Source organism: Plectropomus leopardus, chromosome 14, assembly GCF_026936395.1.
Source record: "Plectropomus leopardus strain MGB_pleo_1.0 chromosome 14, ASM2693639v1, whole genome shotgun sequence".
Lineage (NCBI taxonomy): Eukaryota > Metazoa > Chordata > Actinopteri > Perciformes > Serranidae > Plectropomus > Plectropomus leopardus.
In genome coordinates this window covers 11,953,839-12,072,426 of record NC_142189.1, presented here as the reverse complement: position 1 = coordinate 12,072,426, position 118,588 = coordinate 11,953,839, and the positions used below count along the sequence as shown (strand labels likewise).

Here is a 118,588-nt window from a genome sequence, read left to right as displayed (position 1 = left end):
TATATAAAGTATATATTTTGATTTATGTATTTTAATACCATGATTTTATACTGTGTTTGTGTATGTATTTACTGTATGGGATGTTTTGTCTTTTTCGTACTTTTTATATTTTATATTTTATATTTGTATCTTCTATTTTATCTGTTTTTTTTCTATATTTATGTTGCACCAACCCACCAGAACAAATTCCTCGTATTGTGTTAACTATACCTGGCAATAAATCTTTTTCTGATTCTGATTCTGATTCCGATTCTGATATGGACCCTGAGTCTGGAGTAAATGATTGAATTAAACTAGATAGATAGATATTTTTTTTTCTTAGCATTTTCTTCTGTACTTTTTTTTTTTAAATGCCCCATAGTTTTTTAGATAGGCTGTTCATCGTAATGGTCATTGAGAAAGAAAAATAAATCACAATTACAAATCATTTACTGTTATTATGCTTGTAATATGTTAGTATACCAACATATATCAATTGTGACCATGGCATTTGTAGTATTACAAGTACTAATATTATTTTACTATTAAAGTACTTTGAAAATGTCTCAGAAATCCTGAAAAAATCATATTGACGCAATTTCTTTTACAAATATATAATTATTAAATATATGACATTCACAACAGTGGTTATTCGTCCTTTCTTTTATCTCACAAAAATTGTAATTTTAAGCAGGACGTTAAAGGGTTACAAATATAATGAGTAATGTAACTATTTCAATACCTCATCTCAAAGTAAGGTAACTTATTAGATTACTTTTTGAGTACCTTTTTAACATTTTTTAAACTGGGGAATAAAGCTGAAGAATATCCAGAAAAGGGTTATTCGAAAAGAAGGCATTCCAGCCAAAAGATGCACATGCATGCATGAATGTTAAATTCTACATATAAACTGTTTACCAAGAGGAGTATATGCAGATGTAACCTCTTTGAAATCACCAACTTTTTGATTAGTGACTTTAATTTAATTACACATCTTTTAGTAACTATAACAGATTAGGATTACAGTTACAGTCAGTTACTCATTCACACTGAACTTTTAATAGATATCTTTAAACCTACTTGAATCTGAGTTTTCTTAATTCATTCATTCGTTTTAGACAAAAACAAACATTTCAGTGGTCTTAAGGCTGCTGCCATGAAGTCAACATTGGGGGATCTTATACTCACCAAGAAAAAAAAATCTAAATTAGAAAAACCATTTCCTATTAGCCTTTATTCTATAGTCATTATAGTATAGTATATACTATAGTCATTACTCATTAGAAGCATGTACCGCTTTACAGAGTAGCATATGTATAGATATGCAATAAATGAAAGCTCAATATAAATGATTGACATTTGCACTCTAGAGTTTTCCATTTTTATGTATTTGAGATTAATGAAATAGAGACAGTAATTTGTTTTACAGTGTTTTCTTTAGGTTGTTTATGATTTTGATTGGGAATTTTCATATTATGCTACTTTAAACATATGGAAATATAACACTTTCTATTCCATCACATTCAATTAACGGCTTTAGTTGCTAATTACACCACAAACTAAGTTAGAGGCTATCCAAAACCTATGATAATCTTATTAAAGACAATGCATTGCTAAAGGCAAGGCTGGATTACCCTGCAGCTGCAGATCCTTTGTGGTGCCGAAGGTTTGAAGGCTTGATTAGTATTCATAAATTAATATCCAACACTAAAGCACAACAAAAACTCAAAGGGTAGGGCTTAAAAGTTGCTCCTGTATTTTTTATCTAATGCCTTATATTACAAAGGGTCCATGTTTCAAAAGAGATTAATACAGAGATATATAACAAATCAGCGCTTTTAAGAAAATTCAGATTTTTGTTTGGCTTTTGGTATTTATAATGACAACCTGAGGGTCAGATCAGAAAAAAATTAACTCTGAATCGCAACACAAACCTCTACATCACAATAAGAACTATGCAGTTAAAATCAGTCCTAGTTTAAGCTACAAAAATGCATTTTTTATATAAAAACCCAATGCATTTATCTGCCTGCTGTAAGGTGATTTATGTTGCATCTTGAATTTTTTAATGTATCTCACAAAACATGCAACCATGTAGAAAAAATTACCATCTAAAATTTATTTATCTCAATTTTTATAATAAAAGTTATAATAAAACTGTGTAGACTTTTAGTGGGGAGAAAAAACACATTACAATACAAGATATATTACTGTATTTGACAATAATAGGCTTTTTTGTACAAGCCATATTCACCATTGATTCTTCCCTATACAATCCACCGTTTCTCTTTCTATAAAACAAGCATGGAAGACTATACAAATAACTTCAATAAGATCACAAAGAACTTCTCAAGGAAATTTTTTTTTCTCAGAGTACAAAAATGCTCATTGTACAGAAATACGGACAGTATATAAAAAAGTCAAAACAGCCTGAATTGCAAGAGAATAAAGGGAAAATAAACAACAACGATAAAAGCAAACATACCTCCCCTAGTTAAATTCCTTTTACTTTTACAATATATTTATTGAATTCTCTTATTTTCCACAAAAACACTAAGATAAACATAGAAAAACTAGTCACAAAAGCAAAATAAAACAAACAAAAAAACATCCCAGATTGACAAACATTAGGAGGTTACAGAAAGATTTAGTATTTTTAATGCAAATAATGAGCAACTAAAAGCAGTTTGTGTAGTTTGTTGGATTTCTAGAGAAAGCAAGAGTAGTAAGAAAAAGTAATAAAAGCTTATTTTCAGTTATTGGGAAATCAATTAATTATTTTCGTTTAATGGAGCATCCTTATTCATTTGTGAAGAAATGGCGAAGAAAAAAAATTAAGCAACATAAACAAACTGACACAAAGCTTCAAACTGACTCCTCACAAGACAGCTCAAATGTCCGACAACCATGAGATCAACACACTCCTGTTGGTTCACGCTGCCTCTCTTCTTGCTGCCGCTGGTGGTCAGCACTGAGTCCTGCTGCTGCTTCTTTAATACAGCCGAGCAACTTGTCAGAGATATTTATGTGATTCCCAGGGGCGATTACTGTCGACTCCAACATGTTTTGACTAATCACATCTACGACTGGACGACAGAGACATGTTTCTACTGCTGGGTGTTGTTCAGATGAGACTGGTTCCACCAAAGCTGACTGTTTTTTTTTTATTCCCACCACCAGTGCCCCTGAGGTTTAGCTGCAATTTCTCAGGCATTTGTTATTGCAGATGTTTATTGTGGTAATAGGGCAGAGTGAGATGACTGGCTGTGTGTAATCTTGGAAAGCTACCAGGCCTGATTCCCACATGTTTCTTAAATGAAGCTCAATCAGTAAGATCAGCCCAATCAGCAGGCCCGGGGGTGTGAAAGCAGCAGTTGGTTGTGGCTGATGGCAAATGAGGTTGGTAAGAGATGAGGGTATATTTTCACTTTGAGTGGTTTGGGTTGATGATGTGATGTGTGTTCAGTCAGGCTGTAATTGCCCGTGTGCTTATCCACAGTTTCAGCTTCCATGATTTCCCAGTTGGATGTGGATCTCCGAAGGCCCGAGCTCAACCTCTCCTCGAAAAACCTGTCATAACTTATAATTTATCTCAGGTAGTTTTTTTTAGTTTTTTAAGGAGGGCCAGGTGTTCGCAATTTCAGATACACAGATACTTCAGCCACACTTTAAAAACTGTTTCAGTATTTAGAAATGGCTCCTGATTTTTTTCTTATCATTTTAAAGACAAAAGTATTCGACTGTGATGTACAGACAACAATTTTGAGTCCCACTTTCTGATAATTTGCCCTTACGGGGCTTTAATGATGATTATACGTGTACTAAGGCATTATTGAGCAGTGCTTATTGTTTCAAATTGGTAATAATGTTATAAATGTTGGTAATCTATTAACAAAAGTTTGCTGGTTTAACATTTTCACATGACCGATACAAGTAAAAAAGTAAAAGTAAAACATGTTAACAGTGTTTTAAAAAAGGGATTTTACTCCAGATTTTTGTTCGAGGGTCTTACTAATTAATTAAAGAGCTTAAATATTAAGGTTAGGTGTTGGTTGAAGGTTAATTAAAGGAATTATTCAAAACATGGCAACCCAAAGTTGGTCTTATCAATGACTTGTTGATCTGTAAAGCATTAGTAAATTATGTTCAAAGCACTAATAAAGCTGCCCAGTTGCAAGAGGAACATGTTGGCATTGTATATTTCTTCAAATTATTACATTTTCATATTTCATATGTACCATGTCAATGTTTCTAAGGTGACATAATACATGTGCTGACTTTGTCACTGGGAGGAAGAGGGGATGATGGATGGTGTGACACCTAGCCGAGACGTTTGCCAAACTGCAGACGACTGTTTAAGACCAGCAAACAACAAAACTGGTTGCTTTAAGTAAAATATTGCTGTGTTTCCAGTGGCTTATTAAGTGCCAAATGCTGTTTTTCCAGCGGTTTTTTAGTTCCCAAACATGGGTGTTTTAGGGATCTGTCACTGTTTTTCCCGCTGCTTTTTAGCCCTCAAATATGGGTGTTTTTGAGTGACCAGACCCTATTTTTTCCAGCAGCTTTTAAGCCTCCAAAAAAGGGTGACTCATCATTGTATTTCCAGCAAATTTGCAGCCCCTAACATCAGTGCTTTTGGCTGTTTTTCCATCAGCTTTTTGGCTGCCAAATGAGGGAGTTTAAATGAATCTGTTGCTGTTTTACCAGCAGCTCTTAGCCCTCAAACATCGCTGTTTTTATAACCGCTGGCTGTTTTTCCAACAGCTTTTAAGTCTCCAAACAAGGGTATTTTTTAGGAACTGGTTGCTGTTTCTGCAGTGGCTTTCAGCCCTCAAACATGCCAACATTTTTTGTGGTGACAGTTAAAAAAAAGCCATTTGTTTCAACTTACAAACCCTTTATAAACAGTGACTCATTAGAAAGTGTTACCTAATAAGCAAAGTCAGAAATTTGCTGACACCAGCTTCCTCAAAAAACAGTACAGATTTCAAGACAGAGATTTTTTCAAACAGACGTTTAAGAAAAGATCCTCTTTTTGATGAGTGGGAGATCTGACTAAGATCTAAAGGTTCTCTATTTGAATTCCTCTTTTCATGGTATTTTCCATTATCCTTTCACTTGCATGTGACGTGTGTATGCCGCTCTCTGCCTTACACCCTCTATTCCTGCCACTAAAATCTGAGGATTCACTGTATTGTTGGGTTTGTTTGCCAGACAAAACAAATAATTTTAAGATGCAAAATTAGACAATATTAGTAGAAGTAAAGCATTGAGCCTTTTCATGGACAGTTTTAGTTAACGCTGGATTGCCATCTAAATAAGACCCAGTCTTACAGTGAGTCAGCTGGTTTGTGCTGAGAATATGTACTACTAAAACTCAACATTAACTGATATGGTAAAGACCTCAAGGTGGTTCTTGAAGAAGATCCATCTGTTAAAAGTGTTTTTAGATTACATGTTGCATATTCCTAAATTAATTTGTTTAATCAAAAGCATAGATATCAAATCTGGGACCAGGTAGTTGGCAAGCTCTCAGGGACCCAGCAGCCAACTTTTGCAGTCGCCAAAAGAAAATGCTGGCATTACACTTTCAGCAAACGACATATTCATTACATTTGTACATTTCATACAAATCACATCAGAACATAAGTAGTGAACTGAGTGAAAATGGATTGTACTCTGCTGCCCCCTCTCTCTGTCTCTACACGTAGGCACAAACACACTTGCACATCCATATACACACACACACACACACACTGACTTTTTCTTCTTGTGCTCAAACACTCACACTAACGGATAAATACACACCTACACTGTAAAGACCACATTTGAAAAAAGCTCTTGGGCTTTATTTTGTTTCATCCTTTTAACATAATTGTATGAAGATGTGATGCCGCCTAAAGAGGCTGTGTGTGCTATATATATATATATATATATATATATATATATATATAGATATATATATGTATTACAATAACAAAATCAATTCAAAATGTCATTACAATTAATGTTACAAAAGTGGTGTAGTTTAGATCACATGTATATGAGCTGAGTGTCTCATGGGGGGCTGGTGGATGGCGTGAGAACTAAAGGGAAATATGACGGGAGAGAGAGACTGGGGCTATTTGCTCTAACAAAAGCGGAAACGGTGACTAATACTACTCATGCAATTTCCCAGAGCTCAGGGTGAAGTCCTCAGATTATTAGTTTTTCGTTCAACCAACAGTTTAAAACCTAAAGATGTATTGTTAACTGTGATGTACGATGGAGAAAAGCAGTTATTACATTTGAAAGGCTGGGACCGAGAATTTGGCATTACTCAATAATCGAAATTCTGGTGAACTGCCTCTTGCCTTTCTTGCCTCACCTCTCCTCTCCATCACATCCAATAAACTCTTTTTTTGTCCTTTCTTTTCTTGTCCTCCCACCACCTCATCTCCTCAGAGCTTCCCACAGCCGCCGCATGTGCATCACCATGACTTCCCCAAAGCCTGAATTTACAATCACGAGTTAACTACTTTTGTCGAATAACAAAAACTCCTGCTTGGCTCGGCCTTGTGTCTGGACTGTTTTGCACCTTGACGGCAGAAGACATTATTTTTTTCCCCCTCTGTCCTTTCCCTTCCTGAGATTATCCCAGCACGACTGGAGCTGAGCGGGTGAGGGCAACCAGCATGTGTGAGCCGGTCTCAGTCTTGAATAATTCAGCCCTGCTTATTTACATGTTCTTTACTTACACTGAAGCAGCATCCGCCTGTCACACTGCTGTTAAACACACTCATGATTACGGCTTCTGCCTCGCCCCTGGCATTACCCGGTTGTATTAAATACTGGGAGATTTTTGGTAGGAGTGTGTGTGAGCGCGTCTTGCTGTGTTTGCAAGACAGAGAGAAAGCGACTAAGAATATTAATACTGTGTGTTTGCGAGTGTTAACTTGTGTGTGTTTATGACGAGACGTCGGCGTGTGTGTTTTGCTCTCACCATGCGCAGTATCATTATGAGCGGCGTTACTTAAAGAAGATGGATGTCACAGAGTGTGTTGCCCTCTGGCTCGGGTATAGAGATATGACAGTCTGTTTATCATCAGAACCAGTTTATTGTTGCTTTTGCATAATGATCCTGTTTAGATGGATATTTTCACACTGTTTCCAGAGGCTTTGAGCTGTGTATTATGTCCTGCCGCAGTGTCTCGCAAGCACACATCGTGTCTCTTTGTTTCTTTATGCTTGTAATGTATTTCAGGGCACATTTTTATCAATGAGGCTTGTCTTATGATAACGAAATAAGAGTCACATATGTTTATGGGAAGAAACAAAGACTAAACAAGTGGACACACACAAATATTTACATATGTATGAGGCCCGTGAAATGCCCCCAATTAAAATGTTCTGAGTATTAATAAATAAACAGGTGGTCAGTGGATTATAGCCGACTCTCATGTTGACACAAGCTAAACAGGGCTCATCCACGGTGCCTATATCTTGATTTTTAGGAATCTGCCTTCTAAACACACACACACACACACACACACACACACACACACACACACACACACACACCATACTCAAACATACCCCGTCTGTTTGTGCTTTATTTTTCATTCAGCCAGCGGCCGGGACCGAATTCCACTGAGGGAAAAAGTACAAAAACAAAAGGCAAAAGGGTATTTAAACTGAAACACACACACACAAAACATTTTCCCAACTTAATCTTTTTTTTTTTTTGTAAACGCTGCAGCAAATTTGTTTGTTCTTTTTAAATAAACAGGCAAAAATTAAGTCTAAAGAACCCGTTTTCACCACGGAGCCCTGTAATGAAATATTCCCTGGACCTTCAGAGTGTTTCAGACACAAATATTTTCTTTGGATGTGCCTTAGGGGGATGTGCACACTGTAGAAAGAAAACAAAACTGGGCGCCATCTATTTCCTACATTCCAGAGTCTGTTAGTGTTTGAGAGTGTGTGTGTTTGAGGAAGAGGGTACACCGAGGAAGTCTGGTTATATGTGTGTGTGTATAAAGATGACGCCAACATTAAAGTGCCAAAAACTGTAGTTCTTTGAACGGCCACTTGAGGCTGGCTCCAAAAACCAGTCAATCCTCACAGACCCATGTGTTAATTTTTATAGAGGTTTAGACTGAATGTATTTTGCAGTGTATGCTCCAACTGCAAAATACAATCTCTTGTTCCATATTGCACTCAAGTCCAAAACACTGCAGACAAGCCAGCCACAGCCAACTGCACCACCTTAAAGTTAGTTTTAAGTTTGATATTTGACAGCCAATCACTCTGGATCCAGCACTGTCTTCTTAGTTTCACTTTCACCCGATGTTAGCCGTAGAAGGATGGTAAGCTCACCTTCCAACCCGACCGTTTACTACCGGAGTCGGACCCTAATTTGTACAATGAATGGAACCATGTGTGCGTGACCTTAACGGTTTGCCGGCGTTCAATACAAGCCTTTAGGCAACACAAGCACTTTGGTTATGTTCAGCAATAGATCATTGTTTTGGTCGGATGTAGATAAAATGTGAACTTTATCAACTGACTATTTCAGTATTTAAACCTCATCATGATTTTTCTCGAACCTTTTTCAAGCACTTATAAGTGCTTTAACATATCCATTGAAAGCAAAAAACAAAAAAACAAAAAATAGTTATCATGTGGATATTGTGTTGCAAGTGTATGTTGCGGGAAACTAAATGAAATATAATTATTTCTGCAAACACAGTTAGTATCTTGTCACAGCTGATAGAATGATTTGTTAGGTTTAGGAAACTGAATTATAACCAGGCCTTATAACCAGCAAATAAAATAGACGACAATATACTTTGAATGCCTTCAGTAGCCAACAGCAAGACAGGAAACAGACTTTACTTGAACTTTTCATATAAACAGAGACCTTTCTCAAATCACCGAAAGCATCAGCAAGCTTCCAATTGCCTGTCTGAAACCTCGCCCCCTTGCACCTCTCCGACTTTGGATGGAGGTGAATGTGTCTAGCAAATTTTTGTAACTTTTGGACACAAACAGTCTGACAAGCATGGCCGCTTCATATCACAACTGTTCGGGTGAGTGGAGGAAAGACAGTAGCTCTTTTCAGCCTTTAGACAACTTCTTCCATCACTTTTGTGGTGTACAACTGAGTGCAACACTGTGAATGCTTGTGTGGCGTTATCTTAATTTATACAGATCATCTCATCGTGCCCTTCTTTATTCAAGCAGTCACCCCAACCTCAAGCGTGACCAATCAGAACATGTACTGTAGCTTTTTGGGGGATGCTGTAACCAATGCCATGATCGTGACAAAAACACATGGTTAGGTTTAAGCAACAAAAGCATGTGGTTAGGTTAAGAAAAAACTTTATGGTAAGGTTCTATATTAATACAGGAAGCGAATACTGGGCTCCTGGTTGAAAGTCCGGGGTTTATTGGACCCTTGTGTTCCTGATATTATGTTGGTACAAGAAGTGTTTCAACCTGACGTTGGCGTATCATACAGCCTCGACAGGTGCTGCCCGTCAGCATACCACCAGGTGCCATCTGGCCGACCGGCCAACTGTTGGTTTATCATAACAAGGCGAAAGGTTTTCTCTGGCCGCGTTACAACTGGATGCTGCTCGGCGGCACATCATACTGCTGAGTAACCTGGCTTTTGGCATCGTTATCATAGACCAAAATCACTGACAAAGCAGTGGTATTTGATGACTTTGGAATGAGAACGAGCTGGATAAATGTGTGTAAAAGTAATCCCTTTGAGGAAAAACCTCAGGCTTCAGAACTTTCTGAATACTTTTCTATCAGTTTTTTTTCTATTTTTGAGACAAGCTTTCTTTGTATGGTCATCCACTCCAGTACATGTATCTACATGCCTACGGCAGGGAAACATGTAATCTTGGTTGCTTGTGTTGTTAATTTCTCTGCAGTTTCAGACCATATTCCTGCTAGAGCAACAGCAACCAGTTTTGAAGATTTTGTCTGTGAATTTTTTATTGTAGAAAGTGCCGTTATACTGTAATGGCAGGACAGAGACACCTAGATACGGAGGACCTGGAAATGCTGACAATTAGAGCAGAGTGGGGGGCTTAAAGAGACAAGTGCTTAAAAGGAGTGTCTCAACAGAGGGTGAATACACAGACAGTATGAGGAAAATTAAGTGTCTTTTGAACATTAAAGCATTTACACTTCTATTAGATACACAAAATGCAAATATAAATCTGAAAACGAGCATCATAGGTCCCCTTTAAACTGTCATCTGTCTGACTCTGCATTCCTTTGTGTATGTTTGTGCACATTTTTGAGCACTCGTGCATGCGTGTTTTCTCTGCAGGGTTGTTATTTTCCAGTGACAAGTTGACCCTTGAACATTTTGCCAGAGGACATATGTTTTCAGTGGGTGTGTCACGTTTAACACTTAATTTTCTCTCACAGACATGAGGGATTAAAGTCCATAGGCTTGTGTGTCTATAGGGAATTGGATTATCTCATGTTTCAAGGCAGTTGTTAATGATTAAGGGTGTGTTTAAAATGCTGTGCAGAACAGCTGTCTACTGTTTACTGGCCACTGAGTGTGTATTGATTTGTGGAGATCACTTGGGCTTAAGAGCTGATGGCTCACTAACAAGACTGAATTCAAATATTTCATAAAAACGTAGGTATGTATCAAGTCAACACGATCACCAAAGCTACAAATTCTTCATTAATCATGTTACTGCAATGCAGATAGAAGATCTATGTAGCAAAGTAAGTTTGATTTCAAAGTTTTAATCTTTATGCAAGTTCAATTTTGTAAAAATGGGTGTCGAAATTTCAAAATAAACTCTATTTATAAACACTCCTAGTTGTGGATGGAAGATTTACTGAAGCACTGTACTTCAGTACAATTTTAAGGTACTCAACTTTAATAGACTATTTAAATTTTGAGTTAATTTATGCTTCTGATCAACCAAATTTCACAGGGAAATGTTTTTTTTTACTCTGCATTTATCTGACAGCTGAAGTTACTAATGTCTTCACGAAATGAGATTTTACAAACAAATAATATATATACATATATATATATATGTATATATATATATATATATATATATATATATATATATATATATATATTTTTAATGATATTGTGCTATAGATTAAACAAGTAGTTTCCAACCTTTTTCCTTAAGGAACCCTTTTTCTACCATTTAGTAAGCTGGTGATCCCGGACTAAGTGACATATTTTTATGGATAGTTCATATTATATTCAGTGCAGAACAAGTGATAAACTGTAAAATTAACCTGAATAGTGAACACAATAACTCCAGGAAGCTTGTGTAAAATGAGCGATTTGGATGAGTTTCGAGCAGATAATTTTTTGTGAAAATTACATTAGAGATGAGATTTCCCGATATTTTTAGTACTTTTTTTTTTTTTAAATAATTCTTAATAGTTTTTGTTTTTTCTGTAACAATCATATGTACTCCAGAGGCTTCATTTTTTACAAATTCAATGTTTCTTCTACCTGACACTTGGCCTCTGTTCTGTTAGCTTTTTGGTGGTTTTAACTGTTTCCTTTTGTTATGCAGGAACTCTGTGAATATAACTTGTATTTAGGCTTTCACTGTGCTCTTATCTTGTGAGATTTTATCTTTTAAATTTAAAATTCAAATAATTATCTCAACTTTAAAAAAACAACAACGATTTCTTCATGAAATGAATTAAATGTGATATAGACCTTGTGTTTATTTATAAAAAAGTTTTCTTTAATCTCTTAAAATAAAGAAGGCTTTGCGACCCCCTGTGAAGATTTGGCAACCTCTGAGTAGGTCTCGACCCCCAGGTTGGAAACCAGTGGATTAAATTATCTATAAGTATAAAGTAGCTAAAATGTGCTCCACTTCCACCAGCTGCAACATTAAAATGCTCCTTACACGTTAAATCATCAATAACAATAGTAATATAACTCTCTGATGTAAGTACTATATTAAGTAAAAGATATGAGTACTTCTTCCTCTACCGCACCAGACAGAGGCTTAATGTAAATGTAGATGAACGCAGCACAGACATGATAGATCCAGCTATGGTGAAGGAAATGCCTTGTGATCTGTGAAGAATAATATTGCACTCAATATCAATTTTCTCTGTCAACATTTGCCTTGGGAAATTTAGCTGGTACAATGGAAGAAGACTCAAATAACCAAAGCTCTTTGTTTGAGTGGAGTGCAATCTGATCTAGCTGCTGCTCCAGTTCTTGGAAGACAACAGGACGGCTAATGGAAGCCGCGTAACCTCACACTGTCTCACTCTCTTTCCTCATTGCTCCCCCCTTTCTCTTTCTCCCTCGCACTTTCTCTCTCCTCTCTCCACGTCCTTCCTTTCATTGTAAGCCACACAAGGTTCTCACAGAGTGAAATCCACACGATCCTCTGTCACACCGCTCATCTCCTTTCAAATAAATGGACAATAATTACTTGAGCTGTTGGTGGTTTTCACCTCAGACTCTATTTCAGCGGAGCCTCAACTGCCCTCTGCCCTCTGACTCAACTTCCACTTCATGTCACTTGCACATTATTGGCATGACGGATTGGCAAACACATCATTGTTCCAAAGATAGCTGCAGAGTCTGGCTTCAGTATAGTCTCTCATACTGAAACCAAAGCTCTGTTTCCATCGTGCAGTGGACCTGCCAAGGTATCTTCTGTGGACGTGAAACAAATATCAGCCTCTCAGTGTGGTTCCAGTTGATTGGGGTCAGCTGTAATTACTGCCAAGAAGCACCACCCTAAAGGGAACATATAATGTTTTGGGGGTTCTGCTTTAACTTCTGATTTGATTTTGATTTAATTTGATTTAACATGTAAAAAAGAAAATAGAGGAATGCTTATATAAACAAGCAGACAGACAAAAAAAACTTGATATTTACAGAAAATGAAAAACACAAAGCAGAAGAACACGTGATGGCTTGGTTTACATATTCGAAAAAGAGTGAGAAATACAAACTTATTTAATCCCACCCATTCGCCATAAATCACTGAATTTTAATTAATTAACCAGCTTTCTTATTAATTTAAACCCATACTCTAATTAACTTTACATATATGTATACACCCACGTTCTCAAAACTAAATATCTACAATATTTCATTATTATTTACATAAAAATGTTTATTTTCATGTTTTATGCTTCCACAAACGGATTGATGCATGTCTGTCCAGACTCATATGTAGCCATGACAGCAAATAATGCTTCAAATATGAACATTTCTACAATGAAGCTACATATTCTACAAGCTTCGCAAACATCTACAACACAGCAGCACAGAAGCTATTTAACCCTTTAAAACCTGAGCAAATTGGCTTGGTTTCTTTCAAAAGCATGAGGGGAAGAAGGCAAGGCGCACGTTAGCAAAAAAAACTGCGATAAATAAAATAAAAAATAAATGAAAAATAGCAGGACATTTTCAAAAATGAACAAGAAAATTACCTGAAATTAGGAAACAAAAAAGAAAAGTACAAAACAAAAACAAACATGAAAATGAGCATAAAAGGTTTTATTTAGTAGAATATTTCTAATATGGACAATTCAGTATCTGACCAAATGTGTACCCTTCTGTACTGGTCAGAGGAGTGTTTTTGCCAAACATTATGATCCGTGAAGTCGACCTTTTGGATATAAATTGTCATGGTATCATCATTGTATCCTATTTTGTCATAATAAGCAGATGTATTCATGAGTTATAGCCAATAATATGTTTTTTGAGGTCCAAGTGACCTTTGACCACTAAATTCTAATCATTTTATTGTTGAGTTCAAGTGGACGTTTGTGCCAAATTTTAGGAAATTTCCTCTTGGTATTCTTGAGATATAACGTTCATGAGAATAAGACGGACACAAGTTCACAATGACCTCTGAACACAAATTATAATAAGTTCATTCTTGGGTCTAAGTGGATGTTTACGCCAAATTTTAAGAATTTCCCTCAAAGCGTTTTTGAAATTTAGCGTCTTAAGTGTTTTGAATGACAGTCACGCTGCTTCTTTTACATTTTACTTTTTAGATTTTGTGTACCACTGTGCTTTACAATTTATAACCAACTCTGCTTCCTGCAATCATGAATGTACGCTCTATGATTCGGTAGATTGGTCATCACAGAGTTTATGTCGGCAACTTCATTTGTATATTCTTGTATATAAAGCCATGTTGGCTAAACTTCCCTCATGTATATGTAATCTCCTGACGCAGACCTCCAGCTGTTTTCAGCTTCGTTTCACCAGGTGGCTTTCTCACCAGGTTCCAAGAGTTTGCACTGAGCTGGGAAAAAGGCCTTTTTCTATTTCGCTCCCGAGAGTCTGTAGAGCATACTGCATCTCAATCATCTACAGTCCCCTTGGAAAAAATGTTTAAAATCTGTAACTAAGAAATAAAACTGCTTTATTTGAGTCTCTTCCTTACGTGTTTAATTTGTATTTTCTGTCTCATATGTTTTATTTCTGTTTAAACTGTAACTGTCATGCTGTCGTGTCCAGGTCTCCCTTTCCATTTCAAGGAATTTCCTGGTCATCCCAGGATGACCATCTCTCATCTCAGGATGTTATCAGCTCATTAAATGGCTGTTATCTGTGGTTATAAGCCTCATAGTTATCGATCAGTAGGGGCCGGCTACATTCACTTGGCGGTCAGAAGGCTGTTATCGGCCCGTTTAATGACCATTACCAGATTTTTTTAGGTTTCACTTTCAGTTTTGTAAGGTTTAGCCACAAAAACATGGTTGAGTGTAAATACTGGTTTAAAGTGGGACTTGAACCCTTTTTTTTCCTGGGAGAAAGTGCTGTTGTAAAAAGTCCTTTCTGTCTGAAGTTGAGGTTAATTTTGTTGCCCAACTATTGCCTTCTCGACCTAAACTTACAACACATTTTCAATCCGAACTCACTCCTCAACCTGTGACGTTTAAGGTATCCTTGTGTCTCCGCTGTTTACGCTCCGGGTGGCCGTTACACTGCTGTCAACAAATGCACGTGGTGAGATGACGCCATGGTGGGACAGTTAGGTTAACGCAGAAAAGGCACATGGTAAGGAAAAACACAAACACACACACACACATCCACACGGGAAGCGAACCTCCTCACCCTCCCACCCTTTGATGACCCTTTTGATGTTACCGACAGCATTATTACTTGATGCTGTCCGAGAGCTTCAGACACACGTGACCAGTTGCATCCAGTTTCATCCAACCACGTTGTCAAGTGATGCTGTCTGTGCACGTTGTACTTGGACATGTCTGATAGCGCATGATAATAACACCACCAGTTCTGTCCAACCGCGTTATCATCTGACGCATCCGTGCACGTTGCACGTGAATGCGGAAGGTGGCTTTTGGCGTCACACTCGTACGCCAAAAGCACTGACAGAGCGGCACTTTTGACGAGTTTGGAATGACAACAGGTTGAACCTTACTGTTTCACACTGGATGTGGAAGCACAGCGAAGCACGACGATTTTCCGTGGAGCGCTGCCTGCTTCCTTTAAGTGCCCACGTTACCAGTTTGGCCGTTCACACAGGACGTGTTATGGCCCTGAGCTCTGCAGTTGACTATCTGCAGCGATAGTTTTGAGGTCTGGTCTGGTTTGCTGAATGCACCGATTATCTCATCGTAATTATATAAATGATGTATTAGATATGATATAAATGATCTGATTAAGATCATTTGTCAGCTGTATCTGAACAGAGAGCAAAAGAAAGAGACGAGGGGACACACACAAGAAGACAGAGCTCTACATGTGATTAGAAAAGGCCAGAGAAGCAGAAGCACTTCCTGACTGCTGTGAGAAATGTGCCTCTGGTGTGAATGGCCAAACATCTGCCGAGGGGAAACTTTGCAGTGACATACTGGGGTGCTGTTCCAGTTTGAACATGGCGTAATAGTAGATGTGGCCGACCCTACTAACCCATAACTATGATGGTTATCACTGACAGTGGCAATCTAAAGGCCTGGTTAGATAAAGGTTAATGAAATTTAAAAAATAAAACAACTTTGGCAACTGGAGCTACATTGATGGAGGAATAAACTGAAATGATGAGTAAACATGGACATTTGACAGAGAAATACTTCAGCATTTTGCAATATTACTTGGTCTCTAGCCAAGAGTGTGATGAGAGGATTGATACCACTCTCATGTCTGTGCATTAAACATGAATCTGCAGTCAGGAGACTATAAAGACTTTAAACTGGGGGAAACAGCTGGCCGAGCTCTGTCCAAATGCAACAAAATCCACCTACCAGCAGCTCTACAGCTAACTAATTAACACATTATAACTTGTTTGTTTAATCCGTTCAAAAACCACAGTGTACAACTTCATGTTGTGGTTTCATGAGGACGTAGATAAGCTCACTATCTAGTGGCTGGAGCTTCATATTTAATCGACAGACATTAGAGCACTATTGATTTTTTGAAAATGTCAAAATATTCCCTAAAGTCTCAGATGTTTGAGCTTCCCATCAGCACAAGAGCACAGCAAATATGATTTTAAAAGAATATATGCCTTTTCGATTGAATTATCAAGAGGTAATTTTGACTAAATGTTCCCTGCAGTGTTTACCTATAAGCAGTTCTCAAACATCTGCATACTGATTTCCATAAATTTCAAGATTTTAAATGAAAAGAGATGTGATACAGTGTGAAATGAAGTAAACATACATTCATGAGGACAGGAGTGGTGGTGAAATAACATATACACCTGTGAAACTAAACTTATGGCCTGATGGCCAAATCTGGCCCCTGATAGGTGGCCCCCCAACATTTTTTTTAATTCACAATAAAAATAAAGTGATTCACACTGGTAATTGTTTTTGTACTTTAAGGATAAGGTAAGGTGCCAGAGTGCATATAACAGCATTAAAATAGCTTGTTTATTTTAAAAAACGCTGGTAGATGATCCCTCACACCCCGATAGAAGTCCCACCTAAGCCCCTAAAAATCCTAAAGTCCTAGAAAAATCCCCAAATCCTAGACACATCCTAAAATTCTGGAAACATCTTAAAATCTGAGAAATGCCCTAAAATCCTAGAAATGCTCTACAACCCCAGAAACATCCTAAAATCCTAGAAACATGTGCAGGGCTGCTGCGACTGGCCCCTGGCCTCCTGTCATTTTGTAAAAGTGGGCAGGCAAAGCAAGCTGTGCATCGCTGGTTTACAGATTTTTTGGGTAAATGGGCCAAAACACATGCAGTTTGTCCCTTTAAGAGAATGACGATGGCTTTAGTCAGCTCTTTTGTTCTTGAAAGTTGGCTGAGGTGATGTCATCTGGATCACACAGGAAACGCTGCAGCAGATGGACAGCAAAGCATACAGTACATTTCCCCTTGTGACAATTGATTTGTTTCTTTTTCTGCATTTTATCAGATGGACGCAGGAGTGTAAAACCCATGATGAGATATCGAAAGATGGAAGCCAGAGCGCTCAGCTCCTCCCCCTATCCTCCCTCTCCCTCCGCCTCCTCTGCCTCCTAAGTATAAGCAGATTAAAGTTAATGATCTAAAGTGAATTAGATATTTAATCATCTTATCATCTTAGCGTAGTCAGGTCATAACTCTGCACTGATCTGAAATCCCGTCTGTTTGACAGCACTCAGCAGAGGCACAATAAGCCAAACTCCGAGGTCGGCCTATAGCCTCCAGTAGGTTCCACTAAATCAATTTGGAGAATGAGAAATTAAATTCACCCCCATGATTTTCCTTTTCTCTGCTCCTTTGGTAGCTATGATGCAAAACCTGTGTGATTGAGGACAAATAGTAACGTAATAGAACTGACCCCGCAAAATAAAAAAAAATAATCCACAAGACGCCTCCACTGATTCACCTAATTTCCTTTCCTCCTTTCTAAAGCGCTCTCTTCATCCTCCCCTTTGCTACTCTCTCTGTCACCCTCTATCTGAACTCTCACTGATTGAGGTGCGAACGCTTTGATTTTACACACTTGCCCCTCGCACACTCAACGCACGCACGCGCTTCTCCTCTCAATTTTCCCTCATCGAGTCTCTCCCTCTTCCTGCTCGGGTTAAGGTGCCCTCTTTAGTTGTCTCTTGATCCTAATTTCATTGCATCGTTTCTTTCCGCTGTCGATATACCTGAATTAATTTCCATCTGCTCAGCGTCTGCCCACTTTACATCCTCTCAGCCTGGAAAATTTAAACACTTCATTGTGGTTGCGTTCACGAGTATCTGTGTGTGAGGATCTCTGCTCAGTCTAACATTCAACCTTTTGAAAACTGGATCGACATCACCTTTCCTGTGCTGCACCTGAACGCAACCTTTCACAAGTATTTAATACATTTAACCCTGTGCAAATTGGTTTGATTTCTTTCAAAAATATGGGGGAAAAGGAAATGAGCAACTTGACAAGAAATGTCCAACAAATTGTAAGAAATTGGTAGATTTGGAAAATTATTTTCAAAAAAGCTACGGAAGAATCTCAAGAGAGCTAAACTTATAATAATAATGATAAATATATATATATATATTTAAAATTATTATAACTTTTTTCAATATATTTTCAATATATTTATAATAATCATAATAATATATTCAAAATTACTTTTACAAATTATTATAATTTTTAAGCAGTTTATTTAGGTAATTTACTATTTGTTTTTTCTACATCTTTATTATTTATTTTGCTAATTATCAGGCAATCTACCTGCATTTTTTACATTTTGTTTCTTTTTTTTACCTTCTTTTTTGACCTTTATTGCCCTCTTTTCATGTTTTTAAAAGAAATCAAGCCAATTTGCCTAAGTTTCAAAGGGTACAAAAAAATAAAATAAATAAAAAATAACTAATGTAAAAGTTCTTGAAAGCTCTGTGAGGAAAAAACGGAGGCTGTCGTGTCTCCAATACTCAGCTCTGACTCATATTACCAATTTGCCATGACCGTCTGTCTGGGGCTGCACAGGGTTCACAGCCAGACAGATCTGATGATGGAGTGTGTTGGTGACAGCGAGAAGTGAGGGGGGTGTGAAACGTGGACATAAGATGGAGGAAAGAGCAGGAAAAAGAGGAGTGATATTACAGCATAGAGATAATGGCTGGTCATGTAAGTTTTCAAAGAGAAACACTCTGTTTCAGCAGCATCTGAGGCCTCCCGCGCTGCCTCATGACTGTGGAAGATCACCGAGAACACAAACATCAAAAGGACTGCAGCTTGTCTGCCAGACGCAGAAACAGTGTGTGTGTGCGTGTGTGTGTGTGTGTGTGTGTGTGCGTGTGTGTGTGTGCACCTAAAGCACAGCACGCACCCCTCACAGTTAGGCAGATTGTCAACCCAATTTTTAAGCACACACATACAAAAAGCTCACACTCTCACAGAGGCGTATTTGCACACATTCGTGTACAGTGGAGGCAGCATCCCGCCGGAACGCCTGGTGAATTTGTCTAAATGTCACATTACTGAGGCAACCACATGCGCCTCTCCTCAACAGTCAGTCAGATAAAAGCCGCCGGGAGTAAAAAAAAAGATGAGGAAAAAGTTGTTTTGGAGAAAAGGAGCGTAGAAACAGGAGGTAGGTATTTATATAAAAAATTTGGGGAAATTCTGGTGCATGGTTGCGTCTCGGCAGTTTGGTTTACCTTTGTGATTTTCTTTTGCTGCAGTCTTCACCTTATCTCTCTTCCTATCCCACAGGAGATAAATGTTTCAGAGGAAATTAAGGATGCTTCTCTTGTTTATTTAGAACTGGGTGGCAAGGGAAGGTGCCCAAATGATGCACAAATCTTGTGTTTTTTGCAACGGTTTTCTGTCTTAAGTCATTATTAAAAACTAATGTGTCCTGGCGTATAAAACAGCATGTAGCTACTCTTTTTCATTATGAAAGCAATAAGGAAATAATCAAAACTGTGGTTCCCCTGTAGATAAAGTAAATGAACCTCTTTATTGCCAAGGGTTAGACTTCATTTCGACGAGATTAGGCTGTTGTTTACTCTGGTACAGGATGAAATACATGGTCAAAGGCCAGGCCTGATTCATTCAACAGTTGTTTGTTTCCATGCACATCTTTTCATGGATTCATTCATATTTCCAAACTTTAAAGTAGTCTTTGGTGGGGACACAATCTATTTGCAGTTAGTTCAGTATTATTCACAAATTTGCAACACTTTATTTCACTTGAAGTGATGTCAACATTTTCAAGACATGCTGTCAAAACACTTTCCCAAACAACTCATCACATACTGATGCTTGGTCAGCGGCCCCACACATCAAAAACGGACTTTTTAGTACCCCTCCTGTGCAGTTTTGTGTCTTTTCAAAATAAAATTTAATTATCACAGAAAATGTCTAGTTCCTGCTTGTTAAAAACATAAAGTCTCTTTTTAGAAAGAACTTCGAATCCATACAAAACACTTTTTGTTTTTCGGTTTACTCACTTACCTCATGTTCACATGATGTGAAATTGCTGTGAAGCATGCTGATATTCTATGGAGCGCTGCCTGCTTCCTTTCAGGGCCCATGTTGAGTGGCGGGGCTGTTCACACTGGTTGTGCCGTGACCCGAGCTCTGGGTTTGGTTTTGATCTGAGGCGATAGTTCAGGTGTCAAGTCTATGTTTCCTGCAAGCTGAATGCAAATCTGGTAAGAAAACACAATGGCAGTTTATTATAGATTATATAGAAGCTATACTAGATATGATGTAAATTATCAAAATGTGATCACTGATTAAACATGTATCCTGTGCTTCCACATATTTGTCAGTTGTGTCTAAACAGAGAGCAAGAAAGACAAGCAGACACACACACACACAAGCAAGCAGACAGAGAAAGAGCTACACATGTAAAAAAAAGTGTATTGCTGGTAAGATCTTATCTAAATGCAGAGAGTAACACCACCTCAGTGTAGCGGACAGCAATGTGGAAAATGTGATGTCATATGGTGAGGTCATAGGTCAGTAGCAATTTGGATAAGAGCAACATAGTTGCAAACGACAAACGTACGAGTAACAATATTCTTCACGTGATCCTTAAGGCACACACGGTAACTGTTCCTTATTTTGTTTCTTTTTATTTATAATGTTGTTAATGTGCATTACTTAGACATTTTTTGGTCATTTTGTTTTATCTTAGCACATTTCTGTTGTGCTAATTAGACTACTTAGCAATGGACACTAGACTGAGAGTGAGTAGAAAATGTATGTTTTTTAAACTGGGGTGTATAATGATGTCGAGGAAAACAAAGAGGAGAGCAAATAAATCATCAGAAACATCAGTACGAAGCATGGCCATTCATTCTTTGGACCCGTGTAGCTACAGCTGTCTACCGGTGCCATTGTCGGTATTCCCTGCCAAAAATTTTACCATCCTGTTTTCGTCCACTAACATTATATCCTGTTTGCCATCTTTTGTCTCCCTGATTCCATTTAAATGCAGCGTGAGACTGTGTTGTTGCTGTATATCTGAAAAAAAAAAAACCCCAACAACAGTTCAATTCAGGCCAAACTGTGGGTAATTTTCTAGGTAATCTGAAGGTGCATGATGTAAGATAAGTCATCTTTTTTGTCCACTACTCGACTCCACAGCAAACACCAGAAACAATTTAGATTGCTACAACACACCAGACCCAATCCGCTCATCCATTTCACTTGTTTGGGAACATCCTGTCCCCCTACTGTGGGCAGGATGCTACACCTGGCAGCCGACAGATGTTTTTTGGTCCCTGGTTTTTAAATCAAACCTCATCCTTTATCTTCTTCACACATGTGCAGTTTTAGCTGCAATAACTGCACCAGTGACATCCTGGGTCCTGCAGTCCACTGCCCGAAATTATAACCGTGTCCTTCTCACATTTCTTGTACAATATACCGGGAGTTCATATTTTTCTCTCATTTGTTCTTTACAAATTAAAGAAAGACAATATTTAATAGCAAAGGAAAAATCTATAACCAGTGCCACCAAGGTTCATGGGCAAAATCGGTCATTCCCTCCTTAAGTTTAGGTTCATCCTTCCTTCAATTAAGTTCAGCCAGAGAGTTAATTAGCATTGATGGATGTCCCTTTGTCAATATGAAGCATGGTAGCAATCAAATGACAGTTAAACACTGATCGACCAGACAAAGAACAAGCAGCTCTGTTCAGTCACTGAGCCAGATGTATAAATGTTACACTTTTTGAACCAGTATTGGCATATTGTAGGCGTCTGAAGAATATCCGTTGTGTGTGATGAGGCTGCTGCTTTAAGAGATTTATTCGGACTGATGGTGCAGTGAGACGATGAGAGGACAGGCTCTGCAGTGGGAGACTTTTTTCATTACTGTGCACATGTGTTTGAGTTTTATAAAGCCTTCCGTTCGGCTGTGGAAATGGACTCATTTAGTGGTTCAACCTGACAGTTTCTAACAGTAAATTCAACACAAGTTTCGTCTGGTCGCAGCTGGCATTTAGAATGAATTATTTTGGATGCAACAGTGCACAGCTACAACTCCTTTTCCCTTTCATCCCACCAAGTTGAGGCTGCAGTGATACTGTGGCAAACACTTGCAATCTCTTTAAAAAGCATTTGTTTATGTGTATGCAATGGACCAATTATCAGGCTTCTCCAGGAGAAATTTACATTGGGTAACAATATTTTGCTAAATCCATCAACCTGTCAAAGGAAATCAAAGGATAATAAACAACCCAATCACCAGAATGAATGTTTGCGCAGTTTGTTTCTGGAGACCACAGATATGTCACATTTGTATGTTCCATATGAAGCGGATATGTTTAAACATTACGTTCAACAATGCTTTGATTAACATGTGGTTATGTTTAGGCACAAAACCCACCTGGTTAGAAAAGACCATGCTTTGGCTTTTAATACCTATTTTTGTTGCTATAACCACTGCTGGAAATGCTGTGATGTCTTGCTAAAAACACCTGCTTTTGGTGCCACAATTCTGGGTGGAAATGTTACAATGTCACACTAAAAACAAACAAAAAACAAACAAAAAAATGGGTTTTGTAGCCACAGTCATGGCTGGAAGCGTTGCAATGTCTCACTAACAAAAACCAGAAATGCCACGATATCTTGCCATAAACCACCCAGGGCTAGATGCATAAATGATGTGTACGCACAAAAAAATCATGGGTACGCCTTTTCCCGCATATAAACTGGCATTTATAAAGGAGGAATGTGCGCACCTCACGCATTCTTCAGAGCAGGTGTGTACGAGGTTTTAGCGAATACAGCTGCGGTTTATATGACAGAAATCATTCACTTTTATCATGCGGAGCATTTTGTTAAGTCAGTTTCTACATGAGCCTTATGAATAAATCATTGATTGTCCTTCTGACATTTAACAATAATGATGATCAAGATTTCACCACGACAATGATTTGCAGAAACGTGATGAATTAGTGGTATGGACATTGCAAATATCCACAGCCGTGCGTAATGACGGCTTCTCTGGCACCGTTGGAGAACCTCGGTGAAATTGCACTACTGTATTTCTTGCTGACAGCTGTGATACATGGTGGAGGGGCACATGTGTCAATATGCAAATGTATGTGTAAGGGCATTTTTATCTCCATTTATGGTGAACTGTGGGTGTGGAAATGAGACTTGTGCCTGTGCGCCCAGCGCCATAATATTTGAAATTTATAAAACAAAATCAGGCGTTCACACAACTTTATAAATCTGCCTCTGTGCATGCACACAGTTTTTGTCATAAATCACAGAGATTTATGCGCCTGCCCCTGGGTTTATGTGCTTCAATTGGGGCTGGAAAAAAAAAAAAAAACCCTCAGCTTTTGTCCCACAAGTGCAGCTCAAAATGCCCTGATGTCTTGATATAATACACCTAGTTTTGGTACCAAAATTACAGCTGGAAATAGACTGATGTCTCACTACCAAACACTCAGTTTGGTACCACAATGTCTCACTAAAAAACACATCTGTGGTTATTAGATACATGCAGTATTTGCCAACATTTTCTTCTGAATGGGCTGATAATAAGCCAAGTAAGTTGATACCCTGGTTATTGTGAGCTCTCTGTAGTAACATGATTTCTTAGATGTCAAAAAAAGTAATTCCTTAACTGGGTAACCCACAGCTACATTTCTGTAGAGAAAATCAAATTTTATGCTAATGCATACGGTATGCTTGACTGGGTCTCTATCAGGGTTTTTACATGCGCACACGTGTGAGGAAAATACCTCATACAGGGAACAGTTGCAGCGGTGCAGAGGGATGACAGGGCAGATCATTACTTGTAGCTGCATCCAGAATAATTTAATCTAAAGTTGGACTGAAACTGAATTAGTGCAAATATATCTACAGTAAGCGGAAGAGGAGGTTATTTGTCATATTCAAAGACATCAAACAGAGAAGTCAAACTGCTCTGCAGAGCCTGTTCGCTTATTGTGCCAGCCCTCCTATAATGAGCAAATGCTTTGTACATGATGGGAGGAGAAATATGATTACTGACCAGCTGCATGTAAACACAGGTTTTACTGCAACCAGGTTATCACAGCGCATGAAAATACATCCTCTGGTTCACAGCTCTAACCTGGTTTCTCAAGGATTTTTCATCCAAACAAGTCTATCCGCACTAAATATCCACTAATGTAATGCTGGAATATATTTGCAATGATTTAAAAGTGGATGTTACCATTATATTGCATCAATGTTTTGCTGCTTCCTGTTGCTCTGCCTGTCTTCTATCTTGAGAATATTGACTTTCTTGCTATCATCATTTCTGCATCTTACTGTCCTGCAGTTTGTTTGTTTCTCTTAACCTGTCACTTTACTGGTTTTAGAGTAAAAAGGAGTTAGAAGCAGTTAGAAGTCAGCCGGCTGGCTAAGACTGGCACTTTTTTTGCAAAAATGCTAAAAAAAAAGTGTAGTCCTTATTGATAAAGAAAATGAATATGAAATTGTTTTACACAATTTGGTGTCCATCTAATTAGGCTGAATTATGATTACTTGTTAAGTGCCAGTTGCTGAACATAACGATGACACAGAATGATCACGAAAAAGGCAACAGCTGAAACATGTTCGCCTGTAAATAATGATGAACAGAATTTGGCTCTTGTTGGCAGGTCAGTCAATCGCTTTGTTCCACACTAATACAATCTAATAACATTAACAATTGTTGGATATATTTTTATGTAATTTTGAACAGACATTCATAGTCTTGAGAGGATGAAACTGTCTGACTGTGGTGATTTTCACACCATCAGGTCAGAATTTCTACTTGGTCAATACTTGTTCATGACCAAATACCTGCAAAACTAATGACATTCCCATCCGCCTTTGCTGTACTTTGTGTTTTGAGCTAATTAGCAACTGTTAGCATGCTCACAGGCTAAACCAAGATGGTGAAAATGCTCAGCATTACACCTGCTAGACATAAACATTCTGAGGATAGGCCTGATTTTGTGGTCAAGCGGACACTGATCCGGGCCATTGGTCCTGATACGAAAGCTGAACGGGGATGCAGTCCATTCAGACACTGTATGAAGCATCATCATACCTCATATGAAAAAAAATACTGTTACTTATAAGCTGCTACATAAAGTAGTTGAAGCACCAAAATAAGTTTAACAAATTACTGGGTACCATTTGTCATTTTAGGGGCAGAGCTGAGTTTTATTGTGAATATCACTGCTATAGCACTGCATGATGGATGGATAACAAACGACCCGCATGAGAGTCAAGACCTCCGTCACTGATTGCTCTGTGAGCAGCTGTGACGGCTGCACTACTTTGATTTTATGTTTCCACTTTTATTAATCATATGAATCAGTTATGGCATATTATTTGTTGCAGTTTAAATTTCCTTGAAAGAGAAGCAAGTCTGTGATTACAGTGAAATAATGACAACGTCTGAACTTGAAAGATAAAATACCTTTCAACTTCAGCTGAACACCTTCAGTATTTGACTTTGATAACTGTGTTTATGTGGCGATCTCTAGTTCCTCGTGTCTGTGACTTGTTTGGATAAGTGGTCAATTTATGACCTCAGTGTCTCTATGAATAAATGTTCTTCTTTTTCTTTCTTTCTATCACCTTCTTGCTCTCTCCCTCCTTCCCTCCGTCTGCTCTTCCTCCCGCTGTCTGTGCTGTATGGATGAGTAGTTACATCATTAGTATGCCATTAGCTCTGATCATTGATTCCTCCTGCAGATCTCCCCCCTCCTCCCCGTTCGCTGACACAGAATTCTGAGGAGATCCGTGAACTTTATCACCTTCAGCGTTCCGGTTTCCTCCTCAGAATTCCCACTGGATCAGCACTTTCCTCCCCTCCAGACCTTTTCTAATTATCCTGTTCCTGCCTTTCAATAAATAATTACAATAAAGGTCATCAATCAAAAGCGAAACATTGATAACTGAAGAGAAAGTCCAATATCCCCTTGGCACAGCGGTCCTGCTGTCATAAATACGATGACGGACTGTGTGTGTTAGTGTGTGTGCATCCTGGTGAGTGTGTGTTTGCAGTGGCAAATAATTTTCACATAAATCATGTGCTATGAGATAGATGAGAAGGAGCCGGGAATGCAGTGCACACATGCGGAGCTGTGATTAAGCTTTGTCTGTTTGTGTGCGTAGGCATGTTTGTGTGTAGTTTTCAGATGATAAAGGTGACAAAAGTAAACAGAATATGATCAAACACTACGGTTTGACCGGGAATTAAGCTCAGGCTAAGCCCACAAACATTGCACACTAAGCAGCCGTACTGAATTTTGATTAGCACATAAACACACACCTGCATATGCTAATGTGAGTCTGCAGCGAGAGCCGTGGGGTAGTCTCTTTGGTGCCAGTGATTGGTTGCTATCTGTCTTGCCTGGAGGAACGGCGAGGCAGCCAGTCCTCCCGCCAGGCTCAGCCCGGAGAGGAGCTCTGATAACGAGGTAAAAATGTGAGCCATCCGCGGCGTCAGCCTGAAGGAACCGCTGCCTCGGGCCTCTCCTGAACTGAAGCTGCAGTCTAAATGAGTTTCTGTGCCTGGCAGCTCAGTAGAACTCGACACCGTTACACGCTGCTGAACTGCACACACACACACACACACACACACACACACACACACACACTTCCACACATGCTATAATCTGCAACTGCTCTCACATCTCTTGTACACCTGGTCAGCCACTTACAGAAGGAAATTAAAAAATCAGAGAGCAACATTGTTTGTTAAAAGAGTAAACAGACGTGCTAGTTGCTAAGGAGTATATAGGAGCCCAAATGTATTCAAGAAACACCTGGTTTTGGTGCCACAGTCGTGGCTGGAAATGTCTCAATATCTTGCTAAAAAAAAGCCAGTTTTGCCGCTTGCTTAATACTAGAAATGTTCTGATGCCTCACTAAAAAACACCTGGTTTTAGTGCCAAAATCGCTGCTGGAATTTTTCAGATGTCTTGCTGGAAAAAATTTTTTTAGTGTCACAGTTGTGGCTAGAAATGTCCTGATGACTTCCTGAAAAAAATCTGCGCCGAAATTGCCTCCAGTGATGTTTCAATGTCTTCCCAGGAAAAAGTAAATGTATTGGTGCCACAATTACAGCTGTGAATACTGTGATGTCTCACAAAACACACATGTTTTTAGTGCCAAAATTGCAGCCAGAATTGCCCTGATGTCTTGCTAAAAACCATCAAGGTTTGGTGCCATAATTGCAGCTGGAAATGCTGTGATGTCTCACTAAAAAAACACCGAGTTGTGGTGCCAACAATGCATCTGGAAATGGTAGTTGGCAGCAGTCTCACCATTCAAATTCCCCTCCACATTTGGATGGAAAAGTAAGCTCATATATTTCACCATAGAAATGTTGACATGCTACATAGGAAACATGCAAACGTTACACATCTGTGTAACACGCACACACTCTATAATCTGCACCTGCTCCCACACGAGCATCCACCTGGTCAGCCACTTACGAAAGGAAATTAGAAAATCAGAGAGCAACATTGTCTGTTAAAAGAGTAAACAGCCTCACTAGTTGTGTTTGAACGTGGGAGCCCAAATGCATTCATTATCCTGTTGCTTATGGAGGCATTGTGCTCTGCATGTCAACACTCTGCCACCCCCATACACTCATCATCATGCAAAGCCAATCACACACACGCGCGCACGCACACACACACACACGAAAAAACAAACACACACACTCACACTCTCACACACACTCACAGCTTCAATGACTCCAAAATGAGGAAATGACTTCCATTGGACTTTAAAATATTCTTATCCTTTTCTTTTGCCTCCCCTCACATCACTTCCCCCCTCTCTCTATCCGTCTCCTTCGTTCCCGTCTAATTGGTCCAAATACATGCCGGCGGTGCCACAAACAGCACTAAATTAGTTTTCATCAAAACACAATTCCACCTGAATATGACCTGCAAATGTGCTGAACACACAAAGATGAAGTGGTTATGCTTTTAGAGGTGTCGGAGCCCAGAGATGGTAATGGTTTGGAAGACACAGATTTGCTGAAATGGAGATTTTGGTGGAAAAACAGGTTTCTGTTAGGGAAAGGTGGCGGGGAGAGCCAAGCATGTCTGTCTACAGCGGAGCGAGAGGGTTTCGTTGAAGAGACAGAGCGTGAAACAGTTTGCTAGGCATGTCTAAAGATAGAGAGAAGAGCTGAGAGGGACGGGAGGAGAAGGTTGTCAGTGGGTGGTTAACCAGCCGATAACACTGCATTCTAAACAGGTGAATAATGCGTCACGGAGCAGATCCCCGTCCAAGCTGATGATGACTTCTCATCATCAGCTGCTGATGTCGATATTATTCATTGTGAGGCTCCATGTCTCACCTGATGACATTCTTAATGATGGCTTAATACTGTGGTGCTTTTTATTTATGTCTCTCAGGGTCTGGAGTTATTTTTTGTCTTGTGCCACTTGACGTATAAGACACCACAGCTGGACTGCAGTATATTTTAAAATAATAACAAAACACAGATGATGGACGCAGATGAAAAATGTTTAAAACATTTTCTACTTCCTGCCTTGATATACGGCTAAGTGACAATGTTTCCACGCGTCTGCTTTCACTAAATTAAATGAAGGTTAATTATCTCTATTTCGAGGCACCTGTGGAGTCTTTGATGTAAACAGTTATGGGTTTGTTTACATTTAACGTCTCTCACCAGAAAACATCATGTTCAATGCTTAAAGCTTAACAAACAAACCAATTGCATTCCCTGCTTTATAAGACATTTGTGAATTTTCTTAAACGTTTTGCATACTGCCTTGTTTACATCATCTTCTCCTTCACCTCCATTATAGGAACATTGTGGTGGTTGTGGCCTACATTTGAGTCCTAAGGCAGAACATGAGGCATAAACAACATGGGAACCTGTTCAGTTAGCATTTAGCTTTAACTTAATGCAAAATTAAAATTCTGTTCACCAGATCATCATTTCTTTGTATTTTATGAATATGCTAAACAGATCTCATGGACAAGTGATTTGCAGTTTGGTGACTTTGGTGAAACTTACAACACTTGGGGAAAAAGGATTCACTGTATGAATACAAAATGTTCTTGGATGAGGATCTTACATTTTTTATTGTTAATAATAATTGCATAACTTGGACTCTAGGTAAAAAAAAAAAGAAATGAAAAGTTTTGTGACATTTTATTAAATTACTTATTAATTTGAGCTTGATGATTCATTCTTTAACCTTTGAAATAGCAAAAAAGGAAATTACCAAAAAAAAAAAAAAAATCTTTTGCATATCAGAATGTCCACTTACTTGATATGTAAGACACGGGGTACAAATCACTTAACAATCTCCATGACAAGTTATTAAAGTTCATCCACTGATGAAGGCCAGGAGACGTTGCTGAGAGTTTATAAGAAACAGTAGTAGCTTACAAATAATGCCCTCCATACACTAGAAGACTTTTGAAAGTAAGATTAAAAGTCTGGCACTTTCTCACATCTAAAGAAAATGTGTGGTCACTATTTCCAAGACTATATAAAGATTCCTTTTGAGATTATTACGCAAATTAAACGCTGACTCTTGTTCAATTCACAACTCCACCAGTTCTTCCATCTCTTCCACAGTCCAAGAGAAGGGAGACTTTTTTAAAGTTGTTGTTAAAGTTTTTGTTGACTCAGTTTGCTGGCATCTATTTGGTGCAGGAGAGAGCGTGCCATTTAACTTCTTACAAAAACTTAAAATAATATTATTACTTACAATTGTAAAACAATATTACTGCCAAAAATGTTATTAAAAAACAATATTAAACATGTTTGAATTTATTTGTTGTCATTTAAAAAAACATTTTTTATTCCTTGTCAATATTTTATTTAAAATTTGTCAGCGACAGTGAAATTGCTTGAAAAATCATTTGGTTTAAGGACTCTGTAATATGATTTTTTTCATCAAATTACTAATTTATTTTTTAGAAATATATTTGTCAGTTTGCTCGATAATGAAAACAATCTTCACCTGACACCAGTGGGTTCGCCAATATACCGTGCTGTTCATCCATACTTGCTTATAATCCATAACAGAGCTGAAACAAGGTCTCATTTACATAGCAAGTCATTGTAACGCCACACACATGGCACCTTTAAATCCTTAAAAAAATTAATTATGGCAAAAACTCTGCAGAGAGAAGCACCTTTTCATTTAAAACAGGCTATTTAACTTTTCGAATGAAGCTGTAGGTGTGTTTACATCACACATCACCGATACTTTCGGGACTTATTAGGAGCGCTTTTCTCCAATCTGCGCTGACTTCCCCTTTACTCAGAGGGAAGAGAGGTGGCAATGCTGCTAACTGCCATCACACAATATTAATGACTACTGTGTGTGTGTGTGTGTGTGTGTGTGTGTGTGTGTGGCAGTCTCATTAAACAAGGTCTAGGCGCACTTAGTGTTTACAGACGATTATACTCAGACATCAACACTGATTGGACTAGAGAGATAATTACTCCAAACACGATGGAGGGTCTTTCTCCCTCTCTCTTGCAGACACACACACACACACACACACACACACACACACACACACACACACACACACACACACACACACACACACACACACACACACACACACACACACTTCTGTCACATGATATTCTTGAGACTTGGTCATGTTCATCCCTGTCTCTCACACACCTCTGCAGCCCTCCCCCCTTTCCTGCCTTCCTCCCACATTCCTAATCCCAGGGAAATGACTAACACCTGTCACGATCTATCCAAGCTGTATGAGATAATTAATCACACGTTGCAGCAAATGTCACTACATCTACATGTGTGTGCACACGGAGCAGGTGTTCTAGTGCTTCCTGGAAATAACTCAATAGCTGTGATGTAAAAAACATCCCTTAAATATGACTGAGCCACTCTCAGCCTGCAGACCGCACTGAGTGTGTAAATGCACTCTATTGTAAACTCGTGAATTACTTTCCCATAATGCACTCTGTCAGCCTGACCTTGGCAAAGAGACTCTGTCCGCCGCCCTATAAAACAGGCTGTAATGTCGGCCCTGTCGAAAATGCAACACAACACACACACATTTACACACTCACTCACACACTTACCCGCAAGTGTGGGGAGTGTGTACGGGAGCGAAAAGAGCAGGTAAAGTACGAAGAGCGGGAGGAGCATAGGTGTATATTTAAGGGGGCATTGGGCCCCCTCAGTATTTTGAACATGTGCATTTGTCTGTGCCAATAAAAACATGAAAATAGCAAATGAATTTTTTTTTCTTTCAACCAACTGCTGAAACACGACTCATAGATGCAACAGCGTCTCTAGAAGTGATGGCAGTGTACAACCTCTGGCCTCTGTCTTACGCTCGGCGCAAGGCGGCACACGGCAAGTGTTATGGCTAGTGTTGAGGCAACAAAAAGCTATTGTCAGGCAACAGAAAGCGAATGCGCCATTAACCAAATAAAAGTTGGTCTGAAGTCAAAGGTGCAGTCTGTTTCCAGCTATTTAAAGTGCGGATAATTCTTAAAGCAAGATGCGCCTGCATGCGGTTCAGATGTTTGGATAAGTCAGGTGGATCATCACAACAACAACACTGGACAACATTGATATGCGTCATGGATGTCTATTGGACATATGTGAGGGCACATTACAGGACGTAGGAAGGCATGAGGCTGAACTGTGTGTGCCGATGCCAGTTAACCCAAATATGCCAGCAGCAGCACGTGCACCTGATTTTAACACTGAGCACTGAGCTTTGTTTAAATAATACTTTGCATTGTAAGGCCGTTCCAGAGGTTCCTAAAAATGATGGAACCTGCCCCGTCACGTCCTCTCATGTCTGCTTTACCTCTGCTGCTTTTGGTGAATATCTGCTGCTTTCGTAAATGATCTGCTTGTGCGCCCTCACCTCGCGCACAAGCAGATTTGTTTCCTCAGCAGAGCACCTCTCACATCTGTAATTCACCAAATCCATCATTTAGATCGCAATCCGCCAATTCCTGGTGCAACTGGCTTTTAAAGGGAATTGGAGCTGATGCACGGATTGGTTAATTCATGTTTTGGCCAAAACACACCCATGACTAATTCAGAGTCTAAATACAACCCCTCTGCGCCACATGCCGCACCTGGCACCCACATTATCTGCTGTTTAACTCGGAAATTGGACTTTGGCACGCCCTAAACACATTTGCGCCATGTGCTTTAGACCATGTGCTATAGATCGTCTAAATAGGGCCCTCTAAATCAATGATTGCAATCTGCCATAAAGTGGAAATGAAGAAGAAGAAGCAGCTATGCACAATTGAAATAGGACGTACAGCAACATTTTCACCATAAATTGATACAGAAAAGGTACAAACTGATTCAGTAAAAAATCAACAGAATGCAGAAAATGACCAAAATTTCTTTGTGGAGGACAAGCAATGACAACACCACCTGCTCTGCCATCGAGCTGGAACACAGTTGGATGGCGTTACGGTTGGCTTTTGGCGTCACCTTCATACGCTGAAAGCAGTGACACAGCGGTGCTATTTGACAAGTTTGGAGTGAGAACAGGCTACATTATCTCCAGCAGGTAGCCAAAAACCCGGTTTTATACAGCTGAAGAACTTCTATTACAATGAACTGCATGGAGACCAGACCAGGGGTTGCAATTAATACAGGCCTTTATTTATCAAAATGTGCAGCCACACCCTGCTAGTAAAAGGAGTGAGCGTTAAACTGGGACAGGCTAGTAAGTAGAGTTTTACAGTATTTGCCCTAATTTGGTTGGAAAAAGGGTGAAAATGGACAATAAGTGCAGTGCACAGTTTATTCAAAAGGCACATTAGTCTCCAAACTGCCTGCAAACCATTTCTCCTTTGTGAAGCACTTTATCCTCCAGCAGAGGAGTTTAATAAAGTGGAGGGTGCAACATTTCTAATAATCTACAACAGCTTCCTCTATGTGAGACTCTGTTCCTCTTAAGGTCAGCACTGTTGAGACTCTTTGCTGTTGGTCAACAGTGCAAGTTTGTATATCAAAGTTCATAAAAGTAGCAAATTGATTTTGCTGCTAAATTTCTCCGTTTAAACACCACAACTCCACTCCAATCAGATAGTATCTGCAGCAGAAGACAAAACAGACCTGTCAGGCCATTTTTCTTTAATTCTTCTTTTCCGTTTTGTAATGCTTTTGTCTCTTTCTCCTTTTCTGTCATCTTTTCCTTTATCTGTGCCTTGCATCTCTCCTTCCCTCTCACTTTCACTCCAACTTTCTCTCTCTCTTTTTCTTTGCATTTTTTATGCGTTGCTCCCTCAGTTGTGTTTTTGATTAATATTGATTTAGCTGTAATAGTTGGGCTACAGGGACCCCACATTTCAATAACTTCTAATTACACGCACACACTCACACAAACACACAAGCTTCGATAAATCTAATTGCAAGTTCCAGTCATAACGCCCCTGAGTCCCGGCCCACAAATTACAACAGCAATCTGACATTGTCAATAAATACGGGTGCCAGTCTGCCCGGCTGAGTTCTTGTGAAATGAAAGATGCAAATAAATACTGTGAGACTTTTCTTTTTTCTTTTTTTTATTTCTCTTAGTTCTGCCCTTCCTTCCTTCCTCTTCACATCACCCCGTCCCCCTCTCTCCCACAACCAAACCTTCTGTCTCAACTTTGTTTCAGCTGTTGATTCAGCATCAATCACTGCGAAATCTAATTTGTCAAACCTCAATCTAGCAGGGCCCTCAACCCCATGCGGCTGTCTGTTTGTCTGGAGCCCCACAAATGAGATGTGTGATAAGGCAACAGAGGGAGTTCTGCCGGGAATAAAAACAGACTTTTGCACTTTGAAGTCAGAGCAGATCAAAAACAACAGAGGGCTCTTTGTGGTACAAAGGGAGCGTTTCTCCCCTTCATCCATCTTCCCTCGTTCCTGCACCTTTTCTCCGCAACCAGTCTGTCACTCTGTGAACTGTCACACATTGCGTGCAGGCCCCCAACCTGCCTCACCCACCTGCATTATCCCCATCCACCTACCGCCGGGAAGACATCTGACTCTGTGTGTGTGTGTGTGTGTGTGTGTGTGTGTGTGTGTGTGTGTATATATATACACTTCCCTTGAGGGTTATGTGGCAGGCAGTGCAATTTGCGCAGTCTCTACGTTGGTACACAGCTGATAAAGACATGCAGTATATTCTGTTTGTCTAGGTCGCCTGCTTTTAGTTGCGTCTCGGAGGCAATCTTCTTTCCCATTATTTTAGCACACACAGCTCTTTCCCGTCACTTTGATTTTTGCAGATGCACTCGCGGCGCCAAGTCTGGGAAGACGTCGTCACTGTCAGCGCTGATGTTAGGAACGTACAGTACATCTCGTGTCCCATCAGCCCTCAACTGCCCTTCATCACACCCTCCCCCTCCCCCCACCGGTCCCATGTTCCCGACATGGGAGTCATTTGTCTTCTCTGTGTCCGCTGCGATGATGTGGGATAACGTCGGGGGCCAGTGGAGCAGACAGGGGAGTATTGGAATATCGATCCTCCTCCGCTCTCCCTGTCCTCCTGCTGGAGTTTTTTTCCCCTGCCTGTGTGATAAAGCGACTGGTGCTGATGGGATTTGGCTCCATACATTGTTTCTTATACCTTTTGTGCACGCTTATGTGTGTGGTTATGTGTGTGTGTGTGTGTGTGTGTGTGTGTGTGTGTGTGTATGAGAGAGAGAGCAATTTATTTGTAGCAGGAGTTGTTTGTGGTTGTATAGGAGTGTTCGTATTCCAGTTAACTCTGCTCTCTCACCATTCACATCCAGTTCTTTCCCTGCAGAGTGTGTTTACACTCTACACTAATGGCTGTGCAAGTTGGTAAGATGAATACTACTGTATAACATGCACTAACGAACATGCATGCACTAACACTAACATGCAGATAATGCAGTCATAGTTAGACTTATTACTACAGATGATGAGGACAACTACTGAACTGGACAGCCTGGTCTCACACAAATATGTGAAATAACCATGACCTCTTAACTCTGCATAAAGTGGTGGTGGCATGTTATGTGTTAAAAACCACAGAAACAAGGCCAATGGAAAGTCAATCAGGATACTTTGTTGTAGTGGAAACACAAATTTCCTGGTTTAACGTCACGCAGTGGGTGGTTGTTAAGGTTGCAGCGTCATAGGTAAGAGGAAGTGAGTCCATGTAGAAGACTTTCACCCAGGAGGCTGCATTTCCTGTCCCACATGAGACCAAAAGACAACATTGACTTATCTCAACTTATGTACGTACGCCACACTGAGTCTTTACGCCACATTCTGTCCTTACGCCTCATTATGTTCTCATGCCTCATTACGCAATTTTGGCCACATTACTTTCCCCAAATTCCATATCTAAGCCACATTTCATACCTGTGCTACACTTGGTCCTTACGCCACATTGCATTCTCACACCACAATATGCACTTTTCACCACATCACAAATTGAAAGGATGATTTTGGTTTACTGCAACTCCACACAATTTTTACTGTAAAAATAACAATGTACTCACCAGGTTAATTGCTGGGATCGGGAAAAGCAGTGATGTTGCTAAAAAAGAAAAAGAAAAAGAAAAGCACAAACAATCAAATGATTTTACACGCATTTTTACACATTTTAAACAAACTCCCATATTAGAGAAAAATCATACAGACAATAAATTTACCTCAACTACCCACTCCAAACATTCATCACAGTTTACAGACCAACCTCCTGGTTCAAATTTTCAACTACAGCTGTGTGGGTAAACTATTTTTGTGCAATGAGGGATTACTTCGGCATTTCAGGTGCACTCTCTTTTAGTTTGACTTGTTAACTTGTTTACAGATGATCACTCCTAGATCTTGCAATTACTGCAATAACTATATCATGTCATCACAACTGATAGGGATTATGACCGAATCAAAGGAAAACAAGTTGGAGTAAACCCAAATTTTCCTTAAATGCCATACTGTGTTCCACTACCCATTACTCTGAAAAAGAGATTTTGACATTTTTGAGTTCATAATATATTAAACTGGTTTCCTGCACAAAAATGATATACAGATAAAATTCACTTCATTTTAACTTTTTTATGGATCCAATGGCTTAAAATGTGATATTTTTTTGAACTTGTCTGAAATTTTCTTCATTGCCTCATAGACTTGTCTTTTTTAATGTTTGTGCATGCATAAAGGTGTCAGACCCTTGAGCAAACAAAAACATTATATTGTAACTATTGTTCATCAGTAAAAAAAGGGAAGTAATGGAAAAATTGTCATCAGACTCTTGTACAAATCAATGTCGTTACCATAGAAATAACTCAACTGGAGCTCAAATATACAGACAATATTCAAAGACTTTTCTGAAAATTGAGGTAATACAGCGAAAATATTGCAACTGTTTTCCCAAAACCCACACTGGAAGTATCTTCTGTATTCTTGGCCTGTACAGTCTGTATCTTACTCTTGTATGCCTTCCTCCGCAGAAAAAAACAAATTATACATGAAGTGTCCTGCCCACTGAACATGAACTGTTACCCTCTGGTCAAAAGTTTAAACTCCCCTCTTTGCAACTATCTGAGCGAGCAGATCTCAACCATCTCTGCTCAAAACAAGAACATTTGAATTTATTTAATTACACTGGCATTGCTGTGTATGTCACTGCCTGTACTATTACAAGGGAAATGTTCCTCTGGTATAATCACATAGAAGTGTTCTTCTTCTTTGTCTGGGGGATTTATTGGTGGAAAATTTCTTATCTAACTTCCATTATAAAGAGCATGACTGACTGGGTGATAAAAGCCAGTTGTTGTGTGTCATCACAGAGCCCTTATTATCCTTTTGGCCCGGCCTCTGTTGTTCTGTTCCTATCTGGTCAGCACTGCTTACTTTGGCACTGAAGAGAGCCAGTTTCTGCTAAGTGAGTCCTGGTTGTTATGGAGCTCAACACACCACCCGTATGGAAAGAGACATCTGCAAAACAAAAACACACCCGCCGTCGTCAGGAAAGATCAACACATGTCGGGTGAGAAGGGGTGATAAACATCTGCGTGAAAACCAAAACAAACAGGATCAACTGTGCACATAGAAGTACATGCATATTCAATAAATACACATAGTCACACAGAGAGTAAATCTTTGTTGTCCCAAGTAAAACATGTATCTCCAAAATGTAAACTTTTAGTCTGGCTTTGTGACAACACCTTTTGGAGATTATTCAGTTGGGTTTTAATGGTTTAACCCTTCGACACTTGAAACAACAACGTCTTTCTTGTGCTGCGTTCAGAAACCTGAAAACCTTTGATTTGTTTTCTTTTAGAAATAATGGCTAAAAAAGCACTGAGCAACTTGGTATATCAGACGTGTTTATCATATAATATAAAAAATAGGGAAAATTGTCAAAAAAAATGTATTGCTATTTATTATTATTATTACTATTGCAATTGTTTTTTCTATATCTTAATTTATTTATTTTGTTGCCTATGTTTTTCTAACCTCAAGGATAAGTCTTGACATTGCACGTTTCTGCAAACCACGAACATGTTACATTTGTACATTATTATGTCATAAATACATGGGAACTTTACATTTTGTTAGGTTTCAAATCCGCTGAGGTTAAAGTGGTTAGGTTTGGGCATAAAAAACATTTGGTTATGATTCGGAAAAGATCTTATTTTTGCTAAAAAAAAATACATGCTTTTGGCACAATTCTGTCTGGAAATGCACCAATGTGTCGGTTAAAAACCAACCACTTCTCATGTCACTATCTCTGATGGAAAAACAGTGACAAGTTGCTAAAAACATACCCATGTTTGGTGACCAAAAAGCTGCTGGAAACGCAGCAATAACTTACTAAAAACAAATTTTGTTGTTTGTTGGTCTCAAACAGTGGTCTGCAGCAGTCTGCAGCTTGGCAGGCATTGGATATGGTATGTTTGAAACGTACAAACGAAAGATATTTTCTTATGGCGACTGAGCTACACTTAATGTTGTGTTTATGGCTCTCTGAGAATCACCTTCCATCGGCTCCCCCAGTTATAAGTTGTTGCCAAGACTTTGTTCTATAGCTTGTGACTTTGTGGTGACTCACAATTTCCCCGCTGGGCGTAATGTAGCAGAGACGGTGACAGGTTCACCTGCACTTCCCCCACCTGTGTGCAGTTTGACTGACATCAAACACAGCCCCATGATGACAGTCGGCTTTCTTCACAGTCATTGGATAAAAGCCAGATTTTAGCATCTGTCTGCAGTGGTTTGACTTTTGAAAACTACAGCCGATCAAAATGCAGGACATCGTCTCAATATGTGAAACGTGGCATGAAAAAAAAAAAGTGCAGTCCCCAATAAAGTGAGACACATGGTCACCCAAGCTGCATGAGTTTTTATACAGTACTTATAAAACCGTCCATTGTGAGTCTGACAGTTACAAGAGTGCAGGGCTACATTGTTTAGAAGAACGGGATTTTTCTCAGCCCAAGAAGGATCATGTTATCCCTCATTTTCTTTAAAAATCAAGTCAATAAATTTGGAGATGTGTGGTTTTCATTGCATGAAAACAAAATGTGTAATGCAAAAACAATGCATTATACAACATACATACAGGCAAGTACAGCAAACACACATAACATGCAAAACACTTGAAATACTGACCCAGTTGGCATCAGATTCTGATGCTCAGAGGAACCCTTTAGCAGCGGTATGAGACGCACCAGGTGGCGTCATTTTTTCGGCTCCGAACTATTGCTGTCATGTAAATAGCAAGAAAGTCTACTGCTGCTGCATTTTTGGAGCAATCTAGCACAACAATTTCCTTCGGGATTAAAAGTTCTATCTGACCTGACCTGACCTGACCTGACCTGATCTTATCTTATCTTATCTGATCTGATCTGATCTGATCTGATCTGATCTTATCTGATCTTATCTGATCTTATCTGATCTTATCTTATCTTATCTTATCCTATCCTATCTTATCTTATCTCTTTTATGGGTTGACCTCTTTTGATTGGCGGATTTGCTGACTGACTAATTGAAAGATTGATTGATTGATTGATTGACTGATTGATTTATATTTATTTCAAATATGTAAAACAAACAAAACGAACAAAAAACTTGATAAAAACAAAACAAAACAAATAAACAATAATTGAAATGGATGAGAACCTATACAATAAAAACACAATGAGTGGATTTTATTAAACAGCAAAAAATAAATCTTACATATTCATAAAGGAGTAGGAGGAAGTATGAATATATTCACTCCGAAGAACACTGGTCATCAGTTTTTTTTAACAGCGTAGTGTGCTACTATGTGTAGCATACAACTAAAAACATAGATTTTTAAAGACAAACCAATATTATTTTTTCTAAAGCTAACCACACACTTTTGTCGTCTAGAGCTAAGGAAGTAAACCTAAAATCATTTTTACCTGCATACACATAACATGTTAAGTGTACATTTCTTGTGAAACGGAAGATTATTTTCAAAAGACACAATTCATGTACCAAATCTAAATTGACACATCGTCCTTGAGCATCCAAAACTGATGCTGGAGGGGTACCCAAAGCATCATAGATTGATGTTTAGGGCCACTGACCAAGCAATGCTTTTTGATGACTGTGTTGCTTAAACACAAATAGACAAAAATTACAAAAATACACACACACACGAACACAAACACAGGTATTTGTACAGTATAGGGGTGACTATGATCTGCAGCTGCACTCGGCCGGTGTGGTTCTTAACACACCAGCACATCAAGAACAAAGCAGTATTTCAAATCTGTTCCCACCTTCCACCTTGCAGAGCCAAGATGCTGCATATCATTTTATAGGACCTGTGCCACTTTACACACACACACACACACACACACACACACACACACACACACACAGACACACAGACACACACACACACACACACACACACACACACACACACACACACACACACACACACACACCTTTGGCCGACCAATCCACTCCTCAACACTACCAAAAGTAATTTGTCATGTTCATGATAAATTATACCCTCTCCAGTTCATAGCCTACAGAGGTTAGAGAGAGAGAGAGATGGAGAGAGAGAGAGAGAGATGGAGAGAGAGAGAGATGGAGAGAGAGAGAGATGGAGAGAGAGAGTTGTTTACAGCTGTCATTTGTGTTTTATGCTAAGAGCAAACAAATGAAACATGACAAAATATGGTAACACGAGGTGGTGTTGGTGCGTCCTGTGGTTACATCTGCACCCTGTTTGATGCTGTGGGTGGTAAACCGTGGGTCATTTACAGGGTGGGTAGACTCGACAATCGAATTAGTCCTTGCAGCTTTCCAGTGAATCTAGCCTTTAATAAAAAAGGCCAGCAATCACAGTCTAGTTAAAAGGTCGGCTCACTTAAATTACATAAAAACACACTCTCACTCTTACTTCTAGAGGTGTTTCGTTTCTGTATCATTCTGAGGTTTGGATTTCTGTCTCCATCCAAATACTAGTCAAAGTTGTGGTTACAGTATTGATAAAATACATCTAAAACAAAAATCAGTAAAATCTTGGCCTGTTTCCCGACCTCTAAACCACCGCCCACGCCTTTTTCAGAGATTCAAACTGGTCTGATGCTGTGCTCATTGACGGTTGTTTTCTACTGTTGGCTTCATATTATGCCAGAGATATACAAGATTCCCCTGTGACTGACAAAACTGCAAATTTGACCACACAATACATATAATGTAGTAATATTGTACAGATAGCCATATGACAGATACACATACTGTGCGTTGAAAATGTGAAGCTATTTCCATGATTCTTGGGTTTAATTATCTTGAAGGCGTCCATGGTTTCTTGGTTTCAGTTTATAATTTATTTATTTTTCACATTTTAATGGTACTTAAGTTAGGTGACATGTTCTTTTTTAGGTTTTGTTTTTGTTTTTTTGGGGGGGGGGTTTACGCACTGTGTTTAACATTTGTAGCAAAAGGCTAATTTAAAAAAGACACCTGACTACTGGAGGATTTTCAAAGGTTAAAATAGTAAAATGAAAATACATCAACTAAATACAATTGCAAACATCACAAATATATCTGCAAAAATAAAAATAAAAAAATCCATACACAGAAATACATCCACACAAAATACTGGTGTTTCTGTTTCTATGGTATTAAGTGTGAGAACAAGGTTGTTTCTCTTCTAGATGTGATTTTATACCAATATTAAAAATATTAAAATTGTGCTGCATTTTCAGTTCGGTTGATACAGTTCCACAGTTCTGCTCCTTTAAGAGAATGATTGTCCAAAAGCGACAGATTGTCCATTAATCCACACCGTGATTTTTTTTTCTAAAGCTAAACAAGAAGTTGTACATCCTAAACCCAAAGTAGCTTTTATGATAACACCTGAATGTCTTGTGAACATGGAAGTTATTTTGAAAAAACAATATGCATGTAATGAGCGGAAATTGACGCCATCACTAAGTGTCCAAAATTGACGCTAGAGGGGTACCTGTTGCATCATACTTTGAAGTGTAGGACCACTGACAGAGCTGATGTAACTGAGGAGTTTGGAGTGAGAAAATGTTAACCTAAAATCATGTTTTCATCAATCTTTGTATGAATCATCTCCACTGAAACCATCTTTTGTTTTTTTGCAGCATTCTTTTTTTTGGTTTGTTTTAGTTCTCTTGGAGATCCTAGTATCTGACAATCTCAGAGGATTTTATCTCAGAACAAACACCAACCATCTGCATGGCCAATAGGTATGTAAGAAATATGTTTATTTGTCTTAAATTGAAAAAAAAACCTCATTCAAAAACGTGCAGTGTGTATGGCACCACTGGACTGAAACACGAGGAAAACACTCACATGGCCATTCTCTAGTTAAAAAAACACACATGTTCGACCGAGCCACAGAATTTATTAAACAGCATTAGTCTTGGAGGTGCAGGGTGGAAGAATAGGGCAAATCTCAGAATAGCCTCATACAGTATGTGTGTGTTTATGGAGGCTGAATGCCCACAGGAGCAGCGTGAAGCATGGATCGAGACACAGCCAGGGGAGAACTCATCTGTTCCTTGGCTCTTAGCTGTTCCAACACTCATAATGCCTCCATCCCCTGGGTGGTATTGCTTCTATAATAGCCTGCAACTATGCAGTACTGAAAAACAACCTCGCTAATTCTCACACACACCGTGAGGGAGAGACCCGTGGAGAGAAACAGGGGGGGTGAGTGAATGAGAAGGAGGGAGAGCAGAGGGGGGGAAGGGGAGAAATCCTGAGCTTGTATTCCCAAGTCCAACAGACCTCTTTTGTATTCAGGTAAGTTGGCTTAACTGGGGAAACGCTGATAACTCCTTGACACAAGGTCACACATTATATGCCATTAAAAAAGAAATACAGGTATGTGTTGTCCATGCACAAACATGCGCATTCAACCACACACAAGTTGACAGGTCAACAGAATTATGTAAACCACTTTGTTTCATCTTCATAATCGCCTGAGGGTTTTGAGCAGTCAGGGTCACTGACACGATTATCCTATTATATTAGATAAAATAAAGGCGATGGCAGAGAGAGAAGAGACGGGCAGGAAAGAGAATATTAAAAAGGCTCAGGCATGCGGGAGCGTCTCCAGGTACAGTAAGAAGGATGTGCAGGAAATACAATGGATTCCTCTGTGGCTCCTCAGAAATTCTACCTCAGGAACAGGTGTGTGCGCGTGTGTGTGCACATGTTGTGTGTGTCTTTGAAGGTGTGTCTGAGAAAAAGAGAGATATGGGATGAGTCATGTGGAGTGACAGTAAGAGAGGGGGATTTCTGTATGAACTTTGAGCGAACATCTCATATATTTTCATCTGGCCTCAGGGAGACTGGCTCTCTACTTCACTGTCAGCCACGACACACTCCACTGATTGGCTGTATTCACCGTTTTGTGTAAGCGCCTCCATGCACAGGTTCACAGGTGATGCATGTGCTGATGTATGTGTGTAAATCCTGCACTGATGTATTGTGTCTTCATCTGTAGCGCTTGTTTTAAGGACAGAAAAGCAATCTCGTCCATTAGAAATGTCTTGTCTTAATTGATAAAATAACTTATTACTGTGTGGGCTTTAAAGGAGATATTGGAATTTATTTTATTTTATGGGCGAGCTCTTTCCCCCTGTTTCCAGTCTTTATGCAAAGCTAAGTTTAGGCAAATTTATTTATAAAGCATGGTTTTTTACCCAAAGGCAACCCAAAGTGCTTCACAGATTAATGAAGACAAACTTCATTGTATCCCAATCACAAAGCATGCCCCAAAGGGCTGTACAAATAGTCATTTCAATTCAATATCAATTTGATCTTTAAAGTCCAGTGTCACAAATAATAATAAGCCTCAGAGGTCTACGGGAAAAACTCCCCCTCCAAAACCCTTTAACGTTGAGGAAAAAATGGTATAAACTTCAGAAAGAGCAACTGAGGAGGGGTCCTTCTTCCAGGAGAGACAGACGTGCAATAGATGTGTGTCCACAACAGACCAACAGAATAAAATTACATGGCTGTATCCAGACTTCCTATAATACATCCATGAAATGAAAAAACATGGATGCTATGCAATCTCACGTTAGCTTGAATGTAGCTGCGGTTATGTTGAGGATGGCTCCATGCCTCGGCCTGCCCCCCCCAACATTTCGGACACAAAAATGGTGACACAGTTTAACAGTCTAACACCACAGTGCAGTTCTGTATAGTTCTCAGTCTTTTCACATGTTTTCAACAATCATTTTCTAATATGTATGATGTATTTAGAAAGGCTTCTCTGATTTCATTTTACTTAAACTTTCACAAATATGAGAGCTCTATCAATTCTGTCATCCAACTCTCGATTGGAGAACTAATATGCATATTTCCCAAAAATGTTAAACCATTACTTTAATGAAAAGAAAAAAAAAGATTAGTGCAGCTTCAGTATTTCACCAAAAGATGATCTTTCCCTAAACTCAATTAAGATTTTAATGTAATATGCCCAACTAATCTCCTCCCTGTGATTTCTCTGCAGTGTAACAATGTCGCAGTTCCAGGACTGGAAAAAAAATGTTGCCAGTATTCGTAATCTAAGCAGGACTTTGGTTTCTCCCAGATGTATTTGGCAAAGCAAATTATTAGTACATGAACGTATTTTATAGTAGACCGGGTTGCTCTACAGAGTGTAAATTCCAGCAATAATGTGTAAGGAGTGTCTAACGGTTGTGCACAGTGTATGAAATGAGCTCAAATCTCCCAGGAAGCAATTGGAGGCGAATAAAACCAACAAAAGAGAATGAGAAGAGGCGAGGAAGAGGTCTGGTGAAGGTCTAGATTACATTAAATTTTAAGCAATAAATCTGATTTATGGAGGGAGGTTTGTGCCAAGTTCTTACAAGCTGACCTTAAAGTGGAAATAGACAAGGTTTTTGCTTTACTTATCATTATGAAGTCAATGTTGATTACACATCGTAATGGCTATAGAATAGTGATACCATCAGTGTTTAAACTGGTTCCCTATAAGCCTCGCTTTCACTATGCAATTCTGTCTGCCCTGGGTACGACTTTGTGGGAAAATAAAGGCATTAATTTTAGGCACAAAGGAGGCGCGCCAACCATTGTGCAACCAAGATGGGAAAAGGATAATACTTTTGTTTTCCTTGGTAGCTACTGTTAGCTATTCCCAGTTACCAAAGAGTAAGTTCTCTGCAGTCTTTGCAGAATGGTGGATGGTGGAACAACTTAAGTATCTGCGTAAAACAAAATGCAGTATATCCATGCTGCAAGGCTCTGAGAAACAGAGAGACAGGCTGTCCTACATGTCAGTTACTGTTCAAAGCTTAGAAAGAAGAACATAAGTCTGAGACATCAGTTTTTGAGATATCAGTTTTGAGTCGATGCATGGAAAATAACGGGATGGTTAGCTACTTTGTTAGCATGCAGGTTGCAGCAACATGAGCCATAATTGTTGGGGAAAAAAGAATACTTTGCAAGATGGCTACACTGTTACATATAGGTTTGAGGTTATTTGCCAAGTTCCCTGTAGATTTGTTATATGCCAAAAGTCCTTTTATTTGGAAAATCTGGCACTCGACTTTTTGGGAGTCGTCTTTGCAAATTTTGTTCTTGTTTGAGAATAACTAATACAAATTTGGTTGATGCATATTTGACAATGTTAGATTACTATATCTGTTTCTCTCTCTCTTTTTAAGGCCCATATATTTTCAGGTTGTCTGTCCCTCCATCCCATTCTTGTGAGTGCAATTTCTGAAGACGTCCACCTAAATTAATTGATGATCTGTTTAGATGTTGGTGGTCATAAGTTTAAGTTTAAGGTCACTATGACCATGTGTCCATTTCATTCTGTAGAATATGATATCTTAAGAAGGCCTCCAGGGAATATCCTCAAATTTGGCACAAACTTTCACTTTGACGCAAGAATTGACTGATCACAATTTGGTGGCCAAAGGTCAAAGGTCAAGGTCACTCAAGAAATTACACGCTAACTATGACAGAATTGCACACAGTTGTCTGGAAGGAAATATCGATGAAGTGATGACATTTTATTTTGGGATTAAATGTGACATCATAATGTTTTGCAAAGACATTTTTCTGGCTAATATATCATAACTCAGGAACTGAAGTGGAAACATTTGGTCAGCAAATATTTCTTAGTTGCCACTTACAGTATTGCAGTAAAAAAAAATCCCCTGTGGTCAGGTATGAATCTCTCTATTCTGATTTTTTGAGCCGTGATGGTTTTATATTTGTAAAACTTTCTCAAGCTTAGAAAAGCGATTTAAAAATCAGTGATGTCATTACAATGTAAAGCAGGCATGTCAAACTGGTCCACAGGGGGGCCGGTGTGGCTGCAGGTTTTGTTTCCAACCAAGTAGCAGCACACCAGACTTGACTCATTTAATCAACTGATCTCCGTCTTCAGACAGTTGATTGGTCAAACTGTGTGCTCTTGGTTGGTTGGCACAAAAACCTGCAGCCACACCGGCCCCCCTGTGGACCAGTTTGACATGCCTGATGTAAAGTCTATGAGATAAGGGGGAACTTGCAGGTGGGTCAGTAGGAGAAACACTACTGCACATATTCAGTGGGCCGTGTACTGTGGAAGTAAACCTGGCAACTAGAAGACTTTGTCGGCAAATGCGCCAGGCGAGCAACTCCATTGAAATGAATAGGTGCCATCTTTGGTCCTCTGTCCCAACGTTTCCCCAACGTTAGATTTTCTCTGCTGCCGAGGGGGAAGATGTGTGAAGTATCCATGTTTTTACAGACATGGATGTAAACTGTAAAAGAAACTTGACTGGTGCGTGGAGTCATACACCCACTGGGCGTAATTCTAGTTTTTGGTGTATGTTCATTTAAAGGAGGAAAATTTAAAAACTGAGGAGAAATGACAAAGTAAAGGCAATGAGGAACAGGTGACAGGGATAACATCTCTAGGCTCTGACGAGCATTCAGTATTTAGGAGAAAAAAATGCATCTAACTTTGAGTGACAGTCAAGATTGAAGCTCTTTATGAGAAATATGAAATCTGCAGACATTTTACATCTGATTTTCTTCCTTTTACATTTTAGGTGTTTTGCCGGTGGAAACAAAAAACACTGGAATAAATCAGCAGTTATGCTTTTGGTGGTAGCTCATAAGAATAAATTTGGCGGGGATATGGGGGAAAGAAGCACACATTCAAAACTTAACATGACAGCAGCACATTTATTTTGGAAACCTCCTGAGTTACATAAAAAAGAAAGCACACTGGAGTCTCCTTTTTCTAACTTTTCTTTTTTTTTTTTTTTTACAGTTTAATGTCACAAAAACACATTTTGGAGTCATAATGCTGAGGCACAGAGATGAGAAACAACAAAAGAGGCAAACCTGGGTTTATCACCTGCCATGCTGTGCTCTGTAATGGAATGCGATTCAAATCCCAAGCTCCCCTGAATACTCTGCTGCATGGCTGCGATCCAAAACAAAAACCTCCTTCACTGTACCCTTGACGCTACAACCCTAATGGTGCTTTTCGATGACTAGGCGGGGAACAGAAAACACCTTGACAGTCAATTCTCCTGACTGGCTCTCTGATTATGAGCTCTGACGTGGGTGTTTGCTCAAGGGCAGTAGGTAAAGTTGACATGGGGGGGCGCACAGCAGTGAGAGTGAACTTAAGGCCCACAGGCCAAATTTGACCCCTACAGAGTGCCAAGTGGCCCTCCAACCATTTTCTAATACAAAATCTAAATAAAGTAATGCACATAGGGAATTATTTTTGAATACATAAGGTGGCAGAGTGCATAAAACAGCATCAAAATAGAGCTTGTTTATCAAAAAGTGCAGGTGGAAGAGCCTCCACAACCCCTAACAGAGGTCCCTAGCCCCCAAAAGTCCTAAAAGCCACTGCCTAAAATCCTAGAAACATCCAAAAATCCTAAAAAATGTTCTAAAGTCCTGGAAATGCCCTAACATCTGTCTTAAAATTCTAGAAATGTCCTAAAATCCTAGAAATGTCCTAAAATCCCTTAAAACATTCTAAAATCATTGAAACATCCTAAAACCCTTGAAACATTCTGTAATCCTAGAAATGTTCCAAAGTCCTGGAAATGTCCTAAAATTTGAAATATCCTAAAATCCTGGAAACATGTATGGGGTGGCTGTGACTGGCCCCTGGCCCCTTGTAATTTTGTAAAGTGGCCCCTCAGCAGAGCAGGTTGAGTATCCCTGGCGTACAGTATCCTTGGGTTTGGAATGCTGCCCAGTGTGTCAGTGGCATGTTTGACACATGCTGCAGTGCATCATAATCAGCTCGGCCGTCACTCAGCCGGGCCCTGCGCTATGAGCCCGCAGCATCAATTGAATCAAATGAGCTTTTGTGATGGTCATGCCTCTGGAGGAAAGCCCCGAGCATAGGAAACATGTCAGCCTAATGTCTGACACACACTCTATCTGACTGATAAAACAGCCGCAGAGATAGCGACTGAGCGGTGGCTTCAGTTTCTGTGTGTGTGAGTGAACGGATCAGCACTGCAGAATACTTGACTGGAGCCAGAGTTGCTGTGTAAGAACTTCAGCCATTGATTGATGATAATGAGTCCTGCTTAAGATCACATGATGGGGGAAGAGAGAGAGAGAGAGACAGAGGGGAGGGGGGTGAGGGGGCTGAAAAATGAGCACAGAAGAAGAACGACATAGAGGAAGGAAAACGAGAGGTGAAGCCACAGATGTAATATACGAGGAAAATCGAGTCGGTAGGTGAAAAAAAAGGATGTGAAGGATGAAGCAGAAGAGAGAAAAAGAACAAGAGGTGCAGGAGGAGGAGGAATGAGGGAGAGGGTGAGCAGAGATGGGGGAAGAGTTAAAAAAAAAAACTGTGTTTTTGCAAAAACCCAGGCCATCTGGTGAGATGGAATTACATTAGCGATGCACATACAGCCCTCATGCTCCTGTCTCATCAACACACAGCACAGGCTGAGATGTGCATGTGTGTGTGGGTGATTGCTGTGAGCATTCAAAGTGAGGTTTTGACCTTGAAATTTTCACCAAAATCCAAAACCCCTTACACATATTGCACCAAATCTCTCATCTGGTCAAGCATTTGCCGCACAGTGGAGCTCATGAGGTATCCATGCCTGTAAACACTTGTTCAAACTGCCCAAAAAAGGACAGAAAAAAGCCATTAAGAGGCCTGATGTTTGCAACTATTACCTCACATAAGAGCTCTCCCACATTCCCATTTACTCAATGTTTCATGCATGAATAATCCAATACAAGCAAAAGTGCAATATTTCCACTAGGGCCCTGGCTAGATTAGCAGAGGGGTTTTGGCACTGTCCCCCTGAGGACTCCCAGGCTTCTCCCAGGAACACAGAGCAAAAGTAATCAGACACAAGACACATCTTTCTTATCTCCGGCTCACTCCTAACAAGCACATAATTGCTAATATCTTTGCTGAGCTGGAGAACGAATACCCCGGAGACTGGCTATGTATATACACCGTGATAGAGAGATGAGGATGGGTTGCTATAGGAACAAGGAAGCCTTAATGTGGTAATGCAAGGGGGGGGAGTGAGGGAGGGAGTGAGGGAGGGAGGAAGCAGAAAGGTTGAGAGTCCTGAAGAATTGTGAGTGCTGGTGTGTGTCCCCCTTTGAACTTTTTTATGGTTCATTCTTCTGCAGCAGTGAATCACAGCAGATGTAATTAGTCTTCTTTGAAAGTGAGCAACAGGCGGACTCATTTTAAAGTGAAAACAAATCTTTGCAATTTATACTAAATTAAGTACGAATATAAACCAGGAAATGAATGACTGAATAAGTTTTTACTGCCTTTTCTGTGGCAAACTTTAATAATTGCTGCTGCAGCAGCCTGTTGTTTTCAGAGGCTGTGTATCAGGGACCTTTAGAGGGACAGGTGCTTAAACTTAAAAATAGGCATCTGGAACAATGTTTTAAAGGTCTATTTGTATAGAATTTAGGGGACATATATTGGCTGAAATGGAATATTATATAATAAGTATGTTTTCTCATTGGCGGCAGTTGCCATAGGCGTTGTAGGTGGCCGCCTAGGGTGCCTTCCCGAGGGGTGGGGCTAAAATTACGGCCAGAAAAAAGCAAAACGTTAAAGTGAGTCATCACAGCCTAAATAATGTGCAAAGCAATCTTTGGTGGGTAATGTCGAAGTTATAGTGGAGTCAAAAACAAAAACAAAAAAACCCCCCAATAAATCCATATTTAACACAGCAGGAGAAGAGCTGCCATGGATATTTCTTTAAGCCGCACTGAGACAAAGGGAGGATCTGCACTTTTCCCTAATTTTGTAATGCATTTATTACCAGCAATCATGGGCAGTTTAAAGAACCGCACCTTGTTTCTTTTGGCAAGAGGGATGTCAGATATGTTGCCTTTAAAAGCCTATTGTGAACAAGGCACCAAAACCCAATAACAACTAAATTATTGCAGAAATACAGGTCTTTCTTTGTGCTTTTTGGCCACTCTAAGCACCCATACCACAACAGAGAAGTATCAAAATCCAAGTGGTGGCTGGCTTCGCCAAGTGACCACAAACGACAGCTCAATTGACTGCAGTAATAACCTGCTGCTACGACCACTATTAAAGTTATGTTGCAGAACTAATGTATGATTTCAAGGTGACACTGTGGAACGCTAATACTATAGCCTAAATATTCAAGTTCCAGTTTTTTTATTGTCATTGCATAAAACAATGAAACATAGGAGCATCTCTCAAGACAGCATAAACATACAACATACAAATATATACAAACAAATAAAATGAAATTTTAATGTGCAGAGTGTGCAGATGTGCGCTGTAGCGCAAGTGTTATAATCAATCAAACAAACAAAAGTTACCATCTAAACATCGCTGCTGAGTGACTGATGGCAGCCAGGTCTTTTATTATTAATGGCTAAATTATTATGAATTGCTGAATGTTCTACTTGATAAAAGCCACAGGCAGGCGCAACCTCAGCTTCCCCCTCTGCACGTGTCTGCTGTATAACAAGATAAATGAAGATCAGCTGTGTGTAATAAAACTCTAACAGCTTAGTTTAAGCTAAGTACCCCTGTGTCAGTGGGGTCCAACACACAGTAAGTTTCCTGCCAAAAACTGGATCATAAGAGTGAAAGAACATCCCGAAAAGATCCAAGACACTGTTAAGTGAAGTGAGTCAGATGACGGATACAAGAAAAATTCCAAGGCAATGACTATCCCTTATAGGTCAATAGTTATCGTGGCTAATGTAGTGCAGAAAGCATGCCAGAGACTCAGAAACACCCCAGCCATTACACTTAATGCTACTTCAGTCAGAGACACTTATGTTAAGGACCTGAACATTTTTAGCAAATTATGTAAATTTGGATTCGGTGGAAAAGGCTCTGCTCTTCGAGGGAGTCCTCTGAGCAACAATGGCTATTCTGCAGATCCCTCACATAAACTGTGTTGAGTTTATCAGCAGAGTAATTGTGAACGGTGTCAGGTCATAATGCCCACACGGAGCACCTGTATCAGTATGAAATTCAATATGAAATATGCTCTGAACTTTTATTGTGTTTTCAAACGTTTGCATACAATTTTGCATCCAACCCACTCCATCTCCTGGAGGACTGGCACAAACAAAGGTTCCTCTCACACATGCAACCCTGAACTTATCTAGAATTTAGGAGTATGTGAGAATGGAAAATGTTCAAATCAGTTGGACTGGACATAAACAGACTTTACTCTCCCAAGTACAAAGTTATCAAAATGTTGTTTCTTTTATGTGACTGGGGCAAAACTGGAAGAATACCAACATCTGAGGCCTTAAAAAGCATTATTTACACAAAGACACCAATGAAAATGTCTAACTGAAGAGACATCAATATTCTGAAACTATTGTCCGAATCAGTGGATTGGACAGTTTCCTAGTAAAAAGTCAGTATAATGTCCGATTAAGTTCATGTATGAATATAGCAGGTCACTGTCCTGAGGATTCACCACAAGCAAGTGGGCGTGGTGTTGAAGTTTCTATAATGTGACTGATGCAAAACCGAACAAATACAAACATTCAAGAGTGAAAAAGAAAGGTACGGTTCATGAAATTCAGTTGATAAGAGCCAATGTTAAAATCATCAAATTCAAAGAACAGCATAGAGACTAAAATATCGAGTGGCTGCTTCTGCAGTGTACTTTTAGCACCATGCTTTGCCTCCTGCCCGGCCTTCCCAAGCACAGCTCCTTGCCTGAACCAAAGGGAGCATTTCCAGTATTTCAAAAACACATCTGACACAGTTTGTTCTACAAGCATAAGTCTGGACAATATCTGGACCTGTTTCTCTGCACATAAACAGGATTTTTTATGAGCAAAAGGCTATACACTCGCAATCAGAATGAAATAAACCCAATGTCAACACAGAGGAAAAAAAAGTTTAAAATAAAATTTCTTCTTTGTCCAGCCTTTGTATCCTAGACATAACTGAGCTTAATATAACATCAACATGAGATTTGGACCATTTTCTTAGATTTATTAAATGCTCTTTTTCCTTTCTCACTGCACTGGTCTTTATTTGTCTGAAATAAGGCGCTCTTGAAATAACAGTAAGATACAAAAGAAAACTTGAAAAAGTCTCAACTCTGTGTTTTTTTTAAATCTGTTCTCAGAGTTGAGAAACCTATGAGCACAGCAAAAGAACTCTTTGTAATTTATTATTTTGCTCCTCAGTCCCCCTAATCTCCAAATAAAAAGCTGATTTATTTCTCAGAAACAAAGAAAAGACTATTGTATAGACATCTTCATGGTAGGAATGGCCACTGTACTTTGAGTAGTGTGGAAAAACAAGTGTTTCCAACATCAAGTTAACCATTAACTTATACACCCAGGGGCAGATTTACGGCCATAGAGAATAAATTTCATGTTAAAGGCAGTGAGAAGGCCACAGCTTCAGACTTCAATGGGTCGAATAAGAATACTGCCAAATTCTGCATTAATATGATGCATGTAACTAGTCATGTGGTAGCCAAACAACTGATGAATAATCCAATTATTATGCATGAATAGAGCAGAGTATGCCAATCAGCTAATGCGAGCACAGCTTCAGTGCTCCGACTTTACTAAACAGCCAAACACAGAGAATCAAGAACTTCCAAAGAAGCAAAAAAAAAAAAAAGTCCATGTAGGGAGGAGGTCAGGGTGAAAGGAGGGTCACAAAAACTTTGTTGTTTGGTTTTAAAGCATGAACTTAATTGTTTAATTCACTTCAACCATGTGCTTATTATTGTAACAATGATGAAGAAGGCTGCCTAACCTTAATGAAGTAATCCGAACCATCATGTTTCACAACGACAAAGACAAACAACGTGGTGGTCTTTTCTGAAACCCTAAAAGACTGCACAAGGAAAATAAAGAGAAAACCTTTTGTTGTCTGCAAGAGAACTGTGGTATCATTTTCCAGCAAGACAAACATTTCTTCATTGACATTTAATCATTTGGCAGACGCTTTTCACTCGCAGTTGAGCTACAATCCAAGCCCCAGTGGATCAAGGAGAACACACCATGTCTCCTAGAAATTACATTTGTATATTACTAAATTGCTTTCATATTTATGTTGTGGTGACAGTGTAATAGCTGTCTGGATTATATTCACAGGCAACATTTTTTTCAGTTAATGAAACACTGTATTTATGTACCGTAAGGTGGGCGGTGGACATACAAAGTGCAGGACTGTGACACCAGAATCCAGGGGATGCATCCAAACTGCTTTGTAAAATTGCCTATTTTAGCAGAAAACACATGAAATATGATGTCTGTGAACATCCTGCTGATGAGTTCAGTATTGGCATTTTTGCAAATTAGTAAAGATCAGGACAGCACTCCAATTCTAATTTATTTATTGCCATACAGGTGTGGTAATAAAAAAGTTATAATCGGAGTGCTGTCCTGATTTTTACTGCATTGATATCCACTTGGAGGACTCAGCACCCACTCTTAAAAAGTTAAATTGCGAGTGAGCATGTTGTGTGCTATATTTATTCTTAGTTTTACATTTTATACATTAATGAAGAACATTTCCTCCTTGTGTTTTCCTCAGCATTATTTCTCCCTCAAAAATGTATTTGCTATTTGAAAATAGTTGTCAATAATAAACATAATCTAGGAGACAGAGGAACCACCAAGAATAACCATCACAATGCTAAAAAACAACTATAAAGTCAAAACTATCACGTTGACAGGTCGAAGGAATTGTATCGAGTATCGAGGAATTGAGTACCGACATGCAAACGGGTGTTTAAGTGCATTTCTACATCCATTTATGCAAATGTGGGTTCAGAAATGAGACTGGTGAATCAGGCGTACGCACGGCTTTATAAATCTGACGCAGGGATTGTGTTTGTATATTTCTGCCATTGTGCGCACATACAGTTTTAGCCATAATTTTAGAGTTTCATGCATTTGGCCATGGCCCCAGTCTGATCCAGAATTTACAGTCAGAAAATCCCTCACAGCGTCACTGTAACAACTAAACAGACACCAACGGTGTGAATTTTCATTATTTTGTGTTTTACATTTACACTTAACTTAAAGCAAATTGCGGATATTTATTTCTAGACCTCTTTGTTGTAAAACAGTGAAACAAGAAAAAAGTCCACGGGGGAGTGTAAGTCGCAGTTCAACACAACACAGGTGGGAAAGAGTGATAGACAGCCAGTAATTAGGGGGCAGAAATAGACTCACAAAGTGAGCGGGATGAAAGCAGCGAGAAGTAGCGACAAAGACAGACACCTCAACTGTGCGAAAAAGGAAGCTCTGAAAATACATATTCCTATTATTGTTCATATTAAACTCACTATTTCTTCCACTGCGACAGAGTGCGCTGCACATGTACAAGCTATTTCTCATAAAAGTCATTTGTTACAAGTCATCAAAATGCATCAGTGAGGCTTTTATTGAATTGAAAGACTGTATCGTTCTTACAGTGCATTACTGGATTACCAGCCAGCTATCTGTAATGTCAGCTTTTGTACTGCGACATGGGGAAAACCGAGGCCATAACTTATGTGTGTGAGAGATCACATTATGTTGGCCGAGCTCTAATCATTCTTTGATGCCAGAGGCGCTTCATTCAGCCTCCCCCTCTGTGTCTTTATCTGTCTCTCTCTCCGTCTGTCTCTTCCTCTCTTTGCCTCCGCATGTTTGTCTCTATCTTCCGCTCTTTATCTCTCGTTTTCCTCCTCTCCGTCTCTCTGTAATGGTATTTCAATAGGACAGATAGCCACAGGAATCCAATACGCAGGCCGTCTAATTGAGTCTTTAATAGGTTGTCTGATGTCTGCTTGCTGCTAGCTCACACTGAGCGAGACAGAGAGACAGAGTCACACTTCAAACAACACACCACCGCCAGCTGGACTCGTCTTAAAAGGTCACTCCACGTGGCTGGATCAACAGCATTAACATGTTGTTTGGTAATTAAACGCACTAGAAAGGATTTGGTTTCTTTTATCTTCTAGGGAAAACGTTGTGGTAAACTTTCCACTTTGCTAAATAAAAGACTGACATTACTTTTTCTTCAGAGATGCTCAGTCAGAATAACTGAGGGTGGATCAGAGAACCTGCTCATTAAAGCTGCGTTTATGCCTTTCATTTTTGGTGTATTGATTTAAAGTTTACACCCATATGATAGTCTTGAAAAACACTAAGTTAGAAAAAAAGAAGTTATAAATGCTGTGCTTTCATTATAACAGTTTTATCTATAAATGAAACTTTAGTTTTACATTAAAACTGACAACTACTCTGAGAAAACTATTGCTAACTTTTGAGAAAATAGTTCTAAAGTGAATATTTAAACTTTTAAGTGAACTTGAGCTCCTGGCAAATGGGTCACATTTTGTCTTTGTCTAAAATCACTCCTTTGTTAAATAATTCACTACACTCTAATTGACAATAGTTTTGCACAATAGTGAATTTCTGAACTTTTGACATTTTAGGTCTCAAGGCCCAAGTTACTTTACTGAGAATCAAGCAAGGAGTCCAGTAAAATCATCAGTCATCTTTAGTCATATGAAATTGTGATGATAAGTTAATAGCTAAAAGGAAAGTTGCTCCAGGATTTTGAGATGTTGCTATTCCAACAATGATGTGATAATTAGAATTCTGCACGGCCTTGCATCTTTGTCCACTTGCTGCAACCTTACCTCAAATCCCATGGATGGGTTTAACATTGGAGTTAGCTGAAAGTTGGTGCCTTCTGTCGTTGGTATCATGCATTGAGGGGGTGTGCAAAGTGTTGGCATATGATGGCCTGAGATTGAAAACTAGCTACATGATCCTTGTATCCAAATGTTATTATTTTTTAAAGTAGCCTCTTCCATGAAAGCTGCCTCATGCATTACTGGTTTGTGGTGTACTAGTAGTGTTGCCAGGTGCATTGCCAAAAAAAATCCCAATGATGTTTCAAAAACAAAACAGAACTTCAGAAAAATGCAAATATTTAATGAACAACAGTCAAGTCCCTTTGAGCCATCTGCCTTAAGCAGAGTCTCAAGTCATGGAGGCAAAGTCAGGTTGAGTCTTTTATCAGTTTTAGTCAAGTAAGTCTCAAGCCCTCGAATATGTGAGTCAAATCTGACTCGACTCAAGTGATGTGACTTCAGTTCACCACTTCTGACAACATATTGCATCATGGGATGTTGGGTAATGGATGATCCAAAATCATTGGTGCACTCCAATTCCCATGCTACCAAACTATATAGTACTGTAACCAGGTAATAATTTCTGGAAAGAGACATCTAGAGTACCATCTAGCTCTATCATATTTGAGAGAAGGCAGACATTTCTACAGCCGATATCTCCATCAGTCAACAGCTCACACCAAAACAATCTAGACTGATAAATAGAACTACAGGTAAGAGGAAGTTTTTCATTTGGGTGAACTGTCCCTTTATGCATAAAAGCTCATTAATGTCCTTGGAAACAGAAGTTTGATAAAATAACTCAGGGTCCTTTATTTGTTATTTTTTTGCAGAGGTTTATCTTCAGCACTGGATGAAGTTTGCTCTGTTGTCACTTTTGTGCATGTGTCTTGGTTGGCAAATATATCTTAGAAATTGAATTTGAGAGACTAAACAAACACAACAAATACAAGCAAAATAAAAGACGAAAAACAGCACACTAATGAAATCACTCTTTTCCTTGAAAGAATTACAAGGCCATCTACAGGCTCCATATTTTCCATTTAGCCCAACAACCCAGACGGATATATCTTATGGTTGTTATATAATGAGGATGACTGTGAGTGGATGATTCAGGTTTCTAGTCTGTTATAAAAGAACGCTTGTATGCCTGTTTGTGTCTTTGGACGGCTCAGATACTGCACTCTATAGCGAGTGTTTGGATCATTACTGATATTGTTTAAGTCAGAGCAGTGTCGCATCTATTTGCCTAATGATATCAGATTGCTTCTGGTGAGGATTTAAGGACTGTTTTTTTTTTGTTTGTCTCACATCACACCGTCTTTCATATGTTGATTTTTGTGCTAGCGCGAGTAGATGTATGCCAACCTCTGAGTATGTGTTATGGGTACCTACGTGCTAACCAGCACTGCAGGGCCGTGACTTTATTCTATCTGCATAACGGTGGGATAATTAACATCTTCACCTGGCTCCTAGTTTGTTCGTTTAAAAAGCCTAATTAATCACAGGGACAACGTTGGGACTGGAGTCAGAGCCGCCAAGCGTGAAATTACCTTTCTCAGAGACTGGGCTCAAACGTCCATAAACAGTGATCCTGCCAGCCTACCCTCTGTACCCGACTCTTTATCTCACACTATACACTGCCTTGGAAGGAGGGAGCGAGAAGAGCAAGAGCAAAAAAGGCCAGCAGAGGCGGGGAACAATGTAGATGAATAGTAACTGAAGTAGGAGATCCAAGGGGGAAGTTTCTTTGTGATATCCCACCACGCGGGCAGAGTGATGGTCCTGCTTTGCTGCGTAAAAATAAAATTAGCCAGGTATCTGGAACACCTACTCTGAGTGAGCTCTCTGACCAAATCAATAACTTTGAACTTTCCAACATGGGAGCACAGAGAAACTCTTGAAACTCTTCACATCAATAGACGCTATCATATCCCGCTGCCGGTGTTGAGTACAGCAGCAGCAGTTCTGGGAGTAGCTCGTATGAATCATTCAGGACACCCACTCTCCTAACCTCTCCCTCTCTACCTACCTGCAGCCCCCCCACCCCGCCCACCGAGAGCCGCCGTCAGCATCAACTGTCTTTGTACTTAACCTCACACATCACAGCTAACTCGTATATCAATGTTGTGTTGAGACAGCGGAGAAGGGATATGTGTCTATTTCTGTCTCAGTAGGAGGGCATGATGGCCGCTTTGCGTGTGTGTGTGTGTTTGAGATATTGTTGAACTTGATGGAGGTGTATGCTTTATGAGCTCCGTGGAAGTGCCGTCTGTATTTTCAGGTCTCTGACACTGAGTCACATGACAGCACGTGTATGGAAACAGATATGTAAATGCTCATTTGACAATTATAGTATTAATAAAGAATGGTTTAAGTTATGACATTAGTCCCCTGCTGCACACTGCATGTGATACTATCAGTGTTGGGCAGTGATGAGTTTCTAGTGTTACAGTCATAATATAACTTTTTCCAGTAACAAATAGTGTAACTAAATACTTCTAAAAAATGTCAGTAATAACACTACAATGACCCCCAAACCAAATAAACTGTTGCGTTATCAGCTCACTACTAACTTGAAATACAGCATCACATCAGCTGATTCATTTTCATCATCGTCTGTGGGGACTGACTTGCTTTTGGAGTCAGCCTCAAGGGACCATTCAAGGAATTGCAGTTTTTGGCACTTGTACATTTCCAGCTGGCACCTGTTGTCAAAATGCTCTGCTCTCTGCTCTGAAAGAATACGGCTGGATGGGATTATTAGCGTGCGCATGAAACCCTAAATCGCAGCATCAGGAAATAACGCTGCCGGTAAAGATGTAATATAAGCAGCGCGAGTGTGCTTATTAGGTGGACATGTGGTTGGGAGGGTGGATGGGTCCCACAAACAACTGACTTTTTTGCAGGAGTTTGGAGTTCACTTCCCGTGTGGTTGTGTGTGTGTTTTTGTTCCTACACCTTATACCATGGGCCTTATTTTGCCTAAACCTAACGATCTGTGACTTTGTTGCCAAATCCCAACCTTTGTGACAGTCTGCATTGGTTGCCATTTGATGTTATGTAAACATAATGACGTGCTGCTGCATCCCACCATGGTCATTTGTTGACATCATGGTAATGGCATCCCAGAGTGTACACAGCTGACACAGAAGGATACCTAAAACGTCATAAGTAGACGTGGAAGGTCGCTAACAGAGTGGCACCATGTGACGAGTTACATCAAAATGACACTGGCATGAGACTTCTGGAAAACATTGGATTTTGGTAGCTTGATAACACAACTTAAAAGCAACAAAATATTAACATCATCTGTTGTCAGTATTTGATATCAAATTGACCTAACATTGGATTGGATTTTGGTCACCCAACATTACAACCTAAATTTAAACATACATCAACATCCTACAGAGTTGGTGGCCAGCTAGATTTTCTTCATTTTTTTCAGCCCTGGAGGTTGCTGTTTGACGCAGCTGCTTTTAGAATTTGAATGCCAAACGAACAAGAGGACAGAAAAGCAGAAATGATGTGGTGGGTTGAGTTGATTTCAGGGACTTCCCTTTCTATAAGCGCTGTTGTTGAAGAAAATTTCAGTCATTTAGAGATGTCATTATGCTTCAAATAAAGCATCTGAACCAAAAAATATGACACTGAAGCCTACGTCCTGCAGTGATTGGTTGTGCAGACATGCTCTCTCACACTTTTATTCCTTCCAAAATGACATTCACCAGTTTTTCCATTAGTACAACTCAGTGCAACACCATGAATGCCTTTGAGGAGTGTGCGAGACAAAGTGTGCGCCATTATCCCCATTCATACAGTTCATTGTGCCCTGCCTCACTCTATGACCGCAGGCTTTTTACAATGCCTTTAGACTTGTGCCTTCAGATGGTTAAAAGGCACTTTGTATGAGCTAGGTTGTTTGAAGCATACAGTATGGTATCATTTAGATCCTCAGTTTTATTAACAGAGGTCGAAAGGGGGATTGTAACCCCGCTGTTTTGAAAGTAACTCCAACCCCTCAATGACAGCTGGAGCCAAATGCATCAAATTTGAAACTATTAAGACTGAGATCAATCTTAATTTATAAGGTGGGCTCCAACAAACCTCTGTCAAAACTCTACAATCATGTATCCTCTACTGACTCATCCAATGAACAAGTGGGGAAAAGATCTTAATATTAGCACCAGTAATGAGTTTTGGATTCAAATACACAAAAACGTCTTCAACATGAAAAAAATAACACTGGATTAATTCAATACAAAGTCATGCACAGAATACATATTACATATACATCATATTACATATGATGTACCTCATGGGACTTATCACAACTCAATACAACTAACAACTACTTCCATGTACTTTGTGTCTGCAGAGCAGTGCAACACAGACATAACTAGTAAACTATCACTATTCTTTGGTTGCAGCATCCTCTCCCGTCACTGTGCATACTAGGAAACCTGAGCATACGTGACACATCACAAAAACAAATCTCAGCACCCTTACTTAAAGCCCTATCTATCATAAAATACTAAACTGGTACGACAAAAAACTATCAACATCTCACAGTGATTCAATCTTTTAACAGAACAGGCAACACTGGAACTACACTCAGCTCGACAAAAAAGTTATAACAACAGAAAATGTTAAAAATTGAACAATTTCTCGAAAAATGAAGAGTTAACTTCTTAAGTCTCTTGATTTGCTGGTTATCTATCTAAAATAGGTCCAACAGTAGAGAGCTGACAGGATATGAGAGTTAGAGGGATTGAGAATGACGTGATACAATGGTCCGCAGCTGGAACCGAACGGAGGATGTTAATGCTCATCATTAAACCTCTGGGACTCCAGGGCCACCCATCTTTTTAAACCTTTGTTTAACGAAATTTTCAACACTGACTCACTTTGTTTCTGCAAGTATGATTGCACATGTCATGTTGATTTAGCTGGAGGGTCGACAGTGCCGGTCAGGTCATGTCCAGTGCAACGGTTCAACTTTCATTCATGGAACTGTTTCACAATAACCGGATGTTTTGAGAGGACATTGGGACAATGGCTGGTTATTAATGGCAAAGCTTAGTAAGTAGATACTCAAGAATCCTTTTGGCATCAACGTGTGTGAGGACAGTCAAAAACATTTGAAACACACACAGAGTGCCTCCATGCAACATTCGTTCCAAGAAAAGACACACTAACATAGTTGCAAACACACAATGTTAGGTCAGAGGGGACGAACATTTCAATCTTCTGTACAAATTTGTGATGAGCAGTGTGTTTTGCTGGTCCTGTGGGAACTGGCACAGATAATTAATTTGGTTTCATAAACTTCTGTTGCCACATACTGGGGGACTGGGAGCTCAGAGTAAACAAATATTTAAATTAATACATCCAGACGTCGTCCTTTCCCAGGTAATCACCACGGAATAATCATGCGCCTGTGTGTGCATAAATACACGTAGTCATGTGTGCTGAAGTGAGTGCGCCTGTTTGTTTTTTTCAGGCATACGTCTGCTGTTGCTGCTGCTGCTGCGTGCTGCCGAGTTCCCAGGGAAATCAGAACACATACAGAGAGAGAAAGAGGGAGGGTGGGGGGTGGGTGGGGGGTACAAATAAATAAATTTGTTGAGAAAAGGGAGGGGAGCGGGAAAAAGAATTAGGAGAGAGGAGGGAGAGGCAGCGAGAAGGAAAAGGGAAAGGGAAAAGGAAGGCAGAGTTTCAGGGAGTAAATTGTTGACGCCAGGCTGCTCGCTGGCAGCTGACAGACGGAGAATGTGGGCTGGTTTCTGGGTTGCAATCAAATCCCTATAAACAGAGTGATCATTCACTCTGCCTAAACTCTACTGCATTACTGCCAACCAGACACACACTTTCTCACACACTCATGCAGTTGTGACAGCAGAAGTGTGGCGTTTACAGCAGAGTTTGTAGTCTGTGCACATCGGGGATCTTTGCATCGTATATGCATGGATAAATCGTGCGTGCATTAATGCGTTCACACAGATCGGAGAGCAGAAAGTGACAAGTGGAGGACGGAAATGACAAGAATTGTGAGACAGAGACAGAAAGGTGTTGGAAATGAAAGAGATTACTTTAATCCCTGAATTCCCCTAGGGGTCGAGAGTGCTCCAGCGTGTCTTTTAGGTTTCACTGTATAGAACGGCGTGATACTTCAGAGGTGATGTAGGAGTTGTGACTCTGTTGTTGTTAATGTCTGATAAGCTCCTTAGCAATATAATATTCAGAGAAATATTCAAAACTTTGCAGGCAGGTGGTTTAGAATAACAGGATAAGTGGAGAACTTTTGCACCCCAAGGATGGAATTTACCTTTTGATCTCAGTAAGAGGCGACAAACACCTGAGTGTGTGTCTGCACGTGTGTTCAAAAAGCAACCATGTTTGCTGCTGTTTGCACAGTCACAAAAAAAAAAAAAATCATTGGGCTGCATGTCAGAGCTGATCAAGAATTTCTTCCATCTCAGTCTGGACCAATAAGCTGGACGCTTACCTGTGCACTTACTCCACTCAGAGGGAGAATCAGCGAGCATAGAAACACCAAGTCAGGGAAAAGAAAAACTCTCATTGACTTCACATGCTTCTTAATGTGTCTGCCTCAAGGTCCTGCTGTTCTCAACCAGCTGCTTGCTGTATGCCCCCGCTGCCATCAGAAGCCGATACAGCGGCTGTGCTGTGAAGTAATGGGTTTTGTTTTCTTGGCGTGTGCCACAGGTCGCTGCTCATGTGAATGCTTGCTTCAGGACTTGTGTTGTTCTCAAAAAAAGGTCTGAATAAAAAGGCCTGCAAGAGCTCGCTGACTGATGGATTGTCTGACTGATGCCAGCAGACTGCTTGTCTCAAAGACTAAGCTAATTCTTACACAGCACATGGACAGTTTACAGTGATAGCTGCAGCAGATTTTACCAGGAAAAACCTCACAAATTTTGAAAACAATGAGTCAAGGCTTTCTCAGCATTTCTGCAATATAAAGGTTTTTTTTTTTCATCATTAGATAGAGGGTGTTATACTACCGTACAAACTGTAAAGCCTCTGAAGCCAAATTTGTGATATAAGTTATATTAATAAACTTAACTTGGCTTAATGTCTAATCAATGAGTCATTTAAATTGTAATGTTGTATGTGTATTTTATTACATATTTTAATGTATTCTATTTTAAGATCTTTTTTTTCTTCTGTAAAGTGTCTATTTTGTGCTGAAAAGAAAACTTGCTAGCAGACTTGATCAGCTATGGTAAACATTAACTATTTAAAGTTAATATTAGCTAATTAAGCTTATATATTTTCATGAGCAAACAGGCAATCTCTGGAAAAAGTTTTCCAGCTGACTTGTTTTATAACAATAATTCTGTAAAAGGGGTATTGAATATGCACTTCACATCGCAATAATTAAACCCTGAGCTGCATGTGCAGGCAAAATGTCAGCATCCTCACCAGTTGGTGATCTATATGGCAGACATGGAAATTAAAAAAAAAAAAAACAGCAGGGCTGTGCTATCAGACAAATGTTAAAATTATGTGGCGGCACCATGGAACCACTGCACCACAGTTTTAAACAAGTGGTTAACGTTGTAAAACAGTCACAGTTTAAGTAGGTTTAGAGGAAAAAATACTTGGTTAGGTTTAGGAAAAGATTAGTTGTTCCTGTTAAAATAAGTACGTTTGCTATTTACGGGACGTTAACACCTCGTAACATGACATGTATGTCAAGGCCATGCTCTGAAGCCCCAGTTTTCTAAAAAAGTCCCATTGGACTGGAAGGCCATTTATGCAGCCCAGTATCTTAAAAAAAAACATACGCATTGCTCTGAAGGGGTCTTTCTCTAAAAATAGGTTACACCTTTCTCCCAAACAGAAGCACATGGATAATTATTATGCAGAATTACATCATCGGACAATTCTACTGAAAGGCATGACCTGTCCTACTTTAACTCTGATTGGCTTACTATGACATTTTTTCCTGAACCAATCTCTCTCCTCATGCGTAAACCAAACCCACCCACTTTTGGTTTTGGTTCACACGGACACAAACAGCAATCTCTTGGCTGAAAGACTTGAGCATCATTATAATAATGCAAGGGGAAGCCATTTGAATTGTAATTTGACTCTGAAGGGGTCAGTGGTTAAGTTTAGGCACAAAACTACTTGTTTAGGATAAGGAAAAGGTTGTGGTCGATGTTAGTCAAGGGTCAACCCCTGTGACCAATAACTAATGTGACAAAATAACTCAACATTAACTTTTAGTTGAACACCAGACATGAACGCCATTGTCCTGGGTCAAAGTCCTGTGCGTACTGGACCCATCAACCTCATTCCCCACAAACCCTAAGCAAACATTTGCACTCTTTATACTATATAAATGCACTGGATATCTAAAAATGGCATGTAAAAGTCTACATTAAAGTTGCTTAAAAGCCTCTCATACAGATGCTAAAGGGGCGCTGACCAATCTGGGTATTTTGACGCCCTGAAAAAGTGTACAGAAATGGTCCATAAATGATAACAAGTGTTTTCTGGCACCAGCTTTTTGGCTCTATTTCACATTCAGACATTATGCTTTTACAGAGAATTTCCATAGTATTTACAACAAAAGTTATAGGTGTAAAAGGGGTTATTGTATGGCTGTCTAATTTCCAATCCAGTATAAACAGAAAGGTGCCCTCTGTTTTAGATTGTCCAATCAGTATCACCATCTCATTTTCTGGTTTTCCATTTCCCAAGATTCCCAGACCCTGATGGAGGCTGAAGCAACTTAATCAGCAGTTTAAGGAAAACCCGTTTGCTCTGGCTGAAAACGGTGTCATGGTGCTGTCTTATCATTTCAACACATTAAGTGCCACGCTACTGTAATGTGAGTAACAAGAAAAGTGCTTGTCTTAGAATCATGGTGGAGTAGAAATATGAAGAAGCTGAAAAACTTGAGTACAAAGTACCTAAAAATAATACCACAAGTGTGGTACTTCACAAAATGTACTTTGTTACTTTCCACCGCTGCCTGTACACTCCCAGGCAAGTTATTTTGGAAATCCTTTCTGGATGATAATGTTGCCTGTTGCAAGAAAGTGTCCTCGCTGTGAGCTTCAGACAATGACTTTTTCAACACACCTGCCCCTCAACGTTTTTTTCTCAAGGACATCTTGTCGGTACAGATTGATTGACAGACCTTAGCTTGATCCCCACGTCAACAGTGACACCTCCACCACGAATGTCAGTCCAACATCTGCTCCTGTGCAGCGAGAGCCACAGTCAGAGTACAGAAACATATCATTTTTACAAAACCGCAGCACTTGCAGAAAGAAATCCCCCCTCTCTCCACTGTGAGTGTTTCAGTTTAAAGATAAAAAATTCTGGGTTGTGGATTCGGGCAGGTCCATCCGTCTCGCTGTCTTTGGGCGCCGCAATGACAACGCCTCCATTGTCACAGCTGAGAAATGGTTTCCCACTATTTGCATTTTTATTGATGCTCCAAATTGCAAATAGCTCTCTCCTCCTTCTGTCTTTGTCTTTGCGTTGAGGAGGGAAAAAAACCCTCATTTGTTCAAGCAGGCCCTATATAAATCACTATAGCAGAGTGAAGTGAACTGAACTCATCTCTGAATAAAACATCAGGTTGCAGACAGAGCACACTGGAAGCAGTTCTCTCTCTTAGGGGTTTTTTCTTTGAAATTTGCTGTACCCCTTGCCTCTGTACTCTGGAGAGCTGGAACTAATACTGAAGAGGAAGAAACACAGTGCTCACACAGATTGCCTTCACAGCTCGTGCTTTGGAGTCTTTCTGTTAACTCGGTGTCAAGAGCATGTAACATACACTACATGCAATAAGGGGCTACACAGTAATTGGTCAGACGCATTGATTGCCTTGCTGTTTGCTGCACAAGTACAATATGGATCAGGCCATTACCACCACAGTCACAACACTGCAGTAACAAACAACAGTATCTGCACTCTATATGAGAGTGCAATTACTTATCAGTCGGTGAATTACCGTGAAATCCGAGTCACACACCTCTCTTTTTTTCCTTGTCTCACTTTCTTTCAAAATGAGCGACTGCGAGCAGATGAAATTTCATTGTTTATGTATTTATTCATTGTGAAGCAGGGATTACTGACGTTACAAGGTCATTCAAACAGATGAGTGAATACTCTATTGACTGAAATGTAAATACGGGCTCATACTGGGCTCCAGTCACACACAGCTGAAGGTACAGCAGCTGTCTTCATTGTCCTTCATTGTCAACCAGAGGAGCAAAAGTGTTTTCCTTAAACTGCTGATTAAGTCGCTCCAGCCTCCATCAGGGTCTGGGGATCTTGGGAAATGGAAAACCAGAAAATGAGATGTTGATATTGATTCGACAATCTAAAACAGAGGGCACCTTTCAGTTTATATTGGATTAAGTGACAGCCATACAATAACCCATTTTACACCTGTAACCTTTGTTGTAAATATTATGGAAATTGTTTGTAAAAGCATCATGACTGAATGTGAAAAAAAAACAAAAAGCTGGTGCCAGAAAATGCTTGTTATCATTTATGGACCATTTCCATATCCTTTTTTCTTTCCACAACACTCTTTTTTTTTCTTTTTTAAATGTATTTGTTAGATTGGAGTTCTTTTCCACAGCCAACGGGTATAGAGTGGGCACTGGCTTTTCTTATTGCAATTTCTTTATAGTAGAAAAGGTGTTCTGTATCTAATTTTGACAAGATTGTGTTCAGGTGTGTATTCAATTTTCTGCGTTATGTTCATGCTCCCCTTCCAAACTGGAAGGAAAAATGAAGTTAAAGTATTGATTATAATGTGACGAAAATGTCCTTATACCTAAACATCAGTAAACACCAAGAAAAAGATGGAAAGGACTGGCACCAACTACAGATCTATAGATCACCAGCTAGATCTGGCACAGCAGAGGACTCTGCGACTCTAGTGAGAAAGGGTATGGAAGACAGCACTTGCTTTATGGTAACTAAGAACTGGTTTGATGGTGGGAATGTGAGGTGCTGTCCAGCTCCTGCCTGCCCTGCATAAGACAACCCGTTTTCACTGCCAAAAACCATCTTCCACGTCCACCAGAACGCTGCTGACAGACAACAGACTTTCATGCGCGAGTGCAGAGTTTACTTCTTGTGTGTGTGTGTGTGTGTGTGCGTGCGCGCGCACGTGTGTGTTTTAAACCTAAGCCCTGTGCCTCTTTTGCCTTAACCTAACCGTCTGTGACTTTGTTGCCTAATCCCAACCATTGTGAAAGTCCATGCTGTTGTGCAAACATAAGGAGCATGCTGCTTTGTGCATGATGTGATATCACAGTAACCTGATGCATCATCCCACCATGTGCATTTGTTGACATCACCATAATGGCATCCTGGAGCATAAACAGCTGACGCAGCAGGATACCTAAAACGTCATAGGTAGACATGGAAGGTCCTGACAGGAAGGCACCATGTGACAAGTTCGGAGTAAGAACGCGTTGTACCACAGGGGGAGTAAACAAGCTCCCAAGGAAAGCGGCATAGACTTGCAGCTATTTTTTCACAATGGCAGTATTGCAGTGTAAAATCCTGTGTCCCAAAAAGCATTTTCAAGACACATCTGTAAATCTGTTGACAGGACACCTCCAACTGCAAACAAGGTCATTGTTTCTCTCTTTGGTATACATTTTTGAACCAAAGAGTTTGTAAAACCTTCCTTAAGATGAAAAAGGTGGTTTACAAAGTTAAGTTATGGTTAGGAATTCCATTGGAATGAACAGGCGCCATCTTGGCATCTGTTATCAAGATATTATTATAAATCTATGTAGTAAACACCCAGGATCACTGCTATATCCCACTCAGAGGCAGCTGAAGAACGGACTTGCTGCACACAACCAGGAGGAGTGACCATGCAGCCATCTAGTTGAGGTTGTAATATGTAAACAAACAATGAATAATGGCCTCAATGACGCAGGAAACAAGGCCATTCAAGGTCTGAAGCACGTCCCATGCCACTACTGCTGATCACCAATGACATTAATGCATTCACTGAGTCTGTGGTGGATTTAATTTGTAAAACAACAGAAGCAACTGAACTAATTATTACAGTTAAATCATTCAAGAACCTGAAACCACAGAATACCAGAATCATGCGGAAACATGGACAATTATAGAGCAGCAACCAACAATGGAAAAAGACGAATAAAAGGAAATATTGCAATGCGCTATTTAAAAGAGCTGACGGGATTATATTTCATTGGAGTTGTATTTTGTATTACAACAATGCAGCTCTATGACACAGAGGAATAAGTTACATCAAGATTTAGTTATAGCCTATAGGCAACACTTGTTTGTCCTATCAATTCATCTTTAGTTTTTTCTCATTGGTGAATGCATGAATTGAAAAACATCTGAGTTTTTAAGCTGAAAAACCTTGATTTAAAGTTTTAAATAATAAGTTCACCACGCCATGTTTTCAGCTCCATCAGACCAGCTGCAGGTGTCAGAGGTGAGAACGAGCAATAAGTTAATCTGGCAAAGGTTGTTTTTCCTGTGTGTGAAAAGGGCTATTGAGAGCGGTTCAGAGTGACAAACAAACACTGCTATCCTTCCTGTCTACTTTTTGCTGATCCATCCATCCTCTCTGCTTCCGCCACCCTCCAACACTGTTCTGTCAAATCCTGCTAAGCTCCTCATCTCTTCATCACATCCTTCTTTCTTCTCTTTTATCATCCCTTTGACACACGCACAGAGGGGGTAAAATGGAGTCATCTGTCTGTCTGTCAGAGTGAAAGGTCATTAGCTGGTGAGGGGGAGAGGGCACGACGGGAGGAAGGACACCTCAAGGTAATTATGAAGTAACCGGGCACACGTCAGCATTTAAAGTTATTTTATTGCTTTGATCAATATAAAACAACTCCTGTATTACCTTCAGTCTCTCCAAAGATTAATTTATATTTTAGATAATAAAGGATTTCTGCAGAATAAAAGTTGTAAAGTTAATTGAGTTTGAGGCTCAAGTTATAAAATTTTAGATTAAAAAAAATTTGGACAATGTCTGCATGGCAATACTTTGCGGGAGCTCGAGTGCAGTTAATAAATGGACCATGCTCGTGCATTCAGTTCAGCAGAGTGCTTTACATATAACTGTTGTATTATGAAAAATGTACGTATTTTGAAACTACTGAGGTTATAACTGGATAAATGAGACCTGGATTTTAATGCATGAGTTGTTAAATAGTTTGTAAAATGATGTTTATATGTGGTTTTGCTGTTGTTAACCCTTTGTAACCTGGTCAGATTTCTTTCAAAAACATGGGAAGAAAACAATTAGCAATTTAGGAAGGAATGGCCAGGAAATTAGACAGAAATTAGCAAAAAGGTACAAGAAAATTGCTAGTATATTACGAAAACAAACAAACAAACAAACAAACAAACAAACGAAAATAAACAACAACAACAACAAAAAAAACAATAACAAACAAGTGGAAAAGATAAAAAAAAACACAACAGGGAGATGACCTGGGGAAAAAACTTTAAAAATCATAATTATTCTTCAAAATAAGTTTAAATGTTTAAACGTTTAATTATATATATATATATAAAATTAGAAATATAGCTCTCTGAGATTCTTTTCTTAGTGTTTTTAAAAATGATTTCCCAAATCTACCCAAATTTTTGCAATTTGCATGACAGTTATTTGCCAAGATACTCATTGCTTTTTTCCCATGTTTTCAAAATGAATAAAATCAATTTTCTCAGGGTTCAAAGGTATAAATATTTGTGAAAGGGGCCTGAGTGCAGTGGAAGAAAAGTGATGTCGATCTAGGTTTCAAAGGGTTAAATGAGGACCTTGACTTAATTCATCCATAATTGACTCCGTTTTCGATGCTTCCTTCACCGTGGAGGCATGCAAGAAAAACAGTTTACTTTAGAAATTCAACAAAACGCGGTGTGAGTGGTAAATAGACAAATGGTTATTTTTCCATTATTTGCTGTGAAGCTGTAAATCTAACTCATAATAGATTATTGTGACCAACATAATATGAGGAAAATAGTTTTAAAAAAATAAATTGTTTCTGTAAGGTTGTCTGAGCAATTACTCCTGTCAAATTGATCTGACTATAGCGAAAATTTTAACTGGATTTCCAGAAAATTGGCAGAAAAAAAACAATTTATGTGCGTTTCTATCCACCACTGTGGACCGCTGAATTCAAGACCCGCCTCCAAACTGAAACCATGACATGCTATACCACGATCACCCCACCTCCTGCAATATTGACCAATAAGTCCCTTAACACAAAACGTCCACAAAATATTTGCGACCTGACCAAAAACAACAAATCCTAAGATAACCATGTGCTGTTCAAATAAATTGGTTAGGCACGCTGTTTAAAGTGATCATTCTGGGCCATTTCAAACATGTGAAACTAAATTGTGTATTTTAAAACAAAGCAAATACCATACAAATGAATATTATTATCATAATATTGAGCAGCGTCATGCAACATTTATACATTTCAGACTAAGATAATACATATAAAAACAGTATAGTAGTAGTAAGTAGTTCAGGAAATATATTTTATCTTGGTATCTTTTTTTCTCAAAAATTTTGAACAGCACATCTCCACAGTTAATGTGCCTGTTAGAAACGCACCTGACTGAAATGACTCTTGACACTGTCACGCTAAATTACATCATTCTTCCTCTCATCTTATTTATGTCTATATGTCTATTTTGATATATATCTATCATCCAACCCCAAGGATTCGACCTGCATGCTCTCAAAACATGCCCTCACTATCACCTTTTTTGTGGGTCACCTGCTGGGTACAAGACCCGGTGCAGGACTCTGCCCTACGGTGGCCTTCAGGTAATGAAAAACATGAAAGGCTCTGTCTAGAGCCAGTATTCGGTTTGTACTTTCTAGGCTACTGTAGAACGTGGTGGTGCAACTTGGCGCTCCGTGGTAGAGGACCCGCTCCCTATGTAGTTATAAGGGGCTCATTCTGAGATTCTTACATTTTAGGTTTATTATATCTATTCTCTACTATTTACTTTTGGATTTTTACTCTGTTTGTTCTTTTATGTGAAATCCTTCATGCTGCTGTCTTAGCCAAGACTCCCTTGAAAAAGAGATTTTGAATCCCAATGGGGCTATTCCTGGTTAAATAACGGTTAAGTAAATAAATCTACTAACAGAAACATAAATATATTATTTTCAATTTCAGATGCCCCTAAATCCTACACACTGGACCTTTAAGTGCATCGAGATAAATAGCTGTTTGTGTGAATTCTTCAGCTGTGTAACATTAAAACCCTTGCACTGCAAGACTTGCTTAGACACATTTTGTGTTCACCACCTTCTCCCCCTCAGTAAAATCTTTTTTATACATATTCTTGGAGTTTCCACTCAGGTTTTGTCAGCACAAAATGAAATGTGCATTAAAAACAGGTGTCTAGAAATGCTTATACCGTCTAGGAGAAGTGCAAGGACGCTTTTAATCATCGTTTATGGCGTAAAAATGTGTGTAAGTGACACTTTTGGTTAATTTGTATTCACCCTGTCCTCAGCATTCGCAGAGACAGTTAAGTGTGGGTGATATCACATATTTGTTCTGTGTCATCCTTCAAATAAAAAAAAAGCCTTGTTGCAAATGGAATGAAATGCCCGTGGCTCGTTGGAACGTCGACAGATTCTGCTCGCAGATAAAACTTTTACATCGCCTCCTCCACAAAGAGGATCAGTGTGATTCCCTTGAGAGAGGGAATGTTGAATTCAGCCCCAACATGTGCAGAGCACTTCTGACATATTCACGCTTACATGGATAAATGCGTTGCGTAACCAGTAAACCATCTGTTTGAGAAAACGCCAGATAAATACAAGGTAAACAGAGGACGCAACGATGAAAAATAAACTGAATTCAGTAAAGGTCTGTGGGAGCAAAGCGGACGCCGAGTTAGCTGAATAATTGGTCTGTGAGGTAGAAAAAAGGGAGATGGTGTTGAATAAGAGAACAAAGGTGGAGAGACAGAGAGGTGCAGAGCTGAGAGGAAAGAACGGGGTGAAGTGAAGAGATGAGTTCATGGACAGCTGGCTGATGAAGTGTGAGGGGGAGCTCGGGCAAAGAGCGGGAGGGGGGTGATTCCTAATCTTGTTGTTTTTCCGTCTATGATGTCTCCTGTCCAACCCGGTTTGCCCCACGCTTGTCTGAGTCCACAAACACAGCACGCCACTCTCTTTTCCCATGCAACTCAGCACTATGTCAACCTGCGCCGTCCCAGCCCCCATCAACAGCCCTGTTCACACAAAGGATAACACTCACTGAGAGGCTCGACACACACTGACAGACAAACACACACATGTGCCCACACAAACACACCAAACCTGCAACACCAGCAACTTTTCCCCAAATAAACACACTTTTTATGCAGCAACAAAACCTGATGGAGCCAGGAGTTGTGATTGCTTACGCCGCGTGTTTGTGATCCAGGAGGAGAGAGAAGGAACAACAATTGAATTAAGATTTACCGGACAGATAACATGAGGGAATTTGAGTATGTGGATTCCTTGGAAAGGGCTTATCAGCATTCACTATCCTCTATTACATGCAGCAGCAGGGGAGAGGACACTCAGATATCCAAGGTGCATTTCATTATAATCACAACAACAGCCCCTCCTACTGGTGGGCAACAAAACAGCAGGTGAGATTGGGTCTTTGATACAGGTATAAGACTTCGAACAAATCCACAGGTGTAGGGGTGTGATGCTGTGCTATGATAAGGCAGAGAACAGGAACAGAAATTGTTAATTTAACTATCATTGTGTGAGAAACCTACAGTATCTCATGAATCCCTAAATTTACTCCTTTCTCTCAAAATTTTGTTAATATATACCGTTTAAAACTTGGCATTATGAACATTATAAATGAGTCCCTTTGTTTTTTCTGTTGGAGCAATTGATAATGCAGAAGCTAGGATCCCTACACATTTATTTCAATGATTTTTTTTTATAATCTTTTCAAAATATTTTACCCCATTTCCAGGATTTTATTTGTCGTTGGACGAGGAAATACATTATTAAACAGGCATTTGTGGAATAAAACTGCTCGCTCTTGCTAACTTTATTTGCATATTAGACATTATCAATGCCAGCTAGGTGTATACGCCAATGTGTATCCACCACGCAGTGCAGCACTAGATTTTAAATTAGTAAGACATGTTTTGGATTTTTGAGAAATGTATTTTAAACAATAGCAAACACAATGTATGTTCAAAACTTTTCCTAAACATTTTGTTAATTCCAAACCATTTCCATTTTTTAACTGTAGCTAACAGGAAGTAAACAGGGACATGCAACTGTTGTCCTACCAAAAGAGTAGCAATTAAACAGTCTATATATATTAATAATGATGTAATCAAGGTATTCTTAATGGGTTTTTTAGGGGGCACTTGATGAATACTGTACATTTATTGATTATAATGTTATTTTAGTATATTACATGCCAGATTTGAGGGGTAAAAAATACTTAAACTGGATTAAAAAATCAAGCAGCAAGAAAAAACCAAATCAAGACAAAACATGAAAACAATCCCAGAATCCAAATTAAAAAGTAAAAGTGAATTGATTAAACTGATAAACCTTATGGTGAATGAGTCAATTTTATACTCCTCAAAAATCCCTAAACTGTGCATATAATCCATTAAAAATACTTTCACTACTTACTTTTTGATTAAATATTAATCTATCTAGTAGCTATTCCCATGTCCCCCCTGAATTAACACCCGAATTGAAAAATGATGCCCCTCCTAAATAGGATACATGCAGTGTTATTTTGTAAATATAACCTTTCCACTCCTCCCCTATAGACCAATTTTTGTCTTTTTCTTACAGGTGGGGGCAGGGGATCTTTATGGAGATAGTCAACAGTATAAGCCACAAAGAAGTGGTAAACATCCTCTGAAAGCCCAGGGTGTCTAGTTTGTGGTTGTAAAGTTTCATGTGGCTGTGATTACTTTAGAGGTCATGAAAGGTCATTTTATACAGTGATGTCCATATTAAAAAATGGCCTCACTATTTCTATGAAATCCACAAATCTCAGCTGTCCAGTTATAGCCAATTCATGCAATTCCAATGCTGTTTAGGGACCCCAGTATACAGAACAATCTAATACAGTAAGCAAATATAACAAAACTTAAGTGTGCATGTCTGTAAAGAGAAGACTCTTCATTACCAATGGAAATCATTTTCATTCAAATGAGATGAGAAGTTTGGCATCCACTCGTAGGGGAAGATATTAATAACCTGATAGAAAGCTTACATGACAATTAGAGTATAAACAACAACATCATCAACCTCATTAAAAGAGTCCGTATGAAATCAACTTAAAATCTTACCAGACATCTCAGTTCAGGTTGAGGTAGTGTAAAGAAAATAAAAAAACAGCCGCTGAAGAAAAAAGAATGGCTTTAAATGACTTCACTAATTAAAAGTAAAGACACACACCAGTCTGACAAGCTGCCACCAATGTCAGTGTGACCTCAGCATCGGTGGAAACATCTAACAAATAAAAACAAGCCTGACGGGAAAAGCAGAAGCAGTCAAATGACATCACCAATCAATAGGACACTCACACCTGAGTCCAGCGAACCATCGTGGAAAACTGTGAGGGAGGAGAAGGTATCTTTTCACTCATGCTACAACTGGCAACATGTTTCTCTCCCCTGCTTTCACCATTATTGATTTGTTGTGCAGCACAACTCAGGAACGAGCAAAGTTTCAATCTATCCAGTTAAGCAGATGCTCCTGTTAATGCAGCTTGGAGGCAAAACAGGAAGTAATTCAAGAGATGGGAAAAGCACGCTCACTTGCACTCCATAAGCATTATCACATCAAGAGGAGTTTGCATTAAAAGTAGCTTGTCTGTGTTGCACCAGCAGTACCCTGCAAAGGGTTTATTAGTCGTAACTAACAGGCCTTTTTCACAGCCGACATTTTGACTTGTCATAGTGGGAAAAGCACAGGTGTTACATTAACGATCCATTGTATTCAAGTGTCCCACTAAGCCATAACAGCGTGACAGTGAGCCAGCATGCACGACTCAAACCAGAAATTCAGTCACCATTAATTTCATCATTTACCACCTGTGCTTCTCATATTGTGGCATTTAAAATGTCTTCTGTGAAAAATGCCTATTAATGCAAACTAATTTATGGTCCTTAGCCACTAATAAGAGCAATATTTAAGTTGCCATGTTGTGGAAAAAAAAAATCGCTTTACAGCTCTTGAGTTTCTCGCTTTTTAATTCAGGTTGATTAATCATCATGACGTGAGAAACCCAAACAACCTCTAATTAATGACTTACTTGTAACTGCAGACCTGATGGCTTCTTGGGAAGTAACTAAGCTATTTCTAAATGGTCATGACGTCCTCTCCTCAAGTATTATTCTCCTCAGGCTCGCAATTATACACAAGTGGATCGAGGTCCAGATGCTCTGCAGCTCAGTAAGTGGTCGAACTGTCTGCAGGGGTCTTTCTGCAGATGAATAAAATAATTTGATGATGAGAAGGAGTTCAAGTATCTCAAGGGCTTGTTCACTAGTGAGGGTAAAATGGAGTGTGGGATTGATTGACGGCTTGGTGCAGCTTCAGCCATGGCCCCATTCAAAAGCTGCACAGTGGCGCATGATGCCATAAACGTTCAAATGAAGCCTGTGAAACCTGGTCGATGGATGCATCACCTGGTCGATGGGTGCAACATCATTGGGCCCACAGAGCAAGTGCAATAGCTACTTCCAGTTGTGCAACAGTGTAGGTTTCATTTTAACATTGGGGGTCGACAGGCTAACGCATATGAAATGGGGGGGGGCATCAAACACTTAATTTCCTGCATTCTGGTGAATTAAAGCACCAGTTTGTGCCTTTCCTGCATCATTTTATGGTATAAATGTCTTTACTTTTGTTAAAATAAAAGCCCTCTGTTACTTTGATGGTTTTATTGATAGGGACAAATGCACATGTACTAGTACTGAAGGGGGCATGTCCCCTGCATTCCTCCTGAAATTTACGCCCATGATCAGCAGCATTTAAAGACATTTGTGGAACCATAACAGAGTATGTTTTGTATTTGAACATACTGATGACACATAAAGAAAAACATATCACTACATAATATAAATATTTCATATCTCTGGTTTGGAGAAGGGTACAATGCCAACATTTATTCTGCATATTGGGTTTAAAAGTTTTCGCTTCAATTTTCTGCACAAATTCAGTTTGTCCTGTGGCAGAGTTTTGTGGTCAAAAGACTGGAACTAGAGACCTGAAGTGTCTGTGTGGTCTTTAAATAAGCATTCAACAAATCAGTGGTTTGTTTCTGACTCCTTTGATGTCTCCAGAGCCCAAGGCCGCCGCTCTCTTAAAGGAATAATCAGTGACGTTTAACTGTCTTGTTGTACAAAATGAACATAATAGCAGGCTGGGATTTGCAAGTGCAGAATAATGCTGCTTGCTCTGCTCATCAGTCCTTTCTAAACAAGCACTCTGGACCATCCTCCTCTATAGAAAAAAAGTGTTTACTCTGAACACTTTCACCTTGGAAAAAGGAGACTCTATCATGGCTTAGGCCTGCTGAAATATCTTTCATTAAAGAGGTAGACAGTCATACCTATTCACCACATCGTCTTGCAGTGATCTCAAGGGAGCATTATCTGCTGAAAAGAAAAGGATCAATTGCGCTGAACAGGATTTCAGCTGACAAGAGACGACAATAAAATGGTCTCTCCATCAAAAGATGCCACCCTGATGAAAATCATGGAACAAGGCCTCACGAGGAACACAGTAACTGCAGGAACTTTGAATCAAACCGTCACTGTACAATAAGTAGCTCCGACTGTTTCAGTTCCATTTAGCCAAATCACCGTCTCCCTGGCAACTAAAAACAGGTTCTGAACTCACTTCTCTCAGATGCAAACTAGAGAGGAGACGTATTATCATCACACAGAAATTAGGAAATGTCTGTGTGGAAGTAAATCTTCCTCTTATAAAAGGTGATACTTGCTAACTTCTGCTGTGAATTAGACAAAGGAGGTGGCAATGTTTGACAACACAATGGCAGATCATGAGAGCATTCTTCTGGAAGCACTTTTTCACATCTACAAGCTGTCACTGTAACATCACTGTAACATCAGATATGAAAACAGATGTTCCACTACTGAAGAACTGAATCACCTCGAGACCCAACAAGTCATTTGAGTCTCATCCATGGACGCCCATAGCACACACTAGATGCGTCAAACAGACAAAAGGAGGTATGAAAGCCAGATGCGTTTAAATAACTTCAACGTGCATGAACTCTGTTGAGGGGTTAAGTTGTCAATAGGCTCTGTAATAGTAGAGTTTTAGTACCAACACCTTATTTTTTTAAAGATAATAGTTGTATCTTCTGTTGTATACTCTCAAAATCTGTGAAGGATTGAAAAGATAAGGTGTCCGACCACATGTGAGCATCACATAATGTCACCTCTTGTGACATTCTCGTGACGCAAAAAAAGTTTTAGAAATTCTACAGAAGCCTTAGTCAGATGTAACACGTATTTGTTTTCTCATGGTGTGTTTTCACAGCAAAGGGTATTGCCTACAGTACCTTGGTGACTGGTTTTATGTTTTAGGCTTGTTTGACCTCTCAAAGCCAAACTATTGCCATTACCATTTAACTAGTTGACTTGACATCTTTTTCTTTACACTTTACTTCATTATTCCTCCATCCCTGTTGGTGTGCAATGCAAATGGCAACCTCCAGAGCTGAAAAATGAAGTCAACATAGAAGCCCCAAAAAACTGCAATTCCTGTAACGGACACTTGGGGCTGGCTCCGGGTGAGAGTCAATCCTTTTCGACACCCATATTAAAATTTACAACTTCACAGCAGAAATGAATATGTTTACAGTCTTGTACAAAAAATGGATTTGGTCTTTGTAACTTATTTCAACAACCATAACAACTGTAAAGAGGGTGGATTTTTTTTATAACTCATCCATTTAAATTTTGTTAAGGCTGAAAGTTATGTATAATTAGGGGTGGTTGTTTTAAGGTCCAATGGTGTTCCACTGGAAGGGGAGGGACTTTGCCTCTTTATATAGTTGCTTGGATATCAATCTAATTGCCTTAATGAAAATGTATAAAGGTGAGTACTCTCATAGACAGGGATTACAATCAGCCCCACATAATCATACACCTGTTATGATCTGATTAAGATCTACACTTAGAGGCCAAAAGTTCAAGCAGAAAACTCGGGAAAATTGTGAAATTCAGAGCTTTTTATCAAAGTACTATATCAAAGGTCAATAATGAACTTTCAAGCTCAACTATTCAGGTGGTGTTTCACAGTGCATTTGAACTCAGAAATTAGTATTTAGGCATCGTGCTGCATGTCTTAAGAGAATTAATGTTATCTAATTTGTCTAACTAAAACTGCCCTTTGAACTGTTAAAGATAAATCGTGCCTATCTCCCTCAATTAACCCATAAGCTCAACTTAAAATATGACATATTTCACCACACCCATTACAGTGATACTTTGTGAAGATCCCTTTTGTTTAGTCTAAGTTTAAGCCATATCAGGACACATCTAGGTGTTTCTATCTGTCACACTGACTCCTTTTATGGAGAGAAAGTGTGAGCTGCAGGGCGAGGATGGTTAGAGGATTGTAGATAAAGACAGGGAGACAGAGAGGAAGGAGTGGCTGTCAGCAATTGGACAAGCACTTGACCTTTTCCCCATTTTTTTTTCTCACCATATGCTGCTCCACCTCACTTTAGCAGCGTACACACACACAAACACACACATGCACACAGGCCCTTGGGGTGTGTTTAGCCCTGAGGTTGCCATCTGTACCTGCCTGTTTGGTATGCAGTGGGCTCTGCCCCCAATCCCAGTGAAGCCAATTCCCTCTTAGCTGTTTGTGACTCTACCTGCTTCCACTTAGCGAGCGTGTTTGTGGCTACATTTGTACATACAATATGTTGGATCATTTTTGCTTTTGTCTGTGCATGCATGTGCACTTGTTTGCTTTTGATTGAGTGTGTCATGATGTTTTCCTGCGTGGGAGTGTACTTTGCAGGGTTTGTCTGTTGTTGAGATGGATCTTAAAGTATGGCGCTGACTTGTTTGTAGCATCAGGGACTTATCCTTCAGTGCTGGGAGACCAGCTGTTATGCACGACAGCGAGCTCCTCTTAAAAGCTTCATATGTCTCCTGGCTAAGTGTGCAGATTCGCCTGGATGTATTTATTATGGAAATTATACAGTATGGCGGTATGCATGTACAGTTGAATAACCGATCAGGACTATCTTGTTATGCACTTTGTGTTAAGTGTACGGCGTTGTATTTTCTTGGATCTTGTCAGCAACATGCAGTGAGAGCACCACTTCAAGAGTAAAATGAAATGAGAGAATGGATCAGCAGTATTTTTTAATTAGTGTAAGATTTTGAGCATTGAACGCTTGCATGGGAAATGCTTGATGAGAATGTTCATATTTGCCTCCAATTCCAGGTCCCGTCAATGATATTTAAAACTTAATTAACAGATGATCAATAGTGTTTACACTGTAAAGCGACTGGGGCAGATTCTAATTAGAATATCCATACATTATTAATGACATTAGCAAACTCTGAAATTAAAAGGAGACAACTGCCGCGTTCAATTAAGCCAGCCCTCACAGAGAAAAAGTGCTGGCAAAAGACTGAGAGTGAAAGAAAGAGAGTGAGTGAGTGAGGTGTAGATAAAGGAGTCAATGGATGGGAAATGATGATAATCAAAGTCCAGCAGAGTCAAACAGAGTTGCTCAGGGTGGCTAAACGATTTGGCTGACATTAATTAGGATAACCGTGCTATGTATGAATTCAAGTATAATGATGTAATATTACAGAAAAATGCAGAAAATTATCCAAATTACACATAAAGCTTGTTGAGGTTGAATTTATACAACCATAGAGCCATTCTAATAAAATATATGCATCTGAGCACCTCTACAATAAAAGATAAGGTGTTTAAACAACATGACCATATGCCACCACCAACAGATGCATACCTTCAAGCATAATTATGATTTATTGCAACATGTTTTTATAGTTTTGGCCATCTTTTCTGTCGCTCATGAAAACACTGTACTCACCAAAGTGATCACGATGACAAAAAACATATGATACACTTTACTGCCTCTGTAGGGGAAATTTGTCTTGGACTCAGTGCTGCACAGATAATGCCTCCACACAAAAAACAATTGTCACACCATGAAATAAAAAACACAACAGCCTGAACAAAAACAACACCAGATATGCATAGTCCCAGTTTCACCCAACCCAAATTGCACACACATTGCACACAACAACTATTGCACTCACCCAGTAATAAAAACACAATGAGACTATATAATAATTTCTCTCAATGCAAAAAAACACACATAATTTCCATCTGTGAATACTAAGTGTGTTGTTGTTTTTAACTGGCGGGAGGTCTGTCGTGCTACACGCATATTTCATTGCCAATTCATTACTTTGGGACTCCAAAGGAAGAATCTGCCCGCACACACACATACACACACACAATGACAGGGCTAACTATAACTAACCGTTTGCTGTGAGGAAAGCAGCTCAAAAGATGGTCCTGAAGTGTCGCCATAATTTGTGTAAAGGCAGCAACAGAAAGTTTTGTTATCCAGCAGGAAGTCAGATCTGCAAGGGCAAAGTAAGCTGCCCTTCAATGCAACCCTGAACACACTGGTGTACACACTGCCGAAAGAACATGTGGCCAAGAACACTTTTGGATGTTAAGATGCATTAGGGGAGCATTGGGTGCATTCACACCTGCGATTAGAGCTGTCCAACTGTGATCCAATCTCTCAAGATGCCTGCAAATACCAGTCAAAAACAGCAAAAAATCTATAGCCATGCTAGCAGCACTGTGAGCCTGGCACAGCAGTATTGTGAAGTAAATGATAATATCTGCGAAATCACTATGTCAATGCTAACATGCTGATGTTTAGCAAATTAAATTTAATTACCAGGTTCATCAACTTAATTTGATGTTTTAGCATTCAAGCATTTTTTAATTTCACCAAACAGTTCAGCTGAGTTCAGCTGAGTCTAATGGGAATGTCATTAGTTGTGCAAGCATTTGGTCATATTTCTGACAACTTGAAATTTTGACCTGATGGTGGCGCTAGATCAAAAGTGAAGGGATTACAAAAATGATTACAGTGAATGCGGAGTGGGAACATTTCAGTCAAAACCACAAGTGTAAACCTCACTGTGGCGCTAGAGGGAGAGCCAGGAAATCACTAGTCAGTAGGAATAATTTTCTGGGATTCTTTGGAAAATTTCAGTGGTCTGATTGTCAAAATAGACTTGGCTGGAAAATCGTACAACAGCAAGTGAAGAAGGGTCGAATTTGAATTCATTTGTGAATGTTTGCAATGGATAGTTTAATACTTTCACTATCTTGGCTTCAATTGTTTTCTTTATAATATAAATCTTTTTGTGAATTTTTCACCTTCCGCCTGCTCTAAAGATAAACCTTTAATGATGGGGATTTCTGTAGTGTTGGTGCATTTCCAGGTAAGTACAATATATATATATTTTTTTCAAATTACACAAAAAATAAGAGCCAGGTTGTAATAAATCCTTTGATTCCTCCATCAGAACCATTTTCAAACTGAATTCCCATATTTAAATCAGCCTCATTGCAAAAGACAGACTGTGGGATTAGAGCCTCAAAGTAACATGTGATGATCATCTTAAGTTCATCTTGGTTCAGCTGCTGCCACTTGTGTCAAGGGAGTAAGACAGAAACTTCTGAGGATGAAATATAAGAAACTCCAAGTTAGCTAATTACAAAAGGGGCTTAAACACTCATAATTAGCCTTTTCTATTGTAGTATCGGGTTATCACAATGTCATGTCAATGTAATTTTAGAGGGAAGTGGGGGAGAAGTGGAAAGAAAGTGGAGTTAGAATTGAGAAGTAGCACTTAGAGGCTCAGCTGGGAATCCACTCAGATCGTTCAGACGCATTTGGTCCTCACCAGTGGTTTTAGCAGCCATTATACTACGATGATGTAATACACATGGATGTAAGAGTTCCAAATGAGAAGTCAGCAAGTAAATTTGTCAGTAAATTCCCTTTGTCAAAGTTAGACCATCTTGGGTATCATATAGCACAATTTAGCAAGTTTGTAACAAAAGGAAACGAAGAGGCATGACCTTGTTTTTGAAATAAAATTGTGTTTTCAGTTGTTTAGGGCTTCATCTAAGTACTCTCTTAATGATTTATCATTGTCAAAAACATATGAGAAAACTGAAATGAAATGTCCATCACTGTTTCCAAGAGCCCATGTTACATCTTTGATTTGTTTTTTTTGTCTGACAGTGTAAAACCCCAAGATTTTCAATTTACCGTGAAAAAAACAGTTTGGAATAAAATCCCAGCCAAGAAATAGTTGGCCACATTGTTTTTTTGTACAAATTAAACAAACAAGATGTAACGCGTTAATTATTAAGCTTTGGAGGTGCTTTTTGTAACAGTACGCCTGGTTCAAGTGTCTTCACTCAATTAAGCCCCTTTCCCACTGGACAAAAAGTTCACCAAGATATGGCTTTTGTATTTAATGGATGAATATTACATTTGTCATCGTCATTCGGTTCCAAGAGATATGACTGCAGTAGTCACTGGTATTTATCAACTCCACCTCCAACAGGCAGTGATGGACATACGACACCCGGGTGGCTGTACTAATTCTACCCTCTTTGCCAACACGCTACAGTGACGGGCCAAAGTACCATTTCTCTCTATCTGAGTAGTATCAGTTTAAATTTTATTAATTAAATTCATTTAATCAAATTTTAGTCTGTACAGAGTTTGAGAGAGAGACTTGATATTTAAAAGATATAATAAAAGAAGTCTGTTTTCCGGCCCGTCCATGAAGTTGAACGTGACACACCAGTAAAGAAAAACAGACAGGCACACTTGTTTACTGTCTGCATAGCCATGTACATGGCTCTGGTCTACTGGCAATGGAAAAGCAGTCACCTATTTTGAACGTTTCCCCCATTTAGAAAACCTGCATACATGTGCAAATTTTTGGTGGAAAAAGGGAAGTAATGAGAAATTAGTAGGGGAACATGAGCGTTATGGATATACGTGGAAGGCTCCTACTACACCGACTACATTGTTTAGAATCTTATCAACTACTAATATGCCTTGTTTCTTGTAATGCTGTGACATGTGGCCTAGGCTACATGAGCATAATTGCTCATCAGTAGGTAGAGGTGATGGTGGATGGTGTGACATCAAGACAGCTGCCGAGCTGCAGACCACAATTTGAGACTAATAAACAACAGCGGGTATTCATTAGTGACACATTGCTGATTTTTCAATGTCATTTAATACGGTAATAACAGCATTCTGAACATGCTAGTCAGTGTAGCAGGAGCCTTCTAAACTATCTACAGTATAATGCTAAAAAGGTCTACTAACACCTATTTGAAAATAACAACATTCAAAATGGGTATACACAGCCAGCTTAGCTGTTTTCACTGTTGTAGTGGTACCAGTCTTCTGTCTGGGCAAGGTAATGAAGCATATTTCACAAAATGTCAAACTATTCATTCAGTGAATTAGTGTTTTTGTTAAAAGATCTTTATAGATGAAAAAAACTCAATCTCATGGATAACCAGATAAAACTGAAAATTTAATTAAATCTAAAATTGAAAGGCTTTTGTTTTTTTTACTACCCTTGAGACAAACGTAAATATTCTCAGCTTAGAAATTTCATAGCATCGCCCTCGTGAAAAAGTGAACATCATTTGAAATTGTACATGTTCTGGCAATTGAAACCGACCAGACCTCATGGACATTTTAACATTCCCATGAAAAGCCTCTCCAATAATGCTTTTTTAATTGGTCCTGTAGAGATTAACAGAGTCCTATTGAAGCAAATCATACGACCCTGAAGGTCCATGACGCAGGATGAATTGCTGACACTGTACAGTGAGTGCAGTAAGCACGGATACGATTCTCAGTGTCATTCATCAGAGGGTAATAGATGTGACCAGTAGGCCAGAAAACAAGAGAAAGCGAAGAGTGGCAAGGAAGAGAGAGGCAGGAGGGATACGTACATTCATTTCATCTGTAATGAAAGACAAGAGTGACAATATCAAGACGTTTGGGAGGCCATCTTTCACCGTCTCTTTACTCTGGTCTTGTGCATGACCGTGTGTGTGTGCGTGTGTGCGTGAGAGAAAGAGAGAGAGAGAGAGAGCGAAGGGTAATTTGATTTTCTGTCCCTCATCTTCTGGCAAAGGATTGGGACAGCCAGGCAATCCAGTCCACTCAGCTTCCAGTTTCACTTAAACTTTCAGCCTTGAAACACTAGCTCTCTCTGTTTCTCTCTTTCTGCGGCAAAAAAAAATATTGGTGCAGGAACACATATGCACATGCACTGAGACAGACATCTACACACACTCGTGTACCTGTACGCACACACGCACACACACACACAGTCTCGTTTCTCACCCTCCGTAATTAAGCTTTCATCATTGATTCTGGGGGCGTTCTGGCCATGTAACCTCATACCAGCAGTAACATTTTTTGCATTTATAACACAAGTGAGTGTGTCTGTCTTCTTATTTGTTTTCTATGAGTGTGTGTGTGCTTGTGTATGTGTGTGTGCGTGTGGGGTCGTGTTTCCTTGGATACACTGATGGGCTCTCAGACCGCTTGTAGCGGTCCATTAGAGATCAATGGGATCCCTGCTCCTAATTCCTACTATCAGGGCGCCTATGATCCTTATCTGCTGTGTGGAAAATGCAGTCAAAGCCATTTCATCCTGTCACACAGCAAACACACACACCATGCATACAGTATGTATCCGCATGAATGTATCCACAGGCATGTTTCCAAGTAATGTGTATGTGAAGATAGTCTCACCCACACAGACCAATCTTCCAGGTGTCAGGTGCAAGCGTGCGTGTGTGTGTGTGTGTGCATGTGTGTGTGTGTGTGTGTGTGAGAGAGTGTGTGTGTGTGTGTGTGTGTGTGTGTGTGTGTGTGTGGTGAATGAGCAGGAGATGAATGTCTATTGAAGTCTTAAGCAGAGATCATCAGTGCTGTGAAAGGGCCGTGAGGTGATGGTGGTTAGACCGTGAAAGCCAAAGCTCCTGAGCTCAGGATCTGTAGCTCAAATGTACAGCTGGAGCAGCTGCAGATTCAAGGGGAATTGTTGGTTTTTACTGCTGTTTTTTACCATCATAAATTTTCATTTGAGAGATGTATTGTAATGATATGCTAAATTATTGTCCAAGAAACACACTTTAATAACAGCCTTATATACTGTCTAAAAAGCCAATCCTGCAATTATCAGTGCAGGATTGGCACTGTGGTTGAACTGAGTCAAAGGAACAGTTCACCCCATAAACAAAAATTTATATTTTTTCTAGATTGTTTTGGTGTGAGTTGCCGAGTCTTAGAGATAACAAACAAAGAGATTTCTGCCCTCTCATAAATATATTGGAACAAGATGGCACTCAGCTTGTGGTGCTCAAAGCGACAAAAATATGTTTTGAAAAAAACAACTCAGCAACTCAACAGCAATGTCTTTTTCCAGAAATTATGATCTGGTTACTCAAGATAATTCAAAAGTCTTTGTTGTGAGCAGTTTCATGCAGGAATGATTTTCTTTCTACCAAACTATATCCACTAACTGCATCACCATGCAGAAACTAGCTAGCTAACAGCTACAGCTAAGCAAGGGAGGATGCCATCAATATTTACATCTTGCGCTGCCACTAGCCTCTCGTTCATGAGCAGATACACGCTTCCTTCTGCACAAGGATATGTTTGGCAGATGTAATTTGCTAATAGTTTCTACATGAAAGCACTTGCGACAAGGTCTGTGGTATATCTTGAATAACTAGGTCAAGATTTCTGGAAAGAGACATTGCTGTTGACTTTTTTAAACACGTTTTTTGGTGAGTTGAGCACCACAAGTCAAGTGCCATCTAGTTCCATAATATTGGAGAGGTGGCAGGCATCTCTGCAGCTGATATCTCCAACTCTCAGCAACTCACACCTAAACAATAGAGAATGATAAATAGCACTAAAAGTCAGAGGAAGAACAGGCTATATGTTTTTTTGATTTTGAGTTGAACTGTCTCTTTATGACCAGAATTTTATTAACTTTTCATTTACCTAAAGGACGAACTAATAACAATAGCTAAATTCATGATATTCATAGACATGGCTTGTGAATGCTGAATATATCCAATAAAAACCAAGACAACCATCAAAGCAAGATGAAAAGATGAAGCTACCTACTAAGATAGCCATAGCTAGCCTTTACTAAGGTAAAATGTAATTACTTTTCTCCCTGGCTGCTTTCTGTAATTGAAATAATCCCACAATGCTGTGCTCCACCTGTTATAAATGCAAAAAATTACTTCTGTGTTATAACTGTAGAATATTGACAGTATCAGTGTCACTTTTACAGCACGAGTGAGTGACAAAAAGAAGTTGCAAAAAGAAGTAATTCTGGAACTTCCAGAACTTCCGGAACTTCCAGAACTTCCGGAACTTCCAGAACTTCCGGGACTTCTGGAACTCTGTCATTTAGCAGCTTGGTAGCTTAAAGGATACAGTGGCTCGAGTCTACACACAAGTTACTTTATACATTTGTGTCTCTGTGTGCGTGTGCTTGTCAGTGTGTACTGTTTTCTTATCAGTTGTGACTTCTATTGTGGGGCTGCTGTGCTCGTGTGCTCCTGAGTGTAATTTGAAGAGGTAGGTTACTGTTAGGGTAAAGTGATACAGCGGTAAACGGCATTGTTATACGGGAAGCAGAGGGATAGCGGAGTGGGCTAGATTTCACAGACGATCTCCAGCTGCCGTTATCGCACAACGGTGTAATGAAATCTTTACTGGTCAGAACGGGGGACATCCTTCCTCTCTCGTCCTTTTTGTCCTCGTCTTGTTCCATCCCTGCATCCCTCCCTCTTGTAACCTTTCTTCATCCTCTTGTCTCCTCTTTTTATCTCTCTCATCCACCTTCTCCGAACCTTCCCCCATCATCATCTCCAGCATTTTCATTTCCTCTTGCTTTATCTTATCCTCCCATTCATCACACCATTTTTTCTGCATCGTCTTTCCCTCATCTTTTTCTTTTTCCCTCCTCTTGCTATTCATTTTCAGAGATGCTGACTGCTTTGTAACCAGCAGGGAAACACAGAGGATGAAAAGCAGGAAAAGATACCTGCTTTTTTTTTTTAATCTCTTTCATTTCATCTTGTGCAATTCCGCGCTGCCCTTTTTTTCTCCTTTCAACAGCTTTAAAAGACTTATTTTTGTGGACAAGTTATCAACCTCTGTGGAAATGTCAAACACATTTCTGTAAAATTACAACACAGCTCTGTCTTTGGCGGTGCGTCAGAAGCAGCAGCAGAGGAAGTGAATACGAGCTTCTGAGGAAGAAAAAAAAGAAATCCTCAAGATTGTTTCGCTCGAGAAATCCCAGATTTAAGCCTTTCAGACAATCAACCAATTTAGTTAATAAACGAATTTTCACAATAAGGCTTGCCGTTTTTGTTGTTTGCTGCTCTTGGTGAGTTTTTGAAGGCCTCAAGAGGTCTTGGAAGTTTGAGATTAATTACTTTTCTTTTCCGGTCGAGCAAATTAAAGACAGCTCAGAAGAAGCCCTCATCACGCAATCAACTAATCAGCTTCAACATCCCCACCGCCACACTCTACCCCCACCCTTATCATTAGAGGGCATTCTAGCCTCATTTCAGCTCTCTGAAGATCAGTCCATCACACACTAAAAACAGAAAAACGCTGTTCATTCTCCCACTCGAAAAGAGATTTATTGATATAGTTTTTCTTTGATGGAGGGCCAAAGCAGGCTCGTAAAAAGGGCCCATTCTCGCCTTGGATGTTTGCAGGCGTTGTTTGGAGGCCTGGGTGGTAAAAAGCCACAGAGGTCCACTGGTCGAGTGGCTGGTGTTTACCCCCAGGGCAGTGAAGGGAGGCAAGGCAACGGAGGACCTGGGAACTCCCCCCCGCCCTCTCGGCACTCTCACCGAAGCAGAACAGCGGCAAGCTTTCACAGCGGAGAAACCACAGAGACGCAGAAGGCTGATAAGAGTGAAACAAGCCATTGAGTCTGGTTAAAAGAGAAGTTTTTCATTCCTATATAAGTGTGGGAAAGAGTTATGCCATGGGAAAAAAGATATGTGATGGGAAAAAATGTCTATGGTGCTGAGAAACAAGGGCATGTATAAAAGAGATTTAATTAAAAATCGGCTCTTGATGGGATTACTTTTGAATTGAATGATTTTGTTTAATTCACTGACTCGTTTTTTTCTCCTCTTTTAGTCTGACCTTGAGTTGCATTTACTGCATCCAACCTTATCTGATAGTGGAGATCCCTCCTTCTCTCTCTCCATCTCTCCTCCATCTGTTAGCGTTGGGGCAATGTCTGGTTTTGCTGGTGCAGTCCGGTGCAGGAGCTTAGACAGTTTTGATTCTACGCAAACTGGCTGAACCGACGTTTTTCTGATGACATGTTCTGACAAATTAAAAAGTAGCCTACACCAGCAAACTGGGGAAAGCATCCAGGCACTAAATCCAACTTTTATTGCATTAGTTATAAGTAATATTACATTGCTATTACCATAATATTGTGTTTATAAACTGACTAACGGCACCACTAGTGTCTGACAGGCCTTGCGCATTTTACTGCCGAGCGACCACATTGTGTTTATTTACTGGAGAGTTCCTGTGTTATTTGGGTGACAAGAGGAGATATCAGTGTTAGGCTCTTAGGAAATCCACATATATGGCTATATTTTGGATTTGAAGACTGTCCTATCTGTGTAAAACTGAACTTCAGTCATTTGCTGTGTTTCTATATATACCTGTTGCTTGCTTTGAAAGTGCCAAAATGGCCAAGGAATGGATGAGGAATGGCTGATTCATGACACTGAAATGAGGAATTGCCTACACTACACCTCTTTATTTCATTACATCAGTGAACATTAGAAATCATTAAAGAAAGTGCAGTAATGTATGCTTGTTTTTTTTGGGAGGTAAAAACTATCTGTACTCACAGAACAAACACCTGAGGGTCATCAATGTAATCCATGATTTTACTACTATTGTTGAATTCCGTTGTGCAACGCTCCGTGTTGATGACAAATCCTTGATTACAATTGTTCCACTCAAAACTGGTTTAAACACGGGCTGGTTTGCACAATAACACCAAGGTTCCAGGAAGTTTGAATGGAACCAGTTCAAAAACCATCTCTGATTTGGTGGAAAAGGGGTATCAACAGAAGGGCTCTCAGAATGGCTGCTGAGTCAAACAGAACACCTGGTAAAATTTGGTAAACTGGTCTGGTCCTGTGTTTGGCTTAATGTCAAACCGGTTTGAAAATTTTACACTGGTTCAACCCTACCATCTGTCTGTCCCTGGCCTCCTTCCCCTCCACCCTTCCTCTCCCTCCCTTGTTACCTCCCTGCCTCCTTCTGTCATCTCTTTTCTCCTCCATCCTTGTCGCACTCAACTCTGAACAAGACTGATGAAAAGAACAGCCGATTCTTTATCACCTTGCCCTGATTCTCATCTCATGTCTAATCTACTGGACCCAGAAATCGCCCCCATTTGGCTCAGTTGAACTTATTTCTGTGCTCTAAGTGTGTGTGTGTGTGTGTGTGCCAGGCTCTAAGATTGATAAACCGATAGCTCTCTCATCCCGTTCTTCTGCCCACAATGGGCCTCATAGACTGTAATAGTGCTTTCTTTCTCTCTCCATCACTCTCTATGGCGCTATAGCACAGTCTGTTCTACAAAAGTAGTTTTCACATCACTATTTTCAGGATTGGCCAATTTTCTTTCTGACAAGAGAGCCGAACATGTGCCCCGCAAAATCTCCCAGTGCCATATTGGCACACAACTTAAGACTCGGGTCACAGCTTTGGTTTGGTTTCATTGTTAAATCCAGAAGAAAAGATACAACAATCACAGCTTGGTTTCTTTTGTGTTTGACTCCAGAGAGGACAATTATGCCATACAGTAAAAGAACCCCCGAAAAAAAACATGCCTTTAGGGTTTCTCCACTGATGAGCTTGGGAAATATCGTTGCTATCTGTAGCATTTTGCCCATTGTAATGTCTTCATTGTAGTCACACAATTTAAATTCCCTCTGAATGCACAATCAGTGGCTCCGACTAATGAATACAGCTGCCTTCTCTGACCTTGGCAGAGATGAGTGAGTCCCTATTGCCAACACATGCATGATTACACACACACACACACACACATATATACAAGAGCATCTGAACAAGCACATTGAGCGCCCTCGCTGTCAACGCAGTGAGGTAAATGAGTCTCCGCTCAATAGTCCAGGCCTCTAGTGGTGCAAATTATCATTGTATTCATGAGCTGACAGACCTGTTACAGCCTAATATCAGCTCACCAGCTGTGTTGCTGGCAGTTACAAGTACAAATTGTGTGTTTTTTTTTTTTTTTTAGCTGATCAATTTATCGACCAATCTATAATGAGAAGGCATATGTGTGTTTGTGTCAAATACACTCACTCACACAGGAACTGTCAGTGTCCAGAGGTCAGCAGGAATTATTTATGTAATGTAGCCCATGTGTAAGCTTATATTTGTTAAGCGTTGTTAAGCTTGCAGCAGGAGCCGTCATTTACAGCGCTGCCTTATTCCCTGCTTGCTGCACCCTGTGGCATACATCTATCCATCAGTGGCGCGGTTCAGGACTACAGTATTTGTTTGTTTAAAGAATATCCATTTCAGCAGGCAAACAGAGCGTGTGTACATTAGCTATTTATAACCCCACATGAGCATAACTGTGCCCGCCGGACACAAACGGCCCCACACTTATGGAGAGCTGTACATCACGCTATGGATTTATATTAGACACAGAATCAAAACATATGCCCCTGTCGAGTGAGTGTTTGTAAGTGCAAGGGAAAAAGTGTGGTTTCTTCAACACCCGAAGTGATTTTTTTTGTTATGCTGTATCAAGAACTTAATAAAGAAGTAACATGATACAGTATATGTCTAAACAGAGCTATTCACTGCAGAGAAGAGCATATAGAGAAGTGGTTTAGGTCAGTCAAAAAGATCTAGAGATGATGTTTTGAAGTATTCATGCCTGTCATACTGGTTTTCAGCTCATCCTGCCCCATTCATGATAAGGGTGTTATACGTATGACCTGCAGACCAGATCCAACCCACCAAAGGGTCCAATCCGGCCTACTTAATGATTTGATACACTTCACATTAATGCATTTGTGAACATGGATGCACTACTGAACAGGTCTACTGGCCCTCCAATCCAGAGGGCCACGTGTGAGGGGCCCCACTGGCCTTCACCTCCAAAATGCAACTCATATTAACAAATACTGAGCAGCTAGAGGGTCAAAATTAGCATAGAGATGCAAAAAGACCGCACAGCAATGCAAAGAAAATGCAAAGAGACAAATAACTTCAACGAGAAGCAAAACATAAGAGATTCAAACTAACTGCAAAGAGGAGTAAAACAGCTGCAAAGAGACACAAAATGACCACAAGGAGACACAAAACAAACACAAAGAGAGAGAAATAACGGATCCACCTTTTAAATGGCGCTTTTCATGTAACTAAACGCAGATCAAATAAATATGTTAACAAAAGATTTGTTTTGTTTTCTTTACATGTAAGGATATAGTTTTTAATCATATTTTATGGATAGGAATCAAAATCACTTTGTTTGCATTGCAGAAATCATCGTCTATCTTCACTCCTGCAGTACGACACATCAATCACCGTTTATTTTTTAGGACCAACTGTGTATGTTTGTGTATTTTGGATGAAAATAGAGTTGGGTTTAATGGCTGGCTGGTAAATAATTTCAATGCAAACACTGGCAGTTGGCTTCCAATCTGCTTGGGGACAGATGACAAATATCCACACGACAAAGAATCTTTTCATTCAAACGCTTTGTTGTGGGTTCATTTTTGTCAGTAACCTCACTTTAAAAAGACTGTGACAGAATTTTGTTGATTGAGGTGATCAATTGACTTTTTATTGATATTTTAATCAGTTGATTGTGACTTAAGATCAGCATTGAGTCTGAGAGTGCATCTGCCATAGCAAGCCATGCATGCCATAATTACATTAAAAGAGTTACTGGATGCTGTAATCATTCCTCCTGTGAAATGATCACTTTGTAAAGAGACTTCAGTGTAAAAGATGAGGGTTAAAACAGAGTGAAAGATGAAAAAGTCTTCTATCTTGTGTAGGAGAAATGATTACAGCAGTCGGAGACTGTTTTACATGGCATGTGAGTATTGTATGAAGATACACTGGGGGAGAAATCTAACTTGAAGCTTATCTCTGAAAAGACAGTTGCAGGCTCATATTTCATGTGGGTTTAAAGCTGTAATCAAATGATTAAAAGGTGATTAAAAAGTCAGCTGATAAGTTTAAAAGCCATTTCTGACCAGTGCAATGCCAAAATGCAGTGCGGGAGCATGAAAAATCTTCATGCAAATGTTCCTCATTACAACTATGCACACCAGGTCCAGTGCAAATTACAGGGGTTACAGTGTTCAAAGATGAGTTTATGTACTGTGGCGTTAACAGTTACCCCGTAGATATTCTCTATGTGGACAGGTTTTTGTGGTTTGTTCGTGTCCACTCCACACATTTAAATATTTAGAACATGTGAATTTGTTACCCTAAATAAAAACCAAAATAGCTGAGGACTTTTACTTTGACAAAATTAAAAAACCTTTACACCATAAATTGATGCAGAAAGGGCACAAATTTTTGACTGAGAGTTGATAGAGTGTTTGAACATGAAATTTTCATGCGGAAAACCCCCAAAACCATCACTCCATATGTGTCCCACCCAATGTGAAAAAAAAAACACAACAAAACCTATCCAGACATAAAGCAATTGGACCCCAAATTTGATGCTATGCTGTTGTGGTTAGCTCTGCTCTGTGACCAACATTATAATCTTGGCAAGTGCGTATCAACTACAATTCCATCTCAATCCTATCCCAACTGCTGGCTGACATCAAGCCATATTTAGTCCTTTACTTGGTTGCTAAGGTAGTCGTCATGTTGTTTGTTGTACAGTATTGGGGGTTGAGAATCAAAATCAACAAGACGTTCCCCTTATTTGGCGGCAAGCTGCTGCCCTGGAGGTACGACAGACATACATTTCTGCAGGTGGAAATCCACTGAAACCAAGGTCCTTCCAAATATTTTTTCCCCCGCACATGTATTCCACAGCAGTGTGTAAGCTTTCATAAGAAACCACAGAATCACTTCTTATAAATTACTGTGCACACTTTTCAGATTAAAATCCAAACAGCTTTAAGTTGGCAATGACATTATAACAAATAAAAATATTTCAATTGAAACTTTTGTTTGGGTGAATACTTTTCAGCTTTAAGCAAGGATGTGGATTTTGTTTTAACATTAGGTGGGACAAAATGGGGGTGTGAGGGTCCTCCACCAGAATTTTTTATGAATCAAACACTTCCTGCATTCAGAAGAATTTGTATGCATCAATTTGTACATTTTTTTCATTAATTTATGGTGTAAATGTGTTTTATTTTGAAAATACTTTGCAATCAAAATGTGTTTATTGAGGGAGACAATGTGCATGTTCTAAACATTGAAATATCTAAACTCTACATGGTTTTAAGTAAGTCACTTTTCGTGGTATGTGTGTCTGCACCTCACTCAGTTGTAATACTGCTATTTTGTACACTTCATCACAGTTGCTGTAGTCATGGCCTCTGCTTAGTCTGCTTGTGTGTGTGCTGCATCAGTTATCTGTGTTGTTTTCAAGGTGTCAGCGGAGCCTAATCGCAGTCCCTGAGCCAGATCTGGAGCACCCGAGCCCAGTGCTCCACAGGATATAAAGGCCCCAGTTTCCAGTGTGGATCTCTCCTCCCTGCCAGAGCCTGCAACCCCCTCTGCTTCGCTTAGCTTTTTGTACTCCGCTAACCTCATGCATTATCCACACACATCCACATGAATACCACTGATTTCACTGAGTAACACTCCTTACAACTGAATTTACCTCTTCATTTACATCCTTATCTTTATTTGGTAATATATATTATTTTGCATTTTATATCTGTTATTCCTGTTTTAGTCATAGCCCACAATGATGATGATAATGACACTGTTAAAGTCTGATTAGGACTTTAACACATATTGTTTGTCAAATATCGAAGCTTTGTCACGCCCCTCGGCATTTGAGAGAGGCACACAGGGCACCCTTTCAAGCCTCCTGCAGGCTGCAAGACTTTAGCAATCTCATAAGTTCAGTTCAAGCTACGCTGTGTGACATGGATCTTAATAAACAGGTACGACATCAGGTTTGATGTGTACAGACTATGCAATGATATTGCCTACTGGATTGCAGGCTACGGCATACGTCCATCAACATCAATATGTATGAACAAAATGTCGTCAGTGTGCACCATCCATCCATGCCAATGTAGTGGTAAAAGCAAAATGTAAACAAACTAATCGAGACCTTGCTATAGTGGCATTTATGTGTGTTGGAAAAATGTCTGAAGAGGAGGAGGTGGAGAATGTGGACACAGTGATGGCTGGGTAAAAGCAGCCAACTTGGCACGCCAATTTTACAACGAGAGCTCAAAGTAAGTATTAGCATCTACTAGCATTTACCTGATCATTTCATGCTGAAATTCTATTGGTTGGTTAGTGTAGGTCGTAACAGCGGTCACACAGCATGATGGTCATCCTAAATTTCTGACAGTGTCAAAATTTTATCCCAGGATGTCTTTGATTGCACAACTGTGACAACAGCCATCCTTGAACCTCTCTCAATGTGGGACAAGGCCTAAGTCATGTAGGACCACCATTAAGGGCCACAACCAAAAATATTGCCAAGTTTCTGTCAAGATGGTAATAATTCATCCGAGACAGCCCAAAATGAAACAGTGTATACTGGGCTTTAGCGTATCTATGTGACACACAGCTGAAACGTATTGTTACACGTTTATTGTTTTGTTGGTAGGGGAAAGACAATAAAAATACTTGGTCAAGTTTAGAAAAAGATCACATTTTTGGTTAAAACAAGATTGTATAATGTAACGTGACATAAATACAGTGGGTTAGTATGGGGGTTAAGAGGTTAGCAGTCACTGCGTGACACCCGTATGCAAGTTGCATAACATTACGTTACAACAAAACAAAAATTCATATGGGATTAACTGTGGTCTCCTGGGTGAAAGTCTGGTTTAGCTTGACCAGTCAACCTCCCACCCTCGGCAGACTTTCTCACTCTTTTTATCACATCAGTTGCTCTCAGCATCAAGTCTTGCTGTGAGATGGGTTAACATTGTTAGTTGAAAGTCCAGTGCGTCTCATAAAGACACCAGAGGGTGCCTGTGGATTCAATTTCACATACAGAGGGGTGTAACAAAGCGGCAATATTAATAACTTGAGAATGAGAAAGAGCTGATATTGTAAATCAGCATCTTGGGAGGATATTATCACTTTCTAACCATCTCACCCTCAGTTTCCCCTATACACTTTTCACCTTCTCTCTGCTTTGCCTCCTCTCTGTATGTATGTTGACTTTCTTCCTGTCACCTCATTTTGCAAGCAACCCACTCTTTGTTCTCTCCACCCTCTCCTGATGTTTGTTCCAGCTGCAGCACATAACCATAAAGCTGATACAGATGCCCTCATCTACACCTCTCCTGTTTCATTTGCAGCCACCATTTCTCTTTCCCACCCTTTCCTCTCTTCCTCTGCCAGACTTTCTTCCAACCCTCCTTAACCTCCTCCCATCCCTGCTGTTGTCAGACACTGCTGAGGAAGCCAAGGGCAGATGCCCGGGGCTCTGTCCCTGGATTGAGCTCCTTATATACATATACATACCCTGTGTGAGATATATGATGCAATGCGAATCCATATTGGCCTGCGAGGGTCCAAATTACACATACAGCCAACATGGAGGGCTGTTAGCTGACAGATGGTTGAAGCATGAATCTGCATTCAAGTCAGCGAGGGCTCGAGGCTTTATGCTCCTCATGCCTGCACATGATAAACAGTAAACGTGTGGTGGCTCTGTGCAAGTGTGTTAACATGCATCTGCTTGTATATGCTTGTGTGCTGCATTGTGTTTTTTCCGAATGCATTCAAGGATTCACATGTGCCGCTGTCTGTGCATGTGTGTGAGTGTCTTTGGGTGTTTGTTGGGCACAGAATCAGTAGAATGCCACTGGAATGAGAATAAGTGTGGCTTCGCCATGGCAACAGACGAATGCCAGAGCAGACGGAAGCAGCAGAATTAAAGCCCAGCGCTCATCACAGCGGGGAAAGAAGAACGAGGGACCTGATTAAACACCACCATCTCTCCTCTTGGAGCCCTCAGCTTCAACTCTTTTCATCTTCCATCTCTGTCTGCTGTGAGATGCTACAAAGCGGAAGCAGCTCTGACGCCTGCAGAATCGTGTGGGCACAAACCCCCTTTACAATCAGGGATGCAGTTCATGCTGATATTTTACTTTTTGCACGCTCTTGCAGTGAACGTCTGTGTGCATGATGACACAAACACAGACGCAAGAGTACGCCAAAAATACAGTTGTGAGCGGCAAACAGCTAAAAGACGAGCGAGTGATGCATCACCACCCTGCGCTGTGTATGAAGGTACATGTCAACTTGATAAGTGATTCAGAGTTTAAACTTGTCTCCCAGTTGCATCACAGAAATCTTTGATTGATTCATAAGCGGTCGATGAAGTGAAGTGCTGCACACACACACATCTACACAGAGACACACACAGGACTCTGACTAAGTGCAGCGATTGATAGCTTCCCATGTGCTGCACAGTAGTTGGGCTAATTGCTGGAGTGTGAACTCAGTAGCTGGTTTCTGGCTCCATCCCCAACGTCCCAAAACACACGGGGCTAATCCCCTTCCTTTTTCCTATTTTTTTTAGGGTCAGCAGGGGAGGTCTGCACCTCTTTTTCACTGAGGCAGCAAAAATACATGAAGGGAGACAGAGGATTAGGACACAGGGTTGAATGTCACATCAGGGCAGCAGGTTCTCGAGGCAAGAGTGTTAACCTTTTTTTTTCACCTGAATATCTCAGATTTTTATTTAGATTCATTTTTTTTAATCACAAATACAGATTTACTAATTGGCACATGTCTTTATTTAATCTTAATGGTCCTATGTGTAGGATTTAGGTAAACTTTAGTGGCAGCTAGGACTGCAGACTGCAACCAGCTGAAACCTCGTAAAATCTCGTCTGCATTCACTATTCAGGAGGTTCTTACAGAGAGCTGAATTATCCACAGAGATCTCTTCCTCACCAAAACGAATTGACCAGGTGATTAAAACCAGCAAAAACACAAAACTAAGCAGTTTAAAGTTACAAATCAGTGTTTTTTGAACACTGTTAGGCAGGTCAGAGATTGCCAATTTGCAGCACCTGCAAAAGTGGGCTCCCATTTTTTCTGATAACTTGTTGTTCAAGAGGTTTTAAACCAGAAGCCGAATTATCCACAGAGGTCTTTTCCTCTCAAAAACAAACTGATTTAAAGACGTAACAACAGTGAATAAAGCAGTGTCATGTTGCAAATCAGTGTTTTTTAGATGCAATTTGGCACGTTGTTGATGGCTTGTTAGCCTAGCACCTGCTAATGTGTACTCACTTATTTCTGATCCTGATGTTTCGTTTTTGTTTTGTGTTTTTACTATGAGCCAAATTATCTGGAGAAGTCTCCTCCTCTCTAATCTGTGTTTTACCAACGCTGTGTGTGTGAGAGATTGGCCTGCTAATGTGTGCTTTTGTCTGATAACTTGAGATCCAGACTATAAGGAAGTTTCACTGGGCCGAATTATGCGCAGAGGTGTCTTCCCCTCCAAAAACAAATGGACCAGGTAATTTAAAATGGTAAAAACACTAAATAAAGCAGATTTATGTTTTAAAAAATTTGTGTTTTTCCGATGCTGTCATTGCAAAGGGGCTGCTAACTCGTAAACTAGTCGCAAAAACTGCAAAAACTTGAAGGTCCCTCTTTACAGCAAGTCTGTTCTGGGCTACTATAGAAACATGGTGATTATATATACGGGTGATTACAGAAAACATACTTCATATTTCATATTTAATTTCGTCCAATATATCCCCCTAATTCCTACACACTGGACCTTTAATCCTAGGTTGTTTTTTTTTGTTTTTTGTTGGTTTTTTTACTATACGCATCACCAGCCTTACTTCTGTCTTTTCTTTCCAATACTGTTCTTTTTTTTTCTAGGACTTAAGACCATGAAAGAAATAGGCCCCCCCTGAGGGTGAGCCCATCTTCCGCCTTTGTCCAATGATATTAGTTCGTCCAATGATATTAGCTGAAAAGAAATTAACAATGCCGTCAAATTAAAAAAGATCACTCCGTGACCTTGTAAAGAAAATTATAGCTGCTCATTCTGGTCGCGCTGATGAGTTTTTGTAGGTTCATCATCAGAAGCTAAAGAAAGTGCGGCCAAGATCAAAGCCGGCGAGCCTGACGCCGCTTTAATGTAATTCATATCGACGCCCATGATGTAGTGACAGTGGAGAGTCAGCTACGGGTGAGAGCTAAACAATGTCCAACCCAACAAAATTTCCTACATGTTTTCTCCCCTTATAGCTCGGGCTGTCAAAAAAATTATCCACATCCATTACTTTTATCATGTCTATTTTTGGTGAAGCATAGTTAGAATTTTCTGGTAATTACATGTGGCAATGTTTCATCTTCCTCCTTGATCTTTCTCGCAGGAGTCGATACAAAAGTTTTGCTGCTAATAATGGATTTTTCATTGGCATGCTGACCAAATGGGAAACGCTGCTCTTGAAATGACTTTTTGCTTAATATAAATGGAAATCTAATTTATCATATCCCTTTTCCACTTGGAGATCCTTTCGAATACACGTATGTTAAGGAGCCAGTATTTCTAGAAATTGGAAGGTATTCTTATGATGATTTCATGTCCTCTGCTTTCCGCCGCTCTCTCCTTTGGAAGCACCCTGCAATTTCACTTGTAATGTGAGAATGATGGAGTCGTGATAATGGCACGCTTTCATTTCATATGAGACAGGAAGACTCATTACAGGCCCTGACATGTTTCCCGACGACAGGGGGGAGGAATGCTTCCTGTTATCTCCACATCCCCGCGTCTCAACAGTTGTCAGTCTTACATTTCCTTTTCATCATCAGTTCCATCTTTTGAAATTCATTAGTGCCGGGGCAGTGACTCAGTCAAGAATCGCTTAGTATAACGCTGAGACCTGTCTAAGTTGCGATGTGGTGCATTGTGTCTGCAACATCTATTCGCCATCACAGTGATGCATTAAGAAGCAATCAAAAACAAATGTCAAGGACTGCCTTCTTATACCTGCACAATATTGCTCAAGTTAGGCATATCCCACTTAAGAAAATGCACAAAAACTAGTACATGCATTTATTATTTCTAGGCTAGATTATTGCAATTCATTATAATCGGGCTGCTCCATTAAGTCTCTCAACAAAACTCTCCAGCTGATCCAGAATGCTGCAGCACATGCACTAACAGGAACCAAGAAAAGAGACAATATCTCCTGTCCTGTGTCACCTTCTCTGCACTGGCTCCCCATAAAATCCAAAACTGGATTTAAAATCTTTCTCCTCACTTACAAAGCGGTAAATGGTCACTCTCTGTCATATCTTAGAGAGCTCGCAGTACCCTATTATCCCACCAGAACACTGCACTCTGCGCGGAGCTTCTTGTGGTTCCTAGAGTTTCCAAAAGTTAATCTGGAGCCAGAGCTTCAGCTATCAGGCTCCTCATCTGTGGAACCATCTTCCGGTTTCGGTCCAGGAGGCAGACACTGGGCCTTTCCCAAACCGTATCCTACACACCCCCACTCCATCTCAGAGTGTCACTCTGTTTGTAGTCACCTTCACAGCTGAATGAAGCTCTCTCCATCAGGGTGTAGAGTACAACTACAGCAGCAAGCTTTCGGAAAAAAGCTTCCCTTTCTTTGGCAAAGAAGGAGCTGTCATAATATTTGGTAACCATGCAGAAAAAAATAGCTTACTCCACTTTTATGTTCTTTTATTATTTGATCTGTAGGCTGTGCTACTGTTTACCAGAATTTGGTAGGCTATATTATCCCTTTTCCATTAACATAAATAAATGAATCAATAAATAAATAAGCAAATAAATAAATAATACATAAATAGGACTCAAACTTAGTCCTGAGACTCAATAGTGACATTTCTTTTCTTGTTTCAACAGTTTCTGTAACACTTTAAAATAAAATAAGCATGACTACTGTTTTCTAGAGAGTAGAGAGGGGTGTGTTTAATCCTCAATACAATGTAGCATTTAAGATGTTAATGTGTGTATGGCAATATTAAATGTCTGCCTTAGTTTGAGCAGTTCCTAAGGATCGCTGCATGGAACTTTATTTATCTTCATGACATACACAATACGGCGTTGCATGTGGTCAATAAGTCAGCATCGGTGAAGGCTCACTGTCCGAGGGTTTTATAAGCAACTTTCACTACCTGCTGGATGGTTTGGGACAGCACTATGTGGCGGACACTCAGTGTGAATGCTGAAACAGGGTGGAAGTGGGTAGGGAGCAACCCCCCAGGAAGTCTGCCATGTGTTAATGTAAAATTTACACAGTGGTCAAAAGTGGAATTACACCGTTTGAGTCATGTGATGACACTGGCCCAGAAAGACTTTTCCCCATTTGCTAACATGGACAAAGAGACGTCTGTAAATCAGTATATAATTTCTTGTGAGCATCAAAACCCCCGTGACATGTCTTCTATCACTGTCTGGATGTAAACCATCCAGTTTGATAACATTTGGAAAGAGCCACAAGATTAAATTTTTTAGACCGCCATTCAAGCTAGCCGAGCCGCAAATCCAGAAGTCGGTGGGAGTTAATCGCTCAGCCACACTCGGCAGCGTTCGGCTGCCGATAGTCTCTACTACGCATGCTCTATGGGCCAGTAGATCCGGGTATTTTAAACATTTCTAAACCCGGAAAAAGAGCTTTCTCTGCTTCATGTGCCACCGACTAGCTCTCATAGGAACGAAAGAGGCCCCGCCCCCTCGGCTGTATCTAGACTTCACTATAATACATCCATGGTAGGGAGAGGGTGCAGGGGGTGCTATGCTCTTACACATATAAGAGTTGTTAAGTCCCTCCCACCGTCTTGGAGGCTGACATGGCCAGCCTCATCAGTCAGTTTGCTGACATGGGAGAGCCGTTAGCTTGATTACGCTTACCTGGGCCTTCCACGCTATAAAAGCTGGCCCAGGTGTTGACTCGTTCTCTCCCTTCCTCCAGAAGACATCCACCCTGCATTGTTGATTTTGGTCTGGTATGTCCATTTTTGTATGTCTTAGTTTAATAGATCATAATTGTTTTTACTAAATCTCTTGTGTGGGCATCCCTCTTGTCACATTCAAAGAGCCAGTTTGTGACAGAGTAGACTTAAGACTTTTCTCTTTGATAAAGCCTTTAATTAGGGCTGGCTCAGTCTATCCTTGAAACAGCCCCTAGTCAGGCTAATACAGGCCTCGTCTGCCATGGGACTCCTTGTGAGACACTGAGCTCCTCTCTTCTTCTCTTTCTCTGCATTTGCAAACATTCATGTCCCATTGATGCATGTTACTAACTCGGCTTTTCCTCCAGAGCCTTTATGCCCCCTTGTCTCTCAGAGCCTGGATCGTGAGTCGTGGTTGTGCTGCTGCTCTGCCTGATTCCTCCCACTGCTGCTATTACTATTAGTCATACTTCCGCTATTTCTATAAAGAAATGATTGTTATTGCCTGTCATATTTACACATATGAAATATATACTATCATAAGAAACATTATTATTCATACTTCATGTATCATTTTGTCAAATGGATTACTGTAATTTTATTGTGTTGATCAGCTCTGTACACATGACATCAATTGCATGTCTAACCATAAGCAAGAGGGATCCCTCATCCCTCATATCCTGAAGTTTCTACCATTTTTTCCTCTAAAAGGGGTTTTTGGTAGGGCTCTTTCACTGATCAGCTGTGAGGGTCCAAGGACAGAGGGATGTCGTATGCTGTAAATCTCTCTGAGGCAAATTGTGATTTATGTTATTGGGCTTTATAAATAAAATTGAATTGAATTGAATTGAAATGTGGAGGAAAAACAGCCTCATTAAGTAAGAGTGGGTTTTACTGTAAGGCTGTAAGGAAAATCCTGGCAAAATCTCAACAACAAAAAAAAAAAGATCTCAACTCTGGATCTGTTTGCAAACCCCGGTTTGTGTAAATTGGTGTTCGCTTTAGAAGGCTGAGAAAGATGAAAAGAAATGATTAAATGAAATCTCACAGGAGCTGAGAGCGCCTATTTTGAAAGCTGGATTTTGTTCTTATCACATCGTCTAAAGCGCACCTATAACATTGAGAAAAGATTAAACAGGGAGGCGGTGTTGCCACCAGCATCTGAGCCTCCTTATACCTACTGAGTGTCCTCTGAATCAAAGCCAAACCTTCTTCTCTCCGTGGGGTTTACAATAACATGAATCCTGGCCTTAATAACCCGTACAGGTCAGCACGAGCACACGCGCCATCCCTCTTTTCCTCCCGACCCATTTCTCAGCTCCTCTCCCAGGAGCATTAAAACAGACAACAGACCTTGGTTAGGTCATGGCCAACACAGACCTCATTTGTCACAGAGGATGAGCATCTATGAAGCTGGATTGTTAATTATGAGAGTAAAATAAAGACGTATGAGGTACGAAGGCAGACGCGCGCACACACACACAGCTGAGGGACACAAACTCACACCTTGAAAACATTTGCATTAGGAATTCAATTATGCAAGCATGCAAACACACAGACAAACACACTTGGTTGCACATCACCGACCAGATGCGACCGTATTCACACACACACACACACACACACACACACACACACACACACACACACACACACACACACACACACACACACACACACAGTGCCATTAGGAGCTGAATAAAGATGTATGGGAGCTATGTGTTCCATGACTCATGCTGTATTGCGTAATTAATGGGTCTCAAAGTGTGCAGTTTAAGTAGGATTAGTTAACTGATTAACACAAGGAGCACTTTATGCTGTAAGACGGTGGGATAGTGGTTGAACTTTGGGAATTTTCATCAAAAAGAACTCACTTCTCTCACCCAAAAAGAAACTTAAGCGTGTCTGCATGTGTGTTTGCATAATAAAGACTACTGTACCGAAACAAAGACGCCGTCTCCAACCCTCATTACCACAAAAGTGCAACTCTCATGGCTAAACACTAAGATTTGACCTTGAAATGCTGTTATAACGGTAATGTAAGGGGATCAACATTTCTAATGTTCCAGTTATTCGTCCTTCGGTGAGTTCAGCCAAAAGCCTGCCTTTGAAAGTTGGACATTTTAAAAAGTTTCTCCTTGAATGCATTGGCAAAAATGCGTTTAGTTGTGCACACGAAAAGTAAATAAAGTAGTTGTGTAAAGAATGCAGAAGTGGGTTTAGAGATCGATTTAAACTTTGCCTTCTCACTGACGCACACCAGGCCAGACGCTACGTGACGTGGGCATGAGTGTCGGATTGTTGATATCAGAGAGAAGCTTGAGGTCTGGGCGGAGATTTCAAGAGATCCATGATAATATTGGCACAAATTGGCAGAAAATCGGAATATCAGTATTGGCAAACATGCTGATTTATGCCAATATCACAAACAAATAACCAATTTTTATTATTATTATCATTATTATCATCATCATCATCATCATCTTTATAATTATTGTTATTATTTTTATTATAATTGACAAAGTGAAAATGCACAAAACATCAAACCTAAGTTGAAGGATTTTTTTTATTTTGCACGATGAATGAATATTATGTTGAAAAGCATTGTATTTCATGTCTCCATCTGCTGGTGGGCCATCACAAAAAGAGTATGCATAATATGATGTTTATGATGATAATCCCTCTGCAGAAGATCGATGATCACTAAATTTAGGAGGGTAAAAAGTGGATATATTTAAGTATCAGTTATCAGACACATGAGTCGAAATATTGACAAGAAATCCAATTTTCTGTATCCCTAGAGATGTCAGACTCATTCTACACATGCAAACAATCCACAACCACATATCCAGACCTCTGTCCCCAAATTAGTGCATGGAGAAATGCACCAACAAACAATGCTCCTGTACCTCAAACTGCTAAAACAACATGCCAAAATGGTTTCATGAGACACTGCATGCAGACTGCATTAGGATTGAGTCAAATACTTGGATGAAACGAGTATCCAATATGGATACGTTTTACAAGAACAGCAATCATCTAAATAATATGTGTCAATATCTGTACGAGTGATGAGGGAAAATCCCCATTTGGGTAGCTGTGTTCAATCTCTTACTTAAAGGCTTAAAATAACAACAGTCGTGCTAGGCCCCACTCATTTCTGATTTAGGTCATACCCACTTCTGAGTTAAACTCTGCATATTCCAAGTACAGATGTGGATACAGAAACATTAATTGGCTGATACAGATACTAATACAGATAATGGTGTAATTGGTCATGCCAAGACTGCAAGAAACTGAGGTTATATTTCTGCAAAATGCAGTAATTCAGCCTCAGATCGGCCCTATAAATATGCTCATACACTCTTGTATAAACACTCTGAAGTATAAAATTCTGAAAAACAGATCAAACTATTCGGTATGTTTCTGCAATGGACACACACAGCTGATTTAAATGTCAGAAAAAGGTCTTATTCATAGGGTACACTTAATACTTCATTTGCTCCTTGTGGGGTTTGTTGACCTTTTGACCTCATACACATTACATTCACATTTCATAAACATCAGCAATCTGATAAATAATGACGGATCAGTTGCTTTCCAAGTACTTTTTCTTTTCACTTTCAGTGCATACTGCAGCTGCCCTCACAAATTACATACCAGTGCATGAAATATGTATACAACTGAGACATACTTCTTCATCATAATACTGTGCATTGAACTTTGACCGTCTTGCTCATATAGCCATTGCAGTCCATAGCTCAACAAATACAAAGCATGAAATTGCATGCAGCAGATCATCATCACTTAAAATCACCGTGAAGATACAAAAAAACCCCACTCTCTGTGACGACGAACCAAAGGGGTGTAAGTGACCTTTGACCAACTTTACAGGACAGCAAAAACACAAAAAATGACCACATTTTGTCCTGATTTTTGTATCTTTAATATTAAAATTTCATAAACATTTGAAAAAAAGGGCATTTATTGACAAACATTTTCAAGAGAGTGAGTGCACTTATGCTCTATATGGCCACAAATAGTTCAGTGTGTTCTGTGTTAAGTCTATTGGTTTTTGATTGATTTAGATCTCACAAGTACCCTTTTGACGGCGGAAAAAGCTCACCAAGAGCTCTCATTTTACATATACAACATATTCTTGCCCAAAAGGTCACTTGGGCCCCTCTGGGTCTCAACACTCCTCTGTAGCAAGAGTATATTTCTGTATTAACATACACAAATCACAAAAAAATATGTATTACTTACAGTTGAATGCGCTGTTTTCCATCATTGCAGCATCTGCTGGCTGTCGACAAGTGGTCATCTGTCTGTGTCCCATTTGCTGTGATGCATCTTCCACTGCGCAGAGGATTGTGGGTCAGAATAGCCATGCAATGCATGATCGTTTGCATACTACAAAATATGAAGGGATGTAGGACATCATGGTTCTTTTGGCATACTGCATTTGTATGTATTATGTATTGAAATACTGATTCTTTTTCTGGTATACCAAATAGCATACTGGTGCATACTTTCAAACATCACACTCTTTTTTGTGATGACTAATTAGTTTCTAGCTTTAGGGGCAGAAATTGTTTTTAAAAACTATTTTTTGAGTCACCAGTGCCATAAGCGACGGCAGGGAAGGGCCTGGTTGGGCTGCAGCCCTAGCAGAAATTGCCTTAGCCCCACCATTGAACAACCAAAAACAGCACCATATCAGCTGCTTTTATTTTCATCTATGTTTGCCTGTACACTGTGCTCTCCCGCTGACAAGGTCCAACAGCGCATAATGCAGAGTCATGTAGTGATGGCGCATGACGGCAGACATGTTTTTAGCTATATATATAGGTGGGGCTAAACTATAAACTGGTTAAATCAACCCCTTAATTTCAATATGAATGCATGAAAAGTAATACCGCCCTCTCAACAACAGGAAATAATACACCAGCTGAGATGATTACTATAAGATGATTACACTGACTCCTTTTTCTGCAGGCAACTACACACACACCAGCCCCTTGATTAATTTAAATATATTTAAACTCACTGGCTCTGGCAGGTGAAGGCAGCGGGCTCCTCCCTGTCCGGTTCCTCCTCAGGTGTGGGTGAAAAGTTATCCAACATGCGGGCACATTTTCGGTTCGTGGGCGTTTCAAAGTGAAACTGTCCATTTTGACATTTCAAATTCCCAACTTATTTTCGGTTAGCTGCTAGCTAGTTTTGACGGCGGTAAATGTTTACAGGTGAAGGCAAGCAATGCGCAGCCGCACGCGAGTGGGTGACGTCAGTGACGTCAGTGACGCAGCGTGTTCGAGCTTCCCCACTGGTCTGAGGTCAGTGATAACTTTAGGTTAATTACCAACCAGTAAATTTAGTGAATGAAGGGCGACTCTACCTCTGAACTCGGATCAGATTCACGTGTGAAGCTCGAGCGCTGCCTCACTGACGTCACTCGCGTGCGGCTGCGCCTTCACCAGCTAACATTTAGCTTACCGCCATCAAAACTAGCTAGCAGCTAACCGAATTTAAGGTGGGAAATTAAAATGTCAAAATGTTTCATGTTTCATTGTCAAACGCCCGCGGACAGGAAATGTGCCGGGCATGTTGGATAACTTTTCACCCACACCTGAGGAGGAACAGGACGGGGAGGAGCCCGCTGCCTCCACCAGCCAGAGCCAGTGAGTTTAAATATATTTAAATCAATCAAATCTCTCTCTTTCTCTCTCTCTCAGTGTGTGTGTGTGTGTGTGTGTGTGTGTGTTTGAAGTGTAATACGTGATTTAAAATGTGCAAGGTTTTCAACTCGTGTATTATTTCAGGTTGTTTGCAGGGCGGTATTACTTTTCTGTAGTCATATTGAAATTGAGACATTGATTTGAGCCCCACAAGTGCCTGTGACATCATAGTTGGGATTAGGATTTCTACTTTTAACAATTTTATGATATACTATGTATTTATTTATCTTGCCAATATGAGTTTGTTGCTTCTTTTGTGTTTGTTATCTGTAAAGTATTGATACAGTTTTCTTTTATATGTAGTTTAGGTGGAAGTGTTTGTCTCTTGGTTTACCCTTTATGATCCACTTGGTGCTCAGTTTGTTGAGTCACTTTCTATTCAGCGCAAGTTATACCCTGAGTTAATTTATGTTAAGTTTAGTTGGTGGCTTTGTGCTTTCTCCGCCTTTAAAAATCTTTTGCTTTTTTTGGGTGTGAGTTGCCGAGTATTTGAGATATCAGCTGTGTATGCCTGTTATTGAACATAATGGAGCTAGATGGCACTCAGCTTTTTGTGCTTATTGTGCCAAAAAAAATGCATTTAAAAAACACAACAACAATGTCTCCTTCCAGATATCATGACCCAGTTAATCAAGATAATCCACACCTTGTTATGAGCGGTTCCATGCAGGAACGATTTTCTTTTTACTGAACTACATTATTAACATTAACATTAATGGCGTCCTCTGCGGCTGTGCTGTGACACTAGCTAGCTCAGTGTTGCTAGGTGAGCTAGCAGTAGATGCATGCATCCTCCTGCTCAGTGATACAGTTTGACAAATGTAAAATTGTTCATATCTGAGATGTGTTTGTCAGCTAACTTCCCTCCTTGCTTTTTTGACTTTGAATGGTGTAAGAAAGCTTTTGTATAAAGGTATACAGTCGGCCTTTATCTTAAATTTTTATTAATTTCATTATAGATAACTATATGTACTTGCGATTTTAAAAGTGCAATTACTGTTCAAGATATATAGTTACAGGAAATGACACAGTGAAGACCTGCACACAAGCTTTATTCACAGAGCCTTCACTTTGCTAAATAGCCTCATCTTGCATCAGAAAAGTACAAAGTTAAAACAACCAAACAACAAAGTTAATAGAAGAATGACCAAGTGCCAGGTATAAGAAACCACTGAATTTGTCAAAAAAAACACCTGTGGGTAATAATAAAAAGTTCCCAAAAATCGGGAAACCCATCTTCGATGTAATATTCACAGGAAATAATCTCCTTAAACTTTATCCAAATTGCTCATCTCAGACTTAGACTAGACTAGATAGACTAGATATATTTTGCGAGAATTTTTTTTTTTTTTTTTTTCTGGAGAACCAGTGATGTATTGTGAGGAATAGTAATTCTGAAATCATGGAAAAACTATCTGGCAGAGTGTCGTTCAGGAATGTGAGAGACAGACTGACAAATGGGCTGACAGAAGGGCCAGTCAGAGATACAGACAGACTGTGTGACCGAGTAGCAGACGGATTGACATCCAGTCAAGAAACCAGTCAGATAAGTCAAAGCAGGCCGACTGACTGACTGACTGATTGACTGAAGGCCAGTAAAAAAAAGCTACAGGCAGACAGAAAGAAATAGGCTAAGTGTTGTGAGCGGCTCCCAGGAAGAGTAAATAGCCGTCCTGGTGACACAGTGGGGTGGTGGCCGGATGGAGGCGAAATAAGAGGGAAAGAGATGGGGCGTAAAGAGAACAGGGTGCAATACTGAGGGGTGCTGAGGCGGTGAAATGAGGGGTTTGAACTGCTGATGTAAGCGTGGACACACTCCCTTTTTCTTTCTCTCTTGCGTGCACACACACCAACGCACACACAGCGCTGACAAGCTGTTTCTACCCACGGGAAGTCATTCAGGGTTCAGGGGTTCAAATGAAAACGAATAACAGCGGCTGGGCGTATTGCTCTTCTTCTCTCTAGCTCTTTTCTTGTTGCAGTCATGATCGAGCATTTTTCTTGAGTTTGCCTCCGTCTCCTCCCTCAACCCGTCTTCCTCTCCGACTTCACCCTCACCCAGTTTTTCCTCAGCCATCCTCTGGATCTCACAAAGCTCCCTTTAAATATTAACAGCTACAGTCTGAGGAGTTTCACTGTACGCTGTGTTGCACTCAGCGTTCGGAGAAGTGATTCCGTATTCATTTTAATCAGCATTCAAAGGGCAGGCATTCTGTATTCGTTCTAATCTGTCAGCATTTTAATAAGGCCCATTCTCAGGACCGGCGCTGAATTCTGTGCTACGAAGGAATCTCCGAGGGTCAAATCTGCGTTTGCCACCATCTGTAATTGGTGGGTTTTTTTTCCCATTGGGAGCCCCCCGCATCCTGTGACACTGGCGTTGCTTGAGTATTCCATTTTATCCGCCGCTGATTGTTGCTTTTCAGGGCAGGGAATGAATTTAATCGTGAATTTGACGCTGCAGAGTGCCTGTGTTGGCTGTTTCATGCCAGATTAATTAACAATGGGATACACACAAAGATGGGAAAGTTTAACTCCTCGGAAGCCGGCCCCATAAATATTCACATCACAAACCAAATCCCAAATCACAGATGCTCGTGCAGATATTCTTAAGAGGGCTGGTTTCTTTTCATGTGTCAGGTTGTGTACAAAAAGCACAGGAGCAAAGAGCAGGATTAATAAAATATCAATCACAGGTGCCCTGAGAAAATGCTGTTTCATTCATGAAACTGTCTTTTTCTGACCCTGTCAGTTTGATTTGTGGCCTCCAGTAGGTGAGAGCAGGGCAAGAGACACAGGAGATGATAAAGTTTACAGACTCTGCTTTTTGAAATTCAGCCCTGTGTTGCTTCCAAGTTGTTTACAAGGTAGGAAAAAACATCGGTGTCCACCAGGGGTCCACTGATACTGTTTTTCATCAAAAACAAGTTGGGTGTATTAATTATTGACAGCTCTCCAGAAGCCTGTACGCATTTTAGTATCCAGTATTTATTAAAACAAACTTTTGGGGCTTTGGTTGAGAAAAGAGTGACATCTTAGCAAGGAGGGAGAATTGAGGTGAAAGCAACAAATTGAATGAACAAGATGATGCAATACTGTTATTGAGATCCATACTTGACTTTGGAAATGTTTGTGACAAACCTAATCTGAACCTGACGTCCAGGTATTAGCTTCATTCAGAGCTTTAAAGTTGATCTCCATGTGGGAAAGTTTTTCTCAGTTTTCCTACTATTACAGTGGAAACCGCTTATAGTGACAATTAAGCTTGGAAGAGATTTATTTTTGTTTAAATGCTGTTAAGATTATTTGCTTATAGCAGGGGTCTTAATGTTTTTCAGGCCAAGGATCCCTGAGCTGAAAGAGATGGAGCAGGAAACTCCTATGACATAAATTGTATAAAATCAAGTTGCATGTTAAACTGGGCCTACAACACAAAGTACATTTACTGAAGTGCTGTACAGTTTTTGAATATCTTTACTTTAGTGAGTATTATTTGTTTTGGAAACTTTTTACTTTTACCCCATTACACTTGAAATAGAAATATTGTACTTTTGACTCCCGTGCATTTCTATGACGGCTCTCGTTACTCGTTACATTTGCTTTGAAGTTAGTGGATAATTTTTTTCTCTTTTCTAAAATGCAAAAGTCCATAAACTGTGATCATGCAGTTCTACGTGTATGTTTTGTTGGGTTTTTTTTTGGTAATGCTGTGTTATTAATGGCTATGGCAGCAGATGGAAATAAAGATTCACCACCAGATCACCCATGACCGTACCTCAAGTCCATGTTTAACGTTTTTGAGATAAACAGTTATTTGTATCTATCTCTGTATACCGCACACAAACTTCATCATTGCCTCATTAAGTTCTGTAAATGTATTTTTACAACATACAATAATATGTTGAGATCTTTTTACTTAAAACACTTGTAGTAAGTATTTTAATACTCAAGTAACAGTCTGACTCAGCAACTTTAACATGTATTTGAGTAATATTTTACAAGGAGTATTTATGCTTTGACTCAAATAAAAGAGTTATGTACTTTGTCTACCACTGGCCTGCAATAACGTGTACGGTGGCCTAAAGTGCCATGTATAAACGTACCCTGTAGTAATTATTATAGAATAATCATTTGCAGATTGTTTCTGAGATGGACAGTATTTCAGAGTCACTCACCTGAAAAGTTACAAAACAATCAATTGTGCAGTAATTTAGCATTAGCTAGCTCACATAAAAGTGAGCTAGCTAATGATAAAAAAAAAAAGTTTAGCAGCACGCGCATCCAAAAGCAGTTAAATACTAGTTTCTGGACAGAACATAGTATGTGACATGTTTATTTGTCGGCATCTTTGGATTTTAGATTAACATGACCTGTCAGTGACATGTTCTGTACGAGTACTCATGTGATGTATCATTTCTCATGTCTGAAGAAGGGCTTGGGCCCGAAACGTCACACGTGGAGGTAATAAATGTTAATGGGAGCATCATTTAGTGTGCAGACTGTATTTTTGTATCTAGCTCACATAATTCCCAGGATTTATGGGTAACAGTTAGTCTATAATCATTGCTGTGCACTATAAATAGGATGTTTTTAATTTTTTTCAGACATGCATGTGGGTAATTATGTGAGCCCTAACATGCATGTGTCGTTCAGCACTACGTCACATGATTTGTTGCTCTGATCGGTTGTAGGTATTCAGTTGCATCCAGAGGCATTTTTGTCTGGGCCCTTTAATAGCTCCCACTGGAAACTGATAATGAACTGAGAGGTTCAGACTAATTTTAGGCAATGCTCAGCTAGTCCTGACCAACTTCTTATGGAAATATTTGGCTCTTCAGCTGCTTAATGCTACAGTACGTTTCCCAGCTAGTCTTTGACTTTGTCTGTCTGATGTTTGAGCAGGTAATGTACGGTGGGATTTAAAACCCAGCTGCCTGTGGTGAGTTTGTCACTATGGCAACATCTTTCATGTTAGACATAGTCTAATTTGTTATGAAAATATTGAGTAGAGCCAAGATGACAAGATTACCTTTAAGTGCTATGGATGAAATAATAAGAGCGACGGAGCTGGAATGTCAATAACATGACAACTGAAAACCACTCGCTGATTTAAAAAACAGTTGTAAGTTGTTAGAAAAGCTAGTTTAATTAGTTCTATTTATAATTATTATTGCAGTTACAATTATTATGCTGATCTGGTTTTGCAGATATGTATATTTATTTCTTTATTATCTGTCTAAAATGGCTGTCATCATTGCTGTCACTCCTTCAAGGATGCAAAAAAAGGGTTGCAATGTAAAAGGTGAAGTCTTTGATGTTGTTGTCATGTTGTTATTGTTGTTCATTTAATTTGTGGAATATTAAGTCGGCAAACAAAGTCATTACTTTCCATCATTTGAAACGTCAATTTATTTGTTCTAATTTTATGCTGGGTTTTTTTTTTTCGTCTGACAGAGGCAGGTGTCACTTCAGTCTTGCCCTTGAAGCTTACAAAGCTACGCTGATGAAATGAACCACATCATGTTTTTACTAATCAACTGATCACAGCGGGACTCTTTTTCTTAGACTATTTTGGAAATTAGTTCATTTTTATTCTGCTGAGTTTGATGAAACAGAAGTGGTGTCTTACAGCTCTTGCCATTTTCTGACTTGATCTTGATTGACCACTCTGTACGAGGAGTTTATATTGCAAGAATGGGCGAGCTGTCACTCACACACACACATTGAATTAGACTTGCTTGCATAGTCACACAAAAACACATGGACAGTGGCAACCTCACAGTGACCCACAGAAGGCATTAATGTGTATGCGTTTGTGTGCAACAAGACAAAACGATGGACACTAAGTTGTCTAAAAGCCCTGCGGAGTCAGCGGAGCACTCAGCCATGTAATGCTGTTAGTACCACTTTCAGGGCAAACACACAATTCAGCACACACACATGCATACCTACTGTAACACAAGCCTGAAGATACAGTTCTTATTTTTACACTTGATAAATGCCATTCACACACACTAACACACACACGTACACTCAGACTCTGACACTACAGTGCTTTCACAGCATATTATTTGCGTCCCATTACAGCGCGGCAATCATTTGTCCTCCTTCTCGTCTGTCGGGCCTCTTATTTGACAAAGAGTAAGCAAATGCGGCACTCAACTAATGGGTGACTCTGGCACGTGTCACATTAATGTTTGTACTTAGAAGCCATCTTACTGTAATGTTTATTTAATACGTGCATATGTTGCATCCGCTCTTAATGGGTTAATGCATGCCTCTTCTGCCATTACACTGTCTTTTGAATTTGTGTTTTTCAGTCTATTGTTTGTTATTGGGTGCAAAAAGCTTCCGTTTGCAGATCACTTTTTTTTGGAAAAGCAATGACAAGTAGTCCCCCGAAAACATCCTTCTTAGAGACGGATAATGCTTTTTTTCTGTCATAGATGACATGCTAGAGTGCGTAGAGAAAGGAGATGTTGGAGAAAAGATTCAGTGCACGGATGTTGACATGAGGTGCAGCTTGAAAAGATAAGTTTCCCCCCAAAGAAAGCTAGGACTGACTGCTGAATGGAACATGCTTTCAAAATAAAGTACAACTGATTGATGGATTGAATGTTTTCTGGATTCAAGTGCTTTCAGCACTGAGAGGGATAAGCGTGCCAAGGGTGGCCGCCGGATGACCTCGCACAAGCCGTGATTGGCGGATGTTTGAAGCATTTGGATGTTTTGACACGTAGTCGGACGTGTTGTCAAGAAGGCGAGAACTGAATCTGTTTCTCATTGCCCTGACACCATAATAACCACTCATCAGGAAAGAGAGCGCATTACATGTCCAGTAAATGGACTCCATGGCGGGATTTGTGCACAAACAAACATCTGCTGACTGATTTCCATTCATAAGCATTTACAATTTCTGAAGAGCCATATGCTCTGTGTGCCACGAGCCCCCCTGCAGCAGACTTTGTGATGCTGACTGAAGCCACCTACAGTAGCGTCACACTGCTTTGAGGCCGTCGCTTGCATACATACTCTTTCATGTTTGTTTGTTTGTTTGTGTGCGTACTGTATTTCCAGCTTCCATATATCCTGTCCCTTCTTTTTTTCCTCCCCATTGCTTCCGTACGATTAAAAATGGATGAGAACTTTATTTAGTGTGAGGCGTTTCACTCTGCCAGCCGACCGTGCTGTTTGAATGAATGAGCTGTGTGTGTGTGTGCGTGTGTGTGTGTGCGCACATGCGTGCGCGGGCGCTCGTGCACGTGCGCGGGCGCTCGTGCGTATGGTTGGTTTCCTCCCGAGTCGGTGGGGGTGATGAGACAAGTGGATGCGGGGTTACCGCTAGGTTAAACCAGTCTACTGTCAGGTCAGACAGAGTTCAGCAGCACAGAGGCTAGAAAGCAGCAGACGGAGGCGCGGCTCAGGTAGACGGGACCATCGCTGCGGTTTAGACAGACAAGACTGCTGAGGTGGAATTCCCCCACAGAGACAGAGAATTAGACGAGAGGATACTGGGGTTTAGGGGATCGCAATTAAATCCATGGGAAATCTAATCCTTTGGAAATGAAAGTATAAAGATAAGAGCTCCCTTCAGGAACGGAAAAACAAAGTGAAATCTTGTACTTTACCAGCGTGACATTACTCTCTCTTCGCCATGGGAACCTATGGGAGGAAGTGAAGTCAAGACACCCGCCACTACTTCTTCATTTTAGTTTTTGAAATTGAGAACAAAGTGCTCACTCTAGCACTTTTTAACAGAGACTGTCAGTGCTTGAAGTGAAATTTAAAAAATGTGCTTAGAGGCCTACACTTATGTCAGCAACCTGCTTAGGGTCCCTACAGAGAATTGGGCCCAAGAACGTAATTATTAATGAGAAAATGGGAAATGTTATTCTGTGATACCAACCATCATTGGGCATTGATACAAGCACTGTACTAGGAGAGTAACTAAATCCCTAAACCACTTTTTGCGGTTGAGTCCAGCTCTTGACATTGTGTATACACATTGTGTATAAATATGCATAGTGACTGCCCTCTAAAAGTTGGAATCTGGCTATTACAATTTAATGTTGCTGTTGGCTGATCCTGGTAGCAGGAGCCTCATTTCATCAACAACCGAGCCCCCTTTCACGGCCCTGATGCTGCCCTCTGACTTCTGTGTGTGTGTGCAGGGGACATGGAGGTGCTGTGGATCAAGAGGCAGCACGATTTGGTGACTGGGGATGTCTTAGCACCCCTTCAAGTCCTGCCCATTTTTGAGACTTTTTTTACACTCCAAGGAGGAGGCACTCAAGCCAAAAGTGGGGGCTGTAGTTACTTATTAAGTACAGTTTTGAGATACTTGTGCTTTAGTTGAGAACTGCCATTTTATGATACTATTTGAAGGCAAATATTGCACTTTTCACTCCACTACCCATTGTACTGAAGTTCAAAGTAAAAGAATACATAATGTCTTTGATAGCTTTAGCCACTAGTTACTTTGCAGATATAGATTATTAATTCAAAATAAAATTCAACTTATACATCATATGTATTGAAAAAAAACTTTAAATCCAATGCTTTTGTTTTTGCATCCATTTTCATAGGTTTAAGTTAAAGTTAAGACTTTTCATGCACTCAGTGGATATATTACTCTAAAGTTATGGTTACAAAAAGTCTGTGTCAGTGAGATAATCCATCCACCTGGCAGGTGTAGCATATCAAGATGCTGATTAAATAGCATCAGAAAAGGAGAAGTGCTCACTGACTCAAATTTTAACAATTTAGCAACAAAAATTTGAGAGAAATATTTCTACTTAATGTATGAAAAAAGTCTCATATCTTTAACTTAAATATGTGAAAAATGGTAGTGAAACAAAAATGTGGCGCTTCATTTTTTGTGATAAATAAGCATCAAAAAAACTTTCAAGTAAGTAGTTTTACACTGTAGTGTTCCTACTTTTACTTTAAGTAAAAAAACCTGAATGTGAATAATCTTCCAGCACTGTCATTGGGTGACTTAATTTAAAAAAAAAAATAACAATTACAGTATTTTATTATTCATCAGCTAAAGAAATTAGTGACATTACTGTTACATTACTCTCTGTTACTTTACCTTAAACATTTATCCTCTACACCCACAATAACATATAGAAGGTTTCCATTTTCCAAATAATTTTTCAGAGCTGCCTTTTAAGACATACTGACCTTTTTTGAGCGTTATACTAATTGTCACTATCTACTTTTTTATTTTCTCAGTTAGTATACAAGGACTCAGTGTGCTTCACTGTTTCAAACAAACATAAAATGATGCAATATGAGCGCTGACACACATCAATCAAGCTGCCACTGACTTTGGAAAACTGCTGCCAATTAAACTTCATAAACAGAAGGCAAAATGTTTTTCCAGAGATTTCATACTTTTGTTTTCCAAAATCTTCTTCTGGAGTTGTCTCTTCACCAACCACAATTTGTTTTGATAGAAATTCATTTTACACATCAAAAGAATAAAGCCATGGCTCATTCAAAATGCAGCAGCCAAGAATCTCACGCGTACGCACAAAGCTGAAAAGCAAACAAGAAACTTTTCTGTTTTCTTAGGCTTATCATTACTTACTGTGTTCATGGTGGTTGTGTGGTGCTTAACTGTCATTGGAAGTTCTTCCACTATTTCATTTTCTTGTATTTTAAATATCATATCTCACTTTTTGCTTCATGTATTTAACCATGATGCACTCTAAATATTCATCATACTCATATTAGTATGGGTGTTATGTTTTCTGTTGAACGTCGTCAAACAGCCCCAATAATCGGTGACTTTTATTGGATAAAATGAAAGTTATACTCGCATGTAACACTGACAGCAGTCATTACAGTGTGTGTTATCTGTCTGTGCTGCTGCAGTGTACCAGCATGCTTTCTCTACTTAATTGGACTGATGGCTCATTGATTGCACCTGTGCCTGGTATATTTAAGTGACCTGCAACCATGAATCCGTGCAGGCTGATGAGAAACCGAGGGACTGAAACACACCCTATTGATTTTAATCTTACTTTTTGTGCACCTGCAGTAAAGCTGGATGGAAAAGTATTTTGATTTCAGCAGCTTGGCTTGCTTTTTTTAAAGGTGTTTGCTTTCTATTTTGTGTTCAGATAACCTTTTCAGTTTTTAATATCTTCCTACACTAGGAGACTTTGAAAGAGCTTTACCCAGAGAAAAGTCTGAAACCAATGTGACTTTTTGTCAAAGTCTAGGGATGTTACAAGGTTACTATTGCAAGGCGACAATTAAAATTCATTTTCCAATTATTGCCCATCCTGTTCCTGGTGGAAAAAATTACACCTAACTCCTTTTAAGAAATATGGCATTTTAATAATTCCTTTTGTGTCTGCAAAAACACATACCTCTAAAAACACAAGATAAAAAGTGTCGTATGTTGACAAAATTCTTGCCTTTTCAGCATCAATATAATCCATAAAGAAACTGTACTTGTACACATGCATGTATGTGTGTCCATCTGTCTGCTGCAATTCCCACAAACTACTGAACCTATCAGCCTCATTTGTGTGTGCACATCTATGACTGGATGTCTAAGGACCCCTCGTGGTTCCAGTGATTTACAGTTGTTATAAATGTAAATAACCTGTTTTATTGACTAAGTGCTGACTCCTCACTCCTCTTAACAGCCTGTAGGGCAGGGGTGGGGAACATTTTGCCTATCAAGGGCCATTTCAATTTTTATGAAGTCCTCTGAGGGCCACTTAATTTATGAACACATATGATGCAACGATAATAGATGTTGGTAGTATGAAAAACCACAGTTATTATAGTTTTATGATGATTTTATGTAAATTACACTCCTTCACAGACTCTCAAGGCCTTCCTTCACAAACTCCGTCCGTCAGTCTGTGGTCTTGTGAAAGCTGATTGTTGGGGACCCCAACTCCGTCAAAGAGTGTTCATTTTATCAAAACGCATTTCTCCTTTCAACTCGTCCAGTTTAGCATGTTTCGAGCTGTAATGACGCTCGAGATTGGCCTTTTTCATCACTGCCAGCGCCACGCCACAAACTAGGCAAAGTGCTTTGCCTTTTACTAAGACAAAGAAATAATCGTTTGGCCATTTCTCCTGGAAAACGCAGCATTCTGCATCCACTTTCCTTTTCTTGGCTCTCGCTATGACGCATATCACTTGTCAATCAATCTCCAATGTTATCTCGCGACAGCATGTAACCTCACGTGTTGTGTTCACTGACACTGAGCCTGATTGGGACATGCACAGTGTTATCCCAGAAAAGTAATTGCTGTCGACATTTTTGTTTATATTCATTTTCAGAATTGCGTGGCGAGCCAGATCAAATGGTCTCGCCGGCCATAAACGGGCCGGAGGCTAGAGGTTCCCCACCCCAGCTTTAGGGCTACAAGT

The 118,588-nt window shown here is 39.8% G+C and overlaps 1 protein-coding gene across 3 annotated transcripts; it reads right to left on the bottom strand.

Annotated features, from left to right (window-relative positions):
- Positions 1-20,348: 20,348 nt before the first annotated feature.
- LOC148187437 (uncharacterized) lies at positions 20,349-107,118 on the bottom strand. Of its 3 annotated transcripts, XM_088087744.1 has the most exons (5): positions 106,498-107,118; positions 105,714-105,806; positions 37,262-37,345; positions 35,905-35,942; positions 20,349-20,579 (listed from the first exon to the last, which is right to left on the bottom strand). In XM_088087744.1, exons 1-5 carry the CDS (start codon positions 106,619-106,621, stop codon positions 20,481-20,483), a joined length of 438 nt encoding a protein of 145 aa, XP_087943870.1. In that variant the 5' UTR covers positions 106,622-107,118; the 3' UTR covers positions 20,349-20,480. The 3 variants fall into 3 exon arrangements, 1 of the variants encoding a protein (XP_087943870.1); XR_015778749.1 differs by lacking the exons at positions 20,349-20,579; positions 35,905-35,942; positions 37,262-37,345 and adding an exon at positions 66,164-66,365; XR_015778750.1 differs by lacking the exons at positions 20,349-20,579; positions 35,905-35,942; positions 37,262-37,345 and adding an exon at positions 104,021-104,150.
- Between the last annotated feature and the right edge of the window lie 11,470 nt (positions 107,119-118,588).

Bases quoted from the DNA above. Each gene is read 5' to 3' on its own strand.
- LOC148187437 (XM_088087744.1), bottom strand. From the start codon at position 106,621: ATGGACAGTTTCACTTTGAAACGCCCACGAACCGAAAATGTGCCCGCA. The intron at 105,807-106,497 runs GTGAGTTTAAAT...TCCTCTGCGCAG, and splicing joins GCCTTCACCTGCCAGAGCCA to TGGAAGATGCATCACAGCAA. The intron at 37,346-105,713 runs GTAAGTAATACA...TTTGTTTTGCAG, and splicing joins GGAAAACAGCGCATTCAACT to ATGTCTCTTTCCATACGGGT.